Genomic DNA, 121,896 nt, shown 5'->3' on the forward strand with positions numbered 1-121,896 from the left:
TGCCTTCTATGTCTGGAAATCATTTTCAGGGCAGACTAGAAGTTGTTTCTGGTGGAAGCTGTGTTCCCTGACTCAACAGGGCTCTTTGTTTTCAAGGAATAGAAATAAAGAGGATCTCTTTTCAGTTTCCTTTAATTATAAGCCTGAGGGCACAGGGGAAGGAGGAGCGATTTCTGTTTCTCAGTAAGATGTTTGTGATTTAGTTCTGCCTGGAGGAGTTGCTGTTTTGTTGCTAAATGATAATTGCACCTTTCCTGTGGCAGTAGAGGAGATTTGGCAGTGTTGCTCTCGTGATTTGTGGAGCTCTCCAAAAAGTTAATTGGGAGTTTCTTCTGTGACTTGAACATGATACTCTCCTTCACAATCATAAGGATTTCCTTGTGGTATGAACCAGGGCTGAATGTCAAGTCAGTTCTTGCAGTCTGGCTTTTTCATTCTGGAGAGAACATGATGCATTTGAAATGTATTCGAGATACCATTTTCTCATTAGATGGTTACGTTACGCAAGGTGGAGAACGGCAGTTACCCTTAAAGCTATTTATTACACTCGTGGCTGTGAATCTAATGAGGGAAGATGGGATTCAAGAAGGGACATGATAGAAGTTTTTGTAGAAGTGGGGATAGTCTGGATGATGAAGGTATATGAGAACATTAATGTTTAAAAAAAGATTATAAATCCCTCAGTGTGTGCAGTTCTGCTGTTACTTATGCACAGCCCTGGATCAGGCATAGGCACTAAGTCGGGATCCTGTAGTCTTCTTCATGGGAGTCTCCTGTGTTTCTAGCAGCACCAAAGTAAAGGATTCATGACTTTTTGGGAAATAAAGGAATTACTTGGTCTTATTCCTTGGGTGATAACTTCCTTTCTCTGAGGGAAGCAGAATTGTCGGTGATCATGATGACTCCTCTTTTCAGACAGAAAAGAGGAGTAAAGATGTGAGCAAGAAATTTAGGATATGTGCAGTCTGCCACAGGGTGCTTTGGGTAAGTTGTTCAGTGCTTTCTGACAAAGAAGGTGTATCATGCCCACCAGGGCAACATGGTGAGCATGATGTTAAGGCTGTTTATCATGTAAGTACCTGAGAGAATTAGAAATTGCATACTAAAGGCTTTACGTGTTTCTGTGACCATTTACTGCATTCTGCAGAACAGCTACTGCAGCATCTGTATGAACTGAAACAAGGTAGCTTTTCACAGATTCTCCTGTAGTCTAATAGTCTCACAAATGTATTTATTCCGTTTGTGGCATTTGTTACTTGATTGAAAATTTGAATAATTTATCAAAAAAGATGCCTTTTTATTTCTTTCTTAAATCTTGATAAGAGTTCAAAGCATTCAGTTGTAACAAATTTTCTGATGGTTTACTGAGAATTAATCAAAGTTTAATTCATATAATAATGCTATCATAGCCTTTAATTTAATATGAAACTACTTCATAAGCCTATTAATTTCTAATTGACATTTTGTCAATTGACCTAGTCCATGTTCAAGGTCAGTGCAGGATTGTTACCTGGTAGTGTTTGTCATGACAGAATCAATTATGGAATTTATGAACTTTTTGTTCTTGCCACAGCTGCCAACAGTGCAACTTGAAAGTTTACATTAAATGTGGCTCTCAAAATTCAGAAATAGATTAAGCCTTATTGCTGTGTTCTCCATTCTAATCCTTCCTGTCCTCACCCACCTCACTCTCCACCCTTAGATCAAAGTTTCCAAGAGTGTAAGGTCAAAATGTTTCACATAAATCTCCTCGATGGAGCTCAGCCTCTTTGAAACTTTTGTTCTCTTCTGTTTGTTTCTTCCAAAACTTCTTGTTGCTTCCTCTGTATCCACTGGGTCCTTTTTTTTCCTCCTTTGCTCTGGAGTGTTACTTGCCTTTATCTAGGACTGTCAGTGGTCTGGAACTCTGGTGTTCAACTGTTATTTGAAAAATGTGGATAACTTTATTAAGTTCACAAAGTGGTATACTGTAAATCACAATGAGAAATACATTTTGCAAAGCGGGCACTGTTGTGTAAAGAAGTTAAAACAAGCTAAAACCTCATTGGTTTCCCCAAAGGCTCCTGTTTTTATAACTGTTTAGGTTTGTAAATTCTTTGGAATTTCTCTTTTGCTTTGGAATGCCTAACTAAATGTGAGATGTTGAAAATGGACTCAGTAGATCATGACTACCATTTTGAAGCTTCCATGGAGAACGGGTCACTGTGGAACATTTCTCTAGTGAGCACAATGCTTAGCAGAAATCCTAAATCCGTTACTCATTCAGCTGAAAGCACAGCAGAGGCAAAAGCGATGCATGAACACGTGTCAAGGCAATAGACTTAAATGTTATCACAAGTTGCCCCATGAGAATTTAATCTTTAGTTTTGTTGGCTTTTCTGCAGTTTAGATCTTAAAATATTTTTTAAATGAATGATTCTGAGATGGTATCTTCTTTCTGCCCTACGTTTAGAAGTAATGAAGGTAAGGGAAAGTCATTTTCCAAATGGGGCATGACCCTCTCCCTGTTGAACTCAGTGTCATTTCTTGCTAACTGAAGGGATGCACGACTGGGTGGGTAGGTTTTTGGGTGGCAGAGTTTGTTCCTTCTTGGTTTCCTTTCTTCCCACAGATTGGTTGTTATGTCTATGTTGTTGCAAAATCAGGGTGTTCTAAGGTTTTCTAATTAGCTTTTGTCTAATTGGCATACTTTCTGGAACTGGAGAGATTTCCTACAAAAGCTTGGTTCCTCCCTCATCCCAGTAACATCACTAAATTAGTTTTGAAAAGGCATTTCAGTGCTACCATATGCCTAATTATAAGTTGATTTTTTTAGGCTTTTAAATTTGATTTGTGTTACCAAAAGTGAAATGATTTTTAAGGATTGAGTTGCATACTGCTTGAATGTTGCTCAAAAATCCACAAAAAACTTACTTTTATTTAATTTTCATATGAACTATCATTGTTTTATTAGCACTTTAGAAACATGAATTACAATAACTTGTCATGGTAGTTATGTCCTAAAAGCCCTTTGTAATCTGGAAAAAACCCAATTTTTTAAACCTTTGTGCTACACTAAACAGAGTACTTAAAACTAAGCCTGATTTTGCTTTAACTTCTCTGATTCAGATTGCTTTCAATAGCTGTGGTTACAGTGTAGTGCTCTGCCTACCCCAGGGTAGTTATGCTGTCTTTAGTGCAATCTTTGTAAGGTCTTCAAAATGCAGATGAAGAAAGCCAGGTTTTATTATTTTGCTTCTTGAGAACTGCTGCAGAGTTTTGTTGTTTCATGATTGCTGTTCTGCTTAAATGCTAAGTTATTTTGCACTGAAAAGAAACATTTTTCAGCTGTTGAAAGTCAGAGTGCATCTTTAATAATGTTATTATGATTAATTTTTATGCTTGTCAGTTCTCTGAAAAATATAATTTCAAATCTAGAAAGGCACAGGCTTGTTTACTTAATGATCCCTTAGAATGTATTCCCATGTCGCTGAGATCGGTGGTAACAGGATGAGGTAAGAATTGATTATTCAAGGTAAGATTTTGAAGTTCATTGAGAGTTTTAGCACTAGTGGATGATATTCTGTACCAAATAAAGTAGAAATTATCACTTACTTCAGAATGAGTTTGGGTGAGGCCGAATTAGCTGAAAAGGTCTGTTTTCACTTCACTTGGAATATGAGGATTATCTGTTGACATACGTATTTAAACCAAACTGGTGTGAATACAAACCAGATGTTTCTTGGGAACATTTTTGTAGTACATTTGAACCATAAAACAAGGTGACACATATTTTAAATGAGTATTCCTGATTGCGTGTTGAGGAAACGTGTGTTCTAAGTGTTACTTTGCTATTTCTAAGTGGTTAAGAATCTGCAATCTCGTATAATATTAAGTGCTGTAATGAAAATCTAGATACAAAATAGAATGACCTTCTGTGTAAAAGCAAATAAATCATGTTTGATTTAGATCTTTAAAACAAATAAAACTCTTTTAAAATTTTTTTCAGCAATCATTATAAAGGCTTGGTTAAATCTTGATTTCCATACCCATTCTCACTGAGCACAAGGGAGGCTGTCAGCAAGTAACTGGTGATGTGTAACGAAGAATCTAGGACTGAAAAACACATTAGTATTGTGGAAGTGTTCCACACTTAGTTTCATTGATACAGGGGTACCTTCACGTTATAAAACTTTCACTGTCTTATTAATTTCTTCCTGCAAGCCCTCCAAGTGGAGATAACCTCTGTCCCCAATCTTACAGTCTCTTCTCCCCTCATGAACGTGTGTCACAAGGCCAAGGCAGAGGTGGGACATAGTGGTATTGGAATGTGTTATTGCCATAGGTGTAGACTGATATAATTCCTAATAACAGGAGCAAGGAGTGTTACTTGGAGTTGTTTCCACTTTTTTATTTCCCCCTCACACACACACACTTAATGTTTCTCAAAGATGAGCTTGGCAGTTTCTGGTTAATTGTGTTCTTTAGCATTTTGTAACTAATATTCTATTATGATGATACTCTAATTAAAAGTAAGACTTACAATTTGGACAGTTAATTCCTGTAAACTGTCCCTTTAATGTGTTGTAACGTTAGCTCTTGAATCATTCAGTCACAGGAGTTTGGTGTTTATATGATTGGGAAGATGACTCACATGGTCTTTGCCTAGTTTTGCTAAATACTCAGATTCATCAAAGAGCATTTCTCTCAGAACTGAAGCAAATTAAAGGAGAGTTGTCGCACAGAGGAAGAAGTACTTTCTACCCCTTCTTCAAGGTCTCCTTTTGTTTCCATTCTGGGAAACAATATACAGAGAACATGCTGAAAGCCACTAGTACCCTTTTTGGGTATCTTCAGATACCTTTTCTCAAAATCTTAACTGTTTACGAAAACCCTTATTACATCTGACACTGTAAATCAAATCAGTCCTTTTCTGCAGTACACTGTGGATGCCTATTTCATCTCATTGTGCACATGGAGAGATCCCAAAGTTATAAATAAACTCGTGGTAGCCATATGTCATGGCAGTGTGTCTAGTTTGGATTTTTGAGGCACAGTTGGAATACATAGACAATATACAGGCTCATATTGCATAGTATAAACTTAAACATTTTTGAAACTGGGAAGTTCTGGTTCTTTGACTCCATCCTTTTCTAAACATGTACAATAGGCTTACCCTATTCCATTTAGCTAAATTTGGTAAGAATATAAACTGGCCATAAAAATGTAATAACAACTTGATCCTGTACACTGAACTAGAGATACAGTAGTTCAAAATGCAGTTGGCATTTAGGTGCTTGTATAGCTTTGTCAGTCCACTTCAGCTGCACAAAGAGTGTGTTCACTTAGCAAAACGTTGAGGCTGCTTCTTGTTTAGGTTTGTTCACACATTTTTTTCCCTCTCTTTGGTGATGTTAACTCTGCAGAAAGGCAAGAGCATGTTAAACATCATCAGTTTATTGGGTGAATAGACCATAGGTATTAGCAGATGCACTAACAGGTCTCCAACAGTGACAAGGGTTTCTAGCACTGTTTGCAAAGCCTGGGTCTATAAATTCTGACCAACACGAAGCTGAAACAGCTGCCAGATTTACTGGCAGTTAACTCTGTGAGTACTCACAAGTCTGGGAATCTGGCTATTCACAGACAATGTGTCCGTTTGGGAACTTCAGTCATACTCATTTAGCATGTAGCCGAGGGTTTGGTATCAATTGTTTTGGGGTTGGGCTGTTTTTGCATCGTGGCTTGTTTGATCCAAGTGCTATTGAAAGCAGCACAAGTCTCTCCATTGACTTGGATTAATTGGTCACTCTGTGACATATAAGCCAGTGTTGATTAATTCCCTGCAGTTCCTACTATGAGCCCACACAAAATAATGGAGAACCATCAGTGGCGGTTGTCACTGTTAGTCAGTTCCCATGAATACCTCATTTTTATTTTCAGGCTGAACTCCTCAATCCTACACAGTATTATAAATAAGCCATGTAAACAAGAACTTCTTGTCACATTATTAGAATAGTAGATGCAATGTTTGCTAAACTTGGAACTTTCCCAAAGTCATGGTCACAGGTTCATGTGACATGTTACAAAAGTTGCTGATTTCATTGTTTGGTTTTTGAACATGACTTTTGACTTGTAGCCCGCTGAATGTTGCTGCAGCCTGTAAGCAGGAGGGCACAAAGGGTGGGGTATTTCATGAAGGTTTGTAACTGTGACTCAGCTTTTGCAGAAAGGTGTACTCATTTCGTTTCTCCTGCTTCCTCCTGCTTATCAGGAAGTGCCCTACAGTGCTGCAGTAAGAGAGCACTGCCTGTTTAAGGAACACCTTCAAAACTTACTAGAAATAGTGAACTGTAGAAAAATAAAGCAGTAACCAGAAGTGTTCTTTTCTTAGCTCTGAAATTTGGGGGAAGTACCCATGCTACAGTGTTATTTCTTGTTTTAGGAGCAAAATGTCTATCACTTCTCGTATATAAATGTCATAAAACATTGGACAAAGTTGAAAAATTTTAACAAATATTTGCTGGATAGTATTGTCTTACTGAGGAGATAAAGTGCCAGCTTGTCATGTGTTTTTAGACTACCTTACTATTACATTACTTACATTACCTTAAAATTTTTGAATAGCATGCACAATACAGGGGGGAAGTCACCCTTTTTTGTAATTCTGCAAACTAATTACTTGGTCACCCCTTTGTATCATTGCAAAGCACTGTCACTTTGAGGGTTGGTGCAGGTTTGGTCAGGTTCATACCTCCTAATATAGACTGTGATTCTCAGGATGGATGAAGTATGTTTTGAAAGTCATATAAAGAAGAATTATGGACAGAGAGTATAATTTTTTCCTTTTTAGAGTTTCTCATTCTGTGAGGTGCCTTCTGCTTTTTCTCCCATTTTGCCTTGTGTATCCATCCATAATTTCACATGATGGAATAGAGAACAGGTCAGAGTAGTATACAAATAAAAGTCAGTATAAGGAACCATTATATAAATGTGCATCTCTTAGGGAGGATGGGCTGCTTTTTCTGTAGCAGAAATACTTACAATCTCTTTGATTAATGTTGCTGTTGTCTTTAAGCCTAGGAAAAGAAATGTATTAAAGTAGATTGTAGAGTGCATTTTTGTTCTGAGCAGTAATGTTGCTTTAATTCTTTATAAGAGGCAATTTAGGTAACAAAGCACGTCTTAGTATATTGTATTGATGTCTCTACTCACAGGTTAAGTTCTTAGAAGGAAAATTTTGATGTAATGTCTTTAATCTTCTTAGGTATCAGAGTTTTTCTTGCTTGAAATCTCATTTCCTCCCTGAGGAAAAAAAGAAATAGAAAAATGCTTTGGTTTTTTGGTTTATTTGGGTTTTTTTGTTGTTTTTATTAACATGTAAGCATGATCTTGTACTGATTCTACATTTAGGAGCCTTTTTTTGGTCTGCCTTGTCCTCTGATACCTGCACATGAGACAAGAAAGCAAAAAGGTCTTGTCTTCCTCCCTGTGCACTGTTCCTGTGTCTCATCTCTTCGTAGCCACCACAGCACCCTCTGTGTTCCTGGCTCCTGTACAAGGCCTGAGCACAAGAGTCATTTGAGCAGTCAGAATGCTTTTGTGCACAGACAGCCAGCTCTCCTGGAATCATTTAAAAGGACTGCATCAGGACCAAAATCAGGGAATTTGGAGGACTGCCCTGAGTTGTGCTGATGGTTGTACATGACCCTGACCCTCACTGGGAAAGGTACAGGCCACTTCCCTTACATTGTTCTACCGCTGCTGGCATAGGAGAGCAGTGGATCTGAGTTGATGTGGGCAGTCTGTAGGCGTTGAGAGAAACCACAGGGTAAGGATGGCAACCACTGTGAACTTCACTCCAGACGATATTGCTGAGGTTTTTTTCTGCTGTGTAACTCATATCCTCCTGTTAGCCCAAAGAGGCACCACAGTGCAAGGTGGTGGTGGGATAATGTATCCGTACAAGAAATCCACTCATTTTTGTGTGGCAGGGTGAGCACAGGTGCACATTTCCTGGTTCTTTTATTACAGTGGATTTTGATGCTGTCTGAATTATTAGTGGATTGTTTATTTTCTAGAGGTGAAAGTAATTGTGAATATTGGTGAAACACTAATAGCATATGAGTATTGTAAGCAAGTAGCCACACTAGGAATTGGTGGTGTGAGCAACTGATGAGTTGTGTAAATTGATCTTTACCTGTCCTTTAATTTTCCAGTGCCATATCAAGCTAGGTTGTTAGGTTTTTTTAATGTATAGATAGGACTTAAATTCATGTCAATATTTAACTTGCAACTTGAGCTGAGATTACAACAAAGCCAAATCTAACATGGAATTTCAAAGGAGCCTGTAAGAGAGTGTGTCTCTTAGATCAAATAGTAAAGGTTGATCTGACATTCCAGTCTCATCCATGTATGGGCCTTTTGAAGAATTAAAGTATTAATTCCAGTAAACATAAAGGCAAAACCTAGGGAACTGAGGGCACTGATCATCCAAGCATGTTGAAGACTACAAGGAAATGTAGTTACACATTTGATTTGTTAATCTTGTGTAAGGATTCAAATTGTATTGTTGTTGTAAAGAATTGTTGTTGTAAAAGTTTCAATTCCATTGAGCTTCCGACTGCCCAAAATAGACCATTTTGCCAGCCACCTCTGAGCTGTGTGCTGCCCCACCTAGATCTCTGCAAGTATCCCAGGAAATTATTCCAAAACTAGAACAGGCATGTCTAGATTATATTGCAGCCAGTGTTATGACTGCATTTATAATTACTGTGAGTTAACATAATTCTTTCCTTTATGAGGACAGCTCTTGGAGAAACTTCTCTTTGATTTTATTGTTTCTGTTGGTGTAAGATAAAAGCCACTCAGACTGAAGGAGTATAAAAGCTTTTTCTCATGAAAAAGAATGGTATGCCAGTATGAACACATCTTACATGAAACTAAAAAGTAAGTCAGTTGCAATTCACGCTTTTAAAATTCTAAGCGATGATGTATACAAGAGGTTGTAAAGTAACTTTTAAAAGGACCTTATGATGCATGCATCTTGTGTAATTCTGGACATTCTAATTACAGAATTATTTTTGCACATACCCAGATTTAGTCATGTGTGGATCAACTGTAGATAGCTTTGTAGATGTTTTGTGGTAGGGAAGTGACATAGCAAGCAGTATAGAATGTAAAACAGAAATGGGCCATATTGAATTAATCTTTACTGTTTAACTTAAATTCATAAAGGATTTAGTTACACTCTTAAATTCACTCATTCTCAAGAAGCAAGAATTTGAACATCACTATTTACAGTAGAAAAAAGAGGCTTGTTAGAATACTAAGTGACCTGAAATTTTCTAGTCTAAGTATCATTTAATCTAAATATACCTATCAATGGCTCAAAAAAAGTCAAATGCACACAGCAGTCTGGCTTCATGAGAATGCTCTTCTGGGAGCTATTGGTGTGCAGAATTTCTATTAGTTTCCCATGTGAAAGTGATCTCTCTCTTCCCTTAATAGCTGAGCATCTATATCCATGGCCACCCTCAAGAATCTTATTTTACCTCTTGGCTCTGTGCACTGGGAGGTCCTGTTGGTGTAAGTGAATATAACTATGCCCGGGAAAAATAGGATTTCTGGATTCTTGTTGTTCCCTGTGCTGGATGTACAGTGCCTGTTCTTTTATTGCTCTGAATGCTGAACAGACATTTTCTTCAAATATTAATCCTGCACAGATAAATCTTCCTCCTAGGTCAGCAGGAGTGTTCATGGACAGGCTCGATACTGTTCTGCACTTCTACTTTTAGTTACTGTTTAAATGGCCATCTATTTTACCTGACAATGTTAATTTTTCACATGAAATCAGGCAGTTCTGTTCCACTGATACCAGTTCAGGATTTAAATATTTTTCTTAACACAATGTGTTATACATTATTCATAATTATAAAGTATAGTTACTTAGTCAAGTACCTCTCAAAATATGTACAGAACTGCTCAGGGTAACCATCCAGTAATTCACCATGTGTGCCTATGCTAATCTAAAACCTTATCTCTTCTGCCAGGTTTTTCACAAAGTAATCAAACTCACTTTATTTTGCATAAAAGATTATTTGGGTTTTTAAAAAACCACTGTATTGATATCCATTCTTTACCGAGCTGGTGCTTTAGATGAGCTCCAATCATACAGTTTGGTAACAAGTAATTTATTTTATGCCTATGATATTTTCTATTGGTTGTAAATTAAATTTATTTCTCCCATTCAATATTTTCTATATGATTTCTAATCAAGGGTTCTCTCATGAAGAAAAAGAATCCAGGGAAGTTATTAAAAATCACCTGGCACAGATAATGAATTTATTTCCTTATAGTAGGTGTTGCCCCATATCGTCACGTGCAAATGGAACATTTTTTACAAATGATTGATTATTAGAATGGCAGAGCATCTTACAGAAACAACAGTCATTTACAGTAAATATTTAGTTTTCAGTCTTGTGTTTTAGTAAGGCTGTTTGGAAAGAAAACAAGTATTGGGATTTTGTGTGACTCACTGTGGTAGGTAATTCTTAATCTCTGAAGGATATACATTCTACAGTCCTTGGAAAGTACACTGCTGATTGTATAGGAATTGCTTAATGCATTCCCAAACACTTGATTAGTAAATAATGCTCTACCTAAGTGAATGTTGCTTACAGAGAAATTCCATGCTAGGTATGGTATTCCACAGACTGAAATGTAAATGAGAATGTGTTCTGTTTTTCTCGAGTCTGTGATCTGGAATGACAGCATAGAATGGAGTTATGTGCCAGAAGCTCTTGGTAAAATCCAAAACCCCCACAAAATACGTTTAGTTTCATGTTTTGTTACGCATTCTGTATGTGAGCAATGCTCATCCATGCTTGCAAATCTTTTAAGATGTCACTGTTATTACCAATGTGGATGTCTGGAAAATGTATGCTAACTAATGTATACAAACTTGCAGAGGACGTATTTCTGATGTTGAAATAGTACAGTTAATGAAAATGCATGGTTTTGTGGCAAGACTAGCAAAAATGTAATTATTCAGAGGCAGGGTTGTGAATTATTTTGGTGGGTTTTGACATTAAACCTGAAGTTAAGTTTGTTTCATGAAGCAGAAAATCTGCTTTTGGAGTGAAATATATGTAAACTTATTCACAGTATTTCCTCTCACTGCCAATCATTCTTATACCATGTGTTCTAAACTAAACAGTCCAGATTCCAAATGAATGCTGATGTCTACAGTACAAACATCTGCTTTATCATCCTTTAGTACTGGTGAATTATTTCCTCTGTTCAACTCTGAGTTGTCTGTGGAAAAATGTTCTGTCTATGAATTGATTATGTCCCGTTATCCTTGGTTACTCTGGCTGCAGCACAGTTCTTCACCATGTAAGATGCCATGTGGGTATTTTAAATCAAGCCTTGCTCTGTTAATAGCATTTAAAGTTGTTACTGCTTTTGACAGGAGTGTTTTCAGGTTTTCATAGGTGAATGTACTAAATAGGTTTTTAGGTTTTTATAACCTGCTTTGTCTAGTTGAATAACACATTAAATATATTTTTGCCTTCTCTGGTTTATTCCTCCTCCTCTAATCCTGTATTGTCTGAAAGTCGGCTGTAGAAACCTCTGCTAAACTTCTCCTAGAGTGACTTTCTTCGTGAAAGTCACATCTCATATTTAGTTGCTTACTTCATCAGGCTTACTTGCTTAAATGCTCTGCTCTGTCAGTGCTTAACAATTTAATCCTTTACAACACTTAAGTATTGCATCACCCATGTAAGATTTAAAAAGCCGGTGACCCGGCTGGGTAAGTCTAGGAACCCCATTTCTTTGAGTTAATGGAAGTTCTCTTGGACAAGTTAATTTTCCCTCCTGTTTTTATTTATGGTTTGAGCCTTTGAGAGTTTGGAATTTTCTGAAAAGAACTGGAAAGAGGGGTTCTCTGATAAACATGAAGGAGGCAGGATCAAAGTTTATGAAAAAGAGTTCTGCATAGAATCAAATACAAGAATTCTATTGGTTTATTTGTTGAGGTTTTGTATTACAATTGTGAGATTAAATTCACTCTATCAAATGAGAAATAAATTACAGTCTCCTTTTTGTGCAGATCTGACATCCTTATGTAAGCATAGATCAGGTCTTTCTCTGACCTCATACCCAGTGGTTTTTTGGTCACATTTTTTGTTTTCTGCCCTGATTATATACTGAGAAGGATATCATTACACAGGCTTTTCAAAAGATTTCCTTTGCAATGAACTTGCTGCCAGGCCCCTGACAAAGATCAGTAAATGTATTCAGCTATATTTATTAATTCAACAGTATGATATCAGTGACACTGTCTGAGCAAAGTAAGGTCTAACACTCAAGACAGTAGCATTTCTGACTACAATGTCTTGATTTTTTAATGAAGGCACACTGTTTATTCCAAAACTTCAAGGAATATCTTCAGTATAATTTTGAAATTTCCACTGATTGTCTTTATAAATGAAAAATCTAGTTTCTGTTAAGTTTATTTAATTTTATTTTATGTATCTTAGCTCCTTGGAGCATTTTGAGGTAGTTAAGAAAGTCAGAAGCCACCACATAAAACAGAAAAACAGGGACTTGTGGTTTGGGAATAAGGAATAATGAAAGTAAAGAGAAGTAATAGTTGCTGAAATGGATGAAACTGGGATTGGTGAAATGAGGATTCTGGTAGGATTTTTTTGTTGTTGTCAGAAGACACGATATTTCAAATGTAAAATGTTTTGTTAGATTGAAAAGAATTCTTGTCATCTTCTTGAGAAGCAGATGAGCTGCTTCATTTAATTTTGTTTTCCAGCCAAGCAAGCAAGAGCCTGAGGGAAATATGGGGATACACAGTTATTTCATTTACAAAAGTGCAGCTATTATGTCTTTATTTTCAAGGCCTCCTTGTGCAGGAAGCTTCTGCATTTAAAGATCAACATTCACTGCTTCATGTGTCCCAAACTAGAAAATATTCCACACCGGGTGTCTTGTAATATCTTGCAGTGAGACAACTTTCACATTGCTCCACGTGCAGGGTTTCATTTTGCCACTGTACTGTGGGCAGAACTATTGCCAGTAGCCAAACTGTTTGGATCAGGAAAGTGCTTAGAAATCCATTGAGCTGCTTGCAGGTTAGTCGAGAATTTTGGAGCTGTATACCCTGTGAAGCTGCATTCTGCTATTCCAGTCCTTTTTGCCAGCACGAATGGTTTTATGTGGACTGGCTTACTGGTAACTCAGTTATGTCAGATATGTTTCATATGTCACATTATGCTTTACTGTTGTAAATAACCCATTTCTGACTTGTTGGGTGAAATGGCTGAAAAATATCAGCTACCTCTGGCTTTAACTGCTTCATTAGTGTCAATAAAAACTTGGATTAGAGGCATCCACTGACTGTCTGTGTTGTGGGAATTGGTATTAGAAATTCAGTATTTGGAGTTTATGCTTTGGGGAAGGTGCAGTGGGAAGCTGTGATACAGAGGTGCCTGAAAGAATCCTTTTAGGGTCAGCAAAGATTCTTTTCAAGGTTGTTAATCTCTGTATCCCTGAATTGTGTCTACATAGCTGCCTAAATGATTTCTGCAGTTTCAGCTGGAGTATATTCCCCAACCAAAACACTTGTGTGATGCAGCTGTTACCATTTGCCCCGTGGATGCCCACCTTTCAGTTAGGACTGAAGTAACCTCTGGCTAACTTCTAAGATAGCTGCACTGGTTAAAATTCTTCATGCTCATGTGCTTCAATACTAATTAGGCTTTTGGGCTTATTAACATTATGATTACTGCATTTTGTCGAGACATAGGGCTGTCCCTCAGGAAGTCTATCTGTTGCATTACAGTCTTGCCTAAGGCATGTTAGCCTGACAACTGTATTGCTAGAGTTTGGAGAATTTGGTGTTATCAGCTATTGTTGCTAAAATGTTTAATTCTGGAATGTAAATGTGCAGGAAGACTATGAAAGATGCATAGTTTTCTATTAGACATTATTAAATTTCAGTATTTTTAAAAATTCATACATGCAACTAAAGATACATAATCATACCTTGTTCTTTTTCATTTTCTCTTGAAAGTGCTCATGTATTTTCCTCCTCACTTAGCAGTCTCAATTTTTCCATCACAATGGCATGTTCACATTTGAGAAATGTCACATTTTTCAGGAGAGCTTGCTTTTTTTTTTTTTCTCTCAGAATACTTGTATCTTACCCACAATTTGTCTGGTAGCTCCAGAGAACAGGAGTGCATGAGCTAAAACAGCCCATTACAGTTCAGCTCTTTCCAGGGTTCATGTTCTTTGGTGAAGAACCACAACATGATGAAGTACTTTGAGGTTAGTGTGACACTTGAAGGCTGATTTTTTTTTGTGATGAATAACAGGTCCAGATTTTACCATGAATCTGCCTGTTACAGAAATCTGTGACAGCCCATTTTGCCAGTTTTTGCTGTTATCACAACCCAGGTGTACGAGACTAGGGACTGATCTCTATCATGCAAGATCTTATGGAGTATGTCATGTGAATTAGGGTAGTATCATTTTGCTTCTCCAAATGTGCACTTGGCTGGAGAGACTTGAGAGAACAATGATAGATGTTCCCTGCTGAACACAAGAGGAGATAAATACTTAACTAAGTGCCCAAGCCAACAGCATAATAAAAAAGGAAGCACTTCAGTTTCCTAAAGCTCAAAATACTTTTAAGAGCAAATTCCAAACTCTGAACCACTGGAGTTTGTGTAGTAAGTGTGACACTGACATTTTGTACTGCCCATGATGAGATGAACCCACAACCTAGAGCATTGGCCACACCTACTTGTCGTGTATTTTACCTGAATCTACCTATCTTGGATGTGTCTTTTTCATGTGGGAAAAGAAATTAATCTTAATTTTGATACTCTGTGTAGGCTGCCAGTCCTTTCACAGCCATATTCATGGTGGACAGCTTACAAATAAGGGAGTGGCTGTGGGTGATGTTTGTAGGAGGTGTAACATCTGTGGGACAAGAAGGGGTTCATCACCTTGCCTGTGGCAACGGTGAGGTGGTTGCATTATGTCTGTATGCGCTGTGCATGTCAATTTTCCATATCCCTGATTAAATCTTTGTGATTTAGCCAGAATAATTTTAAACTGCATGAGTAAGAACCTTTCTGCAGTATGCATTTTTAAGTTCTCTTCAAATAGAGAGTTATTTTTGCACTTTGCTTTTTATTTTAATGGTTGCCGAGGTTAATGGGGTGTCTTGTGTACAGATTTTAATGCTGCTTTTATATGGCTGCAGAAAATAGCTTAGACACACAACCCTTATACTTGTAAACCTGAGGAAGTACAGGATCCCCTGGACTTACAGGCCAGTTGCAGTATGTAAAGGATCTTCACTCAGAGCGCTAAAATTTTAATCTTTTCAATATTTGCATGTATTGTTAGAGGTGCACAATTTCCAGCTTTTGCCCCTCCCAGCCTTGTTATGATGTGCTGTGAGCTGAAAAGAAGAACTGATATCCCCCTCTTGGGCTCTCTTCCAGCAGTGCTTAGGTCCTTGGGAACAGACACATTTTTCCCTGCTGTTTGCCTGCCAGTTGTTTCCCAGCTCTTTAAATCACAGCACTGAGATGCCAGCAATCCAGATACCAGAGATTCTGCTTCATTTCTCCCAGGCAGAAATGTGATTTGGCACTTACCTACCTGTTCTTTGCAACTTTTTAAGACACCTTAATTTGATGTATTTGGGATTTCTGTAAAAGACTTTGTATGCTGTAAATGAAGATGTATGATCTCAGAAACAAGGGTCACATGTTTAATTGCAAATGACTTGGGTTTACTGCATTCTGGTGTAATTTTGTGATGTCCTCACCCAAGAAACAGCACATGATTATTTGTAAGCTTGCCATCCCTGGGAGGAAATTTGATAAGGCTTTCAGGATCTGCGATGTAAGGCCAGTAATTGGTGTGATCCAATAAGGGAGAGCTCTGTGGTGGCATCACTCGAGAGAGTAAGCGTGGTGTGACTGCTGCTGCTTCTTGGATCATGCTGCCTAATGAAAGATTAATGACGAGATGATGCTCTGTAACAAACCTCTAATACTGCCACCAGGTCACAGGTTTGATTTGAACCAATCAATACAGTTCACTCTCATAAAGGTAGCTAATGACAGCATGCTTATGAGAAATGAAATGGCCTGCAATCTAAGACAGCCTGCTCGTTCTCCCCGTGTCAGCTTTAAAGAAACAGTATTCCTTTTGTAATGTAATCTAAACCTTGGGAAGAAAGGAGAGTTTAAATTCTGAGGGAAAATGTTAAGAAAACTTTTATTTAAAAAATGGAACTCAAGAAGGAAATCCTTTATATTAAAAATGAATTGGAATTAAAATTCAGTGAAACATGTTGGAAAGAAAAATGTCTCATATTCTTAGAGTTAATAGTATCTGAAAGAGAAACGAGTTTAATTTGACTTTGGTGTTTAAAGATCAGATGTACATTTATGTGTGTGTTCTTAATCCTTAGAGTGACTCCCTTGCCTATGAAAGGCAGGGGTCAAGTCCCCCGCTGTGTCATATTGACCCATCTGAGGAGAAAAAGGAAAGAAATTGGAATATCATTTTTCTTCAGGGCCAGATAAGTCACAGATGTAACCTAGTGAGTATTTTTTGAAAAAATGATACCAGCTGTAATAATTCCAGAAAATGAGTTTAGGACACAGAGGAGGGTCTGTATTCAAATAATTCCCTCAAAGAAAATCCTGTGAGAGACTGAACAATCTTAGAATTAGGCAGAATGAGGAAACTCAAAAAGTTTTTCAAGATTTCAAGATTCAAAAAGATTTTCAAGTTTTTTTTCTGAACTTCTGTCTAAACCCTTTGAAGTAGACTTTGCATTCTTGCTTTCATCTAATTAATAATATGCTGTCAAAGTGTTGGCAGTAAGTTACTGTGGCTACACCTGGAGTACGATACTGTAAAATACGAATAATGGAGCTTGACTTTTGAGCTCTTGATTATGGTACTTCAGCTTTCCAAGATGCAGGATGGGAACTCTCTACCTTTCTTTAAAAAAAAAAAAAACAAACCAAACCCCAAAAATCCCCCAAACTCCGGCTCAAATTCTCTAATGAAATATTCTGATTTTCATAGCAGAGTAGAACTGCTGTCCTCTTGGTATGAGTAGGACCATACTGACCTGGCTTCAGTTACTTCTTAGGTACAAAATCATATACTAAAAAATCATGATAATATATTTCCTAGATGAAAATATTATTTGCTTAGTACTTAGGATATTTGTCTCTGTGGTACTTTCATTCTAGGTTGGTAGCATCATAACCTTTGTAAATGTTAGCATTATTATCATTAACAAAGTTACATTCCTAATACCTGAGAACAAATTTGGAATTGTCACCAAAAAGATCAATTTGTCATCAAAATATCAGTACTGGAAAATACATTAAATGTAAATAGGATTTTCATGCTAACATCATTTCCCGGGAGCACAGATGCACCAAACCACTCCCTTGCAGTGACTAAGCAGTGTTTGGTGAGTAAGGCATATTCCTAGGATCTGAATAGCAATTCTAATAGCAATTTCAGACTTGCATTTGCCACTTTGACACAGTTGAAAGAAAGATATATCTTGCATTAGATGACATTTCTTACTGTTTAGCTTTCTAGTTTTCATCATACAGCAGGGGTGAGGACAAATTAGTCACCCCTCACTGCAGTCTGAGCATCTGTGCTTCAGTCACTGGAGCTGTATCTGTTCTATTTGATTTCTTCCCCTCTGTATTGATTACATTTTCTTTCCAGACTGCACTGTGATCAATTCCTATCGCGTTTCTTGGATTAACTTGGATTTCTCATCTTTTCTATTTCCATTTCCTTTATTCTATTCCAGTAAGTACTTCAAGTTTTAAATGTTTAAATAGAGCCTCTTTCCCATAAAGCCTGGAATTTGCCAGTATCCCTTCTTACAAGAGGAGCATGCTCTAATGGTGAACAACCTGAGAGATGGACATTGCTGTGTTTTTTTCCCAGCTGATTTAGTTTTGTGGCCTTAGGAGGTCTCTACCTGCCAGGAGAGCTATGAGGATTAACTGAGCAGGCAAAGTGCTGTGTGATGCTTAACGTTGTCTAACAATCAGTGTACATTTACTGCCAGTCCTGAAAACAAAGTCTGTGATGTTAGCAGGTGAAATTGTTTGAGGGGGTTTTTTTTGAGTGGTCTTGCCTGTAGAATGACAATAGGGTTCCTGACTCCAGCAGTACAAATTCATAGTTGCACAGACTTCAGGGGAAAAACTGACATTTGTGTTTCTCCTTGGTAATTGGTATTTTTTCTAAAATTGCCTGTAACTCTTAGAGAAAAATATAAGTTTATCTGCCTTTGTGAGGATTCATATTGAAATTAATTTCAAGCTTGTTGCTATCCATAGTCCTGGAACAGAAGATGAAAAAAAAGAAGAAAAATATGCCAAAACTGATGTCTAGAGAAACAAAGTAGTACATAATGCTGGTCATTTTAAATTTTAATAATTGCCACATAAAGGATATTGTAAAAGAAATATTCCAAGTATTGAATTTTGTCAGCTTGTTAATAGTTAAATCAGACTTTTCTTTCATAAGAATGATTTATCTGTATCTTTAGTGTTTATCTTATTTTTATTACTGTGTCAAACTTCTCTGTAATTGCACTATTTTGACTTCATTTTTCTTGAATATGAGTGGCAAGATCTTGCATTATGTTTCATTCTGATTAGCACTTTGTATCCTGACACTGTCTTTCCTGGCAGCATCCCACCCAGAATATCCTACTGTTCTTTGTGCCACGTCACAGTGATTGCTCACAGTCATCCTCTGATGCACTAAATATGCCCTCTTCTTTCTCCTCATTTGTAATTTCAGCTTGTCACAGGAATTCTTACTCCTATATGGATGACCATGCACTTTATCTAATTTCTTTCTGTTTCTGTTACTGCAGAGTTCTCTGCTCTCCTTTGGTGTGGAACACAGTCTTTCTTTGTACTAACAGCTTATCACAAACCTAGTTTCTCTGCCAAGGTCACAAGGGAAAATATTAAATATGTTTCGAGGCAGATACTTGATGAATTACCCTAACAGTTTCTCTCTAGCCTGATACTGAAATTGTTTGTATGGTTTTCTCTTTAACCAGAGCTATAGGAATATAAGAGCATATAATCCAAATTTTCCTGTTAAGTGTATGCGTGGATCTTAGATTTTATAAATCATACTGAAGCATAAAAATGGATTGCCCTACAGTAATCAGAGAAGTCTCTGAGAGCTTCTAGATGTTCTTCAGGTATTTGCAAAATAGCTCCACTCAGTCCACTGTGCCCGCACAAAGATTTCCAAGCCAAGCATCACATTTAAGAAAGCATCTCTGCAATTGTTGCTTGCTTCCAGTCTGCCCCCTGTGTAACCAGGGCTGTGATTTGGAGCTGCCAGGGGTGGCATGTGATTTAAAGCACCTTTCAGTAGCAGAACAAGCCAGTGTTAGTAACTGAAGTTCAGATTATGGTGCCCATATGTACATACTCAGAGCTTTATCTGGTCAGGTCTGGAATACTGCCAAGGATGAAGCATATGTAACCTCTTTGGACAACCTGCTCCAAAGTTTGACTGGTGAACGATGTTAATTCTGAACCCAGGCTTGCCTGAGAATCATTATAATCATATCAGTGTGCTGTTGCTTAGGTCTGATGCACTTAAGCTAGCATGCTTAAGTATCTCTACCCCGTGTCCTGATTTATATCTAAAATAGGTAGGCCACCCAGAAATTTGACCAAGTTATTGGCTGTGGACTGACAGTGAGGCCTCTTAGTAACCGGATATTTGAGTCTGAGCACATCTTTAGTTCATATTTTCCAAGGCAACCTCCTGCTTCTATTTGGCACATGATTTGGGAAATATAAATCAAATAGTTTGGCAAACTCTTTTTCTGATGTCATTCACAAATGAAGCAGATGTTTAAATGATCCTGTTTACCTTTGCAATTGTAGCATAAAAGGTGAAGATGGAACCCCTTTAAAACTAGCCCCTGAACATTTTGTTCTTGAGCTTCAGCTGAAGCTGAAACTTTTGGAAAACTTGCCTCTGATGTCAATGGCAATGATATGGGGCATGTTTACAGAATAAAAGCGTTATGTTGGCTGTTATTGGTGCAATGTGTATGAATAAAAAGGGTTTATCTCACTAAATGTTCAGAAGTTTGCCTGAAATCACTTTCAATATCCTTTCTTGTTCTCTATACAGTAAAGTATGTAATTAGGGAACATGTTATACAGCAAACTCAGTTTAAAAAATTGATTTTTAAAGCATAAAAGAGGCAGTGACTGAAGTCCTGCCAGGCTCTATCAAATACTCACATGTATTATATTGTAAACATAATATGGTTATACTGTATGTTGTCATAATAATTGGCAATGGTACTTGAGTCAGTCATTAAGTGCTTTGTTCATGTGGTAATAGATGACAAGGGCTACAACATTTGTTGGCAGCAAAGTTGCTTCCCTATCTCTTTCTCTTCGTAAATTGGTTTCAGAATAGTTTTGTGGGTTTTTTCTCAAACTGACTGTCTTAGTACCCAGATGGCTTTATCTCTTTTTAATGAGATTTGGGATATTTTCCTTACAAGTGGTGTTCACTCAGTGCTGCCACAAAGGCTGCATTCTGCATTTTTCTTAAAGCAGAGCACTGTGACAAGAGAGGGAAGGCTCAGCAGTAACCCACAGCACAGAGGGGTAGATTGAGATTCAGTGGGATCCAGGGCTGAAAGGTAGCCCAAGTCAGGAGAGAACATAAAATATTAGTCTGGAGGCCAGCAAATAGTTTTAGATTAGTGCATAGGACAGCCTAGTTAGTCCGTGTAGGCTTGATTCTGTGATCCTAACTCATGCAAGCCATGTTAGTGGTTTTCAGCAGGCTGACATGGGATGGGAGCTATTCCTTGTGAGTAACTGGAAAAACTGCCCTATCCATTTTGCAAAGGTTCTAAAGGAGCAGTCAGAATAGAGAACAATTGGGAAATGGGCATTTTTCCTGCAAAAACTCCCAGAGGGTTTTTTTTTTTCTGTTAGTTGCTGGAGTTTCACAGGACACAACCTCTTCAAATTATTTCTTTTATGATCCAGATCACATGTAGGACAGGGCTCTGCAGGATCCTGAAAGACAATTTGTGGTGCCTTCAGCATTCACAGTAGGCATTCATTTCAGTTGTGAGTGAATGTCACCTAACACAGGTTTAACAGCTGAAAAAATGTTGTCTGTACCAGCATTTCACCTTCCAAATTCAGACTATAAGCCTTAACTTTCTTAGCTTCAGACTTCTGTTAAATCTGCACCAGCACACAACCTGTGCATCACCACTCTTGTACCTTTATGTATATCTTTCGCTTTTTGCCAGTTTGAGTCAGCTCTTCCTGACTTGATGTAGTCATGTGCCTTTACCCTTTTCAGGCTCTCATGCCTTTTCTTGTGCTGTTTATGTCCCTGTCCTGTCTCTGTGTCAATCATTTTCCATCTCATTTCTCATTGTGTACCACTCTCTGTCTCAAAGCCCATTTGTATCCATTCTCAGTGTCTTTGGGCTTCCAGCTGCAGAATTCCACCTGCATGTACCGCTAGTTCTGCCAGCAGGACAAGAGTTGCAAAACAATCAGTTCTACAAGGATGTCTTGTTCCTACAAAGCAGACATAACTTGATTATGTTTTGCACTGATGTGTAGGATTTGGCTTTCTCTGTTGTCTACACGGGCATTCTGGATCTGTAAAGCTGCTGCCAAAAAATCTGAACCTAATGCAGGGCTTATCTAAAGCTCTAACTCGATCCATAACAATATCTCAACAATTTCCACTTAGAGAGCACACAAAGGAACATTGTAATGTTTTTTTCAACATTGTGAAGATTTTATTTACTGGTATCTGATGAAATCGCGGGTTTTTCTTACTGATATGTAGCAACATGTGCATGTGTAAATTCTATGGCACAGTGGATTCTCAGGTATAATGATTGCAAACTGCAGTTGTCCCAAGTGCTTTTCTCTTCAATATTCTGACTGATTGTTGACTAATCCATATTTTGAAACAAAATTTGCTCATAAAGAATTACAGATTATGACATGCTAACAGGTCCTCCCCCAACACCAGTGCTCTGCACAGTAAGATATCCATTGACTGCATGGGATCAGAACAGAATCAGAACAGGAGAGTTTTCACAGCACACAAGGGAGCTGAAAGTGGTTTTTCAAAACTACTATGAATTCTTCTTGGTGTACTTTACACCCTGTGAGGGGAAATCTTCATGCAACAGTGCTCAGTACTGTAATTGAGACTGATTTAGTTTGTACTTTGCTACAAAAGTTCTATGTTTGCACATTTTTTTGTGACTTTTGTCCATGCTGCAGCTTTAGCAGTCAGCCTTTATAAACCATGAAAAATCTGCAGGTAGGGCTGTACTTAGCCACACCTCTTACTCTGGAGGAAATGGCAGAATCTGACAGAAGAGTTTCCTGTACTGGAGCCAGTAACCAGAAGTTGGGCCTGTTTATATCCTCTACACTGGAAAATTCAGAAAAGGGTAGTTTTGCCATTCCTGAGATTCTAAGGTGATGTGCTTGAAAGCACACAACAATCTAGCCATAGGAAAATTGCCTCTCCAGGTGTTTTCCAGCTTCATCAAACCTTGTAGCAAAGAAGGAAAGGAGCACACAGATGCAGCTTTTCCTTGATGAGTCATCTTATTTATTACAATTCTCCCTTTGATAAAATTATTTGCAAAGAAGCTTGAAGCTCTTGTTTTCTTCAAAGCAGCACTGTTTATTAGAAAACAGAAAGATCATGTATTGTCTTGTACATGTACATCTTACATGAGAGATCATGTAAGCTGCCACTTCTTGCTCATTGGTAAATTCACACCTACCTTGTTCTGGAGGCCGCTCAAAGGGCAGGTACAGAGTTGGAAGGCATGAACTGGGTGCTGCACCACTTTGGAGGCATGCTAAAGTCTTTGTCCTTCATAGTACCCTACCCTTTCAGCAAGGGCTGTGGAAAATATTGGCTGTCATCCTTTAAACAGCACAGTGTTTGCATTTCCCTTGATCATCTGTCCCAGAGCAAAGTTCAGTAGGTTGAGGAAGTATTGTTTCAGTGCAATTGATCTAAAAATATATCAAAAGGAAGACTACTGTATATGAACAAATCATGGAGAGGCTTTGTATAGGCTTGTTGATATCTGTAAATACATAAAACAAGGAAGCAGCAGCTTATGACATGGTTATTTCTGGAAAAGCGGAAGGTCCAACTGTTATTATTAAACCATGCACAGAACCAAGCAGTTGCTCCTGAAGAAATTGTGCATGGAATTAACCCCAAAATTAGAACAATTTCCGCAGGGTTATGAACACTGCTTCAGATCTTGCTGCTGCAAATTGATGTCAAATCACATATTAATGTCAATGGGATCAGGCTTAGGATTTCCACTTGGGTCTACCTTCAGCCTTTACTTTTAATAAAACCCCTTACTTTTCCAGAGAATAACTGTTCTGAAATAAGCGTGAGGATCTGAAAATCTTTAGTGAATTCTGAGAGATCTCAACATAGAATATTCCAGAATTTTCACCACAGGGAAGTGGTGAAAGTCAGCTCAATTCTTCAAACAGAGAAGAATATATTTACAGTATCCACGTGGGGAAAAAAGCAGGGAGAAACTACTAGGTTAATTTGCTGTCTGTATCATAGGTCATTATTACCCAGATACCTCTGTACAAAGTATTTTATATTCAGCTGCAGTAGTAAGCAGGCAAATACACGCACACCTACAACACTCAAAAAGATATCCAGCCTTGAAGACCTCAGGAACTGAAGATCCCACTGAGAATTTGAGAATTCCCATGGCAATTTCAGCTATAAATAACTTGTTGTTTAATAGGCCATGTTTCCACATGAACTTTGTGTTTACACTAAGTAACCATTAGGAACCAGCATTTTCTGTTCTATTAAGTCAAGCTAGTTAATAATGTTAACAAGTGAGTCCTTTCTTCAAACATGTCACTGTAAGACAGTTTTCAAATAATTTCATCTGCTTTTTTTATGTTTTAATTCTATTTTGAAATCATTCTAAACTGTGAAACTCGATGTGGTGATTCACAGCACGTTTCAGCAGTGAAAAGGCTGGTTTTGCTTTTTATCTACATGTACAAGGAATGTATTAAGATAGATTTTTAGTTTGTTTTTTTAGCTACAAGGTCAGCTGTTTGTCACCTGTATTTCTTGGTACTTTTCAGACCATATGTTTTCCAGGCAGAAGACTTGGCTGGTGGTGGAGCTGTTGTTTCTACTCTCCTTGCAGTTTGTTGTTTTAAGACATGTTTAATTAGCACTGGCTTAGTTTATTAAGTGTTCAAATTGTTCTACATTACTATCTTCATCTTTCATCCTCGCAGTTTTATTGATCTCACAAATCTTATTATCATGGATGCATACATTTATTTTCTTCTCACAAAAGCCCTAGAGTTTATGTTGCAAGTCTCCATTCATTATTACTTTGTTAGATCTTTCAGTTTTCAGTTCATTTAATACATTTTACTGATACTATTGTGCCAGTGTTCATAATGAGAATGTCACACCCTATTAAGTCAACTGCTCTCCACAGATATATTGCAAATATACAATTACTTTCGTCATCCAAATACTTGTCTCATCCAACAATGCAAAGACTTGTTTTACAAGACCTGCTTGCCACAAAACTGGGTTCACTGGGATGATATTAATTATATTCCATCACTTCCATTCCTTATTAAATTTATAACAGCTTTATTACCTGGAAGTAAGGTCAGACTCACTGTCCATTAGCTCTGAGTCATCCTGCTGGCCTCTGTTATTATTGGCACAACATTAGCACTTTTTCAGTCGTATGGGATTTCCCTGGAATGCCTTAATTTAGTAAAATAAACATGATTAGCTCTCAAGTCTTCTCTGTCTTAGTTCTTAGGTGTGAGGTAGGTGAATTGGCTGACTTTAAAATGTTGATTTCTAGTGCATGTTGTATAACATCCTGCTTGGTTACCAGGGGACTGGAAAATAGTTCAACTTCATCACGTGACATAAGAGCAGCTGTCCAAATATGGAATAGAAATATTTCTAAATATGTCTGTCTCTTCTGCATCACTATTAAAAGTTTTATCTTTTCCATCTGGCAAAGGGTTTCTATAGCTGCTAGGGTATTGTAGTCTTGGTAAGTTTGAGGGTTTTTTAATTTTTCATTTTACATTGGTGATGTCAGCTGTGGACTTTCTGCTGATGTTTCTAACTTATTGTTGTTTTTCCCTTTGTAACTCCTAACTCGTACGGAGTGTTACAGTTTATCTTCATTATTATGTAGCACTTTTTATTATGAACTTCTGCTTGCGCTTGGATAGTGAAAGAAGACAGCATTTTTAGGCAAAATTATTCTTTTCTTGACTGTGGAATTACAAATTCATGACCATCCTAAGATTTCTTCTTAAAAAACCTTCTCACTTCTGACTTTTCTACATCAATTTCAACCATGCTTTTAATTACTCCAATGGGATTCTGAACTTGCAGGGTGCTGACAACTGCAGCACATATGTACCACTCGTGGCTTTATGCAACAGTGTCACACTTGTCCGCTCATTATACCTTGGTGGAGTGGTTTGTTGGGTTTTTTAGCATTTAAATCAGGTACAGCATTGTGCAGTGTTCACCAATAATAATGGCATCATTCTCTTGGCGTTGGTGGTAATTTCATGATGTCTAGTTCATTACCTCTTCCAATTTCAGTACGTAAAGGACTGAAAAAGCCATCTCTTAACACTCTGCCATGCAAGTTCAAGTTTGTCAGAGACTGAGCATGTACTGGGTTTGCTTTCTTACTAACTTCCTCGGGTGTTGCTACTGTAACATCCTCCTGCCTACTCCAACTTACCTCCAACCAAAAAGAGCTAAACCCTTGTACTTTCCACTTTTTGAGTTTTTCTCAGAGGTAAGGTTACCACAGGGAATGCATTTTCATAAAAGCCCTGTTAAAGAGGTCTTCCCAAGTCATGCACTTGTTTGTGTGTTATCCATCTGATCATACTTACTCTGAGGATAATGTCATCTGTTCCAGAAGTGATGTCACAAAAGTGAGATTTCAGATACATTTCATCACAACATTATGTTCTCTATGCAAAATGTTCACCAGCATGCCTTCCACAGTGGTATACCATGAATGTAGAATCTATGATTCTACTAGCAGAAGCCAAAAATAATTCTTTTTTCTTTGGTTTTTTTATACGACAGACCCTCCTTTCAGTTTAGTGCATTTTGCCTCTGTGGCTCAGACTCCCACATATCTGGAGGATGTATCAGCAATTTGTTGCAAACCAGTGTATATTTTTCTTCTTTTAGAATAGTGTGTAGTAAATTAAAAGGGATGATATAAAGGGTGTAGAGGGAGCTATAGCATCCAGCTGGATTGTAAGTGATGTTGAAGGCTGCTCCCAGGAGTAGAGTACACTGCATATTTTGCAGTGAGAATTCAAATTTAGTCAGCTTTCTGAAACAATGGCTGTTCAGAGGTGATAAACCAAAAATGTGTCTTGGACTTACCTCCTTGCCTTAGTGTTTTAAATCAAATGCCCTCCCAGGTCAGGGCCCAGAGCACAGTTTTCCCCTCTGACTTCCTCTTTCCTTCCTGAAATATAATCATCACTGTAGGTTCTCCTGTTTCCTGTACTCCCAGGAAAAACTGTTTCCTTAATACACATACATTGCAATTAAACCTCTAAAACATCATTTTAGTAATAATTATTTTAGTAATATTCCTGATTAAACCTGCCAATTAGCACAGACAAAGAGGAAACTAGAAGTAAATAATTACTTCTTGCAGTATGTTTTCCAATCCAGAATACTCATAGATAATGAGCAGAGGAAAAGATAGTTGGCAAAATTGAACTGTACCTCTTCTTTCATGGGCTTCCAGTCTGGTTTCTAACTGAGGAAGGAAAGGAACAATAACCAAGCAGAAATAGGATGTACAAAGGCTTTTAAATGCAGGCTTTTATTTTCCTAATTCTCACCTATTTCATACTCTGTTAAAGGGGTTATTTTGTTATACATACTTACTCTCATGTTCTCCAGTGATAGAGACTAAAAACTTCATGATGCCTGAGTGTCACACATTTACTCTGTGGTCTTGATGTGATTTGTCCAGATCATGTTGCTAAGGAAATCTTTAGGGTCTCGTGAGTACATATGAACACTTATTTCCTTCCTGAATGAAGATCACAGAAGGACTTTCCATGATAAACCAGTACAGTCCTACTGTAGTAGCAGTGTTATGTTTGACATGATAAATGCAGAAAAAGTACTAAGAAAGAGTCACAGTGGTTGAGCCACAGAGTCTTTCTGAATCCAGACTTGTTTGGATGTTTTGAAAGAGAAAATGGAATTGCCACATGGTTGCTGATTACATAGTGACTGAATTGTTTGAAACTTGTGTGCTTTGGGAGTCCGCAGCTGGGAAATCCCCAGCATGTGACTGGTACAGCTGTGTTTGATAGTGTGGTTAAACTGTGCTGCAGGCCTGAGTATTTCACCAAATTGCATCTTCTACCTGCCTGTTGCAGCATTCCAGTAACTGCCAAACATTCCTTGTCTTTCAGAATTTGCATCAGGGTTTGAACACCTGAGCTGCTTGAGCTATGCTGATCTTTTTGTTGATAAAGCAATGGGGAAACAGAGTCCCAAGTGAGGCAAAGGCAAATTTCTCATTAAGGGTGAATACAGTCACTTTCAGTCATCTGCATTTGTGCCACACTGCCAGAAGATATAAATCAACCGTTAGGAAAAGGGGAACTTCTGGACTTCTGCTTTTCTTCAAGCTATTTTGGTGCTTATCCATCCCCATCTTGTTCCTGTGTTTCATCCTCCTGTGGCATCTTGTCAGCAGTGGACGTGGTGTGTTTGGGACGGGAGCTCTTTGTTACTTCCTGGAATAGTGCCAAGGATAATGAGACACAACTCCTTATGGGGTTTTTAGGACTTTTTGTAGCACAAATCCAGTATCCACTACTGGTTCCTTGGTTGACTCATTTTGAGCCACTGTGTTGTACAGTGTGCAGAAGCGTTGGCACTGGGTGGTGCAAACTGCCACCACATTCCCACGGCAAAAGGGAGATGCCACACTGTGGCTCTGAAGTCACCCCTCAGAGGCCTCCAAGACAGGCTTCTAGCTACTTCCTTGGCAAGTTGGATCTTTATCTACTGCTAACCATCCCTGTGGTGACTTCCCCTGATAAGTAGTCAGTCTTTTTCACACTTCTGCCACTCCTAACACTCTGTGAGCTCCACTGTCTCTCCCAGAGAGGAACCCATAGCACCTGGTAGCAACCAGCAAGCTCCATGGCATTCCAAAGAACCACTTCTTCTGGAGTTTGGGGTACCAATTATGTGGTCCCTAGAACACTGTGATCATTGATCAGAGCAAGCTACTAAGAAATAACTGATCTGATTTAGAAGAAAAAAAAAGGAGTGAAGCACCAGATGACAAAGTCTTTCAGACTGTGAGGAAAATGCACCATTTTTGCACTGTTTGCAGAATATTTGCAGGATGGTGTCCCTTGAAAATATATTTAGCCTTTGTTTCTCAGATTTACCATATATTTCTTTCACACGTGTCATGTCCAGGTAGAATCCAGTGGGGCTCTGAAGTTCCTACTCTATCTCAATTCTGCTGGCTTGGGTGCAGAGAAAGGTGCCACTTTAATCTTTCTGCCAAAGATTTGCATAACATTTAAAATACATTCTCCTCTTAGTGTGTATCACCTTATGTTTCTAGAGACCAGGTAGTCCTTTTTCTCTGATATTTAATTAATTATTTCAAAATGCCTAATAGAGTGTGATATTGCCAGTAGCTTCCTGGAAGGATTTTGGTCATGTTTAATTTTATGCCTGAGATTTTTCACATGTGGTGGCAAAAAAATCTGTGGTGCAATACTGTAGCATATTAACTTTGCCTTCTCTAATTCTCAGGATAAGTTGTGTTTGTTGATAAAGTTCAATCTTGGTGCTCAGGGTTGCTTGTTATCAGCTTTACACTGTAAAGGGCAGAAAGGAAAGTTGTACATATGTGTTGTTACTTTTTAAATATAGAACAAGATTATCTGCAGACTGGTATATTATTCATATGATATTGTTCATTTTTATGATATTTTCAGAAAACTTATCTCTTTGCGAGGCCTTTAGGTATTCTCTGCCTTCACTCATTTCATAACAAAGAGCAACCTATGCTTTAGTGGGTCTGGTTAAGTAGTCAAAGGGTAGCAAGAGATGACAGAAGCATTTGAGAAATGCAGAGCATGTAGTAAGGATTAGCACATTAGCAAAAAAATCATGAGATGAGCTATTATTATTCCCCCAATTTGTTGGTTCCTGGTTTCCATATGTTATTAATATTCCTCTGTATTTTGTTTGAGGAAGTAGTCAGATGAAAGGTCACAACTGTTTTAGGAAAGTGGGTGAATCATATACTGATTCACTGTGTAAAGGCATTCCTCTATTAGTTTACCATCTGTTCTGTGGAAACATAAATTACTAGAGATGAAGAGGGCTGCACATCACTTAAGCAGAAATGGTGTTGCAATATAACCTGATGGACTTGAACAGGAAATTGTGTAGTTCATTTAAATCACACGCTCAGTACAAATTTAGGCTGCATCCCCCCGCCCCTGATATTTGACATGAAATTTAGATGGGCAGGTATTTACTAGGCAGAAGGAGGATGCACGAGCATGCCCAGTGCTTTGGTCATGAGATGGAGAATGTGCTCCTTCAGACTTTCGTAATCATATGCAAGGGTTGTAGCTTAAAGATGTGTTGCCTCCCCAGAGTCACACTGGGGTCGGGGTCTTTGTGACAGGTCATGTGACCCAGAACAGCAGTTTTGCTCTTTCTTTCCCATCACTTGCACTGGAGATGGGAAAACTCCCACAGCTGAGGTCTGAGGAAGACAGAGAGGAGAAAATCACATTGCAGACAAAAATTTGGTGCAAAATAATCACCAAAAATTGTAGTCAGGATGGTGGAAGAGTCTGGGTTAGTTTTGTTTGCTTTTTCTCTAAGATTGTCCAGGGGCAAGGTTGACATGTTTTTAAATGCCAGATCTGCTCAGTCATTTGGCAAACGTGCCTACTTCTGCTACCACCATATGATATAATGGTGGGATTTAGCTGGCCTCACGTGCTTCACCACAGCCTGGTGGGTCACTTGACAGGATGAGGAACATAATATGATAATCAGGGAATCTTGTCTTTCTTTGCTTCCCCCCCTCCAAAGCAGACAATTTCACACTTGTGGGAAGGTGCTGTGCTGGCAGTTTTGGGAAGTGACGCGTTGTCCCCCCGAGCAGGCAGCACACACGTGGTTACACCGCACGCTGATCCTGTGCGGTGCACACTGCATGCCTCCCTCATCCTGACGGGATAGCAGCCTCATTCCCACGTGGAAAAGCAACCTTTAGGGCTGAAAAAGCACATCAGGCCAGCTTAGGCATTTAGCCTTTGTTACTACACCTTCTTGCCAAGACTAGCAAAACTTTCAAACTGGAGAATTCCTTGTAATTTCAGCTAGAGCAGACATGAGTCCATCTTATCAATATTGATGGAAATGTGAAGGCCCATCTGTTAGAGGTACTGCCTTTTACTTGAGGCAACAATTCTCATAAATCTTGTAGTACAAAGCTTTAAAACTGGCTCATACAGCTGCAGGTGCAGCTGTGATACGGGCAGGAGGCTGCATGGGCATTAAGCAGTCCCATGACCAGGTACTGCTGCATGGAGTGAAGTAAAGAGAGAAGCAGTCCTGATAGAAATGCAGGTGAATCTGCTGTAAACTACTTGGAATCCCAATCCATATTTAGGATCCTATCCAGGAAAGTACTGTTGACCTTCTGTATAGGACTCAAGCAACCGAAAGCCAAGCAATTTCATTGATACACTTCTGGAGTGAGGCCTGAGTTTCTTCTAAATGACAAGTTTAATTACAGCTCCTCTGCTCTGACCTTTAGTTGGCTTTATGTAGGCATCCAGGCTTGCAAGTTGTACATTGTACAAAGGGAGTTCAACTTTGGTTTTCTCTTACTACACCTACAAGTGGAATGCCAGTCTGATGCACTCAGAAATGAAAATAAACACTGAGCAGAGCAAGCAGAAGCACTGTGGGACCCAAGGGTTCAGTATAACTTCATTTGTATAATGCCATCCTGAAGATTGGTTTGGGGGTTTTTTTGAAGCAGAAATAAGTCTAAATAAATGCACTTTGCAGCCTTTTCTCTTCAGGTGATATAGGATTAATTTATGTGGAATTGAGCAAATTTTGTAAGTTTTACAGTGCACATCTTTGGAATTACTTTACAACACGTGTTGAGTATTGCTTCATTCTAGCAGCCACTGTGTTTTCTGCAGCTAAACGAAGGCTTTAAAACCTGATTTGGAATATGAACTGACAAAACTGCGAAGAGAGAGAATGTCTCTGTAAAATATCTGTAACTACTTACCTTCAAATCTGCAGGCATTATGCAATATGGGATCATAAATGTCTTATCCCCTCTCGATAGGCATGGAGCTTTTATCTTTTTGAGATCAAAATGTACAATATGCAAGGGGAAAAACTGGAACTGCTTATTCCCGCTCCATTTTTTTTTTTACAATTATTTGTATAAAATCTCCTTTCCAATGACCATTTTAAGCTGTTTCATGTGTGACTGTATGCAAGGGGAAGAAGCAGTTGAGCTAGTGAGGTGCTTTCCTGAAATCAGGAGGTTTTACTGATGCCCTTTATTTCTTTTAATTTTATGTTAAAGAAATGATACTGTGTTTTAAAAGATACAAGCATGTCATCAGTTCTGGGAAAAAATTAGCAGAGGCTACTTGGATATTTGAACAAATTGTACTACTGGGCAATATTAAGTCATCTTGAGCAGGGGAAGCACGTATGCAGAAGGAGCTGGGTTTGGGAACTTAAACAGAAAAACCACAGAGTGAGTAGGAAGCTTATCTTGGGTAAGAGTAAAGAAAAGCTGAGCAAGAGCTCTCAGAGCAGCATCCTTCTTTACCAGCGGGGGGCATGTTCAGCCGTCTCATTTGTTTGATTCTTGCACAGCTGGAAAAGATCTGACCCTGTAAAACGGTTTGTTAGTTTTATCTTGAAAGTAGAGCTGATAAATAAATTGGGAGGGGGGAAAAAAAACAAACAGAGTAAAGTCAGTTCTTGTTTCTGCCTTGTCTGTGTGGGAGGTTTCTCACCCTTCGGCTGCAGTGCAAGTACTCAAGGAGGCTGAGTACCTGGAGCTGGCACAGCTGAGAATCTGAAACTGTGGTGTGGAGCACAGCCTGGAAACAGTGTCAGACGCCTCCTGAGAACAGTCTGGCTTTGAGGAAAGTTCCTGTGCTTTCAGCAGCAGAGCTACATCAGAAGAGTCCCACTCCTTCCCTGGCTGCTCCCTCCTGTTCCTCTGCTGTGCCAAAGGCTGATTCAGCAACCCTTGCAGCTGTGCTGTGAGTGATGGGGTGAAAAGCCCAGTGAGCAAGGTGGAATGCCTTGAAAATTAAATTAATACCAGTTATTAGAACTAACAGTTAAAACTAATTTTTTTTTTTTAACTTAGTTAAAGCAGCACTCTCTTGGAGTTAAATTCTCTATCAGTATTTTCTAACTGGAAAAACCACCTGAGTTTTGGCAAGGTGCTCAGGTTAAAATGTTGAGAGCTGAGTAGTTTGACTGGTGCCAAAGTTAAATGTGCCTCCTCAGTGATTAATGATCAGGCTCAGCCTCCACGAGAATGTGGTTTCACAAGTCCTTCTTTCTCACAGTAGTGTCATCTGTGTGTCACTCGTTCCTGCCTGCTGCCACCGTCCCCTACATATGCACTTGTGCCAGTGTAACAGTTGATGTGACTGCACAGTGAATTAGATTGGGAAGCTAATTAATTCTTTCTAAAAACCTTTTTTAGGGGGAGGAAAAGGGGTAGGAGAGGTTTATTTTCCTCAATACAGTTCAACATGTGCCTGTACCAGCAGTTGTCCTGGCACAAGTAGGGCTGTGGTGTAAGGTGAGAGTAAACAGGAGGGACCAAGTTGTTAAAGCCAGCACTGTTAGTGAAATGTTTGTGAAAATACATCTTGTTCTGGTGCAGAGCAGCAGGAAAGAGGATGTCTTCTGGGAATTTCTGGGTTACATGTGGTTATTTTGCCCAGAACAGAGACCTAGCTCTGAGTGCCCGTGGATTCCCGTTCAGATCCCTTTTTTCTGTAGCAGACTGAATGAGAATCACCTTGCTTCTAAATTCTGGAAGAGCATGCTGTGCTAGAATGGAATGGATGTGAGTTTATTCACTGGTAGAGAGAAAAAAACCCTAACCAACCTGCAATTTTACTGTATAATACTGTTGATTTTCGGTGCAGTCATCTCATGTCCTTTCCTCTGCTGTGCCCTGGGTGCTGCTGCCACAGGAGATGGTGCAAGTGGCCCATGGTGCTGCACAGATGTGTGTCCCTTCCAGACATTGGCCTCAAACCTGCCTTTCTTTGTGCTGTAAACCAGCCCTCCTGGACTATCTTCTTCACTGCACAGCCTGTGCACTCCTTGCCTGGGTATCTCACTACTTGCCCTGAACTTTAGTTCGCTCAGGTACAGAGGTTCCTTGCCTTGCTTTTTCCACGTGTAATATAGTAAGATTTTACTCCTTATCCAGTGCTTTCTACTTAGAGTTCTCACAGCTAGGTATGCACCTTCTCATTTCTTACAGAGGAAAATAGATACTGGTGAATGTAACAGCTGGATAAAATCACATCCTGCTCTCCATCAGGGTATGGAATAGTTAAATAGCTGTCCTGGCTTCAGGCCACTGCTCAAGTCATCTGCATTTTAACCATTCCTTCTGGCAGCTTGATTTGCTTATTTTTATATTTGTAGATCATGTTTCTGTGGTACGTGTTTTTCTTCAATATAGATTGTGTCATTAAATAAAGTTACTGAGAGACAACCAAATCCTGCTGTATGTCTGCAGGCATCTTGTACTGCATACCTGAGACCACACTCACCCATATCGCTTCTGGTTTTCCAGTCTCAAGTTCTTCCTGTGCTGCTACTGCCAAAGCACACAGTGCTGTCCATATGCGATGTACATAGATAGATACCTGCTAAACCCCTGTGACACTGTGAAGCTCCCTTCACCTGGGATATAAGGAAACAGGCTCATCTCAGAGTCAGAAATCAAGAGGAATCTGCATGTTCAGTGATGTGATTCAGAAACCTAAGTGGGATCAGACTTGTGTCGTATGACACAATGAGAAGCTGATGATATCAAAGAATAAAGAACAATAATTATCTCCTGCTATTTTCTGTATTAATTTTATGATGTGAACTCATTGATCCCTTCAGTTGTGTCCACGGTTTGTTAACTGGTCAACTGCTAGAAGCCTTTCTCCAGATTTTCCTCAGTTCTTGGGTAGGCAATTTTCCCATCAAAGTTGATGCCATTTTGCCAGAGAAAAGGACCAGTAAAAAAAAGAGTGCATTTTAGAGTTTGTGCCACGTAGCAGTGTTAAGAGCCTCTAAGACTTCTCTGTAAGCCCCAGGCAGACAAAGCAGCAAAGCTACCCCACCAGCTCTGCCTGGCACTCATCCTCACACGCAAAGTTATCTTTGCTGTGGTTATGTGGATGCGCCTGTCCATGTCCCAGTAAATCAGCAATGTGCCGTGCTTTTCTGCTCCTCACTTGACAGCACGAAGCCCTCTATCTTGAGGTCGCCAGATTCCTAAAGTGGGTTGCAGCCAGGAGCCTCCCCGGCCCGCAGGGAAGCGTTTCCAGGAGGTTGTGTTCTGCCGCCTTCTCGTGGTCAGGGATCTGCTTGCAGCCTTCTCTCCAAGGCAGGCGCTGCCCGGCGTTGCCCTCTCGGTGCTGTCCCTGGAGGGTAGTAGTGCTGTTCTGGCTCTGGAAAGGTTGCCTAAAAGAGACTAGAACATTCACGAAGCAAGTCCAGAAGAGAACCGCGATGATGCTCAGAGGGCTGGAGCACCCTTCCTGTGCAGACAGGCTGAGAGAGCTGCGGTTGTTCAGCCTGGAGAAGAGAATGCTCCAGGGAAACCTCATTGGCCCTCCAGTACTTAGAGGGAGCCTATCTAAAAGAGGGAGAGCAACTTTACTCGGGCAGATAGTGATAGGACAAGGGAGAACAATTTTGTACTGAAAGAGGAGAGACTTCGATTAGATCTTAGGATGAAATTCTTTAGTAAGGCACTGGAACAGGTTGCCCAGAAAAGTGGTGGGTGCTCCATCCCTGCAAGTGTTCAAGGCCAGGTTGGATGGGGCTCTGAGTAACCTGATCTAGTGGGTGGCATCCATGCCCATGCAGAGGGAGTTGGAACTAAATGATCTTTAAGGTCCTGTCCCAAACCATTGTAAGATTCTATGATAAGATCTTAACAGAGGAACTGCGTAGTCAAGTTGATTTGAACTGTGATACTGGGACTTCTCTGACATAATACAGTTTCAGGTTTAGTTTTAAGGTTTGGTTGGCTGTCTCAGCCATCATTTGTGTTGTTCCTTGAACTCTAATGGCAGAATACTTGTTGGAAAAGTACGGAATATCAATTCAAGGGATTTGAGTTATTGCTCTGTTTCAACTGTAAAGTGCTGATGAAACTTTAGATGTAGCTTTTTTCCTACCATTTTCTGTATGGAGAATGGAGTGACAATAACAGCTCCCCGTGTTTGGGGGTTGTTGATTGAAACAAGGTCCTCAGTGCAAAGAGTATGTGGTGTAAAAATGAGTAGTATATTTCCCAATAGGATAGGACTCAAGTTCTTTCAGAAAATGAATCCTATCTGAGGAGTGGTATTTTTTAAATGCTTGCATAAAATCAGGGTGACCTCATGACAAATATAGATCACCATTTTTAAGTTGTTTTTCAGTGAATTCTTACCACAAAGCAGAAGAAAACTAAGGAAAAATATTTACTTTACTTTCCATGTAGGCATATATTAGAATATGTTTTCTAATATGTTTGGACCTAAGTGATTAAATAATTAATTAATCAGTTGTTGATTTAACCTTTAAATAAAAAAAAATCTTTTGGGATAACTAGGAAGTAATATTAATTTCATTACTGTCTGGTATCCATCTAACTGTAGTGATGTACAGGTGAAAATTCTACCAATTACCCTCCTGATAATTAATAACTCTTCTAATAGAAGAAAATTCACATGCTTTTTTTCTGCACTCCTCCAAGGGAGTAAGTATAGAAAAAACATTCATAAGAAATGAGTATTGTCTCCAGCCAGTGTAACTTTTTTCTGCAGAGGAGCAATATCTGAGGCACTTTAGATCACCAGAGAACAGCAATTATGTGAGACTTAGTGATTTTCATGAGTAAAGACGGATTAAGAGGTGCCTCTGGTTTTGTCTCTCTTTTCAGAGGCCACTGTTCAGGACTCAGCAGATGTACAAATCCTCAGCTTAGGTCATTTGAGTGTAACTGGACAGTGAATTTAACACTGATCAAAGCTAATTCGAGGGGTGGCAGATTTGGGCTAAATGCGCTGCAGCTCAGCGTGTTGCAAAGTGTTGCTATAAAATCATCCGTGATGGATTTGCTGTGGAGGAAATAGCAGGAATGCAAGTGCTGAACTGCTCAGACAAACCACATCCTTCTGTGCCCGTGCCCTGTCCCAAACAGCTGCTTGCATGGCTGGCTTGCTTTGGGTGTGACAGCTCACTGACATCCAGGGCTTTGAGTCCCTGAAGAGTTGCTTAGCCTTCAATACACGTGTGGTTCCCACCTGTGTGGATGTGATGTCCCACCCTTAAGAGTAAGGAAGCACCTAAGATCCATAAATGCTCGTGGGCAAAAGGAATGACAGAAGTCAGAGGGTCTGCAAACAATCAGAAAGTTTTATTAGCGAGTTGCACACTTGGCATGGAAATTGGTGTGTTGGTCCCTGACCTACTGTGTAAGCCCATGGTTTGGGTTTGGGATAAAGGGGTGGGGTGAAAGGGAAGAGAGGAAGGGAGAGATTAATTAAAGAGGGAAAAAGACATCACCAGTCCTGGTTCCAGCATTGATTCCTGTCTGTTATTAATTACTAATAATTACTGGGTATGTCAGTTTTTTCATAAGTAGCATATCCTGATAATTTTGGCTCATCCTATCATGTTATCTGGTTTTACCCTATCAACTGTGTACAGTTTTCTCCTTAAAAGCTCTTTAAATACATCCCTTAACTGTATTCCTAACACCTCATCCTGCATTGTTACCAGTGAAGTCAGCAATTGCCTGCCTTCACTTCTTCATTAGTATGGAAGACTTAGCCCATTCCCCACTCTTTTCATACAGATCTTTCAAGTTTGTAAGGGTCAAGCCCTTAAAAAAATTCATTACTTAACATGCAGCAGTGACAAAGTTGATTTTTCCAAATAAATTACTTATAAATTAATATTGCTAATACTCAGTAAAAAAAAGTTATCCCTGTTTCCCTTCTATTTCTTCATGTTGTCTCTAGATTTTTGAGTTTACAAGCCCTTTTGTGCTGATTTATACCTCTGAATGAGCTATATTTTTATATACAATAAATAGTTTCGATACGGCAGGAAAGACATGGAATTTTTAATAACAAATACTGTAGATACCACTAATTTCTACTAGTAAAGTTAATAATTTGTTTCTCCTTGCTCTTACATGAAGATCAAACCACTTAATACTAGGGTTTACAACTGATTCTCTGGAATTTTATATCAGTATTAACTGGGAACTCTATTTACTATGCAGATAAAAATAAGCAGTACAAATAGAGTTAAGGTTAAAGAAAATATTTGAATAGAAGATAGTAGATGTGAAAAGTACATGTCTGAAGGGCAAAGCATTGGAATGAGATCCTGGGTTGACACAGAACGTTGTAGCTTCATGGAAGTTAATAGACTCAGCCCAATTCACATGTAGAGCTCAGAAACAAAATAATGAAGTTAAGCCTCAGAGAAAAAGGGAGAATTGTGGGTGGGACTTCGAGTATGCAGTGAGGAACTCTGTAGGTTGCATGAAAAATACACAGCAGAGATGAAAACAGTGCTTCAGCCACTGGAATATTTTTTTTCTCTGTTTCTGTATGTCTGGTAGTTGGCTCACAAATGTTTTCTTACGCACGCAGGATCATGGACTAGCTAAGAAGGATGTTGAGTTTGTCCGCAGTTCTGTTTTAAAATGCACTTAAACGGTGCAGCCGCTGGATGTCTCTCTTGCTCCGCTTTCATGGGCAAGGACCGGCCTTTCAGGGCGACGAGCCTACATCTGGGAAAGATAAATGGGTCAGTGTGGGAAGCCGGCTGCTCCCTGCTGCCCAGCTGACCGGGGTGATGGGACACAACTCTCAACACAAGAGATTGTGAGGTATCAGCAAGATTAACAGATGAGAAATGCATTTTTCTTCCATTACAAGAGCACTTTTTACCCGCCCCGTTCTTCTCAGTTGTGCTCTGTACCACTGTACTAAAGCTGCTGCCAATAACTGAATATTATTTGAGAAAATAAGTTAAAATTGGTAATGCCTTTTGCAATAGTTACCATATGTAAGCAAGTACTCTGTTAGGCTGGATTGAAGAAATGCACCAGGTAAATGTTCTTTTTTCATGCCAGGGGTTTCTGGCCCAGATCTGTTAAGCTGGGAGCAACTTCATATAAACAAGAACTGGATTTCCCTTTTCTGGAAGAGTGTGCACTCTCTGCTTTCCCTGTTCTGAAACAGAATTGAGAGAGACATACACTCAGAACTTCCAATGAAATCCTGCTCTGGAAAAGTAGGCTTTAGGAGAGACTTTTGGTTCCCTGTGTGAGTCAGGGGTACAGGACCAGGTCTTTGTCCTGCTCAGCTGCTGCATTGCTTAAGCAGTGGAAATCTTTCTGTGTGCACATTATCAGCTCTTGTTTGATTGAGGCATCAAAAATACATGAATGCAGCAAAATGCTTCAGAAGTTCTTTGGAGGTTGAGAACCTCAAGGTGTCTGACTTGTGTAGAATCAAAGAGTTCTGTACTGCTCCACAGCACAGAGCTCTCAGAGATGTGGAATACAGAGAGTGATGCCTCAGGCAGTGCTTTCAGAAGGACCCATGAAGGTGAGTGCAGGGAATTTTGTGTTCCAGTGATCTAGCTAGGCTAAGGTGGGAATTTGGGGTTAGGTTGGAATGTAATATCTCTACGTTTCAAGGTAATGTGATGACTAGATAATTTTCTCCATTCCTCAATTCTCCATACTGTTTTCAGAAAGTTTCATCTGTATATTGTGAAAGAGTATGTTTCCTTATATTCTTCATTTATGTTTAGTTCTTTAAGTTAAAAAATTACTTAGATTACAAATTCTTAATGCTAAAAGTCTGATATATTTCAGAATTTTGCTGGATTTTTTTTCCTGTATATATTTTTTTCAGTATATATGAAAGGAGTTACATAACTTTTTACTTTAGTGGTTGGCCAATATTTGAGCTCCTCTAGTTTATTTGTGTCAGAAATGTTTATACAAAGTGATATATCTTTGTGTACATTCTTTGTAATCAAAGTAGGATTAAACTGAGGTCTTGTTTTCCTGAATGTAGCAGGAAAAAAGACAATAGGAAACAGCTCCTTTGGCTGTAGCCCAAGCCTCCCTTTTCAACCAGGGCTGCACTCAGAAAACCCTCGCTCTCTTTTTTCTCTCTTTGTGGTAATTCAGGATCATTCTACAAAGTGCTTCACTGGTTTGGGGTGTTATCTTACCTACATTTGTAACATTTCTGACTGGGCCACACAATTTTGCTAAAACTATATACACACACTTTTGTGTTTGCATCCACATGGCTCAGATGGTTTTTTTAATTTGCTTGTCTTGTGGCTGGTGCTTGGGAGGCAAGTACCTATTTGTCTTCATCTTCTGTTGGCCACAGTTAAATTTCAAACCCATTTTCTTCTCTAGGACTACAAACCGGTTTCATTCCACTGCATTTTCTGTTGGGTTTCTCTGAGGCTGTTCAGGAAAACAGGCAGGGAAAGAAGTTTTGGTCTATCTTATTTCCGAGAGTGGAATTTAAGGAATATCAAAAGTGTTGTTTAACAGTCTAAATTAAGCATTGAACAGGGGAGGTGCTCACTGCCATGTTCTTAAAGTCTGGGGCAGACAAATCTGCATTTTTCTCTATTGAATATTTAAAGGCCTTTAGTCCTTCTGGGTTTTAGCTTTTCCAGGCTCGTCTTGAGAGAGATGTTTGCCTGATCCTGACTACATATAAAAAAAATAATCAGAAGTGGTTATTCAATGCAAGAGCCAGATTGCATGGTTGTTATCTTAGACTGGCAGTGATACCCCTGGAGAGCTATTTGATTATGTAAATTAGCATGAAATTAGAAAATTATGTTTACTTTGAATTTTTGGGGGGCTGTTGGGGTTTTTTCCCCAGCAAAATCAAGAATAAGCATCATCAAAACATATGGTTTGTTTCTATAGCTTTTAGCTAGATTTAGCAATTGCTTCAGGTTCATAAGTAGATATCTCATCTGTATGTTGCAGCAGTATCTGTCAAAACTCCCAGTAGTGTGGATGTCTTAATATTCTTCAAAAAGAGAAATGAAGGGAAAGGGATAACAATGTACACAGATGTATAGTGAAGTACAGACCTCTGAAGTTCCAAAGGTTTTTTTTAATCAAAAGTAAGTGTCCATTTAATTCTATAATTGTGGAAGAAGAGTGGATCTGTAATTCTGTTCATAATCAGACAGGTATTTTGTTGGTGCTTATTCTAAATAATGTAAAATATGTAGGTTTTTGAGCAGTATAGAAAAGATGAAAGTTGATAATGTGGGAGGTTTCTGTGGTCTAGGGAATAGAGGGGGGATGGTTCTAAAATAGTGAAATTCAGCATAGCTCAGTTGGAGCTCTGTATTTCTATTGATGTATGCTAGTTGAAAATTGGTTTATGATTTCACGTTGCATAGAAACAAAGCAAACAAACAAAAAAGTACTGTTATGAAAGCATCCATCTAGGAAAACATTTGGGCAAGAAAAATACACTGAAAACAACACTCTTTCTAAATTAAATTTACTATTACATATAATAAAGTTTCCTAGTAGGGAGTTCCTGGAAAATGTGGACTGAAATGTGAAGCAAACTGTCAATGCTCTTTTAGCTGCCTTGGAGGTATATTTCCAAGAACTAAATTTCTTAATTTTTTTTTTCATTACTTCTAAAGAAGCTTTCTAGAGAAAAAAAAACCATTGCTTCATAACCACCTGGAGGAGCATTTGCTATGATGGTTTCCAAACGAGCAGCTTAAGAGTTTCATAAATATCAAAGTTAATAGGCTCCTAGAAACACGGAAAATTGCCTGTAGGTGATTTCTACTTATACAGAAACAGCTGCTCTTGGAGCTGCAATCTTCTCTAAACTTTCTCTCCAGGCCTGTTGCCTATTACTGCATAGTTTGCTGTCCTGCTCCTGCTTCCTTTAGCTGTTTTGAATCAACAGTGGGCAGAGCAATACTTATAAAACATGATCTCACAAATTACAGAAAATAAACAATATTGAGTGTAGCTTGTGGCTATAGGCAGATCAGAAACAGTCTAATGGGAGCACACTGGTTTTTTGCAAATGCAACTGCTATGCCACATTGTATAAAGCCATAGTTATGGCTGGATTTGAAGAAGAGAAAATCTTTCAAAAAGTGGCTTCCAGAAGGAAGTCTGAGAAAAAATGTTTTTCTTGTATTGAGCTGCTATTTGGTATGCAGTAGGAGATGCCTCTCCTTTCTTTTTGCTGCCTTTTTTTTACTCCCCTATAATTATGATTATAATTTTAATGGTGTTAAGGCACTTGATAAACAGCTTTTACTAAAAATATAAAATCATTCTTTTCTGCATAAACAAGATAATATGTATATGCCTCATAACAGTCATACTTGGAATAAGAGCTCTTTCCTCTCCTCGAAGGTGCAGGAAAACCTTATCATTATTAGCCAGCTCACAGAATCATGCTTAGGGAAAGGATGTGCAGTATGAAGAGATGTGCTAGAAAATTGGGTCTTGCTGTTGGGATTTCAGGCTTTGAGTCCTGGTGGGCTTTCTGCTGCCAGAGCCTTAAAGCAGCCTAAAGGCAGTAGAGCTGATTTTACAGAAGGCAGCAGGAGGCTGAAACAAGGGTGAGCAGTGCTGGTTTGTAGCATGGGAAGAGTCTGGTGAAAGCTGCCCTCCCCATCAAGACTGAGCTGGTTCCACCCAGGAAGGGCAGGTGAATTGTGATTTAATTCACAATATTGCATCCACACTTGGGATGCCCATTGGATACAAATGAAGAGGCCCTTGCTCTGTTCTTCTCTATTGTTCCATGTTTTGGTAATGTCATTTTATGTGTAGACAGCTGTTCATCATGTTAGATATTTGTATTTCACATTCCTCACGTTTCTTACATTCTTTGTTGGTAGGGAAGAAACATTCATAAAGTTGTGGCAAGTTTCAGAAGTCTGTTATCTGAAGTTTTACGTAGCAGCTTTTATACAAACCTTTATTTTTGAAAGCTACCTCTGGAAGTACATCATTGCTATTAACATCCCTGGGGGACTGGTTCCCTCTAGAAAATAACTGTATGCCTCCTTAGCAAAGATGATGATGTAGTCTTGATTGAAGAGTGAGCTATTAATTCCCTCAACCGTTGCTTTTTGACAAATCCATCCCTGATTCTCTGTTGCAGGGTGTAGAGTAAAATAAGGAAAAAACATTTCTCCTCCTTCAGGCAGCAAGTAAGCCTCTCCCTCCTTCTGTCTGTTCAGCTGCAGTTGAACAAAAACCATCTCAGGAACTTAAAGGAGAAATACAAGCCAGTACAGATTTCTTCTAATCACTATGTACAATATAAAATAATATCTAATTGCCAGCAGTTCACTCTGAAGCGTGGGTTTCTTCTTTCCCCACCTCACTAGTCTGAAATACCAAGGCAGGAACCAGCCACACACTGAGGCTGGCTCTGCACTTCTCTTATCTGCTGTGGCTGTCAACATCAAAATTTCTGTTATCTCTCTCTTGTAATTATGGGGGTCCTTCTTTCCTCTTCCTCTCTTTTTATCACTGATTCTTCCCTCCTCCTCATGTCACTATTTTGTTTTCTTGATTCTCCAACAGCTTTTCAGTTTGCCCCACACTGGCAGAATGGAGTCCTACTGTATATTTTGTTCTGCCTGATTGGGGAAACTGAAACTTAGCATCCCTTGGACTTCTCCAAGTTGCTGTGTGTAATTGAATTTTCTAGAGTGTTAATCATAATTGGATTATTCTGACATTCTTGATGCAAAAAGATGTACATTAAAGTAATAATGTAATTACAGAATTTGCTTTGCAATGCAAAGCATAAATATGTTTCTTCTTAGTGACACTGAAATTATTTACTACTCCCAATATTGATATATTGTTTTGACAGATATGCAGTGGGCTATGAGTAATTTTAAGGTGGCACAGTTTATTCCATGCAGCTTCAAAGCAAGGATTTCCCCCCTCCCCTTTTGCCCCATCACATTTTATTATTAATGGACACATTTGAATTGTCAGCTTTCTCAAAACCTTGGTGTATTTGCTGGAATGATCAGATTAATTGTTTAACCATGTCATTGCTAACTAGAAGTACTGAACACCCTCTTGCTCTTGCTTTATCTTTTCCCTAGTAGCTCTTCTGGGGTTTATTTATCCTGTTAGTTTAAATATAAGAAATGCATGCCAAAATAGCCAGTAATGTGGAAATGTAGGCTTCCAGGAGCTGTGTGGGCTAGGAGTAAACTTTTGACTTTGTCTGGAGGCAGGATGCTAAGGCAGATCAGCTGGCAGGTTAATGGTGATTGTCATGAATATTAAATGGCAGAACCAAAACAAAACTCCCAGAGAGACACTTATGCACAAATCTTACATAGCAACAAAACCAGCTCAGACAGCTGGCTCTCTGTAGGCTTTCTTGAAAGAAAACAGTGCTCAGGCGTATTAGGATGATTTTCATAAACCGGAAAGCCAATTTGTGATGCACTGTTTGAAAGTTAGAGGCCTTCACGATTTATAGCTTGAGGCAAAAATCTGTTTTCTGAAGTGGATGAATAACAGGTAAATTATATCTGTGCTGTTCTCCCTTGGAATAAGTGCTTCAGAATATTTTTGAGTTTTGTGGTGTCTGAAAATGTGAAAACAAATGTGTACAAGCCTTACTGTTAAAAGTTCATACCAACTCTCTGGTGTGCAGGTATAGTCCCACTTTTCCCTCTGAAGTTCCTATAATCTCTTTTTGTTTTGATTTGGTTTTTTGTTTAGGTTTGGGGTTTTTTTCTCTAAAAAAAACCCACATTGCAGGGTACAGAATAATTAACTACATTTGGGCTTGTTTCTGTTTTGTGATGTGTCCCAGACAGGGTAAGAACTTGCTATTCACAGAATTCCTCCTCTGGCTCCTGTGGTGTAAAGCTACCTCCTGCTACATGGAAAAAATTGCAAAAGAATTAAAATTCAAGAAGCCTGGATTTATTTGAAGTAACACCAACATAGATCTGGGATGATTCCATTAACAGCACTGCAGTCATGCAGTTTCTAAAAGGATATCTAAAGGTGAGACATTCTCTAGGGCTTCGAGACTAATCTTTGTTAAATTTTTAAGTTGGGATCAGATTCTTGCACATACCTTCCTTGACTTTTATGGTTATTTAAATTTATTCTGACTCAATGTGACGTTCAGTGATTTCCATACTCCAAAAGGAATGAGCTGAAATAACAGAGTAGGTTTCCTCAGAGAACTGCATGTAGGCATGATCCATTTTGTGGCGTTATTCTGAGTATAAAAAGATAAAGTAAATCTAAACTATTTTTAGGTGCAATGAGTGGGTCTAAATGAGTTGATGGAAAAAGATATAAATGAAAGGACAGTCCAGTTGGAGGAAGTTATGGAGAGTAATGCTTTTATATAAACATTCTACAGAATTCATTTCGCTTTCCAAACTCTGCCTATAAATCAAGAAGTGCTTTCCAGTAGCTCATGGAGACCTCTCAAGTCACACGGTGCTAGCTGTCTACTTCTAGTTCAATTCCATCAAAAACAGAATATATATATATACATATATTTAAAGTAGAATTTTAAAAGTATTTATGTAAATAATTGATGCAGGTATTCCAGTGGTTATTATGTGACTACCAACAGTGTGCACAATGAAAAATACAAGTTCCCAGCTGTGAAGAAAACACATTCAGTGAGATAATTTTTCAGCTAGTACCAGGAACACCCCTGATTTATTTCTGTTGTTCTTAAATCAAACAGCCTAGTGGAGGAGTTTTTTTAAGGGTAACATAAACCAGATATATTTCAAAGACTTAGACTAGTTTATATTTGTGTTTTCACAGTACCATGAGGAATTTACACACACTCCCTCTGCAATAAAATGAGCTACAGTATTGTAGAGTAATAGTTTGTAACTATTTTCCTATGTATTAAAGCTTCCCATAAATACCTATCACTTGGATCAACATGGATAAACCATACTCACTTCAGCTGAAAGATGAAGCACCACAAAGTGATACCTCCTTGGAGTGAGGAAAGTAAAGTTAAGAGTTCCATAAAGTAGCATTCTTGATACTATAGCCATCTTGGGATCCCATCAGCCCAAACGTCCAGTCAACATTACCTTCCTCAAAAGGCTGAAAGTCACAACAGGGATAAAAGTCACAAGGAATTCAAGGAAAACACCACCTTATTTAACAGCGAGGAAACCTATCATTAAGGATGGCAAAATTGTAGTGAAGCTGAGAACTGCACCTTAATTTCTGTGTCCCAGGTCACCTCTTCATCGGCTAAACTCCAGCCTTCTTTCTTCAGCTGGAATGGGCATCATTTAAAGGGAAAATGGGAAAAATCGAGAAGCTATGGACTGAATAGCAGCAGTGTGGTTTTCCATGAATCCAGGCACCTGCAAGGTATCAAAGCCAAAGGCATCATATGTTTGGAAAACGAGACTGAGGTTGTCAAGCAAGGAGCCAGCAGGATGAGCTGTTTAACTCATGCTGATTTCCACGGAACTGTATCCAAGGAGGATGTCCCACTTCTCTGTTCTCAAGTTCAACCTTATCTCTGAGTGCATCAGCAACTTTCACCTCTTCTGAAACAGTAGTCCCCTGTGATTTATTTATAATCTCCTGCTTCTTCTTGTAAGTAGTTTCACTCCCCTTCCTTTCCTCTGCCTCACATCGTTACATTCCACTGCTACGCTGCTGCTTCACATAGAAACCTTTCAGCAGTCTATTTTCTTCCAGCTGCAAGACATGCTAAACTCAAAGGAGACCACTCAGAGGAATGGGAAGGAATTTAGGGACAATATTAATATTTAATGTGTAGAATCACAGAGGCTCAGCACATAGACATCCCTGCTAAGCTCATGTTCTTACAATCCTTTCAAGTTCACTAAAATGGATAGGTTGGTCTTTTACACATATTAATACTAGGAGTTGTTCAGATATCCCTACAAGCTCATTTTTGCCTATCATTTTTGTTGTGTCAGGGTGTTATTTGTGACCTGTTCAGTTTATGAAATACATGGAATACAATATTTTAAAAGACTGTAAGAATTGACTTTGTCTAAATGCTAGATCTCTCTGTTGAGTGCCTCAGGTGCACACGTACATTTGTCTTTGTGTTAACATGAAAATACTTCACAAATGCCTTGAAAGTCCTACTGCCCTATTCTTAAAAAGTATTGCATAACTATTTTAAAGTGCAGAGCATGTTTAAACAATAAATAAGAAAAATCCATTAAATCCATGAGGCATTTCCAAGACATGTTACCTAAGAATGTAATCTCAATTTCAACATGCAATCCCTCTGATTGCCACTTTTGCCTTAAGTATACTTAGGTGTGCTGCACAGTCCAGCAGTTCACACTTTGCTTTTTTGTGGAACAATATTTATTCCTAATAGTAAAGTTTGTAGGAGTTTTGCTCAAACATAAAAATTAATAAAGGTATGAATGAAATGAATAATTTTGAGTTCACCTGGACTTTTATCTGTGACCATTACCAAAACAGCTCTGCAGTGTAAAATAAAGGCTATGTAGCCACAGCCCCCAACGAGGCAAATAACCTTCCTAGGATACTCTTGATCTGCCACTGCTATTTTGAACCAGTTACCAGTTTAATCTATAAAGTTACCCTCCAGGCAGTGAATTGCTTGGTAACTAAGTTCTGTGTATCCAATACAAATGATTTTAGAATCCCTGCAAAGCAGCACAGAACAAGGCAGGAGGAAGTTTTCAGTCATCACCTAATTCTGTCTGCCCAAAGTGGTTGAAACAAGTGCTACCTTTAAGGAATTCTTTTTTCATTCGAAGATTTTGTTGTCTACAAAACAAGGGTGAAAGGCTCTAAGTTTCAGCTCTACTTTCAGACATTCCTACTAGCTTAGGCCTGGTTTGAGTCAGTTCATGTGTTTGACTCCTTGTACTCCGCTATCTGTGTTGTCGTAATCTTTAAAGCCCCATGAGATATGCCAAGAAGTGGATTAAAATTTTCACAATGCAAGGGTTAGACTCAAGTCTTTTTCAAGGCTTTATCTACTGCCTTTGCACAGTATGAAAAAACTTTCAGCAAAATCTGGAAGGTAAAATATAGACACGGGGACGATGATTTCTTTTCCTTTTTCAGAGAGGTTTCTTTAAGTAGAGGGAAAATTAGGTCATGTTTTGATTTTTCTTGACTGGCTTATCTCCAAGATGGCCTGCACCCAGTTTCTTCTAAACTTTTCACTTCTCAGAAGGATAATATGTCAGAATGATAAAGAGTCATGTCAAGAATTACTGCAGAACATGGCAATCTGAACATTCATCAACAGTACAGAATTTCTGATGGCAACGGCTACAAATAACTTACAGGAAACAGTAATAGAAATTGTTTATTCAAGAGTACTTCCTGTGGCTCTGCAGTTCATCCAGGTGCACAGGCTCTATTTTTCACAGAACATTAATCTCTGGTTCTCTTAGTTTGGATTTCTCATCAACAGATTACCCAAGCCAAGATCTAAGTGTAAGTTTTGTAAACAACTAAACCAGGACTCACACTTTCTACTGAACAGAAAGAAAAAAGCTAAACCAGAAGGTGTTATGTAAAGACCAACAGATGGGTAAGGGTACAAGTTTCCATTGTTATCATTGATCAGATTTGACAGAAGCTAAAATAGGAAGCACTGTTATCAGACCTGCTCTGCCAGATCTACCTTGCCAGCGTAAATCGTCCCAGTAGCACACTAAGATAAATTCTCATTTCCCACGTATTCTGTTTTTTGGGTTAGGGGTTTTTTTGGACATGCCAAGGTCAAAATCATGCCTATCCTATTAGAGTACTTCTAGCAGTGATGCCCACCTATCATACACTTAGTTCTTTGATACTCTGACTGAATAGAGGGGGGAAAAGTCACCTTTTGATGTAGCACTGATTTTTCTATGAAAGCAGGCAGATAACGTTGTACATTATAATTGTCTGAACTGGCATTCACAGAGCTCTGAGTGAAGTGCTACAAATCTAAAAGTTTTTTGATTTTTTGTTTGTTTCAAAGCATTCACAGACAAGGACTAGTTTGAAAACTGCCATTCTGTATACCATGTAAATAGCTTTCAGGTTATAGGTTCATGTGCATTTATATGAATATTACTTATGGGGCAGAGATTTGTCATATAAATTGCATGGTTTGTGTATTTTTCCTGTATTGTCAGGAAAACATTAGGCAAAGGCATAAATGGATGATGGGTAACAAAGTGCATGATTGTCATCACTTACGTCAGTTCTGGGATTTCAAGATATCCAGTGTTCATCTGAAAATACGCAAATACTAATCATTGCTGCTTAGCACATCTTCCTGATGTGCAGCTGAATCCTTCTGAATGGCAGCTTTTTCACTCACAGAAGTAGTCAGATGTTTTTTCACTTTTTTTCCTTTCACTTCAACCAGAGCAGCTGAAAAATTAGCATTGGGTTTCCTATGTGAATCTTTCCACATCTCTCCCATTTTCTCTTCAGCAAATGCAAATTACATTGAGCCCATTTCAGATAAATATATTCATCTATAAGAGACAGAATACATATGTGAAAGTCATCTAAACCATTTTTTCTTGTTCTACAGGTTCTTGGGAGTCTTATAAGTGAAAACTACAGCAATTAATACCTTTCCAAACTAGCATTTGTTGAATATATTGCCTGATAGTGGTTTTGAAACAACAATCAAAGGAGATGATTTACAAACTGTGTTGAGGCTTCTCCCATTCCAAAGCACCATCCTTAAACAGATAAGCATCTTCTTTAAATTTTTACTGAAACATGAAATTCTGGCAGGTCTGACAAGTGCAGTCTGAAATGTGATCCCACATTGATTCCTACACTGATGTTGTGATGAATGCACAGGCATTCATACAGGTCTGTACCATCAAACCACAAAGTTAGTAGCCTAGGCTGCAGTTTTCAAAAGATCATAAGGCCTTTTCTGCAGAAGAAAACTTATACAAAAACTGATTTGTTTCAGTCAAAGAAAGACTCATATTTTGGCAAAGGGCTACAAAAAAGTGGTGTCCATATCCACATTATGTGGAAAAATCTCAGCTGCTCAATCAGCAGGATTCAGAGTCCCTGCATTCTGGTAGGTGGTCTTGTTTAGATTAGGATGCAGTAACTAATAACACATTCTTAGTAGGATTTCTCTTCACTGCAGTCTCTACAGCTGCAAAAAATAAAGATAATACTTTGATATGCATTTCATAACCCCTTTATTGAATTTTTGTAGAATTTATCCTGTCACAAATGTGTTAGGATCAAAGTGAGGGACTATTGAAAAGAGTGCCAGGTGGGAAAACCAACGCAGATTATGCATCCTCTAGGTGAATGAACCCATCTGATAATTAACATCCTGAAGAGTAAACTATTACTAAATACTAAAGTAAGGCAATTCTTGGTGCAGCAATTCATTAAAACCTCACATCACTGTTAAGTTAGCAAGTTGCATGCTGGAAGCAGCACAGCAAAAATAATGACATTTGCAATGTTATCTGGAAGCAGCAAGGAAATTGAGAAGAAATTCTACACTCTCCAAAGGAGGTGTAGAGTAGGAGGGCTACAATAGGGCTTTGCACAGCTTGCTTGTTTTGAGTGCAATTTATAGATCATGAGGGCACCTGTTTCACTGGAATAATACAGAGGTCAGGGAAATGCAGCTGCCTGAACAAAGCAGCCAGAGCAGACAGTTGGCTTTTAAGCAAAATAAATTTCAGGCCACTGGCAAGTAAAACAACCTTAGACATAAAATAGTGTCGTTAAATTAACACTAAAAGAAATGCTGTGGTACTCTGAATGCATTTAAAGCATTCAAGTCCACTTAAAGCCTTATTGTTATAACACTTCTATTGAGTGGGAAACCCAAGTAAATAGTCTAGGAAGTGATTAAACGTGAAACCTTCAGTTTCCAAATGGAAATAAAACCAAAAAGGAAATGTTTTGCATTCTAAAATGCACTTAGTTGTGATAACCTTGTCTTTAATAACAGAAAGGAAAGACTAAAGCATCTCCCTGACAGACACAGGTGAGAGCAGGTTGGATTTGCAAGGATCTTGCATTACAAGAGGGGGTTTAATATCACCATTTCCTGTTGCAACAGGAGCATTTCCTCACTGAAAAGAGCCTGAAATTTAGTACAAGTAGAAGCTGAGCTACCTGCTTTGACATCAGCAAAGGTGACTTCATAGGGAGAACAGGAAAAGCAGGGAGAGAACAGCAACACTGAGCTGCTCAGCAGTGATGAGCTGCAATCGAGCTATAAGGGGTTTCTTTTGAAATGCAGCTGGATATCGTGATCCCAGATGAAGCAAAGACTATTACAGTAATCACAGCAGCACAACAACTGAAGCTGCCCCATCAGGAAGCATGCAAGGAAAGGAGAAGAAGGGCAAAATCAACAGTAGGCACTGAAAAATTATTTCTGAAATGCTGGCAAACAATCAAACCACCATTACCACCAAACCCACATGAATTTCCAAAAAGACAACACGTATTATCAAGGAGCAAATTCCCAGCTGCTGTTGGTCTCTAATCAAAAGGTCAGCAGTAATAATAATAAATAATAACACAAAATAATTATCTGAAGCAACAGTCATTTCTTAGATGCTGATTTATTTTTTCTACCCAGAGCACCATCCAACAGCAGGGGGGCCCATGGAGTTCCTCCTGCAAATGAAGTGGTCTAATGGTAAGACACAAAACAAATCTAGTATAAAACCTGTAACATTGTAAAAGAATGGGCAGATACATAGAAACAGCTTTTCTAGTTATTCAGCTGACAGGCAGCTGTCCCTGCAAACTAGAAGGTGGAGAATCATCTAATAAAATCTTCCATTCATAGAAAATTACCAAAATGCTTAAGAAATAGAACAACACCACAGAATCGTATTTTTATTGTATCTGTATTATTAATACAGAATTGGGAATAGCTGCTTAGTTTTTCCCATATCAATCAAAATGGTGACAGTGACAGATAAATCCACATATGGCACAACTCACATTCTACTTAAGTTAGTGGAAGTCAGTGGTTAGCAGAATTTATACCGCTCAGGCCTTTAGAGTTCTCTTGTTGCTGAAATGCTGCAAATCCCCCATAAAGGGGATCTGCTTTCACCCTGCAGGATCTGCAGTTTTATATCAGATTAAGAGGAAGAGGAACATGGCACTGCATGCTTCATTAAAACAGCAGTGATGAAGCCAGAGTAAGAACAAAGAAAAACTAAGAGACATAAAAAATTACAGCTGAAATTGTTAATATAAAAATGCTAACAACATCCACAGGACACTAAACTGCTATAATAAACTTGTGCTGTAGGAGTATGTGGCAAACAGTGGGCTATGATTTCCTCTTTTAGTCAGAGAAAGATTGGAGGAAGGTAGAAGGAAATCATCATAATATAATATAGACATCTTTGATAATTATTTTTAAAAATTAAAGTGTCATTCATCCAAACCTAACATAATAATATTATTTTAAATGTCACAGTATTTCTCATGTGGAAAAAAAGATTTCTTTTTCTCGGTTTACAGCTGTAGGCTTTGCAGAAATACTCCACAGTAACTGCATTTGAGGAGACTGAGTGGCTTTATATTCAGTATTCTCAAACCTATCAAATATTAAACCCCATAATGCTTTTTAAAATGTAAGCCTCTATTACACCTGTCTGTACTTGTGATACCTAAATTCACATGAAGCACAGAGAATTGATGTTAGCTTGTCCAAATAATTCATTTACACTTTTCCAAGGAGTGGGAAACAGCTTGGGATTTACAAAAAGACCAGTCCTATTTCAATTAGTAAAAACTTCCTTCTCTCTTCTAAGGAATGTAATTTTACATTATACACTTTTTTAAGAGAGAAATCCAGGCAGGAAGAACTTGCAGGTTAAATAATTCCCGTAATTCCCAGCAAACAGCCCAGGTGTATGACACTACTACAGCTCTGTTTGTTTCCTCTATGCTATGTGTGTACACACACCCATTTTCTGAGCAGAAAACTGAGTCATGATAGCTAATTGTAGTAATGAACTCCACAACAGAGGGAATTTATTTAATATTCTGCTGTGCTTCTCCCCAGGCATTCTCTAGGTACAAAAATGTTCCTCAAAACTCATCTTTAATGCTGAAATGTGGCTGATCTTCAGGTTTAAAGTCCAGATTGGGGCTGCCATCCTCATTCAGAATGCGCCGAGAAGTATAGCCAACAATTGGATATTTGGCTTTATAAACATTATTGAAGATGTCATCCAGGGACTTCAGTTCCTCCTCTGTGAGTCCTGTCTAAAGGAAATAGGAAATTGAAAGTCCTGTCTCAAAGAAATAAAAATAGAGATATTTACATGGGGGTTTTTTTAATGACTACTGTAAACCTTAGGGTCAGCTTTTGGGCTTACACTGCAGAGCATGATGAACAAAATTGATAGCATAGCCTGTAATTTTATTCTTTTCATTCAAATTCAGCCTTGACAAAACTTTAATGTGTGACAAAACAACCAACAGCCCACCACCAGAGCTAGCATCCACTGCCATGTCAGGATACACCAAACCAGTTGACAAAGAAAGGATTTACTGTCTTCGTGAGCATCTTTTTAAAGAGGAGGTGATTTCCCTTTTACATGCTTACAGAATTTGTATTGATTCCACAAATGCAAAACTTTCCTCTTGAAGGCTGTTAGCACCTTTCATGAGCAGTATTTTATGTATCTAAAGAGTACTAATGGATTTTGATTTCAAATACGTGAATAGACTTATATAAATACAAGCAATTTAAAATCATCACTCATCATCTTGCATAATAATAAAAACTTGCAAAATGGAATGAAACTGATGGCTCATTTTCTTACTGTGTCATGTGTAAGATCTGCTGGATCCAGAGACATCTTTGCAACTCCTCTTGTTGAGTCTTTTCCAACCAAAGCATTGTATGGGGCTCCTTTTCCATAAAATTCTGTCAGATAAAAAAAAAAAAAAAAAAAAAAAATCCAGTGATGATCTGACAATGTCCCGGGTATGTTCAGCCCCTACCCTTCATCAGCCTGTTACATGTCAGTGAACTGAAAGCAGCAACTCAAGTCTAAGATTCTTCTTTCCAGAACTGACTTTGGATTTCCTACTTTTTGGAGTTATGCAGCTGTTGAACTTCCTACACTGCATTCTTAAAATTTACCTATTATTTAGGGAGTTGTGCTTTACATTCTCATGAGATGTTTGTAGACTTCAGAATTTGCAAGCCTTGTCTAATTTAGGATTTGAAGATCAGCCAACCCAACGTGTATGCCCAGACAAGGTTAGCACAAACACAGCAACAAGCCATTAGCTTACTTATGATGAGGCAAGTGTCTAAGACCCTCATGGTCCCTTCAAACTTTTTATAGCAAATCTGGATTAAGTTGCAGGAGTTCAAATGAAAACATTTGTAGTTCTTAGGGAAGGCAAAAACAGCAAGGGGAGTGAACACGGGCACAAAAGGAACAGATGCAGCTGCAGCAGTGTTGATCCTGTACAGAGCCATTTGGGTACATCCATGTTAGCTTTGATCTGCTCAGTTCATGTACCCAGGGCAATAAAATGTGGTAGCAGCAGCTTCCATGTGGCCTGACCCCAAATCTGGCAAGGACTCAGGGGTCTGGGCAGGTTTCTTCTGTGTTTCCCATGCTTCTGTCAGCAGTGCCCAAGCTACCTGCAGAGTGCTGGCTTGTCTGTCAACATGTCGTAGACAAAACCTCGGTGGGGGTTCTTTAAAAGAGGAAAAAGTGTATTCCTTTTGTTGCAATTGAACTGCAGGCTTCCAGTACACTGGGAATATTTAAAAACAAATGACTGAATAATAATATGAAAGCAAAGTAGACAACAGAGGAGAAGCACACTAACCTTTTCCAGAGGTGACATCAAACACTACTCCCTTCACTGCCAGGTAGATGGGCTGTCCTTCCTGGAGAGAAAGCCATCAATTCATCCTCAGCACTCGAGCACAGGCAAAAAGCAGCTAGTTTTAGCTGTGAAATCCACAAGCTTGCAGGACACAAATTCTCTGTTTTATGTTTACTCTCATACCACCACACACATTCCCTCTCTCGACATTTCTTGCTGTGCTTTAAACTGTCCCCAACATTCTTTGAGGATTCATCCATAAGCAATGAGAGAATCTTTTTAATCTAAACAGCACAACCATAGAAGACATGTCCCTTTTGCAAGTCACCTCTTGTCTGCACACTAGTCTGCTTGAAAATTGTCAACTGCATCTTTCTATCCCTAATGCAGATGGATACTGCCCAAAATAAAAGGGTGTGTGGCCAACAGCATTATTTGATTAAGAAAAAGAGATAAATACATAAACACACGTAAATCTGATCAGCTGACATCTGCTTTACTTAATAAGCCAGTGCTTCTGCTTTGTGTTTTATACATAAGATGTAATTTTAGTCAGACATTGGTTAGTCTCTTTAGACTATCTAGAGAAGACCCCGAAAAAGTCAGCCAGCAAGTGTTTCAAAAGAGAAGCAGATATGTATCAATACAGGACTTTATCATTTTGAATCTGAAGTTCTGCTGAGACTTGAGTCACAGGAAGCTGAACACTGAGTTAAAATTGTCTTGTTATTTTGATAATCGTGGGGGTTTTTTTTAAAAAAAGGGTCTAAGTACATGGTTTAATGAATTACAGAGAGGAAATTAACTTTGGCTCCAGCTCATGGTAATCTGAAATTCCCTGGCAGGAGCACCTTGCCAAACAAGCAGCGAGCAAAACGGGCACATGGCACCCAATTGTCTAATCGTGTGTGTGCAGCATCAAACGCGGCAGCTGCCAGCCGGACCCAGGAGCACACGGGCGCCTCCAAACTTCTCACGCTGCCCAAAAAGCAAGTGATGCCCAGAACGACATGGCGGGAGGGATCGAGGAGCAGCACAGCAGCAGCACGAGAAACCCGAGCCTCACGGCGGTTCCAGGGCACCGAGCTCTGGGGAAGGAGGCAGCGCTGGGGCTGTGGGGGCCGCCCCGCCGGGCCCGGCCCGGCCTCGGCGCGGAGCAGCGGCCCGGCCCTACCTGGTGCCCGTCGTATCTGGCCAGCTCGGGCTCGGTGAAGAGCCGTACGGGGGCCTCGGCCGGCCGCCTGAAGCGCAGCTCCGGCTCGGCGGTGGCGGCCGGCAGCCGCAGGAGCAGCAGGAAGGGCAGGAAGGGCAGCGGGAGCGGGCCCCGGGCCGCAGCGCCCGCCATGCCGCGGAGCGCGCACCGCCCCGGCGGCGGCCCGGGAAGGGAGCGGGGTGGGGCTGGAGTTAAAGGAGCGCTGTGGAGAGCGCGGTGCTGCTCGCAGGAACAGCCGCGACCGCCTGCGCAGCGCTGAGGGCATGGGGGCGTTTAGCCGGGGGAAAAGGAGGCTCCGGGGGGAGCTTATCGCGCTCCACGGCTGCCTGGAGGGAGGCTGGAGGGAAGTGGGGTCGGTCTCTTCTCACGGGTAACAATCGATGGGACAAGAGGAAACAGCCCCAAGTTGTGCCAGGGAGGTTTAGATTGGATATTATGGAAAACTTCTTCACAGAAAGGGTTGTCAAGCCCTGGAACAGGCTGCCCCGGGCAGCGGTGGAGTCACCATCGCTGGAGATATTTAGAAGAAAAATGGATGTGGCACCTAAGGACTTGGTTTAGTGATGGACTTGGCGGCACCATAACAGATATCTAATAATAAAAGATTTCTCAATTTTCCTCCTTCTTCCCCTCTTGAGGTTTCTCTGCTAGCTGTTTTCAATATTTATTCACAAAATCAGCGCACACCGTGCGGGTTTCATGTTAATGACTTAAAAAACCCAGACATTTTTAGCCTAACAATGGAGAGAATAATTAGGAAATTTTCAGAGGACATGTTTTCCCCATGCTATAAATACAGCATGGGGGAACATTCGGGACTGGCAAAAGAATAAACTTGATGTTTATCATTCTATATAGAATCAAGAAAATTAGAAACCTTTTATGGTTCAGATCTATATATCACATCCCTTGCTGCAGTGGTGACAAGTGAGGATCTGAAGGATTTAAAGCCTGGATGTTTGATTCTGTGGCCTCCAGTCCTTCTGACTACTGTGCTGTAATTCAAATGTATAATAGGATTGTTATTGTCAAGGACTTCAAACCTTGGTTATTAACTTACTAGGTGTGGGCCTTAGTCAGAGGGAAATTATCTACTCAGCAGGGACTCCCTTACAGTGTTTCATCTCAATGCAAAAAAAAGTTGCACATGCTTTTTCTTGATGATGAAACATTAACTATTACTTCCATGCTGGGGAACAAAAAAAAAATAGCTGTGTAGGTATTGTGGCCGGGTGGCTCGTGAATCAGCTCTTTCGTGGTTTTGACTTTTTATTTTCCTGCAGTGCCCCATTGCTGCGGGCACAGCATGGATGGGTCATCCCAGGGGTCCTACAGGAGTTCTGTCTGATGGTGTCGGTGTTCTGCTAACAGCCTTGAGCAAAAGAAAATAATAATAAAAATGAAAAAAAAATCAAAAGGGTAATGCTGTGCAGCTTGGGGGGAGCTGGCAGAATTATCATAAACTGCTTTTCCAGTCTGGCTCATGCTCCTGTTAGCAGAGTTGTGAAGCGCGCGGTGTAGAAAAGACTCCTCTCCGCGCCAGGACACAGCACACCTCTTGGGGGGGAGAAATGTTCCTACAACCCTCCCAAAAAGCCCCTTACACGTGTGCCGAGCAGCCGGCGTTGTGCTGCCGGACCGCAGCGCCGCGCCCGGACTACGCCTCCCGGCAGCCCCGGCAAGGGGCGGGCACCGCCCGGGGGACGGGAAGCGGCCGGGGCGGGCGGCTCGGGGGTCCCGGCGGCGCCTGCGTGGCCCTGCCCGGGCGGGGCGGCTCGGTCCGGCCCGGCTCGGCTCGGATCGGTCCGGCTCGGCTCGGCTCAGCTCGGTCCGGCCCGGCTCAGCTCGGCCGGCTCGGCCCGTGGCTGCCCCCGCCCCGTGCGGTGCCGGCGGGCGCTGCCCGGCCCCCGCGGCGCCGCTCCCGCCGATGCTATGCCAAAGCCAGAGGTGTCCGCATCCTACCAGGAGGTACGGGGGGCCGGGGGGGCCGCGGGGCAGCTCGCCGGGCGCCGGTGGCCGTCCCGGGGCTCGCCGCTCGGCGAGCGGGGGCAGCCGGCGCTGTCGCGGAGAGCTCGGCTCGGCGCTGGGTGCCTGGGGCGGCAGGCGGCACCTGCACCGAAACCACCGCAGGTTCGGGTGCGCGCAGCTCCGCGTCCTACCTTTGAACGTGGCTGAAATAGTGGGCAGCGGTTGTTTTAGGTGTGTGAGGTGGGTACAGCTGGACTGTGTGACCGGGGTTTGGTAACAAGGGGATGGTCTGTCGGGTGTGAGAAGCGATTTGGGTACTAGAAGTCCCGCATCCGAAACTGAAGAACGCTTTATCACACTGCCAAAAGCCTGAGGCAGCGCCTGGTTTGCATATCAATGTACAGGCTCAGCAACCCGACTTCCTTGCTCGTTCCTATCTCTCCTAGTAGGCATACAGGCTATTTGTGCCAAGTTCAGCAGCGGTAGAGAGTTACTGCAGAGCACTTTTGTTTGCATCTTGCAGGCAAAAGGAATGTAGATATTTTCCTTCCCCTGCATGTGACGGGTAGTTCGAGGCTCAGTTTTAATACATTCTAATTTAGTGTAGTACTGTCTGTTTAGTTTCAGCTTCTGGTTTTCTTGCCAGGCTTGGAGGCATTGGAAGGTGATGAATCAGCAGATCAGCTAAAGGCATGTATGAACAAGTTCTCCTTTTATTTAAGGGGTTTTTATCCAGTAGGAGGGTTTTAGCCCAGGACTATCAAGATGGAATTTACTTACGTGCTTGTACATAGAGGAGATACTTGAGAGAGTTAATGAAGCTGCACTGATGCCTGAAGTGTGGACTGGACTATGCATGTTATGTTTCCACCTTGAGTATCAGCCACCACTGACACTGCTCCATATGTTTAGGTTTATCTCAAACTGTGGCACGAGTCAAGATAGGGTGTGTGTGTAAGTGCAGTACCTGTGTGCTCATCCCTTCTCTGGCACCTGCCGCCGTCTTTGTTGCTTCTGTCCCTAGCAGGACTGCACAAATATCTGGAGTTGCCTTTTCTGAGCTTCTGTTTCAGTGCTTTTCCGTGTGCAGGACTGAAAAAGAACTGCTGGGACATGGGCAGGCTCCTGCAGTTGTTTCTCCCTCAGCTGTATGTGCTGAACCCAAAGGAATCCTGAGTGAAGGTCTGTTTCATGCCCTTCCTGCCCTTGACGTCCTCTCCTGTTTCTGCATCTTGTTGCAAGCTTAACCACCCTGCAATCTGTGTTCCTTCTGATTGGCACCACACTTCACTCCTTTATCAAAAATACCACGTAGAAAGAGCTGGCATGTGAGGGTGAATCTGGTTGGCATGCTCCAGGTTCACTGTTGGCAGAATCCCTGAATCTAAGAGGAGCGACAAGTGGAATCAGCTGTCCTGGCTTCCCCATCACCAGGAGACTGTAGCTCAGTGTGTGTGTGAGGTGTTGGGTCTGTAGGTCTGTGCTGCCCTGCCTTGCAGAGTCAGGATGCTGTGTGCTGCTCAGAGCGCAGTGCCTGAGCCATGCACAGCGCTGGCATCTTGGTGACCTCAGTTCAGGTGTTCAGGTTCTGCAGTAAAATATAGTTATTTTTAGGGAGCAGGTGTTACACATCAGCTCAACCTCCTCACTGCACCTGAAGCAATGTTAGTAGTCCTGCTCTTGCCTGGCTGTCCTTCTCTGGCTTTATGTGTGTAAAGCTTATGAAACATTGTGAACAGAGATAAGAAAACATAGTTGCATATTGTTTGGGGTTTTGTGGTTTGTTTCTAAGGAGTGCTGAAAGGTTGTGCTTTCTGAGCTTTTCACAGAATCACAGAATCATTTAGTTTGGGAGTTACTTCTAAGATCATCTTTCTTCTGCTTGTTGGAAAGAATTGCTATAGGTCCTCTTGGAAGGATAAGAAATGTTGCATGTTCTGTTCTTTTTTGAACTTGTGTTGGGATCTCCTTGCCATCGGGAATAGAATTCACTTACCCTCCCAATAACCTCGGTCAATGAGGTGCCTGTACCTGGGGAATCAGAGAGGTGTGGGATTCGGCTGAGGAACTTTGTCACTTGCATTACATTTGTTGGGTCAGCTCTGGTATCTCCATTTTGCACAAGTATAATTGGAACTGTCTTCTTAGCTGATTTAGTGAAGTACAAGAGGTTCCATGAGTACTTTTCTTGGGTCAGAATAGCTTATTTTGGGTCAGGTAAACAAACAGAACCAGCATGTTTCTACAAAAAGGAGCAGAGTGTTAATTTTCCCTTATTTGATGGTGGTAATTGAAAAAGGTATCATCAGTTGGACCCTGGTAAGAGTCTTGCAAGTGAGCTGAGTTTTTAGCCTGGAAGTTACCTGTTCACTTCTTGCTTCATGCTAAGGGAAATCATGCTTTATTTATGTACTAAGCATTTAACAACAACCAGGTAACTGCTTTCATCTTGCTTTGCATGGTGGAAATGAGCACAGAAATACAGCAGGAGGTGATGGAGACTTTACGTCAGACTTTGAAGATGTGAAGTGAGCAGACTCTTTCCTAATAGGTGCTAATGATGATCTGGCAATAGTATAATGGTGATTTCAGAACTGAATTAAAGTTGGGTGAAATAAAAGCACTTCCTTATGGATACATGCACGTTGCTGTTGAGTAAGTTAGGAGTGTGATGTTTAATAGCATTCAGTGCAGCTGCTGCGTTAACTGTGCCCCCATTTTCCTTGAAACAGGAGCAAAGCTAATGTGATGTGCTGCAAGCTCATGCCCTGCTTTGCATTGTTGTAACCTCTGTGTCAGTTCCCACCATGAAAGAAGACTTGGAAAACATACAGGAGATACTTTATATTTATAATGTTTAGAAACTGTAGTGCTTCATGACCTCATGTGATGTGTATCGGATGTGACAAGCTTCTGACTCTGATGGAAGTGGCCTGGCAGTTGGAGCCCGGAGTTCTGAATAGCAAAATTCTGGTCTCTGCTGGTGTTTCAGAAACACTGGAAGATTAATTACCTGCATAGCCACTAATATATAATAATCTGCGCAGTGAGATCAAATAAGGACCAGAAATACAGAGATGCTTGACTGTTGTCTCATGATGACCCACCCACCTATGTGGCTGAGACTGTATTCCAGTGGCTTGCTCGAACACCTGTCAAAATGCATCTCGTGCTTTTTGCACCTCTTTATTAAGAAGTGCTAATGCTCTGTTTGCTGGTATGTGCTGTGGTTTCTTTATGCCTAAAAATATATTCTTCAGTGACAGAACCAAGTTCCTGCTTATTTCAGAGAACATTGTCCTAATTGGGGGTTTAAAGTGTGTTGGAGCTGCCAGGGAAATAATTACTTTGATCTTGAATGGAAAGGTGATGTTATTGTTGAAGCAGCAGGGTAGAAGTAGGTTAAATTTGCAGCATGCAAGTCACTTAATTTTTGTCTCTAAGTCTACAGAAATGTGGCTTTTGTCTTGTGAACAAGTGGAACAGATTTTGGGTGCTCTTGGACTGGGGGCATGGTTTTGTGTGTTTGGTTAGTTGGAACCTCTTTTATTTGTACCATAGAAATTCCAACAATTGCAAGTTGAGAGCATGTTTGGAAATTGAACCACTGTTTTAACTACACAGCTGAGTGAAGATGTGGAGCGAGTATCTGAAAACCCAACAGAGGAGAGAGAAGGAGAGATGGAAGTTCATGAAGATTCCAGCTCTGTTATTTTACCAGGTGAGAACTATTGACCCAGAAATTACTGATTTTTAGGGCCTGTTAGCTGCTGCTCTGTGTGGCTTTGGTTGTTTTGGTTTTCTTATTTTATTGCACTTCTGAAAGCAAACAAAACACTAAATTACAAACACTAAATTACTTATTTTATGTGAGTCCGTACTGAGGGAAAGCCAAGGAGGTTTTCCAAGGACTAATAGGAGAATATTTCTTGGTCACAAACTGTGCTCAATCAAAACAGGTTCAGCACATCTGGCTCTGAGAGAGCTTAGTATGTCATCTTCCTTTATGTTGAGTATTACCTGAGTGGCAGTGGGTTGCAGGCAGAGTCTGTGTGAGATTTACATGAGCAAGATGCAGTATTGAATAGACAAGCTTTTAAACAGACTCTTTGTTAAACTGCTTTTGGAGAGCATGGAGCAGTGTTAAATGAGCTTATTGCAGCCCAGGTGTAGGCACTGAGGTTAGCCAGCCTGAAAGGAGTATGGCCTAAGCACCTTGCAGCTGTTCAAGACATTTGTTTCAGCAGCGCAGTTTTATGCATATTAATGTCTTGGCTGCCATCTCCTGGCATGTAACTTGCCCATGGACCTTTGTGAGTGGTTATGTGTGCAATAGGGTTTACTAGAAGGTTCATGTTCGCTGTAGGGAGGAGCAAACACCAAACTGTGCTATTAGAGTTGGAGAGCAGCATGTGGCATGGCCTGAGAGGGCCTGACTCATTCAGTGACACCACACAGAACAGTCAGCAGGAAGCATGGCTGCTTATTTCCTTTCTTATGTTGAGTTTTAGTGCTCCTTTTGTGTGTTCAGCTGTATATTGCTCATGACCAAGATGTGATGCGTAACTCAAGAGTACAGGAACCTTTATCCTTGAAAGTATTGCCCAGAGAATAAGGTTTGAAGGAAAGGAGACTCTGGGAGAATTGGGTCAGTCTTTTTCTAGCTGTAATTGGAAAAATCCTTCTATGAAAGCCTTTAACATGCACAAAGAGTTATGAACTAGAGTGAAGTCACTTTAGTGACTTCTGCCATGGTGAAGATGCACTGCAGAGAGCTGGACATGAGCATTAGAATATTAAATCACTCCTCTGATGCCTGTGCTGAGTGTGTGAAAGAATCGCTTCAGACTGGAAATGGAGGGAAAGGAGTTGTTTTTTCCAGAAGCAAAGAATTGACCATCAACAGACTTTCTTGTGAACTTTAAACTTTGTTTCTGAGTTGTCCTTGAAAACAAACCTCACTTCCTGCCTGCAGTGGCCTTAAGCAGAGTGCCAAATTCCAGCATGTGAAAAGTCTTAGGATGATTACATCTCACACTTGAGAAGGAAGCATCTGCCTGACTGATGATAAAAACCAGAATTAGGTGTTTTTTTAAATCAAGCTGAGTTTGAGGCTTACTTTCCCCTCACATGATTGATCTTTAAAGGAAAATTCAGCACCAATATCTGTATTTTAAAGTCCCAATCCATATTCTGTTTGGTTCCAGATGGTGAATTGGGTACCACTACCCCTTCTTTGCGTTTCAGCAAGACCTGCCTAAAGAATGTTTTTTCAGTAATTCTCCTGTTTATTTATCTGCTGCTCATGGCTGTAGCTGTGTTCCTTGTCTACCAAACCATCAGTGACTTCAGAGAGAAGCTCAAGCACCCAGTGATGTCTGTCACTTACAAGGAAGTGTCCTTGTATGATGCACCTGGTAAGAGCAATAACAAGCAAAATCGATTAAGTTCTCATTCATGTTTTCCTTGGATTGTTTGAAATTTTTGGTGGTCATTCTCCAGGGCCCAGAGTGCATATGTTACTTTAATTTCCTCTCCTTTTAATCTAAAATTGTGTTGACTTTGCACAGAAATGTTAACATTGTAGAGGAGATTTTTGGGAGCTTTCATGCCAATAACATGAATGGCAGAAGCTGTGGAGAATTATGCAACATTTGATAGACAAGAAGTGTTTTCAGACTCTAGAACGAGTCCTCTTTTAGGGGAGAAAGATAATTCCTTTTGGAAATATTCCCCAAACTGTATCATTCAAACAGGGTAACACATAGGATGTGTATCAGAAGCTCAGTGCTGCACTGGGCAGTGAGATGCCGTTCACACTAAAGAAGGTGAATTTCTCAAACCAACCACAAAATAACCACAATGCCACTTCCTACTTCCATCCTGCCTTGTTTACAACATGGTATTACATCAGTAGGCAATGAAAATGTGATGTGACTGCAGGGAACAATGTTGGCATAAAAATGCAGCGTGGCAGCAGAAACAGTTGCAGTTTGCAGGAGGAATGGCTCCACAGGAACATTTTTGAGTAGTGAGTTCTGTTGTTGTTATTCTTTTTAATTGTCCAGTAGCTGTTCATAAGTAGAGCCATGGTAGCAAGTGCAGCTCAGTCAGCCATCAGTCAGTTTCCAGTTTAACAAGAATACTTCTTCTTTGAAGTGTTACCACATTTTCCAAATACCCACCTCAGTAATTGTGGCTGAAAGGTGAGTGTTTTGAGCTGTTGCCATATTACTGTAGTTGTTTTTCTCTATGGCTAGTTAGGCCCAGCTCTGGAAGTAGTGCCTTGGGTTTGGACCATATGAATCTGACTGTAAGAGCAAGCAAACTCAAGCTTTTCCCCTTATTTGTTTTTTTTTTTCTCCATGTGAGCTTTTCATACAGCAACAGGAAGAAAATAAGCAGATTTTAAATAAGCAAAGCAGCATACATATTAATCTGAAAGTATTGTTGGAGATCCCTGCAGATCAGAGAACTAAATTAATGTAGTCCTTCAGTTTATTGCTCTGTTAAAATGATGAGAGGGCAAGTTGTAAGCATGGAGCTCTGAAGAAAGGCTGATATATGCTGAGTGCTTTGACATCTCACATTTTGGTGGACAGGTCCTCTCAGTTGTGTGAGTTAATTATATCTAATCAATCACACTCTTTTTAAAAATAAGTTGGACAAGATTATCTTCCAGCAAGCTTGTTTCAGTAATAAATATGGCATAGCTGGTGTAAAAGGATTTTGGGATCTGGTTCTTGTATTTTGCTAGCCTTCCAAAGCTGAGGTGGCTGAGGTTGTTTGAATGACATATCTGAGTTTCCATCCAGGTGGACTAGTAGCCTGCCTACCCAGTGATGTAAATAATAAGGGATGGCAGCAGTGAGTGTGTGTTTGATGGCTTTGATTTCTTGCATGATGTCACATTCAGTTAACAGAAGATGCTGTATTCTGAGGAGCATCTTTTTGCTTCTATTAGCTCAGCCAGTGACCTTTGATCTGTCTTGTATGGTATGTACATTATTTCCAATTAACATTTGATGTGTTGAATGCTACTATCTGAAAACTAAGGCACTGCATGTCCCATTTGATGCCCCCTAACTTATTTTACAGATTCACCTGGGGTGAGAGGGACTGATGGATTAGCTGCTGGCTTGTGAGAAGACTAGGGAGACTAGCTTCTAGGAACCTTGAATTGTTGTAACAGAATGTGAACCGTGATTTTTTTCCAATGCATCGTGGGGGTTCTGTCCTGATGCTTTTGTCTGTTTTTGCTTTTGATGCTGGTGCTTTTGTCCTGCTCCAGAAAAATGTAGAACTGCATGGTTTAATTTGATTGTTTTGTGGGATCTTAAGGATAGTTCAGTATCCTGTGGGATTAAATTCCAGAATGAAAATCTGTGTACTCAGGAAGGAAATCAGTGCTCTGCAATGTTTTTTCTCCCCAACCAGGTATTGCCTTTTACCCAGGCAAGGCTCGGCTGCTTAGCTGCAAACATCATTACTACGATCACATTCCACCTCTGATAAATCCAGGTCAGCCAGGAGATATTGAATGCACCACTCAGAGGATCAACTACACAGATCCTTTTACTAATCAAACTATGGTAATAACAATATAATGGTACAAAGCTTATTCAGTATGGGTTTTTCTGCTTATAATCTTATTGGAAACTAAAAGTATGTACTGTGCTGTAAAGAAATCCATGCTTCTGGTTTGGTTTTTTATAAGCCATCTGTCATTTTGTTTTCAGAAATGTAAAAGACCCCAGTCAGTGTGCGTGTGTGTTATGGAAGATCAGCTGTCCTGTGGGTGTGTTCAGCACAGAAACCTTAATGGGATAAAATAAGGCATTTTTCACAGTGAAACTCTCACTTCATTCTTCTCCTAAATGAACTGGGAAGCATTTTCCTCGATACTGTAAATCTAGTTTTGATTGAAAGCAGTATCAGTACCCATTAAAGAAGGATAGCTAATCTCTTTTTGTATGTTTGCTGGGAATTCATACATGAATTCCTGCTAGGAATTACATACCATGTTTGTCACACTTGGAAGAATCCCAAATGGCACCAGGTGTTTCATTACACTGAAATGCTGTGAGCCAGCAAGGTGGGTACATTGAGTGATAGAGTGTCTTAAATTACCCTTAGAAGTGCAGGGAAGCTTGCTTCTGTATAAGCAAATGCCCAAAACCCACAAAGGACCATATTTAATGCTTAAATATTAATATTTAAACACTGAATCTTGATGTAAAGACCTCATTTTTAAACTAAAAGGAGGAACTTAATTGGCATTCTTGTTAGGTATTTTAATAGATGTGTACTTAGTAGCACATCTATTAAAATCAGTGTGTATTAGATTTCTGTAGAGTATTAGTGCCAGATGGCAAATTAATGAACAGGAAATGAGGATTCCTTTGCTCCTCTCACCATCTCTGTTTGCTTACAGAAGTATGCTTTGGTTGTTCAAGGCCCTCGCGATGTGAAGAAGAGGGAACTGGTGTTTTTGCAGTTCCATTTAAATGAAACAGACCAAGATTTTAGTGCCATTGACTACCTGCTGTTTTCTTCTTTCCAAGAGTTTGTCAGCAGGTATGTAAAGGGGGGATGAGCCTGTGACTGCACTGAACTTGCTGTCACAATAATTGTGAAAGTAGGGCTTTTTCAGTGAAAATTAGAGAAGCTTTTATGTTGTTTTTAATATTTGGACTATGTTGGTGCTCTTTCATGTCTTTGTTTACTAATCTGACCTTTAAAAATGTACTGAGGGCTTTTTCCAGTGACAAAAACGGTTCTTCAGCTGGGCTTAAACCATTTGTTGCTGCACTTTCTAAAAGTTTGGAATTTGTGCTGGCTTCCTGCTGTCTGCTGCTATGGGTGATCAGGAAGTGTGCTGTCCTGGGTAGTGTGTCAGGAAGTGCACCAAGAACATTAATATTCCTGTACCATTTGGGGGTTTTTAAAGCAATTACTGTAAAGGTCAGATCCCCAGGTTGATTTATTGTGATTTCATTGAATGATTAACTCTGTTTCTTTGTATTACTGGCTTTATGTAAAATTCTACAGAATGATATAAATTTATATATGGAGTTTTCAAAATTGCTTCATATTGGTTTGACATTGGTACCATTGGAGTATCTAATCTACCTTCTTCTAATTTTAACAAGAATGGAATTAATCCTGTCTTGAACTTTCAAGAAAGACCCGCTCTTTTTCCCACCTTTTGAGAATGAATTTTGTACTTAATTGTTTAATTTTTACTGTAATTTAAATTCAGGTTCTGTTCTTCCCTCTGTGATCCAGATTAAAAGTTAGGCAAGAAATATTAGTCACAGTGAAGCCTGATAGAAAGCCTTAATTTGGTAATAGATGCTCAGTGAAAAAGGGACAGGGGATAAAGGACATATGCAAAACAAAATTAGGGGAGGGAGGGAAGAGAACAGATTTTATTGTAGCAAGGCCTTCTCAGGGGCTTGGACATGGTCAGACTGGTGCTTTTCAAATGGATCAAAGACTGGAAATGTTCAGACATGATACCTCTGGGTGGCCAAAGACCAGTTAGCTGGATTTGCCTTTTACAAAGCATTTCTAAGAGATCCTAAGTCTTTAACTACTCTCTGTAATTGTGCTAAAACACCTCATAAAATGTTAATGCTCCGGATATTTTAGGCATTGATATTTTAGGGTGAGAAAATACCAGTTAAGAGTGGTGGTGTAGAAGGTGCTGCTTGCTCCTTACATGTTGTTTTTTTCTGGTTTTATGTCTTGTGCTCTGGTTAGAAATGCTTACGGTGGGACCAATTGCAGCAAGGTGCTCAGCCCTTTCTATATTGCCAGACACAAGCCCTGTCTGAGACCACCCCTGGTGCTGCACCTGGCTTGGGGCAGGATGAACCAGCTACCAAGCCACAGCTCAGTCTGTGCATCCTCAGGCCTTGGAAGCCTCATGGGAAATGGGGATGTTTGTTTGGGGATGCGTCCTTTGTGCTTGCTTGGGGCAGGTAGTAGGGGAATGGGAGTTAAAATTAGTTTTGAACTAACCCAGGTGAATGGTAAAATTGGGAAGGGAATGAAGGCTTTAGTGGTAAATGATCTGCATGTCTATGTGGAATACAGGAAAAGAACCAGCTGTGGGCAAGAGGCCAGTGGTGTCTCTTCTACAGCATCCTCCAAAGCTTGGTACAAATGACATGGCTTGTCTTGCTCAGTGCTGTGTTTGCTGTCCTGGCATCCTGGGGCATGAACTCGGGCTCAGGGCAGGTTGGGAGTTTACATTTCTCCTGACTATGAAAAGTGCATGTGAAACTGCACTGTGTATGTGGAGAGAACTCGTTCTGTCCAGCTTCCAGCAGAAGAGAAAATAGAAACAATTTCTTGTTCATCAGCAGATGCTAAATTTAGCTGATGGGAAGTCTGGATTAAGAGATCTGTAGAAACTGTTGTGTGTCCTTCCATACAGCCTCTAACAACTTCAGTTACTGGCCTCTGTTAACTGCTTTTCCTGACAAAGTGTCTCACTGGTTATGAGAGCCCAGAACAACACTGTGCCCAGCAGTTCATGTACAGTGTCATCAGAGGTGCCACAAGCAGTACAAAAATGGCATCTAGAGACTTGTACATTTAAGAGATTTTTTGTGGTGTAGTAAGTGCTGAGGACTTGAGCAAAGTCCACTCGTTTCTGTCAAGGGCTTTATTCTCTGCAGCTCTTCTGTTAAAATTGGATCAGGCTCCATGAAACTGGCACTGCTCACTGGTTTTGTTCTGCTCTCCACAGAACACTGCTGCACTGTGTGCTGTTGTTGGCTTCTGAGCTGGAGGGAGATGCTGCTGGCTTCTTTTCTTTTTCTTTTTCTTTTCCTTTTTTTTAAGGCAGTGGCAGCTGCTGTCTGTGCCATATTAATTGGAGGGAGGGAGGGAAATAATGAAACCCTTGCAAATTACCCAAAAAGTGTGGCTAAAAATACAAGTTCCGATCCTGAACTGTCATTAGGATAATACATGGGGTTTAGAAGAAAATCCTCTGAATATACTCCTGGCAAAACAGTTGTTAGTGTAGCATGTCCCATAACTTATGGTCCTGTGGAATGAAGGATACCAGTGTGAACAGATCAGAGATGATTTAAGGGTCTAAACAGAGCTCCATGTTCATATCTCTGATCTGGATTGCTGCATGCAGAGAAATACAGCATAAAAGGACTTTTGGTACCACACCAGCCTTTATTAGATGTCATGGCTGTTTGACAGTTTGCTGCTCTGGGGAGATGCAAAAGCAATAAACACAAATTAGGTTTGAACCACCCATGGGTTTGGCTCTTGCTGTTGCATTGGAATCTGCTGGTGGGATGTCCTAAAACTTCCTCTGGCTCACAGGGGGAGTCCATAGAGACTGGTGTTAGAAGGATCCTCTGCAGCACTACAGCCCAGTCCAGAAATAGGTTAGTGACTCCCACAGATGAAAAAAAAAAAAAGAGAAAGAAAAAAGGAAGGAAAAAAACCCAAACAGCAACAAAAAAAAGAGGTGCAGCCTGTGTGGGTTGTCTGTCTTTGGTGTGAAGAGGGAATTAAAAGAAACTGCCTGGAGAACTGTTTTTTGGCTTAAAATCCCTTGCCTGTCTTGTGTTCACTTGCTTGTGTGTGGTTTTAAAGCTTTGTTATTTGCCCTCTGCTATAATTTGTGCAAAGCTTGTGCCTCTCCGCTCTGCTCCTCCTGTCCGCCCCCCTTTTTTCCCCTCATTTTATGGCAGTGGTCTGGATTATGGGCACATGCAAGGAGATGCCTTCTCAGATCACTTCTCCACAGCTTCTCCTAAGATATTATTAATCCTTCTTTTTCAAGCCTACAATTACTGTCGAAGGCAGAGCATACTGCTGCTGTCTGCTGCCATGGGAGTTGTGGCTGTAACACTCAGCTCTGCGTCATAACTTCCTGCCTCATTTTTCCATGTTGGCTTGGAAAGCTTTTCTGGGATGCCGTATTTAGCCAGACATTAGGCATATGACTGGCTGGCAAAGTGCTAATTATGTATGTTCCTCTTGAGTGGCAAAGCACTCCAGAGCTCCTCCGTGCTGTGCCCTCAGCTGCTGCTCTGCCCACATCCCGAGGGGGGAAGCAGTGGTTGGATTAGGTGTTCCCATGTCACTGGTTTGTTCTGGTGAGGAGCAGGCTTTGTCCTTAGGCTCTGCCCACATCTTTCCTAGGGGAGGCAGAGAGGTGCCATCCTGTTGGGGTTACTAAACAAGCACCTGATGTGACAAATAAAGATATTGCTAACTTCCCAAAACACCCTTGGAACGGCATGTGTCTTGATGGGTAGCAAAGCATGTTAGTTTTTCTTCCCAGAAACCCTTCTCTTTTCTGTGCATGTGCCCAGTGGAATTCTGTGTTTGGGCCCATTGCCTGAAGCCCTGATTTGAGCAATGACTTTGCTGGGTTTTGCCCTCCCATGGACACGTGTGTATTCATCTGTTAAGTCTGAGCAGGTGGTGTACAGAGTAGCCATCAATGTGATGATATTTGTATCAGTGCAGTCCTTTTGGTCCTTGTAGATAAAGGCATCTTGATTTGCAGGAAGAAAAGGAGCCCTGAGTTTAAAAACTAAGGAGAAAAGACAGGAAAAGTACAAATCCAGTCAGTGCTAGAGAATTCTTCCTGACTGGCCTGTTCTGGGACAAGAACTTGCTTCTTCACCTCTGCTTTTCATATCTACTTCTTTTCATCTTTCTCCTGGAAGACCAAAACAGGTTAATCTCCTAAAAGACCCAGTCATGCACACCCTCTGCCATAAAAGCAAAGAATCCTCTTTCCCTTCTCCTAGGTGGATAGATTTAGTCTGGATCAAAACCCTCTCCCTTCTTCTAAGGACCAACATACCCTGGCATATCTCTACAACCTGAAATCTGTCTTTAGTAAAAATAGACTTTAATGATTCATGACTTACCACAGTGGGCTTATTTCAGAGGGATGACATGAAAGTGGCTGAAATCACAGTACTGAGGCTCTCCAAGGAAATAGCATGGTTAATTCACTACGTCCTGTGCAGCTGGTAGAGAAGAGGTGGAGACCAGATATGCCTTAAAGCTCCCTCTTTACTGCTTGCAGCATGAGGGATGTTGGAAGCCTTAAAATGGCTTACAGTCACAGTATTAAAAGACAAAACCCAAACCAAAACACACAAAGCAATCCTGCTGTTCTGAGGGCTGCAAATAGCTGTGATTGCATATTGGGAAAACAGTTATTGCAGGTGGGAGCCTTACACCAAAGCTACAGTCTTTCCAAAATAATAGGAATATCCCAAATGTAAATTTCGAAGCATTTTAAGCATGTCTGCATTGCAACTGGTTTATTTGGCAACCAGAAATGAGGAGAAGCACCCTGTCCTTCCTCTAGGCTCTTCCTTCTGTCTCTTGCTTCGTAACATGGTGATGAGTTGTTTCCAGAGGTCCTGGCTCTGCTCCTTTCTGTCCCAGAGGTGACAGATGAGCAGAGCTGAACTCCCCTGTGAGGCAGAACAATCCCTACAGGCAGGCAGAACTCCGGGGTCGTAGGGCACCAGGTAAGTCCTCTGCAGCTAAGGATGCACAAATGAAGTGCTGCCATTAATGAAAACATCACTACACCCAATGGTTTAGATACATTGAATTTAGCAGGTGGAGAATAAAAGGAATTGTGAAAGTAGTTTGAAGTGCCTGTAGGTCTGACATTCTCCTGCCTACAGTGCTCAGTTTGGTCAATAAAGTGACGCTCTTTTCCTTTTAGTCCAGAAAAAGCAAAATTCATGAAGGACTGTGAAAGTTCATACTCCAGCTGGAAGTTTTCTGGAGGCTTCCGGACTTGGGTCAAGATGTCCTTGGTCAAAACAAAAGAAGAAGATGGTAGTGAGACTGTTGAATTCAAACAAGAGGTAAAAAGAAAAAAAAGTTCTCATAATGTTTTGGGAGTTTGGTTTTTGTTTCATTGCATCCATTACACCACTTGGCACTGAGCAGTTTTGGCTCTAGTTACTCCCATTGTTTCTCAACAAGGAGGGATTCTGTAAAAGTGTGAATGTCTTGATGTGCTCAGCTGTTGGTGTGGCCTAGTGACCCAGCTCAGAAAAACTTCTGCTGACAGGGAGGCCAGAAATCCAGGCCTCAAATGGGTTATGACACCTGAGGTGAGGGTCCAAAGAGATGAACATAGAAATATTAGCACAGCTACCTACAGTTCAAGGTGGAGAAAATTGCCAAGGGAATTGTCTAAATAACAGCTACTGTTGGAAAGAGGTATTGTTTAGATTGCCAGTGATGTTAGGATAAAGAGGTAAATGTAAGTCTTGTATCCTTTGTAGCATTCTCATGTCTGCTTTTTGTTTAAGTTTGGAATTTTTAGCTGCTGAGTGTCCTTAGAAACATGGAGTAACTTCACTTCTTGCATCATTTACAACTAGAAAATATGCAGGTGGAAGATGAAAACTTATCTAGAGAGGAAATGAGCCTGACTTTCATTCCTGTTCTGTTCACATTAATGCACAGGAAAATAATTGTGTTTTGAGTTTGTTTTTCTTCCAGTGTTGGTTGGAAAGGAAGTGTCTCATCAGTGGTGAAAAATGAGGATTTTAAGAGCTGTCCTTTCCAGAGGGTGTCTCTTTCAGAGACTATACTTTCTCTTAGTCCATGGTACTCTTGGAAAGAGTGTTCTGGGGAGAACAGAATGAAGCAGAATATCCAGTTCTATCTTTAGTTCTCACAGTTAGGTGTTACATGGCACAGCCTTAAGGGAAGAGCAGAGCTGTGACTGTGAGAGGGGTATCCTCCTGCTCCACTAGAGAAGGACAGGAGGCAAATCCCAGAGTCACGCAAGTCCCAAATTAATGCCTTGGTTTGGAGGAGAGGAAAGAATGCATCAGTCTGCTGCTGCCATGTAAGCACTGACAGTAAGACAATTGTCTGTCTGTCCTTCATTACCTACAGCTCTGTATCACTTGCCATTTGGTGCTTACCAAGTATAGGATTTTTGAAAGTCCTCCTTTGTGTGCCCAAGTCTAACATGTCTCAAAGTGGAAACAAAAGGCTGGCTCAAATTCAGGAAAAAATGAGCTTTTTGTGACCATAAACATCTATTTAGTCCTGCAGTTATGGACTCTGATCATCAGAGTAAGTGAACACTGTTGCTGGTTTGGGTTTTCTGTTTGTTTTGTGGGTTGGTTTGTTTGTTTGTTTTTAATAAAACCTATGAGCCAGGAATGAGATCCCTATTAATAATACAGCAGATACTGAAACAGCTCAGACATAAATTGCACTTGCTTTGTTTGACGGTACAACATGGGCTCAAATTGCACCAAGAAGTCCATTAGCCTTTCAAACCCAAACCTGGGAGCTGGCATACTGGAAAGATGGATACAAATACTAGGTCAAACAGAACAGTCTCTCACTCTGCTAATTAGCCCAGCAGTCATTCATTTGTATTTTCTTCCTTCCCCATTGCCTTCGTTTGCCCTTGTGTGCTGTTTGTTTTCTGGTGTGCAGTTTTCTTGGATGAGTGTGGTTGGGGTGCTGGTAGCCTGCAATAAGGAAATGAGCTGTACAAGTGTGGGGCAAGCCTGCAGCAAAGATGTTTGACCAGAAACCAGGGGGTGGGGAAGCTCCCATATGCTCTGAGTGGCCATAAACAGTGTTCTAGCTCCTGCTTCTGCTTGTTCACAGCCTAAAATCTGTTCAGGGCAGGGACTGGGGAGCAGACTGAGAGAAACCCTGAGGTATTTGTAAAGAAACTGCACCATGGTAGATGGGAGGCTTTTGTAGCAGTGGGAAGGCTTGTAAGGAGATGAAGAAAGTGGTCTGCTTAAAGACTTCCAAATCAGCCTTCCTCTGCCTGGGAAACTGGGCTCACAAAACATGGAAAAGGCATGTTCTTCCATCATACGTCTCATCTTCATGTCACAACACTGATATGAAGTCAAAGTGCTCCTGGATTCATTGCTTCCAGCACACAATGAAACAACTGCAGGACGAGCAGCAGTACTCCCCTCTGCATGCACCAAGATGTAAACACTTCTCTGAGGGTTGAAGAAGGGAGAAGCCCTTCCACCACTGTGCTTTCCTGAGGTCCCTGTGTGGCTCTTGGGCAGTTTGTGTTGTCCCCTAGGAGCAGGGGTCAGTTCAAACTGTGTTGGTTACTGCCTGTGTACGAACCCTGTGTAGTTCCCCCCTGGGCTGGGGGCAGGTGGTACAACACAAATGTTTTCCTGGGGCCTGATATCTTAATATTTTCCTGGTTGTGGTTCTTGAGACTCTGGTTTCATGTGGCTGTAACACAGTCTGGTATCCTAACCCAGTTCCCTGTTGGAATTGTGTTACAGCTCTGCTGGGCAACATTAGTTTCAAGTGGTGAGCTAGTTAATGGGCAGTACTGGGAAGCATGGGTTGGTTGTCAACACCTGGGCTTCTTTCCTTCCATGTTCATTTGGCACTTGTTGGAATCTTCTAGTTTATTCTACAGCTGATTTTTCAAAAAGAAGGAATCTTCTTTTTGACCACCATTGTGTGGTTCTCTGGCAAATAAAACTAATTTAACATTCATTCATGAGAACTTTCCAAAAGTTGTATTATTGCAAGTAAATGAATTTTGGAAATTAGTTTTCCCCCCTTGAAAGGCAATGTAGAAATGGTATTGTACTGTGATACCGAGTGAGAAATAGGAAAATCATATGAACATGAGACGGAGGGAGGAAACTGCCTTTGCCATATTTTGGCAGCCCATTGTTTTAGGTAGAGAAAGTCTGAGGTGGAAGGTCCCTAAGCAGTCTGGTATTTTCACCTTCTTACAGGCCTTTCTGTTGCACAAAAGACTCATTGTACAGCTAAAGAAAGTAACCTGCACTTTTCTTTCCCCAGACCAGTGTGGTTAACTACATTGACCAGAGAACTAAACCAAGGAGTGACCAGCTGTTTTTTGTGGTGTTTGAATGGAAAGATCCTTTCATACAGACTGTTCAGGACGTGAGTAACCCGCTAGTCCCTTCTTGAACCACTGTCTGACTGTGCATGCTCATGGTTTGTGTGAGCATGCACTTGCCTCTGTTACCTCACTCCAAGCAGAAATGCAGAGGAAGGGTGAGGAGACTTCTGAAATTTCAGGCTAGGCTCTTCCTTATGTCCAATAATGCATTGTGTGTGGAGGTCAGGACCACCTGATGCTTTTCTTTGGGCTGGTGACACTCAGCATTCTGCTTGCAGCTAGAGGTACACGAAGCTAAGCAAAGCACCTGTTCCCTGTGTTCTAGCCAAGTGTAGCTTCAGGTCAGGGCTGAACTTTTTGCTTAAGTAAGTCTGCTTGGGTAATCTGATTTAATTACTTTTTAAAATTAATTTACAAGAAACCCAGGCTGAAATAAGAATAATAAAAATAGCCTTGTGCCATTATTAGAATAAAATGTGGTACTGTATTTACCCAACAACCAAGGTCCAGCAGCAGCAAAATCTACAGTGTTGCTGTTTTCTTGCCCAAAACCAGAGTGTGAATGCAGACTGTGTAGGGCAGGAGATGGGCCTGTGCACTCCTGCTGTCCCAGCAGGACCCAGGCACTCCTTGGCCTTTAGAGCCCAGTCCTATTCCCACACCTCTCACTCCTCTCTACCGGGGGGGTTCACTCCTTTGCCACCTCCCAGCTGCAAGCTGCCCTCGATCCAGTGGATTGGGGGTGCTCGTTTCCTCTTGCTGAAGGTCCATAATTCCCAAGCAGTGGCAGCTTTCAGCAAGATTAACAAATATGGGAAGCCTGTTCGAGACCACCTGGCTTAGGGGGATGACCCAGTGACACCGTGCTGGCCAGCCCAAAGTGTGTCCTGCTCCATTGCTGCCTAAGCCTAGCTCTTCCTGCTCCATCGGAAATCCTTGTGCCTAGAGGTGCAAGGAGAACTCCAAACTACAAATAAGCTTAACTATTCTTGAACCAAACATAGCAAAAAATACAAAATAGTGGCTGTAGCTCTGCAGCAGCAGTTGTTGCTGTCAGAAGCTGGTTTAACATTATGCTGCTGTCTTGGTAAAGCTTTCAGTAGTTGCTTCTCTGAGCTTTGTCATCTGGAAGATCTTCAATGTGACTGCTCCTTTTTGTAAATACTTAAATAATACAGTAAGTTTAATCTGTAATTTTAACAATTTAACTGTACCTCCAAAGTTTTAAAACAATTCCTTATTCTGAAATACTCTAAAAGGAATTTAGCAGTCAGTACAAGGTGTGTTTTCTTCCTGATGGCAGGAGTCAGAAAACCATGGTGTGGGGAGAAGGCACTGCAGTCCACCTGTGCAGTATAAAGGAATATGCTGCAAAACACTTCAGTCTGGAAAATGGAGTTGTTTGGTGCTGAATAGGTATAATATATGTGGAATATAACATACATGGAATCAGATGAGGGGACTAATATTTGTCATCTCTTTCAGATTATCACAGCAAACCCCTGGAACATGATTGCTCTTCTTTGTGGTATCTTTCTGGCCCTGTTTAAGGCAGCAGACTTTGCTAAGTTAAGTGTTAAGTGGATGATCAAAATCCGAAGAAGGCATCTGAAGAGGACTCGTCAAGTAACAAACCACATAAACTGAGGCTAAGGCTGCCTTCTAACTGTTCATAGCAGGAGGGATAGAACATAACTGGAATAAACTGCAGTCAGCAGTTAAAGCTGCAAACCAGGTATGTTTTCTTCCAGAGAGATGCTGGCTGGAGGAACAGCCTAGCGAACGGCCTTGGAACTGCAGACGGAGCTAACTCTAGGACAGGTCTAACAAACTCATGCTTTTCTAGTCCCAGTTTAACAAGTTTACCTCAGTGTATGGGGGAACTACAGGGAAAAAAGGGAACTCACTAATGTTCAGAAAGTCATCACTGTAGTAAATGGTGAAAAAGTGGGCAGTGTTTGAATGTTTCTCTAACAGACCCTTTAGTTTCTGCATCAGCTGTGAGCTGCACGTAGCACAGTCACTGCCTTGATGGTGCTTAGTGGAAGGCAAAGTACTCTGAAAACATCCTGGCCTCTCTTCTCCAAAGTATGTTTTAAAACAAAATACACTGGAATTCTATTACGTGTCATTTTTGACTTAAAGTGCAACAACTTTAATATTAAAAAATATTTCAAGTAAGCCATTGTGTGCCTTCTTTGAAACTACCTGCTCTCAGGTTCAGATGGAGCTTCACAGGAGGCAGTTCAGGGTGTTACGGCATGAGGATAAGGTGAAAACCAAAAAGATTTTCCTGATCAGTGCAGCTCAAAGAAAACTCAAGCAACAGGACAACCTGGGGGGCTGAGCTGGTGGTCGATTTCCAAGTCTGTCTCAGGCTGTTGCTTATCCCTCTTTCTGGCAGTCTTTCCTAAGGAAGTGAAAAATAGTCTTTCATCAGCATGGGCATGGAACTGTGATTCTCTGTTCTGTGGGGAATGCCTGCTCACCAAGTGTGCTGGGGTGGTGGTGTCTTTTTCTTCCTTATAAGTCCTTTGTTAGTTGAGATGCCTGACTTGGACTTGTGGAGTCTACAGGGAGCAGGGCACCACTGCGTGTTTGCTCTGAAGGCTTTGCTGCAAGGATGCCAAGTCACAGTTTGCTTCTTCCTTCCTCTTCCAGCAGAGTACTCAGAGGAGTAAGTGTATCAAAAGTACCCCCTTACCTTTCTTCCTTGTTTTTGGCAACTGAGGCAGCTTTTGGGACAAAATTTATTACTTTCAGCTGATTTCCAGAGCAAATTAAGGCACATCATTGACCAGACACAGCCTTAAACAGGGGAGCAACAACTCATTGTAGTAAAATAAGCAGAACAGCAGCACTGGCTGTTAGGAGGAAAGTGTTTAGTCAGGGGCCAAAGATGTTTGTATGGGAGACAAGTGGTGTCCAGTCCCCACCTTATCTTCAGTACCTCACAATGATGGCTCCTGAACAGCTCAGCCAAGAGCACAGCAAGGGACTGAGATTGAACTGGATGGGAGCAGCAAAGGCCATACACTGCATGGCTGAAGCAGACAGAGCTACTCCATCCCTGGGCGATGGGGAACAGGACAGAAACCAGGCAGAGGCTGGGGGGGGATGGATAAAATCCCCACTTAACCCTTCCACAGCAAGAAAACCCCCACTGACTTTGCTACCTAACAGCCTGTGCTATGACAAGTGACCTTTCTTAATGCCTCACTGCCAGAGAAACACCCAACTGTGCCTTGAACAAATGGTATTACAGCAGCTATTTCTAGGATTTTACAAAAAAAAAAAAGGATTTAAACAATTTGAACAGGTACTGATGGATTGATGGATCCTACTACATTTTTTCTTCCTTTTTTTTTTGCTAGTGAGGTCAGAGCAGGTAAGTTAGCTGCAGCTGTGGGGCGAGTAGAAAGCATCATTAAATGAAGGATAAACTCCTTTTTGCAGTATGTGTACTTTTTTTTCTCCCTCAATAAACTCCCCAGCAGTCCACTTCAGTCACTACATCTCAGCTGTCAAGATGTTTTGTTTTATAAGGAAATGTTACAAGAGCAGGCCAGTGATCCCAGCCAAGAAACCTTTCTTTTACATACCTATTTATAGGAGTGATTCTGACAGCAAGTGTTGCACAATTTGGAAGGGTATCTTACAGCTCCTGTGTTGTTTCTGTTACCTAAGCCTGATGTCTGTATTTGTAACTTTTGGGAAAACTTGTAACAACTACAACTGCCAGTGATTTGTTCCTTGGACCCCTGCAATGTGTTTGGTTCTCCAACATTTGTGTAAGTTATTTCCTTTAGGCTCTAGGACAGCTGAGCAAAGCTTGTCACACACTGGGAACTTTATTCTTCTAAGGGCGAAAAGGCACTAAAGCACTAAACCGAGGTGAGCTGTGCCAGTGTGACTGTCCTTTCCCTGCAAGAAGGGCCATGAAAGGTAAAGGGGTTTTTCCCCCCTAAATTCTGGGCTGCCAGCTACCATGGAAGTTACTTTGGGCAGCTGATTCACTGCTCTTTTTATGTAAAACTGACAGAGAGGAGCAGCGAATTGGATTGATCCAACAGAGCAGTTGGGAGTACAAGGCCCTTTAGGCAGTGCTAGTCCCACACCCTCTGTGAAACAACTACCTAGAGACAAAACAAAGCAACAATAAGTGTAATACACATGACTCAAACAGTATAGCAGGGACTTCCCCACTTCTGCCGCTCCATGAAAAGCCAGATTGTACAGTTAAAAAGGTTGGTTGTAACAGCCATTCTAATTCTCCTGGTCTTCATAAACACAAAGATGTGAGGTACAGCACTAAATACAAACATAAAGACTTTATTGAATGCTGCTCAATTCCCCAAAGATCTTTCATTACAAAATTTTTCCACACAACTGCAATTTAAGAGATTGGAATGGTACTCTGATAAAAGATGTGAAAAAAATACTTGATCAAGTAAACAGACAAGACTTCTATTGCCAACTTTCCACCTTTAAGAAACAGACTGCATTTTCTTTAAAGAAAACAAGGAACTCTTTCTTGACATCCTTCCCTCCTTACTGAAAAAAAAAATACACTAATTTCAATTTTGGTCTCATTCTTCAGTCCATGAGATGCTAAAACTAACACAGAAACATCAAGATGGGTCTCTCCGAGACTGTACCACTCTGGAGTGTCCTTGGGCTGATGAGGAGCATCATTGATGGGCTCTCCAGAGGAAGCTCCATCCTCAGCTGTAGCAGGAGGAAATCCCTAATGAGCCCAGGACCCAAGAGGCAGCAGGAGTGGAGTAGAGGCACTGGCCACCCCAACCTGTTGCAGCTGATTCTCTCCCTACTTCACCTCCTTTCTAAAGTGAGCATTGTGTAAATCTAAATCTGAATCCAATCAGGAATTCAAGGACAGCGCTGTATCCGAGTTCCTTTCAATGCTGTAAGGGGCATATACTGAGTATCTCAAGTTACTGGTAACGTACCTTGGTTTTATTTGAGAAAGTACAGCACAACTAGAAGCCTTTTCTATCACCTTAACCCAAGTATGCAGCAATGTGAAAAGCACATATAAAACAAGGAAAAATGTGTATGTAGCAAACTATACCACCTATGTGCAACACAATCAAAAATTCAAGTCATAATTCGCACCACTCCCGTAATTATTTCACTCATTAAGGATGATAATTCAGTTCTATGAAACATTGGAAGTGACAGTATATCAATTAGACAAATTTACAATATGTTGTGGTAATGACATCACTTAACTGCTGTATTTAAATTCAAATCTTTACATTTGCCAGAGAAAAAAATTGGCTGTTTCTATTATACTGATGAGGTTTCTTTTGCAAATCCTTATATATTTCAAAAGGGTACAAAAAAAGAATGTCTGCCGAGTAGAGGTGGTCATTTCTTTTATTTGGCACTTGTATTGTGTGCATTGAGCACGTTGTGAGTGCTGTTCTGCTTTTCTGCCATTGCCTTCTTGAGCTTTAACTCCTCCAACCTTCTCCACAACTCTTCACGTTCCAATTCTTTCTTTTTCTCTCTGTACAAAAGAGTGAAAGATGCATTTCAGATGTGTTTTAAGCACAAGCTAAGAGACACAGTCACTTAACTGTGACTTGTGTCTACCAATTCCTCTTTCAAGTTTTTCTCCAAAGCTGTATTTAGAGGCAATTACAGTTTCCTCAATTAAAAAGTGAGCATAACAAATCAGTAATAATGAGTGGTTAAACTGTACCTTTGCTTCAGCAAATGCAGACAATTGCTGTAGGGTGGCTTTGCACAGATGGCTGCAGTTTTAAGGAGGTTTTTTTATCACATGCACACAAATTAAGGGATTGAGCATCTTTGGGAGGCGAAGAACACCAAGCTTGGCAGTGGTCTCAGCTGGCCAAGGGTCACCAGTGCCCTGCCTCCCTGACTCCAACAGTGCTGCTTAGTAGGTTAGTACAGTAAGAGATGTTTTTGCTGAGCTAGGAAGAGTTCTCCATCTCCATTCTCTCCAGACACCTGAGGCAGCACAGCCAGCAGCAGCTGAGCCCGATTTCACCACACAGGAGAGAGCACCCTCCCTGCCCAGGCAGGATGGGGAGCTGGGGCCTTCCTGTCCCCTCCCTGGGCTCAGCTCCCCCACGGCACTGCCAGGCACTGCCTCAGGCACGGGACAGCCAGCACCAAACAGCTCCACTGCAGAGCCCTGCAGCCACAACAGCAAAGCAACATCCAAAGTGACAGCCTGGACACAGACTCAGCAGTGGGAACTTGGAAAAAGGCTCAGTACCTTTGCCTTTCTGCTTTGTATGAGCTTGTGAGTTCATCGAAAAGCTTGCCATTCATTTCCATCAGGGTTTTCAGCACATTGTACACCAGTGCCACAATGGTTCTGAAACAGAAGGAGCACAGCCATTAGATTTACTCAGTGACAAAATTAACTTCAGAAAACAAGCACTTGACTTCTTTTTTGGATTCTGAGCTTCTTATTCAAGATACTACTCTAACGTCAGGGAGTTTCTGAAACAAAATCCTTTCCATTTTATTAATTTACAGAGGAAATTATAGTATAGTTAAACATTTTTTGAAATGGCTATTTAACCTTGAATTCCTGACTTCTGTAATTGCACAGGATATAATTATTCATTCTGTGGCTGTACTTTAAAGCCATTCAATTATGTGAACCTTTAATAAACCAAGTTTTAACAACAACTTTGTAATATTTGAGCAATGAAATATGAGAGTCTAGAAAAATAAAACTTCTGGCTCCTAGCTTCAAGAAACAGCAGACAAACCACAGGCTTAGTGTGGTTTAGCACAGCCATGCAAAGCTCTCCCAGCAGTGTTTCTGGGCAGCAAGAGTCTTGCTAGAGAACTAGAATCATGAACATCAGATAATGGATTTGAGTACCTCAGTTTCTTTAAGAAACTCAACAGCTTGAGCAACACTGGCTGTGTGTTACATGGCTGCCTGTATTCCTGCACTGCCCTTCTTTTTGTGAAACATTCATATTTCAATAAACAATGTTGAACATTGTGTTATCTCCTTTAAACCCACCGATATTTATACAAAGAAATAAAAAACCAAATAGAATTAAACATTAAAATGCCTGTCATTGATCTTATCATTAATCAAAAAAGCAGGTAAACTGTCTTCCCTGTCTTCTCCCTCCCTGACAGTTCCCCACTGAGTGCAAAGCTGCAGCCCTGTGACCTTGAAAAAGGAGTCAAAAAAACCCCTAAGGAAGTAACCAAAGAAGGAGGTTTGCCTTTTCAGTGCTCTCTGTGCATCGTGGCACTAGGAAACCTCCCAGGTGCTCATCCGAGCCTTGTGCTCATTCAAAATACACAGTGTCCTTTGCCTGTTACACACTTATTTTTTTAACTTGGTGGTTTTTTGTATCCTGGCTTTCATGTGGTTTGAGGTCAAAAGCCTATTTAAGGCTTTGGTTTTCTGAGAGGAAAAGTTCGATTTTAAGCAAGTAATTGAGTCCATATCAGCCAGCCAGATGGATAAAAGCATGTTTTGCTGTCCTCCAAAACAGATTAGCATCAAAGGATTAGACTTTTTTCCCCAAACTTCCTTGTCCTCAAGTAGGCAATTATCCTGTGTCTTTTACTTCCTTCATAAAGGGCAACTTCTGGCTGCAGACAGAGAAAGAGGGACATCCTCCAGATTTGTTGAGGTCCCAAATATATTGATGCTCCAAGGACTATTCCCCAAAGTTTATATTCAATCTTAGTTGCTACATTTGCAACTAGACAGACCATCTACATAAACCCAGAATAATTGCAAAGCCTCCATGGGCTTAAATCAGGACACCTGTTTTACTCCAGGGCTGTGGGAGGCTCCTGCTCACCCTCGCTTTTGCCTGTAAAAGCTTTACATTCTGCACACTGACTTCCAACTTAATTCAAGGTGCTGGCACCAGGAAGCTTTGCTTTTCAGTATTTCAGTACCATTACTGCTTCTTTCAAACACAGGAATACCAATATTTAACTTGTGGCACTAAATATAAAATGAAGCAGTCACTCATTTCTCAGCCCTACCATCCTTTATAAGCATTGCTCTTCTCTGATAGGATCTTTTCCCCTTCTTGTCTCACTGGGCAGCAATAAATACTTATGAAGACACAGACAACTGTATTCATCTGAAGTATTAAAGGACAGCAAAGCATAAATAGAAGCAACCCTTGGAAATGGTTTTGGTCTAAGTAACATTAATTTGCATTTTGAAGTAACACATAGGATCAGATGTGATTACGATATGAAGACCATCATTCAGTTTCCTCACACTTTTTCAATAAATTCCAGGTCTCCATCATAAAAATGCAGAACAGTGAAAGCACAATATAGCTGAAAGTGACACTCCATTTAACACCCAGAATGCCATGGATTTAACCTGGTTTAAGTAAAAATGAAGCCACATTTACAAGCTCCCAATCCAAGCCTGAAACAGTGGACAATTTATTTACAGATGAAGTGAAATGCTACATACGGATTCCAGTGTTCTTTGGAGATCTTGTACAAACTGCCAAACATAATTGGTAGAATTTTATCAATGTTCTCCTCAATCAGGCTAAGAATATATTCGTTATTCCAGAAGTACAAAGCTCTTTCTGCAACCTGAAACACAAAGTTAGGGGTTCATAACAACCATAAAATAAGTTACCACAAGGTTTGTCTGGGGGTTTTTTTATGCTTATTTACCTGAAAATGTGAACTTGACACACTCTTGGATATTTGCTTAAATAAAGGCTCTTCTATTTTTTTGAATTGTGTTGGTTCTATAACATCTAAGATTTCTTCAATTTCACCTAAAAACATGACCTGTTTGTTGAGAAAGAAAAAAAGGATGAAAATGTTTTATATCACCATTGTAAACAGAAGCAAACAAAATACAGCTTATACATTAGTCATGATCTGCAAAGAACTCTGTGTGTCGTTACAAGACATTTAGACATTCACAGGAGTGTTGCAGTCTAAAAGAAGTCAATCATCACTCTCAGCTACCAAGTTACAGCTCTCCTCTTGGACTTCTTTTGTGTAAATACTGAATGCTTCACCAAACTGCTTCTGCAGAAAATAAGGTTTTTACAGTTTAAAAAAAAAATTAGCGCATCTTATTTAAAGAATGGTTGCAGAGATTATCAGAGATCACCAAAGTAGCTTTTGAAGTGATAAGTAGTTAATTCCCATATAAAATTGCAACCAGCAGAACTCTGTGTAGCTGGCACAGAAAAATTTATCACCACTTGCAGAAACAGAGACAAAAAGGTCCCAAAAAGGGACCCACTTTTAAAGAGCTGTTGGGGATGGAATCTGGTGGGATAAATCAAACTCCTGGTTTTTAAACTCATTTTAACTACAGAGAAGAAACTGAGTCACATGACAAAGGTGAGTGCCTCAAGAAGCTTCAAGAACTGCAAGTTTTCTGCAAGATCTCTTGTAGAGCACAGTAGGTTTGGGAACCTGCCCCACAACATTTTACATCACAGCAGACACTAGAAACGAGACACAAAACCAACCTCTTTCTGACTGCACGTTTTTGGCCAAAATTTGAGCAGTCCTCTGATTACCTGTATGAAAAATACAAACAAGTTAAAGCAGAACAAGTTTCTTTTTATACTTGAGAAGATGAAAGAAGTACTGGTTTGCTTTTCCTTATCCAGTGGTTCAATGAAAACTGAATAAACACTCATTTAAATGTCTTGTTTAGGTTACCAGAATAACTTAGACCCTTATGGCTTTGTGTGCCTGTGATCATCCACACACACTCTGCTCCCATCCCAGTACTTACATTAATTGACAGGATGCTGATTGCATCAAAGCACCACAAAGTGAAGGTAACCCCCCTGCAGCTAAATCTCCCAGAATATTTTTTGTCTTCCACTCATCCATACTTTGGGGAGCACCTGCCTTGGCATCAAAGGTTTGAAGCCCAAGAGGAAAGAGTATCTGCTGACAGGGCTCTACAGAGGAGCCATGGCCTCCAACTCTTCCTTTTCCCTGCTACAATTTGACATGTTAGACTGGAAACTAAAGTAAGAAAGATGTGAACTTACAGAGGAAATGTATTCTAGTATCTACATTTGAAACTACCTTACACAAGACTGGAAAAAATAACCCTTTGGGAAAATTAATTGGAAAGTACAGCCCCCAAGAGGAATGAAGGGAATACAGCAAAGAAAGGCTGGAGGCATTTTTCCTAGAAATAAACATCTCACATGGCATCTAAATTGCAAAATGAATGCTGTCTTTAAAAAAAGGGAAAAAAAAGCTGTAACTATGTTCCAGAAGCAGAAACATTCTCAGAGCCTTATAAACTTTCATTCCGAGGAAAGGACCTCTATTTTTTTATGATACAACAGCACCTAATGGATCATACCCAAAGGCAAAATTACTCAGTTATTTGAATCCTTCCATATTTGCTTTTTGCCATATTGATTTTTTTCCTTCAGCTTTCCAGCTGGCTGCTTTATTAACAACTACGTGTACTATCAAAAGTGGCTTTCCAGAGAAGAAGTTAATGTGACTGAAGTGCACTTTCCAGAACATGTTACTGCAAGAACTTTTGCATATACTTTGCTAGAGAGACCCATATTCTCAATGAAGAAGTGACATGTTCTGAGTATAACAGTGCACACCTCAACAGGATACCTATTCATTGCTCCTCCTTGCTGGAGTATCAGTTTCCAGCTTGACTGTGCTTTTATATTAAAAAGCTGATAGCTGCACATTTATGTTCATGGATTGCTGCTCTTACTACACATTATTAATATTCTTCCCTGAGCTACAGGATTCCCATAAAGTGGCTTACAACATAGGCACCTGCTGGAAAACTTAACTCATGTACAAGGACTGCTCATTTAGCCTGATTTCTTCCATGTAAAGGCCACTGCACTCAGCAGGGTTAGGTAACAAACTCTTCTTGTCAGCTCTGCAAACATCAGGCCTGACCTGAGGCAGACTACCATAGCTACAAGAGCTCAGATTGAATGTCCTCCAAACTGACCCTGAGTGACAATTCCTGCCAGAAAAATAACAGGAAGGTATGTGTGAGACAGCCTTCTGATGGAGTTCTTAAAATATTACTTGACCTAAAGCCAAGAAAAATTTCCAATGCTATCTCAGCAGTTGCCCCAAATTTTAACATTTACTTTTCAAGCATTTCAGAAAGTTTCTTAAAGCTTCACTTCTTATTAACTTTGATTCCTTTACAAAGCAACTTTTACTATATATCCAGAGTAACAACCAAACCAAACACAGGCAGTGACTCTGCAGTGAGTTCTTGTGTCTTCTCCAGCCTGAATTCACCTTTAACTGATTAAGAAGCAACCACAATTGTACAGACTACAGTCCAGCCCAGCCTCAGAATTGCACTGTGGCACTGCTCTAAAGTCCTCACAGCAGTTTAGGCTTGGATCCTGCACCACACTTCGATAAATTTCTGTCAGGAAGTTCTGACTTTGTCACGCTGTCACTTCATTCAACCTTGCAGGTTTTTATGTAACACTACACATTTTCTGCTCACATGTCAACTTTAACTGTCAAAATGCCTGCGTTGTTTCCTCACTTGGCTTAAGGAATATGGGTTACACAATTCCTTTCTCCTCGCCCTATCCCACAAAACCAGCTTATTGACCAGTGTGACTGGGAACACTGCAGCACGGGGGGGAAAGAAGATGCTTCAAGCACACAAGGCAAATCCACAGACACCCTCCACCACCTACAGAACAACTGGTCAGCTGATGAGGAACATCAGTGCTGAAGTGGCTGTGCTGGAAACAAGCTTCCACTGAAAGACCACTCAGAGAAGATCAATGCTGTTTTCCCAAAGCTGTTTATCTTTTTTTCTTTATAGAAGAAAAATTTAGGTCTTGCATAAGCTCTTCATTTTTCTGTCAGAAAAGGGGTAAAGTATATAAATATCAACATACCCCTAATGGAGAGATTCCTGATTGTCCAGCTAAAACCAGTTTCTTTTATAGCTGGCCTGACATCACTCTGTGTTCTCATGAGCTGCTGCACTGCCCTGAGCCTCTGTTTCTTCTTCATGGGCCCTGCCAAGGCCTGTGCATAAACCCTTTTTAGTTGAGCTGTCAATATATATCACAGGAGACTCAGTTTGGCAAAAGCCACAGATGCCTGAAGCACCTCAGTTCTGACTGCCAAGAGCCACCCCAGGAACTGAAGAGGCAGGACAGAAACACCACATTTGGAATTTCAGAGGTCTTTCTGTCTAAATGAAGTGTTGTTATTCTTTTCAACTTTTATTTTGGGATTGTTTATTCCCTAAAATATTTCAACTTCATGCAGTGGCTAAGCATAAGCAATCAGTACCAAAAACATTGAAATTTTAATTTTTATGAAGAGAGAATATAGCCATTACATGCTTTCTCATTTGGGGTAGTTTGCATGATACCAGCAGTTCAAACTTTTAGTTAAATCTGTGCTCTATCTTGGCCACAGTTTAAGACACAAGTGCCCTTTCAAACCCAGAATTTTCTTAACTATCCTAGATTTCATCTTCTACCGCCCCTCCCCCCCACCCCAAAAATCCCACCTATAGATCTTTAATCAGGATAGCACAGCACTGCTGTACAATTCAACAGGTTACACTGAAATATTTAATTGAAATTAAAAATAGAAAGACATCCAACTGAAAAACACTTACAGGCTCTGTTAAAGTTGTATCTTTTTCCAGGAACTGTACAACACAATAGGCGAGCTAGAATGCAAGTCATATGGTTATTTAGTTTAAGCAGACACTGTTTAGACATTGCAGCATTACTAAGTATCACAACTTGTAATGGAAGCACTTCAGATCATGGGGGGAACCCAACCTAAGACACCCTTACACAGCCATTTCATTTTAGTCCAAACTAAACAAAACAGCAATTAAAGCAGCAAGATATACAGCCTGGTCTATCTTAAAAGAAGCTTCCTGCTCACCAAAAATCATTTCTTTTCAACCTAGAAAATTATTTTCAAGCTTGGCAGATATTTCCCTAACTCATATCCCATATGCAGACAGATTTTTCTTAACATCAACTCCTGTATTAACATTACAAAGCTATCACTTTCAAACATCTATATTGGGGTAAAAAAGGGCTGTACTTCCAGTAAAAAACCAAGTTAACACAGGTTTGACTGAGCACACATGGCACATTGCTCAGGTACCAGACATCTACAGCACACAACATTCAGTGGTAAGATTACAAGTGAAAGAATTTTAACATATTGCAAGGCCACAAGAGATCAGGCAGCTGTTGTCCAGCTGAGTATCCAGTCCCAATGCAGCAGTGGCCAACAAGTGCCTGTGGAAAGGTGGAAGAAGTGGGGAAGCACAATGTGCTTAAGTCACCAGCACTGCTCTCCCAGCCTCTCGTGGTTTCTGTGCAGGGCCTGCTCAGGCCAAGGATATTTTATGTTATATAATCACTTAGAGTTTAGTTACTTAGCACATAGTTGAGTAAGTAAACAACCATCCCATGAAGAAACCATACAATAATCCTATTACTGAACTAGTTACAATCCTAGATTCTATTAAGACTGATTTTAAAAAGTCACAGTATTTCACAATATAAAGCAAAGACAAAAATTATGTAATATGCATCACATTTCAATACTCAGGATGCTTGAATTTAAGCCCTCCCTTTCTTTTTTTTTTAATCTATTATGCCAAAGCAGATAATTACAATGCTGAAATTGCAACAGGTCTAATTTATTTCTTTTTGCCCTTAGGCTACTGATGCATTTGTATAGACTAAAAAAATAATAAATGTCACACATTAATCTCATAAAATCCCATTATACGTATATATACAGTACAGTAATGCTTTACTGTTCAAAGACACAGACTCAAGCTTATTTCATCTTGAAGGCTTTAACTTTTAAGGGTAGGCTATACTTTACTCAGCAACAAAGCAACCAGGCCACTTGGGATTGCAATGCAGATTTAACACTGGCTTAAACCTTCAGCATAAAACGAAACCAGGAACACACAGTGCTGTGTGTGCACCTGGCACTGGTGTTTTAGGAAGGGACAGAGTGGCCTGCTCAGCAGGACAAATGCTACTTTCAGGTACAGCTGAATTAATAGAGCCCTTTCAGGTACCCAGGAACTGAATTAAATGTATCCCAGAAAAAAAAGGGCAGCTTGCTGTACTGATCTGTCAGTGAGAACACCTCTGGGAGGTGACTGGGCCCTTTCATTTCACTGACTGATTCCATGGAACAGCAAGGCAATAAAGCACGAAGACAAGTGATTTGATTAATTTAAAACTTCATATGAGAATTAGGAATTAAGTGAGCTCTTCACTTGCTCCTGTTTGTAGGCTCTACAGCCATAACGATTTCACTTTAATTAGAAACCCATTTTCTTGTATCTTTAGTCTGTAAGGAGCTGTATTAGTGAGCTAAGTTACAAAGCAAGTTTTAATTAGTCACAGCAGAATTACTTCCAAGTTTGCATCAACTATATTCAATACTTGAAGTGCCATATGTCTGGAAAGGATACAGATTATTCCTCAAATGAAATGCTGAATGTCTGTGGCAAGTATAAGAATCAAAGTCAGCTGAAGAACTGCAGCATTCTGACAGCGTGTCATGGATCTACATAATTTCTGGCTGATCCAGAGAGCTACTGTGCATTTCTACCGTTTATAAATGGCAACAACATTCTCTCTCCACCCCCCCACCCCCCCATCCCCCCATCACTGGTATGGATTTAGAACGAGAAAAAAGTTCTGAAATAAATACCTGGCCATGCCCAAGGTTCCTTTACACAGAGCATTTAAGTTACATAAAGGAAGTGATAAGAGCACAAGGCCCTGGAATTAAATGAAGCTTAAAGTGTGACAAGACTACAAGCAAAAAAGCTTCCAGCTTCAGTTGGTAAGTCTTTGACTCACTGGTACATACATTCTTTCACTTGTAATATATGCCAAATATTATCTCAAAATCAACATTTAGATATAAGATCTGGAAGACTTTTTAAAAAAGTAACTGAATTTGCAAATGTTTTGGAATATTGATATTTTAACACATAGTGCTTTAAATTTCGTTAGTTTCAAATGTAAATACAAAAAACCCCACCACTCTTAAAAATAGGCAAAAGCTTACCTGTGCATGAAACAAAGCTAATCCCTTTGCAGTATGCATGGGAATCAGAACTTTCATAAGGAACTGTTTGTGTTCTGCTTTCAGTGGCAGTGCAAAACCATTGATAATACTGAAAACATGAATAAGCAGGATTTATTTTTATTAAAAAATATTTTTTTTTCCTAGCAAGTCAAGAATTTCTGTAAGTTCAAGTGAAATTTCATTTCTGATTCAGTTTTTAAACCTGATTATTTTGAAGCCATAAAATAGCTCTACATGTGCACAACCTTTAAAATGCTGGTATCATGAGAGTTTACACTCTTGGCAGGAATACCAGAGAACCACAGTAGAACCTAAATAATATTCATTAAATGAGCTGAAGTATTTTTATCATGACCTCCATTAAATAAAATCATCTACAGTAAGTCTTGCTGTAGAATTTTAAAGCTTAGACAGATGTATCAGGAAGCTGATCCATTTCACCTTTTCACAGTCACTAGCAACTTGCAGAGAAAAAAGAAGAGATTACACAATTTTAACAGTGCAGTTTGAACACTTGTTTTGAGATTGTTGAACAACCTTTCCCTTTAAAAACAAATTGTCTCATTGATTCAGTCATCTTTTATTTAAGAGTTGGTGAGCTCTAGAACAGACAAAAGTCCTTCAGGAAAAGGTTAGTTTCTTTTGCCCCTTACATTTCAGGCAAATCTGAGAAAATAATGGTATCCCTTTCACTTGATTTTTCATGAAAATTTGTTCCACAATAGCTTCACCATATTTTTATTTTCAGTTAGACCAGCAATACTTATACAATTTTCTACTGTGGCAGTTTTGGAAAGGCAGTAAAACAAACTAGCAGAGAAAAACTTCAAAGTTAAATTGAAGTTAGTGAAATAACATCCAAAAAAATGGTAACTAAAACCCCTTAGCACTTACAAGGCTTTCCTGAATAGAACTGAAGGAAAACCAGTCTGAAGATTAGAGCATTTCATTCAGCATGAGGGCAAAAGTTAACATTCATTTCCTGAATCAAAGAACAAGTCATCTATCAGGTAGAAGATAAGCAAGAGTAGATAGGTCTGACAAACAAGGACCCTTGAGAAACATTTTTTGCCAGTCATCTTTAAAACTTGCACTGAAAAATGAATAATTTATTCTCTGTGTCCTAATTTGATACTCATGTGGTGACCCAGACAGTATTAGATTATCCATGACTGCACTTCATCACTCATTACTATAATAATTCTCTTCCCCCCCCTCCATCCCCAAAGCAGAAAAGCTGAAGCAAACATTCATAATAATATTTTATATTTTTTCTGTGTGAGATCAAACTTACCTTCCTAATATCTCAAGAAGTTCAGCAACACCATTGAAGTGCTCTGTTTCATATATAAACCTGTTACCAAAAAAGACAACCATCAAAAATTGACACAGAGGATCAGAGATTCCAAAGAAATAACCTTTACTAAGCTTCAAATGTTTGAAAGCTAGATCACAAACCAAACCCAGGTCTTTTATTTCAAGAATAAATCACTGCAGACCCAGACCATGAAGGCAAGATAAAATATTCCTGAAGTTAGTCACACATACACAGAGCATACCTGAGGAAAATGTTGTTTATCTGTTTCCTGATGAATGCTCTTAAACCAAGGAATTTTCCATAAATTCTATGAAGAACTGTCTTTAGGAAATCACGTTCTCGTGGGTCTTCGCTGTCAAAGAGCTCCAACAACTTTAAAAATTAAATTGAAATTCATTACTTTTGAAAGACTTAAGATTTTTGGTTTGTTACTACCTGATTTGAATTTTATCTTTAATTAACAAGTTTACATTAGGAAAAAAATAGAATCAGTTTAACTGTACATTTTGTTTAGCTGTCAATAGTAGATTTTCAAAATTACATTTTTAATAAAGATGATTTTTTTAAATAAACTCATCAACTTCATTCCTTTCCTGTGTACAACAGACACCAAAGTCATTCCAGTAACTATTATACTATCAAAATAAAAATGAAATTGCAAAAATGAGATTATCAAACTGTAGGTAAGAGGTTTACACTTGTTCTTTAAGAAATCAGAATGAATCACATCCATATCTTATATTTACGACTTCTTAATTAAAATCCTTTACTGCTTATCTCAAAAAGGTACTTTTATCTTGATGGCTGAGAAAAGCATTCCTATACAAGAAATTTTACAATTAAGGAGGGGGTCAAAGAATAAGCGCAAGATATGTAATTATTAACCAATTCCCTATTAATACAGACTAAATGCTGCAATAAGCTAACAAAATTTCCACACACTTTTTTCTTGTAGAAAGTTTTCCAAGGATACAGAAAAGACCATGCTCACTCAAAGACATAAAAAATATTCCAGTCCCATTATAGACCACAATTTTTGTTATTTTTTTAACCCTGCATGTCCAAGCAACAGCATATTCAGAAATGTTAGCTGCCTTGAGCAAGTGAGTAACAGCTCAAGCAGTCCCCAGAGTCTCCTGCTCAGGTCTGAGCTTAGGTATGTCTGTACCAAGCAGCACAAGGGACTGGAAACAGCTGTTCAGGAGCTTGGTTCGGGCTCATTTCAATTTTATATTTAGCAGGAATTTCTCAGGGTCACTACTCCATGTTTTTTCCCATATATAGCTAGCTGCTGGTTGCATTGTCTTTATCTTGTACTCTAGAAAAAGATCAAGTGAAATGTCAGGAACAAACTCTGCAATGCTGCTCTTAAGGACCACAGGTCAATTTGTAAACTGGATACCCACAGCCAATAGTTCACCAGCAGCTTCAGGCTTAAATTTTGTGTGTAAGTGGAATAAAACTGAGAAGAAGGAAACACTTATAAACAAGAACAGTAGAATCAAATAAGTGGAAATTAAATGCAGTCACTGAAGGTAGGGAGGCAAAGCACCCATCTTGTGGTTTTATTTTTCATTGCTGTATTGTGATGGCCCGCCAGCACTCTTCAGATACTGAGCAAACAAGTATTTTGACAAACAAAATCTGGCAAACAAATATTTCAACATGTTGAAAAAAATCCCCACTGAATTCACCTTGAACAAAAAACTGTTATGGAATTCTACACCGTATTTCCCTAAGAAGTTATATTTAATATGAAATCTCACTTTGTTTTCTTGATCGTAGTTGCTTTGCATGGTAAAGCATGACTTTCCTAAGTAATTTCTTACTTGATTTTCCTTCCATGGTTAATACACAATAGCAAAGAGAATTACACTATCTACACACAAGTAAGAAGGTGTTGAAACACATTTCATGTACAATAAGTAAATTAACTTTTTACAAGAAAAAAGCTTGCGGTAAGTTTTCCCATGATACAACTGTGAAGAAACCAAACACAAAAGGACTACAAAAATATAATTAGCACATTGTTGATTTGACTGGAATTAAGTTACAAATCATGAAAAACACAACTTGTCCTCACAAATTCCAAATGTCTTGCATTGCAACGCAAATGAAAACAAAGTGTTTCTGAAGTTACTAATTACATATAGCCCCGGTGGTAGGATGTGCTGTTTATTTAGTGTTTGGCAGAAACCACTGCTGGAACAACTGAAATTTACCCTGTGTCAACATGAAAGCTTTAGGAGTCCATCTGATAAATTAAACTCGAGAGGTGATCTTTAAATCCCACTTTCAACTTTAAAACTCCCCTCTTACCTGCTGCACAAATCTCTGGTCAATGTATCGCTTTGCAATGCTGGGCTGAAAATCTGGGCTCTCCAAAAACCTCAGGAAAAACTCATACACCAACTGCAGACATGGAAATGAAAATTCTGAAGTTAGTAAGTATACCATAACACAGATCTCAGCCCAAAACCAGTGGGACTATTCACATGCTCAAAAACTAAAAAAACTGAATCAAAGCCTAACACATCACTGCTTAACCACAGCCTCTACTGGAATTTGCTGAAAGAATTACATTAAGTACATAGAACAGTTTAATTCCCAGAAGAGTCAAATGAAAATATCACTAGTGGACAAAAACCAAGTTCTGAATGTTACGTTCCTGCCATGTTAAGAATTTATTATCGAGAAGTAAGCTACCAAACATTTAGCAGCACTCAGTAAAATTAAGTGCTCTAACATTACATAATTCCTCAAAGAGATGCTACTAAGTGTTCCTGAAATTAAGTTTTGACTGAAAACTCTGAAAATGGAAAGTCATATTAAAGCAGCTGAATGAATTCACAGAAACTGAAAGAGTTTGGATTAAAATTAGGCTTCTATATCCTGGAAACTCAATTATAATATCCATTATGGCTTGTAGCATGTTATTTCTATTTAGTTCAAGTTCCCATTTGCTACAATCCCACAATGCCCACAGATAAAAATTCTGACAGAAGATAGAGCTACCGAGGGCCTGGGTAACAGAGAGTGGCATGAAGAGGCCAGAGCACAAGTCCCATATTTTGGGGCTTATCAAAAGTCCAAGATAAAATACTGTACTTCCATAACAATGGCAGGTTATAAAATACCCAGAGGGCATCTCTTAACTAAGACACAACCGAGAGGAAAGAGGCCTTGTGTTTAGATTACATTCAGAGCTGTTTATGTTCTCAATGACTATTTCATAATTCCATATAATTAAACAACTGATTAGTTGTTTAATTATATGGAATATAATGGAAATAATACTAAAATGCAATTTAGGTACATAATGCCATCACTGACTGTGTTTCCAAATAAAACCCACGCAGAGCTGTGCTCATACTCACAGGCACGAATTTCAACTATTACCACCCTGAGTACTTAACTAAACTGAGAGCCAACACCTGAGTAATTCGTAATTATAATTAGGAACCTCACTTGAGAGAAATGCATGACAGTAAGTACTTTCATGTAGAACATTTGAACTGACAGTTACTTATGCATAGCCTCAAGGAGGGTGTGTTGTATCTGCAAAGCAGAAGCTCAGAAACACAAGTTACCCTTCACTTGCTCCCCCTCTGAAGAAGAGCTTTTCATATCAGCAGTTTACATAGAAAACCAGAATTGTTAGGGTTGGGAGGGATCTCTGGAAATCACCTAGCCCAACGCCCCTGCCAAGGCAGATTCACCTCGAGCAGGTGACATAGGAACAGGTGGGGTTTGAATGTCTCCAGAGAGAGACTCCATGACCTTCCTGGGCAGCCTGTTCAGTGCTCTGCCACCCTCAGTGTAAAGAAGTTCTTCCTCATCTTGTGTTTCAGTGTATGGCCATTACTCCCTGTCCTGTCACTGGGCACCACTGAGGAGAGTCTGGCACCATCCTCTTGGCACCTTAGTAGACAAGCCAATAATAGAATTTTAAATGTTACCTTACACCATCCTCTGTCTTAGAAAGAGCTCAACCATGACTGTTTAATACCTTCATCAATGACACAGACAGTGGAGCTGAGAGCACCCTCAGCAAGTCTGCAGATGGCACAAAGCTGAGCAACCTGATCTCATGTACCCTGTCTCTTCTCATTGCAGGGGGCTTGGACTAAGGTGATTTTTAAAGGTCTCTTCCAATCTAAAACATTCTGATTCTACTGATCTTTTTCAAACTAGCAACTAGATAGATTCCTGTAGAAATGGGCAACATATGGCCAGAGGGAAGTTATATAGCACAGCATCATAGGGATTAATTTTGGAATTTAATTCAAGATTTCTGTAATAAATTCCTATATGAAATACTTCTGTCAGTGACAACAGCAAAGAACAGCCATGTGCAATAACTGCTTAGACAATGCAACAATATTGGAAGCTACCACCAGGGGGGAAAATAGAAAAAAAGAGAAGTATGTCATGTTACCAACAAGAAAGGACAAGTTGACCCTGAAGCCCTAGAAGAATAAATACAGGATGAAACTCAAGGATTGCAAAGTCACAGTTGGAGTTCCAAGAAAAAGCTCTGCTAAGCATTTGCAAGCCCTTAAGCTGAGAAAGGGTTAACCATAGGATGACTAAGATCCATCCTCACAATGAAGCTATGGAAGTGACAGATGAAATCCTAGGATATTCCAGGAAGATACTGACAGCACAGACAGAGATGTACAGTCCTACACATGCTTGAGGGAATTTATTAAAACCTGAAAGGAGACAGAGAAAGAGCCACTAGAATTGTCATGGGATAGAGCACTTTTTAAGAGTGAACACTAGATTGGTATAGTTTGTTTTCCCTAAAGGACAGGGGAGGAAGGATAATTAGGGCTTCTTTCCATAAACAGATACAGTGACTGCAATAGACATCAAGCAGAAGAACTAAGCGAAAAGCACAATGCTGCACCATCTTGTTACAAGCTGTCCAAGATTAAATTCAGGATATCAACTGGGTATCAAATAACTTTGGAAATCCTTGTGAGCCTTGGGAAATACATGAAAGCCCCTCTATCCAGGCCATTTCAGGAAGCAAGTTGCAGTGGCCATTTCTGGGTAAATGAGCTCTGGGTTCTCCTGTATGCTAATGTTTGCAAACTTAAAAGCATAACAACAACAACAATCAAACTAGGGCACCAGAACAGATTCTGGCCACAACAGATCCTACCCAAAGAGACAGGCATGCTCAACTTGAGTTTAATAGAAGCTTTACTATTGGAAATACTAAATCAGGGGAGAGATGTTGGATTTAGTAGTTTTTGTTTTCAAAACTGGTCTGCTTGGGTTGAAGAGCTATGAAATACAACTCCTAATGCTTTAGTGATTCAATCTTGCAGAGACCACTAGAATATTTTTACTTTAAACTACCAATTCTGCCAACTCTGCAACTCCCTAAGCTTCAAAATACACAGTGGCTTTAAATGCCAACCTGTTCGACCTAGTTTGGCAGTTACAAACCACCTTGAGCGCTGCTTTAAAGCAACATCTTTCAAGTGCCACTCACTTTACTGAAGGTCTGCAGTCTTTTGTTGCGGCTACACACACTGGTAACTTACTAAGCAATTATGTCAACAGATTCAGGCAGAAAGGAGTAGAGATTCAGATTTTTTTCTTTCCTCTCTGAGAAAACTGGCTACCTGACTGCCAGATCAGGATAGAACTTGGAATTTGTTTGTAATTCATCAGTCACAAATCACAGCCAGCAAAGCATCCACATCTTCCCTCCTTAAGCAGTCCTTTAGACTATGCCAAAAATAATAGTATATTTTGCTGGGGAGGAGAACGGTTGTGTACAGCCTTTCTTCCACGCACAAAATCTGACATTTCCAGCAGCTTTGTGCTCCTGAAGGGCAATTAGCAAGTTAGCCAACTCAGTCTTCTATGGTCCAGTAGCACACGAACTGTAAAAGGACAGAGTGGGAAACACAAACTGTTTCCATTGGGCTGCAAGGAGTGATCTATTCCCAAGACAGGATGAACAAGAGACACGGGAGGGGGAAATCCACAATCAGTGACCAGACAGCCTGACAAAAACTCCCTTAGAAAACAGCAAGGAAAAAACCTGAAAATAAAATTTCAAGTAATACCACAGGCTACAAACCTCTTTCAATTCCTCTCAGGCAAGCAAAAGCCACAAGTGAACTGATCACAAAATGCACAGGTCTTTTTCTATGAACAAGACTAGAGTTTAATTATGACCTAAAGTGAACTAAGCTAGCATTTACAAATTTTATCTCTGAGACACAGGTATTTAGAAGTCAGATGGCGCTGCTACTGACCACAGGAGACACTTGCTTAGCCCTTGCACCCTCCCACCCAACAAAATCAAGCCTCTCATCTAGTTCAGTTACAGCCATTTCTGCTATGAATTAGAATCAGCCATATGTAAGAAAATAATGATCACAGCCTTTAACCCACAGAGCTATTTTCTGTGGTAACTTGATTCTTGTTTGGTTTAAATCTCAAATGCTATGCTGAAGACGTACTTTTTATACTCAGTATTAGAAGCCCAGTTTTTAAATAAGAGCATTTGTTGATGCATTGGAAATATTATAGGGGCAGGGTAGCATTTTAGCTCTTGAGAGGAGAGAGCAAATGGTATGCAGATGTGCAGCAGCTTAATCTTCTACCCACGGCAAGGAGTTGCTACTTAACTTCTCTTTAACAGACACTACTTACATAAATCAGCAATGAGCTGATACCCGAGATACGTGCTTGTACAATGACAACTTCTAGGAGCTAACTGAAAATAAAATAAAATTCAGCAGCATTCCAAGTCAATCATGTGATTGATACAGCAGTGCTACAAAAACCACGAGCTTGCCACAGGAGTGCAACAATGGAATAACCACGCAACTGTTACCAAACAACGAGGATATTGTAAAGTTTTTGCATGGAGGGAGGGAAAAGGGTGGGAAGAAGGAGGGGATTTCTATTTGCTCAAAGGACAAATAAAGGCTAGTACTCCATTTTTTGTAATTATCATGAGAAACTGAACTGCTAATATTAACTTATATTTTATTAAACCTACACTAAAAAGTTGCTCAGTTGCACAAAACAAACCTCTTAGGTGAAGAACATAATTACCTAAAATACTCACAATTTTCATACATACACCACAATTTAACAGTGCAATCCCTCTGTTTAAAAAATAGTATTTAAGCCATTTAGAAGAGTTAACATTCAGCCATATTTATACACGCTAAAAAAAGCACCACCTTTTTTCCCCTCTCAAGTATAAAAACTCAATTGTACTATAAAAGCAATTTTTATGTTCTTAACAAAGGCACAAAATGACTGAAGAATCCACATTTCTTGCCATACAAGAAGGCTTGAAAGTGAAGAAATCACACACCTGTATGTGGGGCCATGAGGCTTCAAGAGTTGGTTCATCTTCTTCTGGATCAAAATCTGGGTTATCACTAGGTGGAAGTGTTCTGAAAATATTAGAACTAATCTGCAAGCAAAAAAAAAAAAAATTAATTGTATCACTGTTTATGCTTCCACAGATCACATGCAGTAAGGTACTGCATTTATCCTAGAATCAAATGAAACAAAACCATCTAAAAGAAGTAACATAATAAATCACTCCTTCATTTTTTCAAAACTGCAAAATGCAAGCAGCCAGAAGTCTGAAACAGGTCAGTGAAAATAAGAAAGTAACTTTTGTCTCAACTGCTTTAGAAGCTTGTGGCCAGACATGGTCATATTCTAAAATTTTCCCTGAAACTACAGAAGTTAAAAAAAAATTCAGCTTCCCTATAAAAAACAACTTTTAACTATGTGACACCAAGAGCTCTTTTTAATAAGACCACAAATAAAATATAACTAACCAATTATGATTTAAAGAGATCTCTCTCCACATGTAAGGCAGACAATCCCAAAAACATATCTTATTCTAAAGTTCTTCACTTTACTTGATTTCGGGATATTTCTGTTTACATTTTTCACTTTTCACCTTTGAAAGTTTCAAGATGTTTCAAGGTTTTGGGAAGTTAGAAACATGTAACCATTCTACCTTTTCCATTTCACACCGTAGCTATTTTTTCTCGAAGTTACTCTAAGTTACTTTTAGTATGATACAGTCTCATCAAATCAATTTCAAAAGGACAAGTTTAAAAAAGGTTTCTTCAGGGATTTTTGAAGTATATTAAAGTCTGGATAGAAGACCATTCAGATGTCAAAGGAAAAATGTCATCTCTTGCACCAGATATAATGTACTGGATTTAAATCTCTAGCACGAACAAAAGAGAACATGAAGTTCATTTCATTTCTGCATTTTCTGCCATTCTTTCAGGAACAAGTTTAACCCAATTTTTCCAATCACCTTTTACACTCTTTTAGTCTTTTTGATCAAATCTGTTTCAAGTAGCTGCTTATCACTCAAGCCTACTAAACACAAAATAAACTGACAGTTTGCAGAAAATCCTCCTGCACATATTCCATGGAGTCTCCAAGGTGTTTGAAGAACCTTGCAGAAGGACTTCAGAAAGATCCTGAAGTCACCAGCTGGCTCTGCACAGAAGAATCAGCTGCCTCATTAAACAAGATACACAGCTGTTGCATAAAATGACTTTTCATTTCCTCCTATGCCCTTCGTTCTGTGTCCTGTCACTGTCTCCTGCTGGGACACAGCAAAGCTGTGGTGCTGCTGTCCTGGACTGGAAGGGCAATGATGTTCTGTAGGGATGGGCACTACAGCTGTCTCCAAGCTTAATGCACAGGAAAAATAACAAAAAAAAAAAAAACCAAAACCCCAAACCAAACAAAGCCACCGAAACAAACAAACAAAAAACCCCATGAGAAACAGTACAGTTGCCCTTTAATGTTGTAAACACAAGGGACTTGGGATTCCAAAGTTCAAGAACAAAAGGCTGGGGGGGAGAGGACGGGGAAATAGGAGTCAGAGAACATTAATCAAGCTCAAAACCCAACATTGCAATCCTGGTTCTCTTACTTGTTTTCTCTGCTCTTACTAGGTGTTCAATAAAACCCTCCAGCACATGAATCAGTCTCTTACAGAGAATGTTCTACCTCTGCTTGCAAGTGCTCTGGTAACATCTCTTGAAAACGCTTCTTTTTCTTTCTACATGCATCTTGCTGAACTGAGCTGATCAGCCTTCAGCACAGAACCTCAGAGTAGTGAGTCAGTTTCATGTCCAAAACAAAGGTAATAAGTACTAAATACACTTCTGTAGCAGAAACAATTAGCAAGCCTCTCAGCCAGGCCTTTGGAAAACCAATTGCATGATTTTCAGAGTATTCAGTACTGCCGCTAGCATTAGTCATCTCCTGAGAATATATGAAACTTAAAATAAACCTTGCACCCTTTTCATGTACTAGCCTGTCTCACCCCAAAAAAGTTTATTTACTTTATTATGTTTGCAACATTTTTGCAAATTTTTCTCTATATCCTCTTCTATTATTTAAATCATTCTTTTTCTTTCTTTGGTGTCTTATCCCAAAACTGTGATTTCAGAAACACAAATCATAAAAGGTTTTTAAAGCTGGATAGATTTCCAGATAAATCCATCATCAGCTTTCTAAATTAAATCTCAGTTTTCCAAAAATGTGCCAGTTAATAGACTGACATTCAGCAATTATATTTTATTAAAACAAAACAGAAAAAAATCCCCTATTGTCTGTACACTTCAGCTAAACATGTGAAAGATACTAAGTTCAATTCCAATTTCTGAGTGTACAGATTGAGAATACCTGATTTCTTTTAAATTCTGAATTCACAACTCATACAGCCTGTTAGGATAATCTCATTACACTGAAGTTTTATATGCTGCTGGGGAACAAGGCGAGGTTGACAGGCACAAGGAGATGAAGAGTAACGTGTACTGAAGAGACATTTCTGTTACGCTCCCCAAACTGATAAAAAGTAGAACTTTCTAATTTCCCAGGAAGTTTTAAAACTTAAAATATTCGCAGTGCCAAACCTTAATTTCCTGTTAGCTTCAGAGTGCTTTTAACAGAGAATTTCCAGAGAAGACACTAGTTTCAGATGACCTAGAACAGAGGTGCACTGACTGCTGTGCTACACCTTCAAAACTATTTGTAAGCAAAACTCCTCCTCAGCTGAAAGAAAATCAGGTTGCCCAGGGCACCAAAAAAATAACCTACAGTGTGCCCTGCACATCCGTTTAAACAAAGACTTTTTTTAATGATGTTGTTCCATCCTCAGTGGCTTGAAATTGTATCATTTCAAGCTCCCTGCCTCAGGATCCAAGCAGAGCAGGAGCCTGTGTGGTACTGGCCCAGCAGCTATCCTGGCAACAGAGACCAGTGAAGGAAAGGAATACCAGAGACCTCCTCACCTGCACAGACCTTGCCTATGCACTAGTCAGAAACAACATTTTATTTCCCCTCCTGCTATCTCTAAGGCATTGTTGACTTAGCCTCCCCATGGCTCAGGCGACTCCAAGGAAACCTGTTTGAAACCTGAGGTTGTTTCCTCTGCAAGCTGGAGGAAAGGTGTCCCAGGCCTAGGGAAAGACAAGGGGCATTGGAAAGAGATTGTCTCTGCTTTTGCCACTGATGCCACTCTGTTTTTTTCAGGGAATTTTTTAGTCTGCCTATCCTCTACTACCAGCCAGATGATAGCTGGGTTTCATTAAGGCCACTTCTATTTTTTTTATCTCAAAAACACGATCCTTCAAACTCTGCAGTAAAACCCAAATGTTTTTTTTTCTTTTAATGTAGGAACACCGAACAGCCTAAAAACTTCAAACCCAAACAAAACAAAAGTGAAACCGTAACTATTCAATCTCATACAAGTTTTGCTACCAAGACAGGCCTCAAGCCTGACACAGGTGTTATCTGGAGGGAGAAACAGACCCATGCAGATTTTTTTCTGAAAGCTGGTACTTCGTCCTAATTTACAGCAGAGGCCTTTTCTGCTGCCAGTTGCCAGGGAGATTAGAAATACTATTCAAGCTTGGAAGGATCTTTTGTCTCAAGCTCTCAAAAAGCTCTCACTGAGCATTTAAAGCTCTCACTGAGCTTCTTCACTTTCTGTCATTTTAGGGGAGAAAAGGAGATGGAAATTTGTTATGGAAGGAAAAACAAGCATCCACAGAAGCCAATCATTTGCACAACAACAAAAACCTCAAAAGACCAGCTCAACACCACCTTATCTCCAAGAAAAGAAAACAACTCCCATATAAAAGAAAACCTCCCTTCAACAAGTACTATGGGCTAGTTAGTATATTCTTTCTCCTAACAAGGGGCTACAGAGGGCACACAGAATAAGAAAATACTGCAAGGATTCAGGCTTGCTGCCACCAGCAGCAAGAAAAAAAAAGCCTAAGAAGAGGTGAACATACATTGTCCTTTATTTTCTTACACAAAAAATATTTAGGACAGAAAACCAAGTCCTTTAAAAAACAAAACTATACAAAAACCCCCAGTGTCCCCAGATTTTTTTGCAAAACTTAATAAGCATCTGCTGAAACAGCCAAAATGATTAAAGGGGTTCCAATAATCCTAGCCCTTCAGTATAATGGCAAAACTTCCACGGTTATTTACATTAAAGATCTGATCTTCCCTATCAGCTGCCCAAAAGAAAACCCCAACCAAACAACAAACAAACCACCAAACAACAAACAAAACAAACCTTAAGAACAAACTAGCTTGTACTGTACAGAGAACTACACACGCTGTAGGCTGTGTATTTGAACTGCTCTGCTTACGTTCTGGAGAGCTCTTTTAAAGTCAGCATTTTATCTACGTAAACTTCACCAAAGTTTAGAGAACCATTAGCATAAATTCATAGGCACTAAAGCCATTCTTTTTACATTTCACATTTCTAGGAAGAAAAAAACCAATTTCAGATTATTCTCAAGTGTCCTTCAGTTGCGTTCCCTGTACACAGAATACAGGCAGATCAAAACCATTACTTAAGCAGCATTTTAAAATGCACATAAACACCTGGGAAAGTCAGCAGATAACAACCACAAATATTTTGTTCATTAGCCATTAGTAGAAATTGCATGGGACAAGTCATCCTACAGTTTATAACCTCAGTAAACCACTTAGGCTACTCTAGCACAGCTCTCCAGGGCCAAAATAATAACAAACAGTCATATAAAGTATTTACAAAGCAGAGTTGCTTTCTTATACTATAAACCTTTCTGCTGTCACCAGTACCTGCAGCAATCACTACCAGAAAACTTCAGCCTAACTCTCCATTGCCACTAGTAAATAAAGATAGGCAGCACTGAAATATTGCCATTTGCTGAAAGAGAAAAACTTTAAAGCTTATCCAAACTGCAAGTATCTGCAGTGTACTGGTTCTTTCATTTTAATTAACCTGAATGCATCATGTTTCAGCTAGTAATTAAAACTTGAAAGTTGTTTGTTTTTACAAGCCTTTCTAAGCCAAGTTATCATTAACAAATTATATTATATTGTATAAGCAGAAAAACCAACCACAATTCTGAGTTAAACGCCATTAAAGTAATAAACTGATTAAGATATTTTATTAAAATTCGAACTGTAACAAGAGCATTCTACTTACCATTTTCACTATGTCAGCATAAGCTGATTCAACAATCACTCCACGATTTGTTGAAACATATTCAACCAGTTCATTCAGTGTTGCTCTCTTGATTTCTTTGCTTTTCAGGTCTGAAACAGAGTCCATGAAGTCAAAGAGCACACAACACTGTTGCAACTTCTGACAGAAAAGATCCTGCTGTTCATTGAAGGTGGCATCTATAAAAGAAAACAAAAACCCAAACACTGAAGTCTGTAGAAGCAAACACAGGATTTCTAAGTCTATTTTGTTGACAGGAATTTGCATAGCTATGACTTGTTTTTTTATGTGGAATGGTGTGCTTCATAGTCAGCAAACTAATAGCAAATTAAGCAATTTTGTCAAAACTGAAAATATCTGTTGGAATGGAACACCCGCCATTCCCAACTTTTGGTACATGAAAGAAATAATGGACAAAGACACGGCAGTAAATATATTTACCAACAATGAGTTCCTGAATTAACTTTATTTGAAATACAGACATTAATGAGTCCCATCTCTCCCTCACCAAAAGTCATATCCAGAAGCAGTGCATCGTACTAACCTTTCATTCATCCGATTTGTCTCATTCTGTTCCCTAATCCTTTATTATGTAACCTGCTTAAAAGCTGTAAAATCTGCTTTGAAGGAACCTTGTCTTTTTACCCCAATGCAAAATGCTTCACATACTTTTGACATCATGTGATCAATGTTTCTCTGAAGAAAGAATTCCAATATTTCGAAAGGATTAATCCTGAGTTTTAATGCTTTGGTCTAAATAATTTATTACAATCCCAGTCATATAAGGGTTTTCCAGATGTTTTGGCCTATTAAGACAATGTGTTTGGCTGTGACTTAGCATTTTCATTTTAGCATTCAGTACCTCTAATCTGATAAGCAAAATTCCTCCATTAGCATTTCACATTGACTCTAAAAGAGATGGATTATCAAGCACTACACCTCGAAAATTTAATAAATCCTTAATATATTGTAACTGTTCCAAAGTTGCATGATCCCAACAAAAACAGGCATGGCATTAACTGAAAAATTGCTTTAATGTGCCTTTTGTTCTTAACTGTTTGTAGGCGTTCAAAGCCACTGCAGCAGTACAGCATCACCTCATCTATCAGCCAGTTGGGATTTCACTCACACTGGTGAAAAAACTGTATTCCCAATTTTATCTCCAAATGAAGAATGCTCTCCCCTGTAGAATTTTCATGACTTGTCTACAGCCTGACTACATCCCTTAGCATCATTCATTCACTGCAGTATTGCTATGAGCACTGCTGTTTCATCACCAAAAAAATTATCCAGAAAAGAAAAAGGCAATTGAGTACTGAAAAATCTTAAGTCTCACTTTAAAACCTGAACAAATCATGAAAAACCTCACACTTCTCTTTAATGTTTTATGATCATTCTAATGAAACAAACTTCATCAAGTCTACACCTTCAACAGTTCACTCTGTGAACAGAATGCCTGTTTCTCAAGTTTCATACCAAACACCTTTCATTTTGTGGCTGGAACAACAACAGTCAACAGTAGGTTTAATATTCAGTAGTTATCTGGTAGAATTGTTTTGTTTCCATAAGCAAAAACTAATTGCTGAAATGAACTGACATGCCTCCACTGTCATCCATACTGCTCACTCTGCCCTGGAAATTCAGGCACCAGAATACTGTATTGTGTTCCCTTTCCCCACCTGACAGTTCTGATCCTATTAGCTGAGCGTAACAACTTCAGGGAGCTTTTGAACAAGCCAGCAATTACTACTCCCTCATGAAGAACGATTCACAGTTTTGAATGTCAATTCTGCAGTTTTAACCATTTTTCTTTTGAATAAAATCCTTGCAAGATGCTTATTTTGCTCAGATAACTACAAAGACATGAATTGTTACACTCTGCAAAATAATGAACATCAGCTGTAAAAACATTTGTAAGTTACATAACATTTCAGCTCAGATCTTCTAATATTCTACAGTGGATTGCATGAGTAAGTATTGTATCATAGCAACAAAGCAGTAACAGTGACATGCTGAGGATAAAATCCAAAAAGCCTAATTTAAGGATCGGACACAGGGAGGGCAGGTTTTTTTGTCACTAGCCCCAAGCTGAGAGCCAGACTAACACAGGAATCGAGCCTACTCTTATTTTCCCTCACTACAAACTCAACTATACTCCAAGTTACAAAGGTCCACAAGTGTGGCACAGCGAATACAATATAGTTAAATGATAAAAAATTACAAAAATTAAGAAAAAAAAATTTTAAATGAAGTATCACTAAGCAAAATTTACCTAGAAGTTTCAAAAACCTGAATACTTCTAACCATGGTTCAAACTGACTTAAGATTAAAAGCCAGTAACTAGAATTCATACAAAATAATTAAATCACTTATTACCTTCCCTAGGATACCAAATAAATTCCTGCATTAACCACTTTTAGTTACACACCAGAGTAACAGGGAATCTCTCCCCTACCATGCATCACCAGTCCACTTCATTAGCAACCTGAGCTCTCTCAATTTGTCACGTTTCCTCAAATGAAAAACCTGCCCATTAATCTGTTTTGTTACTATTAAAACTTTTAAAGTAAAACCAAAGGAAGTACCTTCTTCTAAGCATATGTCCTTTTTTCATACTTACAAGGGGAAACACAGTTATTTTATTAACTTACTACTCTAGTCATCTTCAAGAGATGAAAATTATGTGCAACCATGGCAAAAAATAAGGCAACAAGAAAGCCAGTTCTGTTATACCAGCACAACCTGTGTTCATGTGCTCAATCCCTGCTTGACACATTGCACATTTGCCCCAGGAATGTTATGAAAGGTACCATGGGAACCACCAAGTGATTGAGGAAAATTTGTTTGGCAGACGGGGTCCTTAACTTTTCAAAGCCTTGCCTTTAACTATCCCAACACAGTAAAAGTTAGACAACTTTATACCACAACAAAATAATACCACAATAGTTCATTCTAGTTCTAAGAATAAAATAAAGTGTGCCACCATAACTGCATAAACACTGGAGCTTTTAGCTTTAGTAGTTGAACAACCCATGGCATGATTTTTGAACTAGCTTCAATCTAATATTCTATGAAGATTTACATCGTACATGTGAAGTGCAAGATAATTGTTACTCTTCAAATACCCTAAATACCATAAAGACCATAGAAGATAAATTAGGTTCAAAGTAGACAGTGGGCGCCTCAATGAAATAACCCTGAATCAAGTATGATGATGGGAAATCCTGAAGACAAAAGCTTAACATCCAGCACCAAAAGAATTATTGCAAATTGTGATCCACTTTAATCATGACTTGCCCTCTGGTCATTTCCATGATAGATAGTAGAGATCTTGTACCTGATTAAAATACTTAATTTGATTGTTGCACTTCATAATACTTAAATTCTCCACAGACTACTTCTACTGTTTACAAACCCCCCTCATCACCGACAGTAGCCACAACATTGAAGGACAAAAAGTAGCAAGCAATATGACTTGGAAGTTCTTCCTGAGCAGAAGTTTTAAAACACTGAAACTGTATGATTGTACAGATCTGTCTCTAAATTGAATGCTTTCAGATTTGTAAGGGCATCAGTACAAATCTGATCATAGAATATTGAGTTAAGAGACTAATCTTTCTGGGGAAGGCCCAAGCAAAATATGGAAAGGGAAAGAATTCATAAGAGCTACTTCACTGGTTCATAACTGGAGACACAAACACACTACAACAATGTCTTCCTGCAATATATTTCTCTCTTATGTTTACAGCCTTCCTCCTGGAAGGAAAAGAAAGATAATTCTCCTTTCTCAACACAATTGTTTACTTAAGACCTTCAGTACAAAGCCAGAGAACCTAACATAATCCTTGATTCATCAACAGAAACCAGACTCTAAATCCACAAAAACTCTCTCAAATACACAAATGACAAGTTCAAAATTCATAGTTTCCCTGCCAGCACAAAATAAACCCTCACAAACCTTTGCAAACATTTTCCATTTTTTTTAAGTCTCTCTAATTAAATATTTCTACTTTTTCCTGAAAGAGCTACCCCAGGAAGATGCAGAGGCCAGGGAAACAACCGAGGAGTTTTTGTCTGACAGACACTTAAAGCAGTTCATACACAGCATTTTCAAGCACTTAGAGGACAATGGTATTATGGAATAAAGTACCACACATCTCCTTAGAACCTGGTGACAACCCTACACTTCTACACAATTTCCTGACAAACTGAATACATGAAAAGGATCATGTCATAATTATGCTGCATTCCACAGTGCAAAGTTTAGGATTTAGTCTCTGCTGTCTGGTTATCTTTACCGCACTATATTCAGCTGTACCCAGTGGTGGAGGAATCTGCTCGAGCAGAACAAAGCCTTAACACTGACATGGAGAGAGGATCACGTGGACTATGAGACACCAAAGCTCTGGTTTTGGGGCTTTTAACTTAAAAGACTCAATGTTGTTGTACAGCCCGCTCCTTTCAGAGACACCATTAGTCTGAAAAAGAGGCAGTGTGATAAACTCTGCCCCATTTACATAAACCAAGCACAGGGAGGCCTATTTCACCTAAATTTAATATTTGCGTTTGTTCTGAAGAGCCCACATGTACATGATTGTTGTGATCTCTCCTAGCATGAGTGTCAGTGCTGATGTCACAGGCATGCTAAAGCATTGTTAAGAGACGCAGTTTTGGTGAAGTTGATGTTACAACAGGGCACAGAGTGTTTCCATGTTCTCAGAAGTCTCCATCTGCAAGCCTGACAGGCAGCAAACTCGGTGGCTGACCAAGAGATTGAGGAGAGAGGTCTCCCTCCCTGCTACCCCCTTTCCCATTTACTCCTCCCTTCCCCTTCTCTGTTCCAGTCACATCCATCCATCAGCACCGGCTCTGGAACTTGTCAGGCTCTTCCTAAAACTGCTTTAACTCAATAACACAGTCATATTAGTGAGGTTAAATGGCTTCTGGAGGGGCCTGATGTGCATCAGCTCAGGCACAGGATTAGCGATGGGAGCAGAAGCTCTCTGCAGTGAGCTGCTAAGTTAGTTTACCATCTCCTCTGGAACCGTATCATCCAACTATTGAGGCATGAGATAATGTGCAGGTAAAATTTTTCAGTTAAAGTTAGACACTTTAGAGAATAACACATTTTGGATTTTTTTTGTTTGTTGTGGGGTTTGGTTGTTTTGGGGGGTTTTGTTTTGTTTTAAATCACTTTAAGCTCCTTTTTAAAGAAAAAAATGTATACTGTATACTTGGCTACACTGGTAGTGTACAACATTCCCCAGCAACTCCATATATCCATAAGAGAAGTTCCCAAAATTCCAGCTGTTGGTAGCTCAACAGCCCAGGTGAAACTGATGGGGCTACTCAGATGACCTCTGTGCAGCACCGTAGGCATCCAGGGAAGTCTTCATCAACAGCTTCAGGTTTTCCACATAAAAAAAGCTTTGTCATCCTAAGGAATAAGTACTATTTTTAGTAGACCAGAGTTGTAGGTTTCCCCTCTGCCCCCTCCAATCAGAATCCAAAGAATGTATTTTCAAAGTACCTGTTACCCCAAAATCTACAGCTGTTGCTAGGACTCTGGAAGGGGCTGAGTGAATTTTTCTGCATGTTGTCAGTAAACAGAACTCTGACTTTCCAGGACAGATAAAGGAGTCAGGATAGAATTATGTATCCTAAAAGTTAAGCAGCTCCTTATTCAAAAGTAAGTTTGTTCACTAGAAAAGGAGGTTTGGAAGACAATCAAGAAAAAGGGCATTTTCAACCATTGTTGAAAGGAAATCCATACTACCTATAGGAGATAAACAAAAAACAAAACAAAAAAACCACACAATACAAACAAAAAACGTACTTGCCAAGAATTGCCAAGTTGGTCAATCCTGTCTAGGACCCATGTGCTCATACTAACATTTAACTTCATTTCAGAAATCAGGACTGCAAAGGAACAATCAAGGTAACAAGCTGAGCTTCTACTGTACTTCCATTTTTAAGTAAACTATTCCACAGATGGTCACCAGGCAAGACTTGCACACTGCGGCACCCTCCACATGATAAGTCTCCATTCTCTTTTGAAATAGTTAAAAAATCAGAAATTTTGCTCATTGGAATATTCTGAATTTAAGATTAATTCTGTAATACATGCCAGGGAAGGAAAAAAAGAAGGAAATCACACATTAGAAGTAGATGAGAACAACAATCAACTATTCCTTTTATTCACATACAGCACTGTGGTTTAGAGAGTTAGTTACAAGTCTAGGCTACAGATAATTTTTAAGTCATTTAGTAAAAAGTACTCCTGGAAAGCTGTCTCCCACCCAATAAGACACTGTTTGTTCAGAGAGTCTCATCTGCTGCTCCACGTGGCCAGCAGTTGACCTCAACAAATCAGTCCAGAAAATCTGAAAAGCCCACGCTGATCTAACAACATCTGTCACAATTTCTGTGACATGGCTTCTTGCAATGACAATAAACTGCAAGTGTCTTATCTAGATTGTTTCTACTGTCTTCCAGGCTTTCTTATAACATCATATAGTTAAGCGTCTCTAGCTACTACCATGTTAAATCCCTTGATTTTAATTAAGATTTGAGTCAACCAAGATACTGCAGAGAGTAAGAAAGTATCCCACTGAAATGCTTTCGTATTAGTAGCCCTATTTCCTACTGTTTAATTACAGAAGACAACAAGCAGTTAGATGCAAAAACTAATACGAATTATCCTCTTTGGTCCTTAAAAAGTTAGACTCCAGTAACTTGGCCTGCCACAATTCACCTTACTTCTACCACACTTTCTAAAAAAAGGAGACTTAAACCACCATTGATTCTTCAAATAAAAACTCACCAAGCATACCAATCATTGGAACAGGAACAAAAACCACCTTAAAGTCACCCTTAACAAAATGTACAAGTTTAACAATACAAAGGTTACCTCAAGAGCACGCCAGCAGTTCAGAATCTAGCTGAAATTCAGTTCCATGCAACAACAAGGAAAAGCAGGGGAAAAAATTGTTCAATGGACTGACACAGTTGAATCAATGTTGTTTTTGAAAGTACTGAGAAGCTGAAGAATTTGCACATGGCTAACCATATGAAGTTTTGTTCAGAGTGATAGTGTATTTATTGCAAAAGGCAAAGAAGTTTCACTTCTTACACAGCTGAAGTGCTATATTTTCAAAAAACAATAACCCCCCCACTGATCTTGTACTTGAAACAAGCTTTCTCCCACCCAGAAGTCAACTATTATGCTCTCCAATGTGTTCATTCATGGTTTTGACACACACTGCTACTTGTATTTGCTGTCTTCATTTGAAACCCATAAAGCAGTTTTAGTGACTGATCATATGGCAGAGTTAAGCTTTTTTTGAATACACTCAGAGCCTCTAAAAATTAATTTAAAACACTAATCTGCCTCTTTAAGGAAGATACTTCTAAATTTAAGGGTGATAAATCCTATCGCAGAATTCACATGCACAGTTCAGGTCATTCAATTGGGAAAAGGAGAGAGTAATTAATTACTTGAATGGGAAATTGTTTCTCAAAAGATGAGAATATGGGATAGATAGCACCTTTAACTTAAAATTACAGAAAGTGATTCAACGGCCCAAGAATTAAAACTGCTTTCCCAAACAGAAAAGACAACTCCCAAACAGCTTTTTTGATATTGAAATGCAACGAAGGTTTTTGTTATGGTAAGACAGAGATGCTTTCAAGAAGTCCTCCTAACAAGAGGGCAAATAAAGGTCAAGGTAAAGCCCTGCATATGTAAACGGGTCTTCCCTTTAAAGTCTAAGTCAGGTTACACTGCATGAACCACAAGGTGAAAACACCCAGAGAGGCTGCACACAGCAATTTGTTACTCCAGGTAATTCACTCTTGTGCCAGGAAAATTAACCACCAGCAAAACCCAAGAGACTACAGAAATGGAAGGACACTACAGACCAAGCTTCTGAGAGTGTCAAATCAAAAAGATCAGAAGGGACAATTGGTATGGTGCTCCATGTTCCCAAAACAGGAAATCATTTAGATTTTTCCACAAACGGAAGCACTTGCCCTTAGAGAAATACTGTTTATCAAAGCATAATGGTTCTACAAAATTTTGGATTTTCCCATGTAATTTTGAAGATGCAATAAAGCCCTTGACGGTGTGACAAGGCAGACTCAAGAAAGCATTTCGCTCCTACCCTCCTAAGAATTAAAAGAATAATCTGAGCAGCTCTGCTCCCTATTTTATCCCCCAACAGCTGTAGTGCTGTCCACAAATTTTACCAGGGCCCACAGACAGCTGAAAAGCTGGTGACAAAGTTGTGTGCCACACATGCTCAGTAAAAATTTCAGCTTAATACCCATTATCCAGGACATTTTCAAGTAATAGCAACCTAAACACTTTGCTTGATGTTTGACCAAATCAAATTGATTTGCACCTTGTAAGTCTGGAAGGACAGCAACTGTATTTACAACTTAAGTTCCCTTTAGATTAAGTCAACTGCAAAACTCCTGTCTGACTGACATTAAGGTAGTTTATAATGACTGAGTGGTAATTATGAAGTATGCCATAAGTGGATCTGGTGTGGCATTATTAACAGATTAAATATCTATTAACTTGTATTCTTCCCCATCATTTCCTCACCATATCCAAGTATAAAATTAATTTTGAGTAAAATGATGAAGTTGCTCCAGTTTGACATCACACTAGAACATGCAAGTCAACAAATCACGTTTATTTATTTTCCCAGAAACTGAAGAAACACTCATGTAATTTTCACATGGCAATATTAGTGCTAAGTGAAATATAAAAATACCCTTTATTGAAACCAAGTGTAGCTGTTAAACACTATTTAACAGAAGTACAGAAACTCATTTTGCAGTTAATTTAGCACTTAGCTTTTAAAGGTGAAGGAGATGCATAGAAGAGTCATTTAATAGGAAATGTGTGCCAGAGGAAGCAGTCAATCTAACTTCTCAAAAGACAAGGAAAACCCACCTCTTCCCTTGAATTCCTGTGTAAATCTCTGTGGAAGTTACAAGTACTGGATTAGCTCCTTGGATAAATATGTACTTCACAAATTGGCTCCACCAGTGTTTCTCGCTTTTCCAAGTCTTCTGGGATAAATAATTTAAGGAGATACTTTATAATTGTGTTGCAGTAACAATGTGTGCAATGTTTAAATTAGATGGGGAACAGAGGTGAAAACCTGGTCATGTTGCATTCAGCGACCCAACTCTCACCACCCGAATGAGAACAGCTCATCCTGAGCAGACAAATACCAAACATTGTGGGATTTCTTTGCTTAATTTAACTGAAGTAGACATTTAGCCTCATAAATAAAAGTTTGAGATCATTTTTTTCATCAATTTTAAGCATCCTCTAACAGTTACACACTCTCTACCAAAAACTGTAAACATAAAGTGTTCAGTAATGAGGGATCCTGCACTTTAAGTACTCTCCCATTTGGCAAAATCTCTTGGCTATTTTTAAACTCAACTTACATCACTTTCATGTATTTGGTTTATTTTGATCCTGCTTCCTACTCTTAAGGGAAAATGAAGAAATATGTATTACCAAACCTTGTCCTTCCTGACTTTACTGTGGGACCAAACCCATGTCACTCAAGAGGGTTCTGATAATCACATCTTAATTTTTCTTCTCCAAACAATAACAACTGTTTGCCTAGAGAATCCAACTAGGCTGAAATACATAAGCTTATTTCCCATACATACTTCAACACCTAAGCTCAGTTCTCACCATTTGTTGCTTTTACATACATGTGGAACCAAAATTTTTGCTGCTTAACAAGACTTCAAGCTTACACACGTCATATGTCAAGCACAGAATCTTTAATGGAAAATATGGTACACTTTTCAAAAGTTACACTAAATTAGAACTCTTTTTTTAAAAGCACTTCCCCCCCCATACTCTCCCATATAATTTTACCTGGGATGATATTAATAAAATAAAATCTGTGCTTTTGTATTTTGAAGTACCAAGCATCTACAGAAATAAACCTATTAAATCACTTCTAAAAGCTCACTTGTTTATGCAGTGATGAACTCTGCTAATCCTTTAATACAACTGTAGCAGAAATGAAGCTGTTTCCCCCCTTCATATTTAGACATGTTGCTGTGACTTTTTATTCCTGCTCTTCTTCAGCTCAGCCTTCCTGCCCCATGCTATACTGTCCTTCTCTAAACTTGCTCAACCCACCTCCTCTTTCAGCTCTGAGAAAATCTACTGTGTCGCTTTCATTGTCTCTTACCCACAGCCTGCCAACTCTCCAAGCATGCAATGGTCTCAGATACAAACTTCTAATCAGTAATTTGAAACTTGCATAACATGTGGAAAGCTTTTCTCTTATGGTAGGGAGTAACTTTACCATCTTTTAAATTCTCAAGAGTTTTAAAAAATTATTTACTAGAGATAGGACATCTTCCTTTTGCAGTGTAGTTCTTGAATATACATGCACAAATATAATTTTTGCTGTTACTCTCACCTTGACCTCCCAACTCCAAAGCAAAATTTGTATTTCTCTTCTGAATCCTATCATATCAAGAAAGCTGACAAAACCCATCAATTTCACCAAAGCTTTGCTTGGTAAGGTCAGGAGAAACCTCTCTCAGAAACCTCTCTCTCAGAAACCTTGGTAAGGGCAAAGAAAAGCAACTTAAGATGAGAATGAGACAGAAATCTTTTCCCAACAGTAAAAAGCAATGCAATAGCACAATTTTTATTTTTTTAATCTATAGCCTTTTCTTTTCACCATACCCATTGCAGCAATACATGCTACTATTTTAGCAGGACACAGGTCTGCTGAATTCTGATCAGACGGCTGTTTCTTCCCATAGCCTCCAAACCCTTAAAATACTGAGGCCTAGTATTTTACCCAGAATCCTGCACTTACATCTCACCAGTCTTTCCCAGCTTCACTTCCCACCCCCAAATGTACAGTTATGCTCTCCTCCATTTTAAATTCTCAAGAAAAAAACCTTATATGATGAACTAACTCATCAGCAATCAATTCCTGATGTACAGAACAAAAACCCTAAGCCTGTGAAGTTTCAGGAAGATCATGGGAAGTTCAAAATCCACAACTGCAATGAAAAGTTACAAAGAAATTAGAAGAGAATATGGCAAGAAACATTTCCAGAAAGTTTCACAGCCAACAGGAGTGATGAGACTCCAAACACCAAGCTCCCTGCAGCCACTGGAGAGGACGTGGCTTCTGCCTTCTCTCCCCACTTAAGCTTTTCCATCATCTCACCAGTTCCATACCATCCCTCCACCTGTAATGTACTCCTGGGCTCTTACCTGTAGAAAATAACAGGTTTTCCCTACACTTGTCTTCTGCCCTAGAAGTACCACAGACAAGAAGCCCAAAGAAAGCTACACAGAACACCTCATAGCATGGCAGATGGGAGCAGCACAGCAGATCCTGAAGGATCTGTACGTAACAGCTTAGTAAATACCAACCCATCAGTCTTGCTGCTGAGCTACAACAGCTGCAATGGGACCAAAAAGAATTTGGACCAAATGAGATTCATTTGCATATTTGCATTAAGAACCACGTGCTAAGCTCCAAAGTACTGCAAGCATTAAACCTCAACACAGTTTGTAGGTTTTTTTTAATATTGACACTATACAATTTATTTTTCCTCTAGTCTTCAAAGTAGTCTGAATGGGTTTTGCTGAAACTAAGAAAATCAGCCTGAAGAACAGTTGCAAATAAAATTGTCCATACTTGGCATGGAAAACTTCAGTCCAAACAGTTCAGCAATGTTGTAAGAAGCTGAGAATAAGGTCTTGTGAAGGAAAACTGAAGGCAACCTCAACTATGATGAACTCTGCTTTCAAGTCAGAAATATACTATGAAATAAGTGTCTTGTAGACAACATTAATCACTGGCCACAAACTCAGCAAAACTTGAGAGAAACTAATCCAGTAATTCTATCATAGAATCAATGATTCAGACATTAAAAAGAAGCTGTCACCATCCAGTTTCTAGTAGAGCATTTTGCCAAGAGTCTTCTAAAACAGGTGTTATTTACTACCTATTCATCTAATTGGGCTGCAGCTCCAACCCTCCAAATCCACATGCTGCTAAAAGCCATAATTTTAACCTGCTAGATTAAAACAGGAATCAGGACAACAAGGGTATAGAAGCTAAATTTTATGGCCTTCTCAATGGAAGTGTCTTTTTTTCAATCAGAACACAAAACATACCCCCTTGTGCTTAAAAAGAATATCAATCTGTCCAGAACTGTTGGTATGACACCTTTTCAAAAGCACTGAATGATTTCAGGATAGACAGATGTTAAAAAAACCCAAATCTATAGACTGAAGTAATCATCTTTTGATCAGATAGCTTGCAGCAGTAACTAATTCCATTAGTATTTCCTACAGTAACTAACATTAAATTCAGCACCCGCAAAACTACTATCTGACTAAACCAGAAAGCAATGAATATGGAAAAAGAAATCTGATACTAAGCTGGCACATAGAAGATATGAAAGATTTAAATAGAAAAGTTCATGTGAAGACTGTCAATAGGCTCTATATTTAGGAGTTGCTCTTGATGGAAGTATATTCTAAGACCAAAAATTCAAGTCTACGGATAAAAAAGGTCAATTTGTTAAGAATTAAAGACCAAAACGTTCCACTCCAAAAAACTAGGAACAGTTCCTTAATATAGAAAAAAATTCAAACAGCTCATTTTTCATGCAACTACTACAGCTTTTTCATCTATTATAGGTTATTTATTTCTCAAGGTTGTAACTTCACTAAAAAGGAAGTTTTGACTACTTCACAGTGCACCCTGCTGAGATTATAGTAAGAGTTAAACATAAATTCCTCACAGAACATCCTTATTCTTCATCTGAAGTAAAGATTCTCACTTTTAAGGAAAAACTCATCCAAGATGATCACAAGTTGCAAGGGATGTTGAATACAAAAGGTGGAGGATGGGGGACTACAGAAGAGGAAATAACAATGGATCATGAGGGATATAAAAAAACAAGTGCAAATCTGAGAGAGAAAACTGTCCTTTCACTTACAAATATTTATTAAGGCTGTAGTAAAAGTAAACCATTCTAAAACTCTGAAGCACATTTTCCCTTGGGGAGCAAAGGCAACTTAATATGACAAGAAAATTCCTCTCAGCTGTTTTTTATTCCACTTATTTATGTCACTCTGAAGTACTCACTATGTGACTCAAAGTTTGAGGCTTGAACTGATCCTCAGATTTAGTAACATTAAAATTTTACCTATCCAAGATTACTAGGTCTCCCTGTAACATTGCCACAAAAGCTTAGCTTGAACGCAGCAACTGGTTTTCAGCCAAACCCAAGCTCTCTCTCAAGGGTTTAAGTAAAGAAAAGACCAGACTTAACACCTATTTTACACCGTGTATTTGAATGCTGACACTACACACTGGGAGGTCTTCTTAAAAACGTCTTATTCCAGCACACTCCACCTCTGTAACTCTCAGCCCCACAGAGATCCCTGTAACTATTGCTAGTCCACGGCTAAGAGATTTCTGGACCACTTTCCAGTTCTTCTGCTGTGTGGGTGAGAGGCATCAGGAAATGTTTATTCTTTCCAGCTGCAGCTGACATGTTTGGTACACAGAAAAAAAAAAAAAACTTATTTGCTTTACAACCTGACAGGCCATATTAACTATACCAAATAAAAGCAACAAGTTGTGTTTTCTATTCACCACCTTTCACCTGTATTTCTACATGCTTCTTCAACCAAAAATGACAGAGACAAGCATGCATGCGTCTACTGGAGAGAGTCAGATCAGGTTCCAAGGTCAAGTTGTAGCTCTTTTTCAAAAATGAGGGTAAATGCCATGTTCTATTGCAGTCTCTTAAAACAATTTCCTATTGGGACAAAATCATCACTTATTAAAACAACAAAAATAACATTCCCTTTGCCAGATTTTTTTAAAAGCAACACTCTCAGAATTGTCCATGAAATGACAAAATTCTGCTGTGTTCCAGCACATTACTTTGGCTGAAGATTCTTCAAAAGACTTATATAATGCAAACTTTAGGTAACAAAATAAAAAGAAGATTGGGGGAGATGAAGCTATTTTTTTTTTTCTTTTAAATATAATCATGTCTTCAGTATTCCTTATTCAGTTTTTAAATAATACAGTAAAATGGACACTGTCCTGAATAACAAATGCTTTAAGAAATCTCCTAAATTAACTCAAGAACAAAGTACTAATTTATTTTGAGTATCCTGCCATCAGTCAGGTTTTGCTGAGCTTTCATCTAAACAGGATAGATATCATCACACACAAAAATAAGGTGAATATTAATCACAACACACAATCTTACCATCCCTCCTCTCAATCTCTCTCCCCCAACAACACCTCTGAAGGAAGAGATCCTGTTACTGGGGTACTACTCAGGACTGTTCCCCATTAGTAAGAGATGCGATGTATCACTGCTTGGAGAAGAAAGACACAGCCAAACTACAGAATTTTGGTAATTCAGAGCAGCAGTACAACGAACTGCAGAAATACATACTTTTAAGATTATCTGTCTAGAGGCTTTGAAACAATACAACTCTGAAAGTGTGTCTCACCATCTGAGCTGGCCATCTCAGTGGCAAACAGAACAGCCCCTAGAGAAAAGGAAAAATACCACAAAACCCTCTACCCAAGAAGGTACTTTCTAAAGTGATAGGTAATTTCTGTTTTTCTTCTGGAACATCTCTCCCTCCAGTAAAATAGATGCAAATGTAGGCCAGTCTGACAAACCTATTGGGGAGTTTTAGAATACTGTTTATTTTAGAATATTTTCTCTTAAAAGTGATGAAATGAGACAGTACCTATAAACAAGATGAAATATTTTACAGCAGCATAATACCAAACTGCTTTTTCATCTAACAATATCCGCTTTTCTCCCAATACAGGTTTGAAATACCAGGTTTAACCATTTATTTGAAGAGGTCTGTAAAAGAAAAAAACATATTCTAATTACATAAGTGTATGCTGAGCACCCGTAGGCATCAGTATAATGACTGTACTTTCCTTTTCCAGCCCCTCCCTGGGAATTCTGGCTCATAATTCTGTAGATGATACTACACTGGCAGCATCAAAACTATCACTGAATTCCATATCAACTTTGAAGAATAAAGCAAAGCTTCATCTTCCCAAGACATATGTGATTAGAACAAATAGTTTTATAAAACGATCCATTTATAGAGAGAGCAAACTCTTTCTAGAACCTTTTTTGGTTTCAGGGGCAAGGAAGGTTTAAGAGGAAAAGGGAGAGAGGGAGCATCAACAGATAAAAAGAAACCATCCCATGTTCATGGTTATGTTCAGCACAAATCAAGCATCACAAACCTAAGGGAGAAAAACAAGCAAAGGAGTGCTGCTTGACTTTCTGCAAACTAGCTACTTGGGATACTACAGCTCATGAAAGTGTATTTTGCTCACAATTTCTGTTCTGAAGCAGGTCTCCAAGGCAAGACTTTACATCTGAATCATAAGCATAAAGACTGATGGGACTTTCCTTTTAGAATTTAAGGCAATAAGGCAATCCAAACTACTATAAAACCCTGCATAACTGAAGAAATTCCTCTGCTGGTTTATGGCTTCAAATTTCCAAATATCTGAGCTGCTGATGCCATGCAAAATTTCACTGTGCTGTAAGTAAAAAGCTGTAAAATCACACTCACAAAACAACAAGACTTAATAATGCACAGTTAAAAATTTAATATTAAAGTCCCAGCTCAGCAAAGAATGTAAACTTGGACATTTTGCTGATTTAAGCTGGAATTACTCCCTGCATAACACATGTATGTTTAACTGTTTGCTGGACCAGGACTCAAACTTTCTGAAGTCTGCCACCTATGTGCAATATTTACCAAGGGCCTTTACAAGGTCTCAACTGTGGTTTTCTAAAATTCATCTCTAAGGAAAATGTATTGTCTAAACAGCATGGGAACAGCAGAAACTGGATCTTGATTTCAAGCAAATTATCCAGCTTATAAATCCCTCAAATCAAACTAGCACACCAAGACAGGACACAATTTCAGAGAGAAAGGAAAGCCCAAAACAAGCAGCAAGAACACCCCTGCTGTTGTTAAAACTAACACCCAAAACCACTGCAGCAAACATGCCAAAACCAAACAAACAACCCTCCCCCATGTTGCCCCCCTGCCTAAGCTTATTTCTAGTCAATAACACTTCTGCTAAGAGCCAGATTTATGATTCACTTACATCTGCCACTCAAAGAACAGGAAAAAAGGGATTGTCTTGAAATACTATAGACACAATTGTAAATGCCATAAAAATCAAACTGAAAAAAAATACTTAATATCTAGGAGTACTTTTAAGTTTGCTATATCTCATTCAGATTTTGGATATTTGCTGCAAATCAGATTTTTTTTTCCCCTCATCATATGATGCAGCTTCAAAAGCCTTAAGACTTTAAAGCCAGTGGAAGCAAAATTAACATGCTAGGTCAAGTTAGAGTAATCGCCCTCCCTTATTTTTCAGGTCCCTGACAAATGCTTTAATAACAAGTTTTGTATTCTCTGTCCCACAAGTACTTTTTGTAATTTTTGAAATACACAGAAATTTATTCTGATGTTCAAAGATGCAGAAGGTTGCAATGAACTTCGCTTCATTTTTGTAACCTAATCAACTGAGCCTTCTCAGATTTTAGCTGCAGCACAGTGGATAAAACCTGCACGGTCTATTTTCAGTTGCAGCAATGCCAGCATCCAGAGTTTTCATTCACTTGAGAGTGTTTCCACACAGCACTGTGTAGGAGAAAGCCTCCGAAGCAACTCCTGAAGAGCAGCAAAACGTTGTTCAAACAGTGTCCAAGAGCGGTGCGAAAGCACCGAGCAGCCGAACGCAAACTCTCTCCGGTAACTCAAGATGTTATGCCACGGGCAGAGCTCCTCTTCGCAAAATCCCCCGTGGGAGGAGCCACCGCTCGCTCCCAGGTTTTAGCGCTCAATTCCTTGCTCTCCTGAACACAACTTATCGTCTACATTTTCCTCAATAAGACCTTAAAAAACACGCGAACCAGGCAGAAAAGAGGAGCGGCGAGTTAGTGGGGTCAGCGCCCGGGACAGCGCGGGAGAGCCAACCCGTGCGGCGCTGGTTTGTGTGAGCAGAGGAGGAATTCCTGCCGCGGGGTCCCTACCTGGAAAGCACCGGGGGCAGGGGAGGACACGGCTAAAGGGCAAAGGGTGCGGGGCAGGGGCCAAGCCAGGGCAGGCGGTGTCGGCAGCGGCACCTGCAGCCGGAGGGGAGGGCGGGAGGGCAGGCTCGTACCTTTGAGCTGGGGCAGCGGCGAGAGCTCCACGGGGCTGCCCCTGGCTGCGGAACTGCGAGGAGCCCTGCGAGCGCTTCTGCCTCTGCGCTTTGCGCACCGATTTCCGTGTGAAGCCATCCACCTTCTCCGCGGCAGAGATGGCCGCCGACATGGCTGGGCGGCGGGGCGGCTCTCCACGAGCATATATTGTACCGGAGGGAGAAGCGGGCGGGCAAAAAAGAAAGTGGCTTAAAAAAAAACCAAACCAACAAAAAAACACCACCAAAAACGAAGTCCTGGCTGTTCTCACACACCACACCGACGAGGAGAGGAGTGGAGCGAGCTCTGCCGGGCGCTGGGGAGGCTCCCGGGTCGCTCCTCAGTTCCTGCTTCCCTCGCCGTTTCCTCCCCGCGCGGAGCCGGCGGGGGAGCGGAAGGGGGAGGAGGAGGAGGAAAGGGAAACCAAACAAACAAACCAAAGACAACTTTGCCCGGCGGGGCGGGGGCGGGCGAGCTCCAAACTTTCCCTCCCGGGGTCCCGCTCTCCTCAGGGCAGGCGCGGCGCGACCCGCCGCGGGACGGGCTCGGCGGCGCCGCTAGCCCGCTCCCGCCTCGCTCGCTCCGCGTCCCCTTCAGCCGAGCCCGCTGTCATCGGCCGGACTCGCCCCCGGGCTTCAGCTGCTCGCTTCCACACGCCCCTTCTCCGCCTTCAGCCGCCGCCGGGTGCTCCCCGCGCCTCCGCCGTCATCTCGCCCCGTCACGCTCCGCCGGGGGCCGCCGCGAGTACCACCACCAGAACCCCAGAGCCACCGGGCAGCGGCCGCGCAACTTGGCGGAGCGAGCGGAGTTGAGCGGAGGGTGGGGGGAAGGGGCGGGACGGGGGCGGCAGCAGCGGCCGCGGTTGGCGGTGCCGTGAGATTGACGGCTCAGAGCAGCCAATGGAACGAGAGGACCGCGGAACACCCCCCGCTCGGCCCGCGGCGGCCGGAGAGGGACGCGGGAGTTGGGCCGCGCGCCGGGGACTCGATGATTGACAGCCGGCTCCTCCAACCGAGAGCGGGGAAGG

At 39.9% G+C, this 121,896-nt stretch overlaps 3 protein-coding genes across 3 annotated transcripts; 1 reads left to right on the plus strand and 2 right to left on the minus strand.

The window, feature by feature from the left end:
- Positions 1-49,807: 49,807 nt before the first annotated feature.
- NENF (neudesin neurotrophic factor) lies at positions 49,808-55,840 on the minus strand. The gene is made up of 4 exons (XM_039569391.1): positions 55,653-55,840; positions 54,479-54,539; positions 53,452-53,555; positions 49,808-52,888 (listed from the first exon to the last, which is right to left on the minus strand). Exons 1-4 carry the CDS (start codon positions 55,821-55,823, stop codon positions 52,712-52,714), a joined length of 513 nt encoding a protein of 170 aa, XP_039425325.1. The 5' UTR covers positions 55,824-55,840; the 3' UTR covers positions 49,808-52,711.
- Positions 55,841-57,570: 1,730 nt separating this feature from the next.
- Positions 57,571-76,761, plus strand: PACC1 (proton activated chloride channel 1). The gene is made up of 8 exons (XM_039567911.1): positions 57,571-57,659; positions 61,221-61,380; positions 62,867-63,076; positions 65,097-65,251; positions 66,094-66,236; positions 71,401-71,545; positions 74,517-74,621; positions 76,066-76,761. Exons 2-8 carry the CDS (start codon positions 61,341-61,343, stop codon positions 76,225-76,227), a joined length of 960 nt encoding a protein of 319 aa, XP_039423845.1. The 5' UTR covers positions 57,571-57,659; positions 61,221-61,340; the 3' UTR covers positions 76,228-76,761.
- Positions 76,762-78,896: 2,135 nt separating this feature from the next.
- Positions 78,897-121,692, minus strand: PPP2R5A (protein phosphatase 2 regulatory subunit B'alpha). The gene is given in 14 exon segments (XM_039567910.1): positions 78,897-80,113; positions 80,852-80,953; positions 83,060-83,187; positions 83,272-83,391; positions 84,090-84,140; positions 87,239-87,292; positions 89,689-89,797; positions 91,004-91,063; positions 91,269-91,399; positions 93,347-93,439; positions 98,385-98,486; positions 103,554-103,750; positions 120,851-120,890; positions 120,892-121,692. Coding segments are annotated over 14 exon segments (1,431 nt in total). The 5' UTR covers positions 121,003-121,692; the 3' UTR covers positions 78,897-79,980.
- Between the last annotated feature and the right edge of the window lie 204 nt (positions 121,693-121,896).

This window comes from Corvus cornix, chromosome 3, assembly GCF_000738735.6.
Source record: "Corvus cornix cornix isolate S_Up_H32 chromosome 3, ASM73873v5, whole genome shotgun sequence".
Taxonomy (NCBI): domain Eukaryota; kingdom Metazoa; phylum Chordata; class Aves; order Passeriformes; family Corvidae; genus Corvus; species Corvus cornix.

What these genes read in the sequence shown, in the direction of transcription:
- NENF (XM_039569391.1), bottom strand. Translation starts at nt 55,823, where the DNA reads ATGGCGGGCGCTGCGGCCCGGGGCCCGCTCCCGCTGCCCTTCCTGCCC. An exon ending in CCAGATACGACGGGCACCAG is followed by an intron (nt 54,540 to 55,652) that starts GTAGGGCCGGGC and finishes CTTTCTCTCCAG; the next exon opens with GAAGGACAGCCCATCTACCT. An exon ending in CAGATCTTACACATGACACA is followed by an intron (nt 52,889 to 53,451) that starts GTAAGAAAATGA and finishes TATTTCCTTTAG; the next exon opens with ACAGGACTCACAGAGGAGGA.
- PACC1 (XM_039567911.1), top strand. Translation starts at nt 61,341, where the DNA reads ATGGAAGTTCATGAAGATTCCAGCTCTGTTATTTTACCAG. An exon ending in GTCCTTGTATGATGCACCTG is followed by an intron (nt 63,077 to 65,096) that starts GTAAGAGCAATA and finishes CTCCCCAACCAG; the next exon opens with GTATTGCCTTTTACCCAGGC. An exon ending in CTGTTGAATTCAAACAAGAG is followed by an intron (nt 71,546 to 74,516) that starts GTAAAAAGAAAA and finishes TTCTTTCCCCAG; the next exon opens with ACCAGTGTGGTTAACTACAT.